The sequence below is a fragment of the Sceloporus occidentalis genome, unplaced genomic scaffold (assembly GCF_023333645.1).
Source record: "Sceloporus occidentalis isolate IW3139 unplaced genomic scaffold, rSceOcc1.0.p SCAF_21, whole genome shotgun sequence".
NCBI classification, from domain to species: Eukaryota; Metazoa; Chordata; class Lepidosauria; order Squamata; family Phrynosomatidae; genus Sceloporus; species Sceloporus occidentalis.
The window spans coordinates 4,044,149-4,184,012 of record NW_028317001.1 but is presented as its reverse complement, the minus strand read 5'-3'; the positions used below and the strand labels follow the sequence as shown (position 1 = coordinate 4,184,012).

At 45.3% G+C, this 139,864-nt stretch overlaps 8 protein-coding genes across 21 annotated transcripts in view; 6 read left to right on the top strand and 2 right to left on the bottom strand.

Annotated features, from left to right (window-relative positions):
- USP32 (ubiquitin specific peptidase 32) overlaps positions 1-33,195 on the top strand; it is a 66,381-nt gene extending 33,186 nt beyond the window's left edge. The window contains exons 1-30 of one of the 3 annotated variants that reach the window (XM_089484420.1): positions 1,836-2,032; positions 5,026-5,157; positions 5,669-5,776; positions 7,441-7,556; positions 8,046-8,108; positions 9,050-9,133; positions 11,235-11,296; positions 11,718-11,820; positions 12,747-12,939; positions 14,651-14,826; positions 15,603-15,743; positions 17,337-17,454; positions 19,175-19,329; positions 19,519-19,600; positions 19,905-19,979; positions 20,449-20,587; positions 20,983-21,088; positions 21,867-22,040; positions 22,203-22,377; positions 22,861-23,012; positions 23,608-23,722; positions 24,362-24,573; positions 24,709-24,893; positions 25,690-25,776; positions 26,105-26,225; positions 26,924-27,115; positions 27,736-28,030; positions 29,636-30,057; positions 30,319-30,411; positions 30,919-33,195. In XM_089484420.1, the coding sequence (XP_089340546.1) occupies positions 1,987-2,032; positions 5,026-5,157; positions 5,669-5,776; positions 7,441-7,556; positions 8,046-8,108; positions 9,050-9,133; positions 11,235-11,296; positions 11,718-11,820; positions 12,747-12,939; positions 14,651-14,826; positions 15,603-15,743; positions 17,337-17,454; positions 19,175-19,329; positions 19,519-19,600; positions 19,905-19,979; positions 20,449-20,587; positions 20,983-21,088; positions 21,867-22,040; positions 22,203-22,377; positions 22,861-23,012; positions 23,608-23,722; positions 24,362-24,573; positions 24,709-24,893; positions 25,690-25,776; positions 26,105-26,225; positions 26,924-27,115; positions 27,736-28,030; positions 29,636-30,057; positions 30,319-30,411; positions 30,919-31,092 (4,296 nt within the window). In that variant the 5' untranslated portion in view covers positions 1,836-1,986 and the 3' untranslated portion in view covers positions 31,093-33,195. Of the gene's footprint in view, positions 1-1,835; positions 2,033-5,025; positions 5,158-5,668; positions 5,777-7,440; positions 7,557-8,045; positions 8,109-9,049; positions 9,134-11,234; positions 11,297-11,717; positions 11,821-12,746; positions 12,940-14,650; positions 14,827-15,602; positions 15,744-17,336; positions 17,497-19,174; positions 19,330-19,518; positions 19,601-19,904; positions 19,980-20,448; positions 20,588-20,982; positions 21,089-21,866; positions 22,041-22,202; positions 22,378-22,860; positions 23,013-23,607; positions 23,723-24,361; positions 24,574-24,708; positions 24,894-25,689; positions 25,777-26,104; positions 26,226-26,923; positions 27,116-27,735; positions 28,031-29,635; positions 30,058-30,318; positions 30,412-30,918 lie in introns of those variants that run through there. The other 2 variants (XM_089484418.1, XM_089484417.1) reach the window with 2 other exon arrangements.
- An 8,889-nt stretch (positions 33,196-42,084) lies between these two features.
- On the bottom strand, positions 42,085-56,679 carry LOC149301459 (carbonic anhydrase 4-like). The gene is made up of 8 exons (XM_089483939.1): positions 56,464-56,679; positions 46,558-46,611; positions 46,013-46,183; positions 45,585-45,754; positions 44,744-44,833; positions 44,266-44,329; positions 43,736-43,899; positions 42,085-42,780 (listed from the first exon to the last, which is right to left on the bottom strand). The coding sequence occupies exons 1-8, from the start codon at positions 56,531-56,533 to the stop codon at positions 42,586-42,588; spliced, it is 978 nt and encodes a 325-aa protein (XP_089340065.1). The 5' UTR covers positions 56,534-56,679; the 3' UTR covers positions 42,085-42,585.
- An 8,868-nt stretch (positions 56,680-65,547) lies between these two features.
- LOC149301458 (lysophosphatidic acid receptor 1-A-like) lies at positions 65,548-66,513 on the top strand. Its single transcript, XM_089483941.1, has one exon. The coding sequence runs from the start codon at positions 65,548-65,550 to the stop codon at positions 66,511-66,513; it is 966 nt and encodes a 321-aa protein (XP_089340067.1).
- Positions 66,514-69,720: 3,207 nt separating this feature from the next.
- On the top strand, positions 69,721-75,427 carry ZNHIT3 (zinc finger HIT-type containing 3). Of its 4 annotated transcripts, XR_016272203.1 has the most exons (7): positions 69,721-69,812; positions 70,188-70,219; positions 71,320-71,412; positions 71,548-71,628; positions 72,203-72,450; positions 74,624-74,711; positions 74,799-75,427. XR_016272203.1 is itself a non-coding variant. In XM_089483942.1 (5 exons), exons 1-5 carry the CDS (start codon positions 69,727-69,729, stop codon positions 72,391-72,393), a joined length of 483 nt encoding a protein of 160 aa, XP_089340068.1. In that variant the 5' UTR covers positions 69,721-69,726; the 3' UTR covers positions 72,394-72,847. The 4 variants fall into 4 exon arrangements, 1 of the variants encoding a protein (XP_089340068.1); XR_016272205.1 differs by lacking the exon at positions 74,624-74,711; XR_016272204.1 differs by lacking the exons at positions 74,624-74,711; positions 74,799-75,427 and adding an exon at positions 72,777-72,847.
- Positions 72,945-98,744, bottom strand: MYO19 (myosin XIX). 5 transcript variants are annotated; one of them, XM_089483928.1, is made up of 27 exons: positions 98,598-98,744; positions 90,034-90,223; positions 87,994-88,158; positions 86,268-86,443; positions 85,652-85,799; positions 85,265-85,413; positions 84,240-84,353; positions 83,926-84,058; positions 83,314-83,383; positions 83,003-83,105; positions 82,614-82,710; positions 81,992-82,068; positions 81,466-81,556; positions 80,800-80,971; positions 80,601-80,674; positions 80,186-80,307; positions 79,946-80,059; positions 79,223-79,399; positions 78,914-79,063; positions 78,239-78,346; positions 77,418-77,488; positions 76,811-76,923; positions 75,967-76,139; positions 75,121-75,250; positions 74,586-74,671; positions 74,164-74,472; positions 72,945-73,358 (listed from the first exon to the last, which is right to left on the bottom strand). In XM_089483928.1, exons 4-27 carry the CDS (start codon positions 86,325-86,327, stop codon positions 73,236-73,238), a joined length of 2,964 nt encoding a protein of 987 aa, XP_089340054.1. In that variant the 5' UTR covers positions 86,328-86,443; positions 87,994-88,158; positions 90,034-90,223; positions 98,598-98,744; the 3' UTR covers positions 72,945-73,235. The 5 variants fall into 5 exon arrangements, with proteins under 5 accessions (XP_089340054.1, XP_089340053.1, XP_089340055.1 ...); XM_089483927.1 differs by lacking the exon at positions 98,598-98,744 and adding an exon at positions 93,358-93,442; XM_089483929.1 differs by lacking the exons at positions 87,994-88,158; positions 98,598-98,744 and adding an exon at positions 93,358-93,442.
- On the top strand, positions 88,495-93,384 carry PIGW (phosphatidylinositol glycan anchor biosynthesis class W). Its single transcript, XM_089483937.1, has 3 exons — positions 88,495-88,581; positions 90,045-90,255; positions 91,672-93,384. The coding sequence occupies exons 2-3, from the start codon at positions 90,120-90,122 to the stop codon at positions 93,198-93,200; spliced, it is 1,665 nt and encodes a 554-aa protein (XP_089340063.1). The 5' UTR covers positions 88,495-88,581; positions 90,045-90,119; the 3' UTR covers positions 93,201-93,384.
- On the top strand, positions 94,976-118,051 carry GGNBP2 (gametogenetin binding protein 2). 5 transcript variants are annotated; one of them, XM_089483934.1, is made up of 15 exons: positions 94,976-95,002; positions 100,942-101,091; positions 107,599-107,679; positions 108,552-108,805; positions 109,049-109,147; positions 109,526-109,645; positions 110,373-110,486; positions 110,783-110,992; positions 112,535-112,709; positions 113,014-113,208; positions 113,762-113,906; positions 114,692-114,817; positions 115,243-115,388; positions 115,716-115,964; positions 117,254-118,051. In XM_089483934.1, exons 1-15 carry the CDS (start codon positions 94,991-94,993, stop codon positions 117,455-117,457), a joined length of 2,280 nt encoding a protein of 759 aa, XP_089340060.1. In that variant the 5' UTR covers positions 94,976-94,990; the 3' UTR covers positions 117,458-118,051. The 5 variants fall into 5 exon arrangements, with proteins under 5 accessions (XP_089340060.1, XP_089340059.1, XP_089340058.1 ...); XM_089483933.1 differs by lacking the exon at positions 94,976-95,002 and adding an exon at positions 99,101-99,228 and having other exon boundaries at positions 110,783-110,986; XM_089483932.1 differs by lacking the exon at positions 94,976-95,002 and adding an exon at positions 99,101-99,228.
- A 2,808-nt stretch (positions 118,052-120,859) lies between these two features.
- On the top strand, positions 120,860-128,065 carry MRM1 (mitochondrial rRNA methyltransferase 1). The gene is made up of 5 exons (XM_089483938.1): positions 120,860-121,779; positions 122,614-122,707; positions 125,539-125,659; positions 126,115-126,234; positions 126,356-128,065. Exons 1-5 carry the CDS (start codon positions 120,965-120,967, stop codon positions 126,400-126,402), a joined length of 1,197 nt encoding a protein of 398 aa, XP_089340064.1. The 5' UTR covers positions 120,860-120,964; the 3' UTR covers positions 126,403-128,065.
- The last annotated feature ends 11,799 nt before the right edge of the window (positions 128,066-139,864 follow it).

Genomic DNA, 139,864 nt, shown 5'->3' with positions numbered 1-139,864 from the left:
TCGCTACTCTAGCTGGAGGTGGCAGTTGATGGCCCAGGAGGCCCCTTCCAACTCCATGTCACACTCCATCTCAAAATGGCGACTGAAAGTAACGCAGCATCACTTCTGACCACCATTTTGCAGAGTGAAATAGAGGCCTTTGAGTTTGCTTGGAGCGGGATTGTGACCCACAGTACGATCTGGGTGGAAATTGGCCCACCACTGTCCTAAAATTTTGGCCAAAGGACCCAGAGCAATTCACCGAGAAGAGGGAGAGTTTTGCTTCCCATCGTCCTTGATGCTCCTTCTCTTCATTTCCACCCACCTTCCATTGCCCAGTTGGTTTCTTAATCTGAATTAGGCTGCGAGGCTTTGACAGTGAGCCATCTTTCTTTGTATTATACGGCGCTATTACCTTCCCCGAGCCCTTGGGTTGGAGTGGGCCATAAATTTCCCCTAAAACAAAAACAGCCGAGCAAAGGACTTGCCGCTGAGCTCTTAGAAGGAACTCTTTATTTCTTCTGTACCAAAAGCGCTCTCCAGGAGGTCAGCAGTAGCATCCTTCAAGCCCCCAGCCCTATGAGCCATGAATCTCTGCAAAATATGGGCGCAACACCACAGGACTATTTGTCAGAGACCCCCATCATGGCACGGACCATGTCCAGAGGCCTGTGCTGGAACGGAAGACTAACCACACTGTGACTAAATGTGTTATACGGAACAAGGCTACTGATAATAAGGTGCCACTTATAAACGATATTAGAGCAATGTCCTTCTTTGGTGACGGTGTTGAAAGACCTTGTGAAAGGGCCCTACAACATACTATATCTGAACAAACTCTGGGTACCTTTCTCTGCATTGCAAAAGCGTGGGGCTAGTTTTTGCCTCCTCCATAGTGGATCAAGACAGATGACAAAACTCCCAAATCCTGTAAAGTCTGGGTATAGTATAATCTAGGTGATTCCTGCCCCATATGCCCCCAAATGGCTTCCCCAACCCTCCCCTTACATTAGAAACATGCCAAGATCCCCCAAACACATCCATTATTGAATCAGGTAGGGAGCAACGTCACTTCTGGTTTTGATTTCAACCCATTTTCAGCTATTTTGTGGGGGTTTGATGCATCCCTAAGGTCTGTGCAGGAGTTGGAGGAGCAAAGCCGCTGCATTTTCCAATGCGTCTGAGCCTTTTGGGGTTTTAGGAGGGCAAAAATTCAGCCAGAATCCTTAAAAGGGGGTCTCCAGTGGGTCCACTTTGGAGACTAGTGGGCCATGTGTTGATTGATAATTGATAATGATCGATAAAGAAGAACAGAAATGGAAGTACAGTGGGTCCTAGTCGGAGTAGGCGGAATATAAAAAGTTATTCTATTTATTAGTATTAGTATCCGCCGGGGTTTGGTTCCAGGACCCCTTGTGGATAGCAAAATCTGTGGATGCTGAAGTCCCATTAAATCCAGTGGCGTCGTAAAATGGTGTCCCTTATATAAAATGCCAAAATCAAGGTTTGCTTTTTGGTATTTTATAGCTCATTTTTAATATATCTTCAAACCGTGGATGTTTGAATCCGTGGATAAAGAATCCATGGAGAATTTATATTTGTATATATATATAGATATATATATAGTATTTTCAAGCCGTGGTTGGATGAACCCGTGGATCAAAATATCCGTGGATACAGAGGGCTGACTGTATTGTGACCAAGTCCGGCCTGCTAAGCAATGCCCTCCTAGCGTGGATTAATCTCCACCTTCTGATCCTCTTAGCTTCTGGGTCGTCGCTTGTCACCTTAACCAGATCTCCCAGCCTCGGATCCTTTAAAGGGCTGTTCCGCCTGAAAGGGAGCAAATGGTGGAGGGTTTTTTTTGGAGAGGAGACCTCCAGACCCCGTCGTGGCCCACGGGCAGCTTCTTTGGCGATGCGGCGTGTCTCACGTCAGGACGTGGTTGGGATGAGCCCTAGCGAGAGTCGTGCTTTTAGGCCGGGGGACGGTTAAAATGTCAGGAATATGGTATGCTGCTACTGTTGTGAGCCAAGGAGAATTGTCCCGTTAGGTGGGTAAAATGTCTGAGCGGCGAAGATTGTCTGGTGTATGAGAGTCAGCATGATGGGAAATGGTGGACTTGGGTCATTTGGGGTTAGAAAACTGTAGTAAGTCTACTTTGGTGTATGTGGATTGGGATCGAACAATAAGAGATTCGGGATTGGAGGAATGGATGGGCGATTGTGGAAAAGGCAGCGGGTACGAGTGGCTCAACGCTTGTCTAATTTTTATTTGGGTTTCTGTTGCATACACATACAATTTGTTGTAATCTTCTTTGAGCCTCCAGGATTAATCGGGATAAAAACTGAGAGAGAAAGAGGGATGGAGCACCCATTCTGCCGGCATCCAGTTTAGACGTTACCGTCGATCATGTCGGTGGTTGACTTAATAAAAATGTTTGCCGGATCTGGGCATCTTCCCCGGCTGTAAACTGGTTTTCAAGGAAGGAAACTATCCAATATTAAACTGGTTTGGCCTTGTAGCGTGTTCTGATAATATCAAAATCCAACATGGGAAAGCAACATGGAATGTATAATGACATGTTAAAATATACTTATGAGCAGCTAACAGCTGAGTCAGTAGTCATTCCCTGCTTTGGATGTTAGGTTAATGTAACTGTCTTTTGTAATGAAAAGAATGTCTATATCTGTTATTTTGTCGTCGTCGTTGTTGTTGCGTGCCTTCAAGTCGTTTCGAATGTATGGCGACCATTTCAGGGGTTTTCTTGGCAAGGTTTGTTCAGAGGGGTTTTGCCATTGCCGTCCTCTGAGGCCGAGAGAGCATGGCTTGCCCAAGCTCACCCAGTGGGTTTCCATGGCCAAGCTGGGATTCGAACCCTACCACAAAACAGGTATATAATGCAATTGAACCACGTATGGCTGTTTACATACCCATGGAATAAAGAAATGTACGTAGCACATTTGGTTCAACGTGTATCAAGAAGGAACTGAAGTTTAGACAAAACTAACTGTATTACATAGAATCACAGAATCATAGAGTTGGATACCAAAATTAAACAGAGTAGTGTACAGAAGGGAATACTTTCCAGTGGTTGGAAATGAATTATTATCAAACAACAGTTCACAATTGTAGAAATTGTTGGCAGGCAGCATCTCTTGACTGAGTAGTTTTCTTTTCTCCAGAAGATTAGCATGTATCTAAACTTCAGTTCCTTGCTGTGACACATTGAACCTACTGTGTTATAATTCAAAGGCATAGCTTTGTTAGTCGGTAAAACCAGCTAGTAGTATGCGCTTCCCGCTCCACCAAATGCATCGGAGGAAGCAGACTTATGTGTATGAAAAGTCGCGCTGCCAAGTTCCTTCTTTCAGTTAGTCTCAAAGGTGCGACAAATGTGTTCGTGTAAGTATCTTTATTGCATGTGCATGTAAACAGCCATACACAGTTTAATTGCATTACACACCTGCTTTTGTGGTTTGGCACTCATTCAGCCTTCTGTGGTTTGTGTTTGGTTGTGTATATCTATTCTTAGCCATCCCAAGACAGTAGTCCGTCTTGGGGTCAGAACAGGTAGGATGGCAAAGCATCTCCCTCCAGAGTACTTTTCGGTGAGAACAAGTCCCATCCGTCCCGCTGTTGGGGAGCAAATATACAAAGGCCGGGGGCCAAACTATATATCTGTGCAAGCGGGTTGCCCATTCTGGGCCTCCGCTGGTCCACGAAATGAAGAATGTCAATGGTCAGTGTCTTCGTCCGCTGCTCAGTGTTTTTGGCTCTGCTTTCTTTCCTCCTCCTTTCAGGTTACCGGTCCAAAGAGCTGAAAATCTAATCCTATTATAAACCTGGCATGGGTTTAAGGGCTCAGGACCATCTGGGAATGAGATCACGCATGGCGTTGTTAAATATAGACAGCTTTGTTAGGGGATATTTGGGCAAGACTTAATATGTGCCAACCGTATGCCTGCCGTAACTTTCACAGGTAGCGAACTGCAGGTTGCTTTGGAGAGCCAGGGCTTGAAAATAGTCCAGCAAATAGAAATTATGAGAAGCAAACATTGATTTTGTCGTTTTATATAAGGGATGCCATTTCCCTATGCCATTGTATTTAATGGGACTTGAGCATCCACAGCTGTTGGTATCCATAGGGCAGTGATGGTGAACCTTTTAGAGGCCGAGTGCCCAAACTGTAACCCAAAACCCACTTATTTATTGCAAAGTGCCATGTCCCTCTGCCTTTCTAATAACAAACTCTGGCAAACTCTGTGCTGGGGCGATGGCATGTGTGCCCACAGAGAGGGCTCTGAGTGCCACCTCTGGCACTCGTGCCATAGGTTCGCCATCACTGCCATAGGGTGTCCTGAAACCAAACCCCAGCAGATCCCAAGGCCCCGCTGTATATGCTGGTATTTTGGGTCCCACTCTTTTGCCTTTTCAGCAAACACTTGCCTTGCCTTGCCTGAGAATTTCTTTGAAATTGAATTTGGCCTTTGGGCTGAAACACGTCCTTCACTCTTGAAAGAGTAGCATCAAGTCGGACACATGAAAGGGTTTTAATGGAACAGCACACAGAACTGTTTACCTATAACAAATAGGTTGTTCTGAAACCCACAAGGTGCTAACTGTATGAATACCAAGTAACCCAGAATTCAAAGACATAGCCATGTTAGTATGTAGGATGAGTACGTAGAGAGATCTTGTAGCACCTTTGAGACTAACTAAAGAAAGAAGTTGGTAGCATGAGCTCTCCCTACATACTGAGTAACCCAGAGTTTCTTTTCGATGCCTCCATTTGAAGCTGCCAGAGCTTGTGATGCAAAAAACGTTGGCTATGGCAGTCCCATCCCATCGGTCTTGCATTATCCCTCGGGGCAACTCTTTCCTCCTCTGATAGAATCCAGATTGCTGGAGCAACATCTTTTAGCTTGTTGTTCATGCAAAGCATCTGCTTCTCCCACACCGACATCAAACGCTTGACTTTCAGAATACGTTTTGTGTTGGCTGACTTTGATCATCTTCATTTATTCCCCCCCCCCCTCTACACAGTGGAAGAATCGGATATCATTGATCTCGAGAAACGGTATTGGCTCCTGAAAGCGCAGTCGAGAACGGGGCGGTTTGATCTGGAAACGTTTGGCCCCTTGGTTTCCCCACCCATTCACCCCTCTCTGAGCGAAGGTACGGAAAATCGTTGCTTTACCTCCGTTGTGGTGGTTGCGTTACGCTGGGTATGTCGGCCAACCTGCACAACACATATAGGCTTCAGTCCTGTTAGTTAGATTGGATCTACCAACAAAATGCAGGCCGTGAGCTTTCTCATTTGAAAATCTCTGGCTAGGAAATGAATGGATATGTGCTTCTAGCTTCTTATTGTGGCATGCCTATGTAAGCCAGAAAGTCTCTAATTTTGCATGGCTTCCCGTTTCATCCAAACCAAGAAATTATCATTACAAGGTTTGGAATAAGCCAAGTTCCTGGCTTGTTCCAAAACTTGCTAATCGTAGTTTCCTGGTTTGGAAAAAATAAGAAATTGTGACCAATTTGGGTCTTCCTTCTTTATCAAAGCATGCCACAAAAGGGAGTAAGCGCAGAAGCAAATGGCGCATGCATCTCAAGCGGAGAGGACTGATTATCCAAATGCGCCCAATACCTTTGTGACTGGCTGGTCTCAGAAACCTTTTGCTTGCAGGTCTGTTTAACGCCTTTGATGAAAATCGTGACAATCACATAGACTTCAAGGAGATCTCCTGCGGACTTTCGGCCTGCTGCAGAGGGCCAGTGGCAGAAAGGCAGAAATGTGAGTATGGCCACAGTGGCTGCTAGGTATATATCTTGTTGGAGTATTAAAGGAGGGAACAAGACCCGCTATTTAAGGTAGCTTTCTCCAACCTGGTGGCCCTGGACTATAACCCTCCTCATCCCCAGCTTGGCTAGCTGAGGATGCTAGGCCTTCTAAAACTGGGGTAGGAAACTGGGGAAGGGGAACCTCATTCCCCCCATACTACCCTAGACTGCATCTGCATCTGATCAGTTTTCCTTTGCAATCTCTCAGAATGATAACTAGAAGTAACATGATTTTGTGCCAATTTTTTAAAATGAGGAAAGGTTGGGGGGCTGGTAGAGGGCTCCAAAAGCGGGGTCCAAGAGGCCATACAAACCCTGTTCTAGATGGTGCCAAGTTGGAGGAGACTGTTTTGAAACTATCCCCTGCCTAATAAGTGGAATTTATGGACGGGGTTTAAAACTGTTGGCTACCCTTTCTGCGACTTTATTGCTTTTATGACCTGCAGATGTGATCAATCTTCTCAGCCCCCGCAAGGCAGCGCTCAAGCGAGGGCCATGCGTCTGAAAGCTTGAATGCGACACATGCGTGTTGCCATGCAAGTGTGCCGATATCAGCTGCAGCTCCCTCTTCAATGCATAGCCGCTGGCCACACTTGGGCTTGCCTCTCAAATGTGTAGCATGTTTTTGGCTTCCTGAAAAAGATATCCCCCCCCCCCCAATCCTTCCAAAATAAACCCCACACCCAAGTGTGTTTGTCGGCCTTGATAAACGTTGTTGAGGCTTCGGTGCTCCTTTCCCAAAGGGGTGACTGCAAACAGAAGAGAATGCAACGTTGTGCGACGGTTTAAGTACGCCGGCTTTAAAATGCTAATTCCTAATAGTCTCCAGGCTCTATTAATTCAATATATTACGGTGAGTTACTCCCTCATTTTACGCCAATTACAGTCACTTCTCCTGGAGAGGCTGTCTTTTGTTGGTTCTTGGCCAATAACCCTATTTATTTATCTATTTATTGAGCAGATTCTAATTCCTCTCCGATAAAAGATTCATAAACACCAACGTTTAGCAGTGTTTGTGGCACGGATGGTTGCATCCATATTGTGCATGCTACACAAAGGACCTGCGTGCTGGAAATAAAAGTGTTGGCTTTTCAGAAACTAGAGAATAAACATATTTCTCCCTTATTTTATTACATTCTCTAGTTCTCTGTGTATCTCTGGAGTAGCCATGGACCCAGATTTTGGCACCTGTCTTTCAGGGTGGTAGTTCTTGTCTTTTAAACCCCACAAATTTTAGGGACCGTCATCTCCCCTCTGAGCCTATCTGTAGAAATAGGCTCTGCTGCAAATGCCACAACTCACAGAGGTGAGGCAGGTAGAAGGGTGGTTTTGTTGTGTTGTCCATACATTGTTAATTTTTATTTTACTGAGTTCTGCTGCGGTGCAAATCATAGCATCCTAGACTTGGAAAGGACCACAAGGACCATCTATTCCAACCTCCTGCGAGGCCACCAAATAGGGTTAAGTTGCCAAAAACCTTTTGGCTAGTTCTAGCCAGAGCATGGAAATGATGCCATTTTGGACCGCATCTCCCAGATTTCCCCCCAGCCAGAAAAAGTTCTAGTCCAGCAAGTATTGTTTCAGTTCTCAAAATAACCCCTTTTCTCCCTCTTTTAGTTTGCTTCAAGGTTTTCGATATCGACCGGGACGGGGTTTTGTCTCGCGTGGAACTCGAAGAAATGATGGTCGCCCTTCTAGAAGTTTGGAAAGATAACCGGACCGATGACATTCCTGTAAGCGTCCTTGTCTTTCGTGCTTTTGAAATTTAAAAAGTGGGTTTGTGAACGTTGACGCACAGCTCGCAGATCCAAAATCCCTTTTTAAAAATTGATCTGCGGCAGGGAAAATAAGGATGCCGATCCTCAAGTGGTTTAACTTAGGCGGAATAGTTTAATTACTTGTGCCGCAATTAGCCTTTGCAAATTACCAATTGAACTTTGGTTATAAAACTGATTGCTGCAGCTTTGTAATTGGGTAGATGACTCAGAGATGTCACAAAATCAATGAGCAGAATGTGTAGGATCCAGATGTTGTGCTGTTTGGAGCAGGCGCACTAGAATTGGTGGGATGGGTCACTTATTTGAGTTGTAATTTGGCTTTCTCCCCAAATTTTCCTTATATGTGTGTGGGCTTGAATCATTCTTAACCCAATAGCCATTTAGCTAAATTAGCATCTGTGTTACTTTTTCCCCCTTTCCTTTTCCTACCTCCTCCATCCCAAGGAGTTGCACATGAACATCCCCGACATCGTAAAAGAGGTTCTCGTGACGCATGACACCACCAAGGTAGGAAAGGTCCAGCTTAGCCATGTTTGCTGTGCTTTGCCCTTGAGAGGTCTTCTCACTATCTGTGCGCTTTTGTACGGGAGCATCTCTTTCTCAGCGGTGCGTCCAGAGCTTGGACATGTCACTCTTTTGGGCCAGCTCCCAGAATCCTCCTGCTAGCAGAACATTCGCTCCTGTGGTTATGATACCTGGGGCATTCCTGTACTGCTCTTCATCGTGTGATTTTCTTGGGCGGTGTAGTGAGTTGGGCTTCTGCCACCAGACGCAGTAGTTTTGGAGTCCTCATTGGCATCACAGCCCAATGTTCATAGCTGTCCAGTGGCTTGAAAGGGTTCATTTCCACAAGTGACCTTGTTGGATCCTTTTTTCATTCGCTTTCCAGTTTGAGGCAGTGGGGCAAGAGATGAAGGCTGAGAATGAATTGTGGAAATTGGCTTTTTTCTGTTGCTAACCTTTGGAGTTGGAGGAGCAAAGCCACTGCACTTTGCAGTGAATTTGAGTCCTTTAGGATTTTAGGGGGCAAAAATTCAGCCAGAATTCTTAAAAGGGGATTTCCAGAGGTTGGCAGCAGCTCCACTTTGGAGACCCTTGGGCTGCACAGTTCTCATAGCTACTGGGAAGGAGATGGGTCACGCTTGTACACTTTGATTTTCTTTGCTTGCGTCTGCAGTGTATAATCTTTGAGAATCCATCACATCCTTGGCCTGGTTCTCCATACTTCTTATCATTCTCATTGCCCTTCCCTGAACCCACTCCAACTTGTCCACATCCTCCTGAATGCAGTACTACTACCCCTGATTTTCCAGATTAGGAAGGATTGTCCTTGTGGCCTTTGCTGACGGACTCCCAATATTTGTGCGTGGCTTTTGCATGAGAACGCTGGAATGGAAACACTTGGAGAAGCCTCACGTATCCTCTTTGGTTTCTTTTCTTTGTTTCAGCTTGGCCACCTCACGCTGGAGGATTACCAGATCTGGAGCGTGAAGAGCTCTCTTGCCAACGAGTTTCTGAACCTACTTTTCCAGGTGAGCTTTCTGCTGACCGAATCCTCCTCCGCTACCTGGCATTTCAAGCCTCGCATTTGCAGTCATGGCAATGCCAAGTGCTGCGTCAGCTCTTGCGCAGAGATTTTTGCAATGAAGTGGGAGCTTCGCAGAGACGCTTCTCCTTACCTGACGGATGCCAGGTCGAGCTGAGTAGGGATGCTGGTGTCTTGGGATGCCTCGAAGCGAAATCTGTTGGCTTGTCGGCTTTTTGTTTTTGAGAGTGGAAAAGAACCCATGCGGCAAGGCGTGTTTAAGAATCTGGAGGTGTGCAGTGGTGCAACAGCACCTGCATTTTCGATTAGGCCAGTTCTTCAGCATGCATGTGTTGCTTGCAAGACAGTTTTTAGGCTTCTTAATAAACTAACCATGAAACCCACTGTTTCCAAGGACAGTGTTTTGCTATTAAAATGGGGTGTCATAGAGCGTCCAATTGCCCCTTGCCCCCAAATAGGAAACTAAAGTAGCAAGTAGAATCTTGGAAACCATAAAAAATGTATTTGTCTTCATGTGGCATTTTCAATCCTGGTACTACATGACAAATCATGTTGTTGTTTACCTTGAAGCCCGCTTGGAAATTGTGAAGACTATGGCCTGTTACAGACTGCCAAAATAAAGCTGCTTCGGGTCTCTTTGGCGGTATACTGTTTAAATGATGCATGCATCCTAAGAATCCAGAAGCTGCACCAAAGCTGCACTCCAGTGCTTAGGAATGGAGTGTGGCTTTGGCGCGACCTCCGGACTCTTAGGACCCATGCGTCATTTAAATAGCATACCTCCAAAGAGACCCGAAGCAGCTTTATTTTGGCAGTCTGTAACAGGCCTTTATCACAATTGTGGTCCTTAAAGTTAAGTTTTGTTTTATTTTTGCCTTAGTGCAAGAGGTAAGATGGTGGGAAAGAGTGATACAACTCTCCTTCCCCCAGTACAATTTTTGGTGCAATCCATCATTATCATCATCATCATCATCATCATCATCATCATCATCATCATCATCATATAACAGCCATGGCTCAGTGCTGTGGGATCCTAGGAATTGTAGTTTTGAGAGACATTTAGCCTTCTCCGTCAGAAAGCTCTGGGGCCACAACAAACTACAAATCCCAGGTTTCCGTAGTATTGAGCCATGGCGGATAAAGTGATGTCAAACTGGATGGTTTCTGCAGTGTAGATGCAGCCTGAGCGGTAAAATGCAGGCTTGGTTAAGTCAAAAGCAGTTCCATTTGTATGATACTGAAAGAAAGGCTGGCATCAGAAAGACTCAGGTCTTTTTGTGCTTAGTGAAATCGCTTCCTTCGTGCCAGAAATGATTCTCCCTCTCTCTCGCTCTGTCTCTCTCTCAGTTGTTTTTATTCACAATGCTGAAAGCAGGGTGTACCCCCCCCCTCCTGTAATATGAACTTAAAATCCATCTCCCCTTCCAACCATTAAAATCGTTTCCAACTGGGATTCAAATTGGCAGCCTTGAGAATTGCTTGAGGAGGGAGAGAGTATATAAATCTCCTGATGATCGCCCCTCGAGGGGAGCGAAAAACAATCTCAAATTTAGCCCTTAGCAAGCAGGCACTGCTTCTCCCATAAATATGCACTTGCCATTCCAGGAGGTTTCACCATTCATTCCCTTGTCTGCCTTGCTTCTAACTGAGTGGGTGGATTAAGTCTGCAAAACATCATCTAGTTTCAGTAGCTCACAGAACTACAAATCTCAGAATTCCATATCGTTGAGCCACGACCGTTAAAGTGGTGTCGAACTGCATTAATTCTGCCGTGTAGATGCAGCCTGAGAACGAAGGTCACTGACTTCAGTGGAACGTATGTCCTAGATACTATGGTTTTAGGGCTTTTTTATGTCCTGGTGGAGGCAGGAGAGGAGTCAATGAAGAACAGGACCAGCTAGGCACTTCATCTCATCCCCAAAAGAGAAACTTGGTTGTTTTGAAGCAAGCGTTCTCTGTTTGCTGGATGCTTGCTATGTACCAGATGTGTCTCCAAAAAGGCTCCATGGACCACTTATTCAGTGGGGTTATTCTGTATGAATCAGTGTGCTTCTCTTTAATTTTGTCTCCCTTTCTTTGTTCTCTAGGTGTGCCATATTGTCTTAGGTTTAAGACCTGCTACTCCAGAAGAGGAAGGCCAGATCATTAGGTATGCCTCTTGTTCCTTCCACTCCCAAATGAGACTCGGGGCAACTCCTCAAGTGAGATGCCTCGCCCTGGAACAATCTTTATGCTCTTTCTTACCTAAATCCCAGCTTCAGAGAAAGGATATATAGGGACAGCAGTTGCTCTTGGCTTCTCCTGTTCCTCAAAAGTAACTATTGTTGTAGGCAGACACACAACCACAGTAAGATTGGATAGAGCAGAGTCCCGCTACAGCTTTATCGCAGTGTTTGTTACAGATACTGTGCTGCAACCCGACACTGAAAGCCTGTGTTTCTCCAGTCCTCATTCACCGTCCTCCCAATGCTGATCCTCCTAAAAGAAACTTCCAGCTAGAAGGAGGAAGAGGAGAGAATGGCTGGGCATGAAAAGACTTTGTAATTGGTTTTTCCTTTCTCTTGGCTTAGGGGCTGGTTAGAACGGGAAAGCAGGTACGGTCTCCAGCCAGGACACAGCTGGTTTCTGATTGCAGTACCATGGTGGCAGCAATGGAAAGAATACGTCAAATATGTAAGTCCTGTATTTGCAGGAGGTTGTTGCCAAGTGGATGAGCAGATGAGCAAACAGACCAGTGGTTCTCAACCTTTGGTCCTCTAGATTTTTTGAGACTTCAACTCCCAGAATTCCTGAGCAATGACCATACTGACTGGGACTTCTGGGAATCGAAGTCCAAAACATCTGGAGGCCCAAAGGTTGAGAACCACTGAAATAGACGAAGCCTACAACTTGCGTCCATTCAGAGAGAATGCTGGTCACTCTCCTAAACCACCCATGCATTCAAACTCTCTGTCTCCTTGTACCGTCTGGGCTAAATCTATTGTTAGTCCCAACTAAAGCGGTCCCTTTGACTTAGTAGGATTTACCCCTCCTTCAGTGGGTCTGTTTTGGGTGGAAGTAACCATCCAGACCCCTGTTTTGAAAGGTCCCAGGTTTATTAGTGTGGATGTTAGCGTTTTACTATCGACTCTGAGATCTTCCCTAGAAAGGAAATCCAATGGGTGGGAGCAGCCACCAAGAAGACCCGGTCTCCTGTGATGGTGGCAGGACCAAGAGAAAGCCTTCTTCCTCTGTAGCTTTTAAGGCTTTTGCAGGTTCGTATGGGGAGATACGGTCTTTCAGATAGCCTGGATCTAGAACTGTACAGGAATTACAACTGACCTTATGTCCAGATGTAGAGTATATCCAATTTGTTTTAGAGTGTGTTTTTAAATGACGGCTAACAACCTGACATCTGCAGAGGTGCCTTTGGGAATTCAGTAGACATGCTGGATAGCAAAATAGTCCATTCGAAAAGCCGCTTTCAGAAAATGGTGAGCCAAATGAAGGTGGCATAGAACTTCAATAAAAAGAAGGCAGATGTGCTTCTGACTGTGTGAAGGGTTGGCATCTTGTCTTGCCCTCTCTCATTCCTGTCTCTCTTTCTTTTTTGGTTTCAGGATGCTAGCCCCGTTGTGATCGAGCCTTCGTCCGTCTTAAGCGGAGGCAAGAGCCTGCGCCCAGGTCCAGCTGCCCGCGCATCGGAGCGGGGAGAAGACAAAACGGGAGGTTTTATTTATTCCAGTGCCACAGAAGAAAGGTTTTCAGATAACGTTTCCTCCGCATCAGAAGCCTCAGAGACCACTAGCAGCAGTAAGCATGACAAATGTAAAAAATGATGACAACAAACCCATATTGTATTTAAAGGGGATTTTATCCTGGGTGAGGCATTTTGATGGGTTTGCCATGGCAGGAGGGCTACCAGACTTGACAAAAGCGGCTAGATGGAGCTGTGAACAAAGACACAAGAGAGCATGCGGAAGATTAAAAGAGTGTGCCCCATCATAGTACAAGATGAGACTATTTCCCTGTTGAGTTTGCATGCCATATAATTTGACACCAGGGAAGAAATAAGAGAAGGAAAGAGGATGGAGAGAGGGGGGGGAGGATGGCAGAGAGGCAATCTGGAATAGCAGTTAAGGCTGTTGGACTGAGACCTGGGAGACCCAGGTTCGAGTCCCCACTGTGCCATGAAACTCACCGATTGACCTGTATCCAGTCACTTTCTCAGCCTGGCCCACCTGACAAGGTTGTTGTAAAGTTACAACAGGGAGGAGGGGAGCCATAAATGCCACTCTGAAAGAGCAGGCTGTGGATAAAGTCATAAATGGATCAGTTGTCCCAGCAATGGATGGCTTAACCCTATCTGGGGTAGGTCACAGAGATGATAACATTGCACCCAATGTAGTAAATGTTAGTCCCTAGGGCAAGAAGGGAACGGCATGAGCGGCTAAGGTTCTCTGGAGCACTCTTAAAGTTCTCTCTTGCTCCTGCATCACAAGAGAGAGAGAGAAGGAAGAGGAAGGAACCAGGTGAGGCTGCGCAGGTAAGGGGGCGGGGCTATGCAAATAGCTCCCTTCTTGACAGCTGCCATTGACTTCCATGGGGCAGAATCAGCTGTCATCTCAAAGTCAGCAGTGGAAGAGCATCACATGGCCACCTTGAATCCCGGTTTGGGGAGAAAAAGGTGGGGAAGATATTAAACGGCAAAGTAAATCAATCCTCTGCCCGTCGTCTCCAAGCCCCAGAGGCAGCTGCCAGAGTGAGCCTGCTTTAAACCTTAATTTTCTCTCTGAGTGAAGGGCTGTCATTCATTCCTACTGAAAATGATTAAGATGCTGCATTTGGGAATGAGATTGCAACGAGGAGGGCCTGCCCTCCCTTCTCCTGCCTTGCCAGGGTGGCACCGTCCGTGGGTAGTCTTACATGGAAAGAGCCAGGGTTTCTGCTGGACACAGATCTTAGTCTGCATGGTTATGATAAGCATTTCTCTTTCTTGTTATATGCCTTCAAGCACACATTTCCCTTTCTTGTTATGTGGCTTCAAACTCTGACTTCAGTCATAGGGTTTTCTGGGCAGGAATTAATCCGAGAAGGGTTACCATTTTCTTTTTCGGAGGGCTGAGAGAGAGAGTGACTTGCCCATGTGGGTTTGCTTGGCTGAGCGGGAATTCAAACCCTGGTCCTAGTCCAAAACTGTGAAACCGCAACACCAGGCTGGCATTTGCCAACTTCTAAATAAAGCTCCTCTTCACATATTAGGGGAAAGATCTCACAGAAGTGCTTTTGCAGAGACTGGTGAGAACTGTGAGAAATCCATTTGTTATGTGGGGAAACCATCACCTTGTAGATGTTGCTTGGATAGCAGAGGGACCCAAAGGGGAAAAAATAGGGGCTGATTTTAAAATTCCTTGCTCCTTTGGTGTCTGCCGTTCCCCATTTTGAACCTCGCCCGCCTCTCGCAAACTCAGAAGTTAACTGCAGTCTTTTGCTCTCTTCCGTCTTCTTCATCCCTCGCTTCCAGATTTCCTTTATGCCAACACTCCCAGCCCTGAGATATGTTTTGCTCGGCAGCTGAACTCTTCGGACAACAACAACCAGTGTTTGCTGGGCTCTAATGGGAACGTATTGCTGCAACTCAGTCCGCAGCGGCCGGGAGCGATTGATAACCAGCCGCTGGTAACGCAGGAACCCATGAAGGTAAGTGAGCTGTCAGGAGTCAGCAAAGCCCGGGAGAAGGATGCTCATGCCTCCGCACTAAGTGGTCGTGAAATCTAATGTGGTTATTTAAAGCATTTCTTTTCTGCTCTTCGTCACATAAAATTCCTTGAGCGTTGTTTGTTGTTAGTCATTGCTGCCAAGTTAACTGAGACGTATGGAAGCCCAGTGAAGGAGAGGCCTTCGAGTCACTTTGTTATCAACGGGTCTTGCAAACTCAGGGCAGCCATGATTGAATTTCCACAATCATATATAGAAATCAGAAATACGATGGCAAGGTCGATCCTGATTTCTGTATTCGGTGATAAAGGTTGAGTCTCCCTTATCTAGAATTCTGAAGTCGGAAATATTCCTGTATCCAAAATTGGGTGAGATAGTGGCACCTTTGCTGTCTGATGGTTTGGTGTACACAAACTTTGATCCATGCCATGTGTATAAGGTGTATACGAAACATAAACGAATGTCTCGTTTCAGCTTGGGTCTTGTCTCCAAGGTATCTTATGTATATGCAAACATTCCAACATCTGAAAATATTTGAAATACAAAACACTTCTGGACCTAAGCATTTCGGATAAGGGAGACTCAGCCTGAACTGTAGAAAATGGGATTGTCTTCCAAATTCCCCTTAACCTGTTAGGAAGGTGTCTTAGTTCTTTTTTTCCATAGACCCGGGTTCGCATCCTTTAAAGCCTGACAGCTTTGAGGAATTCAAAATCTGACAGACCTTCTCCCCCGTCTTTTTGCTTTTCTTTGTGAAGGCTCCAACGTTGACTCTGGAAGGCGGCCGACTAAAACAGTCTCCGCAGTTGATGCAAGGGAAGAATTATGAAATTGTCCCAGAGCCGGTGTGGAAGGCGCTTTACCACTGGTATGGCGCAAACTTGGCTTTACCCAGACCGGTAAGTACTAAAAGATGGGTGCTTTCTTGGAGTCCCTCTTACACGCTACATCAGGGCAGGTGGTGCAAAATGTGACACTGGAAGAAAGCTGTCTATTTAATGTAAGGGAAAGCAACAAACCAGGGAGCCACGTTGTGTTTTCAGGTGCTTCAAACAGGGCACGCACATCTCAGATTTTGTGTTGTTGCTTTTCCTGGTAGCTTAATGCACCTTAGTGTTGAGCTGCTTCTGAAACTGATGGATGCTCGCAGCCAAAGCGTTGCTGCTGGCTGTTGTTCCAAAGCACCACAAAGCCAAGGGCTGCCACTAAGCTTCTCCCACACATTCTCCATGGAAACGAGCATCTTTCTGAAAAAGGCCAGCTATATATTTTTTTCCCCTTTCCACACCTCGCCCGGTGCATTTTGACCAGCACACCTTAAGGGAGAGGAAGCTCTGTGCTCCCTGGTTCAACGGTGTGCCAAGCGCATAGAAAGCCCCAGCGTTTCAGAAGGTAGTTGCTGTGTTAGACAGTAGACCCTGAAGCAGGTGTGACAGCCACCTATGTCCAACTGGACATGCCTACTTTGTAGGGCTGACCAAGGATGTTTTGCTGCCTGGGTCAAAAAGCCAAGAGGATGTCCCTTCCTGGCTCTGGTTACAGAAGACACATACAATGGCACTGGAACCATTTTTCATTGCTGGTGATGGGACGGCATTCTCCACCATCCCTGAAAGCAGCCGCCTAGTTTAGGATTGTGGGTTTAGCATCTCTTCCGACAGAGACTCCTGAGAGGGGAGTCCGTCTCCCAGTCTCTGCCACTTGAGGCAGTTGCCTCTCTGTGCCCAATGGCAGGGGTGGCCTTGCAGTTTCGTATACCATGAATGCACCTTCAATGAACATGTGAAGTTGGTGAGATCTCTTCCTATGTTTTCTAAAAAATGTTATGCTTCTGGGTCCTTGGGACCAATAACGTATCCAAAACCGGACAGTGAACGTTTCCAGGCAGTCTCTATCCCAGCACAGTCTGCTAACACACATAAGGGTTTAAAGGTCCTTTTTGGACATGCGACAAGGTATCCTTCAAACTGGAAATTGAACCTGAAACCTACATTTATATTTGAGAGCAAGCACATCTCTCCCTCCTTGTAGTGTTGAAGCCTCCAGCAGACTAGGGCAGGTCATGGGTATGGCACTCACAAGGCACATCTGTGTCCATAGTGTCCAACATTTATAATGAGCCGCACACCTCTGGAGACAGTCCTCTAAAATGCAGGCAGCCACGCCTACATTTTTTTGTCTCCTACAGGACCTGGTCTTTTGTCAATCTAATGGGTCTTCACTTCCATTGAAAACCAAACCATGCCCAAATGCTTGTCATTAGAACAGGGATAGCTAAGCACCATAGGCTGGTGCTGGGAAGATCCATTTTCATCCATGCTTCCCCTGATAGTTGCAGCTGAGCTCTGAAGAAATGCGGAGCTGCGATGGGACAAAAAGGCAGGATATAAATATAGATGATGATGATGATGATGATGCAGACTCCCACACACACATTTACCTTTCTTTCATTCTTTCTTCCTTTAACTATTTTGTTCTTTCTGCCTGCATAGGTGATACTTAACAACACAACCCACCATCCCGAACTGGAGCTCTTTCCCCGCTACCTGCTCTTCCTCCGCCAGCAGCCCGCCACCCGGACGCAGCAGTCCAACATCTGGGTGAACATGGGTATGATGAGCCTGAGGATGTTTCCTCACCAATTGCCGAGAGGTAACGTAAGAATACAGCAAGAATCCCGCTGCCTTGTGTCCGAAAGGAGGACAGAGCCCCACTGCCCCGACTCGGACGCCTTTGCTGCCGCCATGTTTGGAAATGATTCCCATGAAATCTTAAAAGCAGGGCCAGTGATGGGTGATTTTCTCCTCTCCCACTCCTCCTGCTTTTACCCATTCCAAAGTGATTTAAAAACAAACAAGCTCTTATCAAAAGGCCTTTGAACATTAAAGTGGTTTTTCTCAAAAGAATCAAAAAGCCATGCGCAGTACAGGTGAAACTGAAGAGCTGGTAAGTTGCCACGTCTCAGAGGGCATCTTAGATAATCCATAGTATGGATTCTCATTGGTTGAATAATTATTAGGGATGGGAAGGATATTTAAAAATGTTCAGAAGATGGACAGAACCCAAGACAAAAAGAATCCTGGGTTGAAAGAATCTGCGTAGCTTGGGACATATTCTATGCAACATTGGCTCATGGTTGTGTTGCGCAGAAGGCAGCATTTTCTGCACAAAAGCGCTTAGGTGCAAATTGAGTGCAGAATAAGACTGCTTTGAGAAAGGCCTGGTTTTTGAAGACTCTCACAGCGAGAAAACAGTTGGTAGAATTACTTGTTGCTGTCTTTGAGAAGAAAATTGCAGAACAATTGCATCCCTCATGATAAAATTAATGCACGTAGTCCATGTGCACCTGAGTGCCAAAGCAGATGCCCATTCCTGCAGCAGATCCATGCCAAATTCCTACCCTGGTATAGTTGGTGTTAGTTCACTTGTCGGAAGGGACTATGTCCAGACTTTTAATAAGAGCTTGGTTCAATGTTGGTCCTCAGTCGTCAGATTCATTGCTTGTCCTGCCACCCTATAAGAGGAAATTAAATCTCTTTTAATCATCAGCTAGTTGCTTGATCCAATTGTGCCACTTCCCTGCCCACTCTTTGCCAGATTGGCTACCAAAATTTCACCGGGCATCCAGCAGCAGGCACCGTCTTGCCTTGAATGTGTCACGTTCACTAATTCTGATTTGGGGACTTTCTCGAAACGCTGATCATGACGTGGAATTGGTTTTGCTCCGCACTAACTATCCAAAATCAACTATTAATCCCAAGCGGCCTCCTCCGCCCCAACACGCTTTCTTGCTGTAATCTTATATCTAATCCTCTCGCCTTGTAATTGCCGTAAAATTACTTTGTTGTGTATGCAAAAGAGAAGGATAAGCCTTTGCTTGGTGTGTGTTAAGGTGTAAAAAGAGCAAGCGGGGGAACAATGTGGCAGGAGGAGAGAAGATGCTTTGCTGACTTGCTTTAAAAACAATGATTTAAATTGTGCTCTTTGATTACAACTGCATGCAAAAAAAGTGCCTTGCCCTATGGCAAACCAGATATTGGAACAAATTGTGTAAGGGATAAATAGATTTACAGAGGTGAAACAGATCCTTTAGAAATGGCCTTTTGAGTTGTGTTGGGTCCATGGGCCACATTTTGCTTACTCCAAGCCTAGAGAAACATAAAACATGAATTCAGGTTGTCTGAACCTGGGCCCAAAACAACCCATGTCAGCTCAAGCGAGCAGCCTTGTCTTTGCTCCGAGCGAAGCAGAATACTATTCCATTGGGTATCTTTTTCATGTTTCCGTTGCCCCATATACGAATCCGCTTTGCATTCCCTTGCGGACACAGGGACCGTCCCCTCGCCCAGCGCGCCCTTGAAGAGGGTCTTGGCCTACACCGGTTGCTTTAGTCGCATGCACACGATCAAGACGATCCACGAATATCTGTCTCAGCGGCTACGGATAAAAGAAGAGGACATGCGCTTGTGGCTGTACAATAGCGAGGTAAGAGCACTGTTTCCAGGGTTCAGACTACATCTGTTCTGAGACCAGAGCGGTCTGTACAAAGGAGGGTCGGCATGTGTGGTCTTCCATCATCATCATGGCCTAAAACTCCCATCAACCCAAGTCAGCATAGCCCTTAGTGAGGGATTTATGAGGGTTGCAGTCCAAAAACGTTCTTCCTCTTTACAGAACTACCTTACTCTTCTGGATGATGAGGATCACACTCTGGAGTACCTGAACATCCAAGATGAGCAACACTTAATTATAGAAGGTATGAGAAATGAAGGACCTTTGACGCTGACTGTAAAATTCTTGAGGCCTGTGCAGCATTTGAATCCTTTGTTCTGAATCTTTGTTGGCCTTCCAGATCATTTGGATTTAATTTCCCAAAACCCGCAGCCAATAGTCAGGGGCTTGGGGAGTTGAAGTCCAAAATATCTATAGAATGGAAAAGCTGAGAAACAGTGGATGTTCAAGATCTGGAGTCCGCTGATAAACTCTCTCCTTCCATAAACGTTTGTGCATCCTAGTTCCAATGGCATGGTCATCAGCTAAGTTGTTTTCTGTTTTTGCAGTTCGGAACAAAGACATGAGTTGGCCTGAGGAAATGTCCTTTATAGCAAACAGCAGTAAAATAGACCGGCACAAAGGTAAGTGATTGTTTACCACAGTTCAGCACCCGTCAAACACAAATCCAGTACAACAGTGGTAAATTTTGACATGCAGGCGGTCATCATGAGGGTCCCCATAGGAGAATCCAGAACCAGAACTCCTTTGTCCTACAGTTCTGAAAGTCAGTGAACTGTCTGTTTTCATTTCCAGCTTGTTGGGTTAGCTTACACACATTGTAAACTGCTTAGGGAGTGCTTAAGTGCACTGATAAGTGGTATAGAAATGTACTTGCTATTGCAATAGGTCAGCATTTCTTTCCCACTCAGTGTGGCATTACTGTGGGAAGTCAGATGCTTTTACGTTTGCATCTCTTCTTTGCCCTTTGTTGTTGATTTTGGTAAAGTCAGCATATGTTGGAGATGACTTGAAGGCTCCTAATGGCAACAACATGAGTATTGTGCACCAAAAGATATATCACTGTCCTAATATTCCTTTCCTCCTTTCTAGTCCCTACGGAAAAGGGTGCCACTGGCCTGAGCAACCTGGGGAACACCTGCTTCATGAATTCCAGCATCCAGTGTGTCAGTAACACACAGCCCCTCACCCAGTATTTCATCTCAGGCAGACATCTGTATGAGCTCAACAGGTAACTTTCCTTCGGGACGCTTTGAAACCCTGAGGATGAGAGCAAGGTTACTCCAGGGATAGGTACCTGTCCATAAGGGGTTGGCAGCCAGCCGCTGGAGAGTTTCCAGGAAGCAAATAAATAGTAGGTATACCCCAGTTAGCAAAGTAGATGTGTTCCTGGTCCTTCTTTCTTGGACAGAAAATTTGGTATCAGAGGCAGAAATATCATGAAACTGGATCAGTAAATCTAAGGAACTGCAATGGATATTCCAGACTAACACAGCTATGCCTCTGAATTCTAGTCCCAAGTTGTATCACTTCAATCTATGGAATGTATGGAGCGGTCGTTGTTACTTTTGGTTCCTTTGTTTCGAGAATGCAATGGAGAATAACCAATGCTCTTGTACATTCCAGGACAAATCCGATAGGAATGAAAGGGCACATGGCCAAATGCTACGGGGACTTGATCCAAGAGCTGTGGAGCGGGACGCAAAAGAATGTGGCTCCTTTAAAATTGCGGGTAAGAATAAACTGAGTCTCACATTGGCCTGTTACAGACTGCCAAAATAAAGCTGCTTCGGGTCTCTTTGGAGGTATGCTATTTAAATGATGCATGGGTCCTAAGAGTCCGGAGGTCACGCCAAAGCCACCCTCCATTCCTAAGCACCGGAGTGCAGCTTTGGTGTAGCTTCCGGATTCTTAGGATGCACGCATCATTTAAACAGCATACCTCCACAGAGACCTGAAGCTGCTTTATTTTGGCAGTCTGTAACAGGCCATTCATTTGCAGAGCCTTTGATCAGAAAAACTTTGGACTCTAGCGTCCTGAATGTCAGTAGCACTGTAATGCAAATGTCAAAACATGTTTAAGCGAAGCACATTTCACACTAGAAGCAAAAGGAACATGCGCCAGTCCTTCCTGGTCTGTACCACTTTCTGAAATGTACTACCATGTGTTTGGTCCCCTTCGGAGGGAACAGAGGAAGAATAGCTGGATGGATGCAGACGTTTAGCCTTCAGGGAAGAAAAATAGGCTGTTGATGTTTTCCTGATGATGCTAGTTTTTCCATTTGCTGCAGGAAGATATTTATTGGAAAGGATAGGAGACACAAGAGAGACATCCATAAACTTGAAGTGATACAGTCTCAAGGAAGGCCTTTGTCTTGCCTCTCCCTGCTGCTTTTCGCACTGGATATGGCCCTGTGTGTGTGTTACTGTTTGTATCATGAAGACTTTGCTCCTGAAACATTGGAAGGGCCCTTCTCAAACCAATCATGCGTGTGTTTGCTTTGTTGCAGTGGACAATAGCAAAATATGCTCCCCGGTTTAATGGCTTCCAACAGCAAGACTCGCAGGAGCTCCTGGCTTTTCTTCTGGATGGCCTCCATGAGGATCTGAACAGAGTTCATGAAAAGCCCTACGTAGAACTGAAGGACAGCGACGGGCGGCCGGACTGGGAGGTGGCCGCGGAGGTGAGTGTTTGCAAAGCTATACCATGCAGCGTCTCTGAACCTTGGTCTTTTCCGGAAATCGCTACGGCCAGTTCTTCCCACAACTGGAACATAGAATTTAAAAAGAAGTTAAAACAATGACAGTTAAAAATGAAGGAAGCTAAAAGTTTCTTCTCCTTTCAGGCCTGGGAAAATCATCTGAGGAGGAACCGCTCGATTGTGGTGGACTTGTTCCATGGGCAGCTGAGGTCACAGGTCAAATGCAAGACCTGTGGCCACATCAGCGTGCGCTTCGACCCTTTCAATTTTTTATCTTTACCCCTGCCGATGGACAGCTACATGCATATAGAAATTATAGGTGAGTAATGAGAATACTCGAATCACCCTTTCACTTATTAGGAAACTTTGGCCTGTTACAGACTGCCAAAATAAAGCTGCTTCAGGTCTCTTTGGTTGCATGCTATTTAAATGATGCATGGGTCCTAAGAGTCCGGAGGTTGCGCCAAAGCCACACTCCGTTCCTAAGCACTGGAGTGCAGCTTTGGTGCAGCTTCCGGATACTTAGGATGCATGCATCATTTAAATAGCATACCTCCAAAGAGACCCGAAGCAGCTTTATTTTGGCAGTCTGTAACAGACCTTTACTTTCTTTAATGGTTCAGAGACATCATGGAGCATTCATACATTAGTATTCTTTGCTCACCCCATTGCTGAGAGTTTTTCTGCTGTAGAAGACGATATAAATGCTTTGAGTCCAAAATTTGGAAGAAAGGATGCGATATAAAACAGACAAGTAATACGTATGCGTTGCCTTGTCTTCTTTTCACTTGTGTTTTCCTAGTCACTAAGCTAGATGGCACGACGCCTGTCCGATATGGTTTGAGGCTCAACATGGATGAAAAGTACACAGGTTTGAAAAAGCACCTCAGTGACTTGTGCGCGTTGAAGCCGGAGCAGATCCTCCTCGCGGAGGTCCACAGCTCGAACATCAAGGTGACAGTGCTTTGGCTATGGCTGCTTATATAGGTTAGGCTATAGTCAAAACCCCTACATCTACAGTAGTGACTTGGCAGCCTTGGCAAACTATATTAGTATGTACAGGTTCGTGGTTCAGGGCTCTTTAGATTCTGGTCTGTCAGGGTAGGAGGCAGAAATGCATAAATAAAGTTGGATCCTTGGTTCACCAGGGATGGTGTCATTTCTGCTAGAGGAAAGTCCCCTTCAGTCACCTTCCTCTGATCCTGGTGGTGTTATCTCATCCCTGTGATGAGTAGCCACTGAGGGCCATAACCTCCATGAGTTTTGCATAGTTGGGGCACAAGGGATCTTGTGAAGGTAGTGGGACTGAGAGGAGGGCCTTTGACTTTAGCACATCTCCCAAGGATATCATGTGGGGCATTGACAAAGTGTGGGGGAAAGAACCCCACTTAATATGCTTCTCTCTGAATTATAGCCTTGACTAGGAATCACTAATGATTAGGCATTGCTGGTTTTTAGGGTGACTGTGATCGACCAGAAGTATAGCTTGAGAAAGTGCTCCATAATATTCATTCTCTTTCTCTCTTTTTCTCTCATTCGCTTTCCAAAGAACTTTCCTCAAGACAACCAGAAGGTCCGGCATTGTACCAGCTCCTCTCTGTGTGCGTTCGAGATCCCCATCCCTGGATCCCCCACTTCAGCTTCTTCAAGTCCCATCCAAACAGGTATAATAATTTGAAGCTATCCTTGTAGGGGGGGGGGGACTCTTGATATACCAGCAAAGCTCAAGGATTCCAAGTAGGGGAAGCTGCTGTGGCCCACCAAAGCTGTAGAAGTTAAGGAATGCCAGAGATAGGGTTTTTTGGGCTATGCGGCCGTGTTCTAGAAGAGTTTATTCCTGGTGTTTTGCCGGCTTCCGTGTCTGGCATCTTCGGAGCTTGCAGTCTCTGAAGACGCCAGCCACAGATGCCGGCGAAACATCAGGAATGAACTCTTCTAAAACACAACCACATAGTCCAAAACCCCCACAAAAAAAACGATGGATGCCGGCCGTGAAAGCCTCCGAATTCACAATGCCAGGGATGTCCCTCCATGAAAGTAGGATGAGAGAGAGGAGAAGACAGAGAGAGAATGAACTGAATATGGTGGTGAGACAGAACGGAGTATCGGATGGAGTATCACTATTAAGACCATAGCTTCAAAAATCTTTTGGGATGAGTCGGGGGGAGGCGACAACTTCCAGAATTCCATCATCCTACCACTACTCACTTGTGGATATCTTCATCCTACTGTTACATTAACTCAGAAGTCATTTATGTAGTAATTACTGTATGTCTTACCCATGTATTTACCTTGGGGTTTAGAGGTTTGCAGCGGACCGTCGGCCAACGGGATGATCAGCGGGCTGATGAACGGGGACCTTCCCCGGTCCACCCTGATCCCAAATGGGATGCCAAACACAGTGGTGCCGTGCAGGATGGAAAATGGCCTCTCCAACGCGATGCCAAACGGCCACGTGAACTCGCCTTTGGACAGCCCTTTCACTGGCTACATCATTGCGGTCCACCGGAAAATGGTTAGTGAGGAACCAGCATTGGCCTTGGCAGAACGACAACACAGATACAGTTTTAATAACACTTTGTGTTGCTCTTGATCTCTTTAAAATAAATTAAAGCTTGTGTTCCTTTTCTCTCTTTAAAACCGGATATAGATGCGGACGGAAATGTACTTCCTTTCGTCTCAGAAGAATCGTCCCAGCCTCTTTGGGATGCCGCTGATCGTTCCATGCACCATTCACACGCGGAAGAAAGACTTGTACGATGCTGTCTGGATCCAGGTGTCCCGCCTTGCCAGCCCCCTTCCTCCCCAAGAGGCCAGTAACCACGCTCAGGACTGGTGAGTTTAATAACCATGGTGCCCCTTATGGCAACCCTAAGGCGAACTTTATCACAGGCCTTTTGTCTTCCTCTGAGGCTGAGTGAATAGCTTGCGTAAGGTCATCAAGCTGGCAACATGAGCTTTCATCAAATTTGGACTCTATCATATGCATCTGAGGTAGCAGACTTTAGCCTACGAAAGCTCATGCTGCCAACTTCGTTCTTTCAGTTAGTCTCAAAGGTGCTACACAATCTCTTTACATACTGATTTTGCAGATTATATCTTTGAATTCTAAGGTCATCCAGTGAGTTTCCATGTGTGTTTGCCTTCAAGTTGCTTGTCAGTTTATGGCAACCCCATGAATTTCACAGGGTTTTCTTAGTAGGGGAATACTCAGAGGTGACTTTTCCAGTTCCTTCTGCTGAAATATAGCCTCTAGCATCTGGGATTCCTTGGCAGTCTCCCCACCAAGTATTAACCAAAGTTGAACTAACTTAGCTTCCAAGATCAGATGGGATCTGGTACCTAATAGTACAACGTCATTTAAAAAAACACCTTTGTTGTTGTTGCTGAAATCACTTTCCAAAGGCTTGGTGGACAAGAAGGATCTGAACCTGAAGGGAAAGCAAAGAAGAATAGGTTCCAATGTGTGCAAAGGCCTTTTTCTGCATTCTCATTCCGGCGAAGGCAGCGGGAAGATCCCCTGAAGATCTTACGGAACAATAAGATCTTTCAGATAGCCTGGCTGTATACCATTCAGTTTAGACTTCACGTGTTTAAAAAAACAAATGCCTGTTGTTTGTGTGTTTTCCAGTGACGACAGCTTGGGGTACCAGTACCCCTTCACTTTACGTGTGGTTCAGAAGGATGGCAATTCCTGCGCCTGGTGCCCGTGGTACCGGTAAGCTGCTCTTCCCAGTACTTCCCAGTCTCTTTCTCTCGACGTCTTCAAAAACGATCCGGACAGCTCCTTACAGGGGATGCTTTAGCTGGAAATCCTGCATTGAGCATCAGGTTGAGCACCTGATGGCCCCTTCCAACTCTCTTGAATCTATGATTATATACCAAGGGTGGCCCTGGACCAAAAGGGACCCATTTTTGTGCCCACGTCCAAAGGCAAAAAATTGGTGACAGCTCACTCCTGTTTTTGATAAAAAGCATCAACAATGTTCTGTTGCAGCGTCCCGATAAATGGTTGCCCATCTTTACATCTTCCTCTCCCTGCATAGGTTTTGCCACGGCTGTAAAATCGACTGCACAGAAGAAAGAGCTTACATGGGCAACGCCAACCTTGCCGTCGACTGGGATCCCACGGCACTTCATCTCCGCTACCAGACATCGCAGGAACGGGTAAGGATCGTTCTGAAAAAAAGAAAGACAATCCGCAACTTCTTCCCTCTGCATTTATTTCAGCCTGTATTTATCCCAGTTGCCTTTTGAGAAGCATTTAATTTCTGAGTCTTCGGTTTCGTTGGTCCTCTGTTACAACTGTTAACTTGCTTAGTATTGTTGACACGGGTTGGCAGCAACACTCCCAAGTTTCAGACAGGATTCCTCACCAGGAATTCACGCTTCCATGAGAGTATTCTTAAGCAATATACATAGACTTTGCCAGACATTCTCCCATGCTGGATAAAAAATGGAATTTCAGGCTGCCTGTATACATAATATGCAGTTCCTTTAGAAAGGTTTGGCTGGGTTATCTGTAGGTTTTCTCTAAGAACGATGGCCATTTGGTGAGATCTGCCTGGCGCTGCAACTTTCACATTCATCTGACAGCGCAGGGCTTCTTGGCCAGAAGCCATTGCTCCTTGTCTGGGCTTCGTAGCCGGAAGGCTTTACTGGCTGTCGTGTCCCATTAGGCCGCTTGCGCCTGAAGATTTGAAATTCCTTCTGAAGCTGCTTTCAAAAGGCCTTAGTACTTCTTCAAAGATTTCTCCAGGATGGCTTCACAAACTCAAAAGTGCCAGAGGTTGCAGGAGATTGGAGCAAGAGCTTAGAAGTTTTGCTCATTTCCTGACCTTGCTTTCTCTCTTTTACCCATTTAGATAGCGGAGGAGCACCGAAGCGTCGAGCAAAGTCGCCGTGCTCAGGCCGAGCCCATCAACCTGGACAGCTGCTTGCGGGCTTTCACTGGCGAGGAAGAGCTGGGTGAAGATGAGATGTACTACTGCTCCAAGTGCAAAACTCACTGCTTGGCCACCAAGAAACTGGACTTGTGGAGGCTTCCCCCTATCCTGGTAGGCAGCCACAGCCATCCTTCGTCTGACTTTTGAGCCAGGCAAAACGCAGCTCCTAATAGGGCTTATATCAAAACTTACGTCCCCCTTGAAATTGGCATTTGGAACTGGCAGCCTTTTGCTTGGTCTGTCTACTCACTGCCTACCCTGTTATGCTGGCACTGCTTTGCTAAACTACTGTCCTAGCTGTGGATGTTGGGAGATGTAGCTCAATGCATCTGGGGCACACCTTTCACACTACACAATTACCTACCCATTTCACAGGGACTCATAGACCAAGCAACATTAGAGTATGGGTCAAGATAGCAAATGTTATTAATGAGGAAGGACATACAAGCTAGGAGAGGCTGCAGAAGTTTGCTTTTACCTGAGCCTCCTGGGAATGGCAAGACTTTGTCCCCTCTTCTCCTCTCCTCTCTCCTGATTTAATTGAGTGCAAACTACTTTTGCACTCTGAACCCATCTGCAGCAATGGAAGTAAGCTGAGGACAAAGGATGGAAGGGAGGAGCAAGAAACTGGGACATTTTACTTTGAACGTAGTTTGTAGCAATGGAAATAAATTGAGAATGAAGGGGAAGAGGAGCTAGGCAACTAACTTGAGGCTCATCTCTCACCCCAGATCATCCACTTGAAGCGCTTCCAGTTCGTCAACGGCCGCTGGATAAAATCCCAGAAAATCGTCAAGTTCCCCCGCGAGAGTTTTGACCCGAGTGCCTTCCTGATGCCAAGGGACCCCAGCTGCTGGCCCCAGAAGCTGCTGACCCCCCAGCTGGAGGACCTTTCCGAACCTCAGGCTTTACCAGAGGAGTGCAGGAGGATGGAGGCACCAAACACTTCTGCGTCCGGGGAAGGGGATGCCCTGACCAGGAGTCCCTCCTCCCTCAGCGCTTCTGGCATCTTAAATAATGTGAAAGGTAAGAGAGAGAGACCGTGGGGCCTGAGCATTGCGCCAGGTGGAAGGAAGCAAACAGGTAACTGGTTCTCCGTGACAATCTCTGCACAGGGATACCCCAGTTAACATATGCACCCTGTTCCTGGGCATGGCTTCTTTAACAGAAACTTTGGAACCAGAGGCAGAAGTAAGTGGGAAAGAATAGGGACGGGTCCATACACCACAGAAAAGAAGAGCAGTTCAACTTCCTTCCACAGCAGACTTTTTATTCCAAACTATAACCATATGCAACTTTGCATAGGTAAACAACAACATTCTGAACCTTTTAGAGAGCTCTGGAAAACTTCTTCCAAAACACAACCAGAGGCAACTGTTTCTTTTGGCAGCCTCCACTTTTCTTACAATTTCCATTTCAGTGGTCAGACTTCCAGATCTGTGCTTCTTTCACATGAATTCAAGTTGGTGAGGCCGGCTTACTTGCCGTATCATTTTTCTTTCTGTTTTGCTGTTCTCTCTTGCTCAGGACAGGGTCCCGGAGGCAGCTGCTGTTTACCTTGCCTTCGGTAAGGAAGCACATATGACTACCATACGATTGGTGGAAGTATAATCCCATTCTTTCCCAGTTCAATCTTTATTGCATTGTCTACAGCAGCCAGACTACCTAGTACCAAAAGTCTGTGTTTCTCCAGCCTGTCTTCAACATCCTCTGAATGCCAGTGCTACCAAAAAATAACCTTCAATCTAGACACAGAGGAAAAGGAGGGCTGGCTGGGTAGAGAAAGACTTTGTAAAAAGGAGCTTCTTTGTCAGAGGCTTTGTTAACTGAGCAGATAGCCTTTACAATGGGGCCATGTTAGGGCCCAGTCTGGACTAAAGAGAGCCAAAAATGGGGTGCAGTTGCCTCTCAGACCTCTTGGGGCTTGGTAGCACCCTTCACAGCCCACTGGGTGCCCGTTGTTGTTAATGTTTATATAGTGCCATAAGTTCTGCATGCCACCCCTAACTCAGACAGGTGCCCATCCCAGAACCAAAACCAATAAATTGGTACTTATAGCTCCTCCTCAGAGGAAACTCTGTTGCCCTTTGTATGTTTGTGTGTATCTCATCATTTCTCTCTGTACAACACTTGTTACTTGTGTTATATGTTCACAGCCACTTTTCAGCCTTCCCCAGTCTGGTGCTCTCTGGAGATATTGGGTAGCAACTCCCATCTTCCTCCAGGTAGGTTGATGGGAGCATCCAAAACATCTGGAAGGGAAGACTGCTGCCTTAGTTCATTTTGTCCCCCCCTTTTTGACCTTCCTCACTAGTCCCCTTGAATATGAATTCACTTTCCCTGGAACAAGGACCAGCAAATACAACTAAGGTGGTAACTGGAAACTCTGGGCTTGCGTGGCTTAAAACCCAAGTGGCTTATGTGCCATGTGCAGAATGTTTTACCGTCTTTATTTTCAAATGGTCTTGTTTTTAATTGCTTTTAATTTTACTGTGAGTCTAGTTGTCATTTTTTTAATTTCCAAATGATACAAATTTAGAAGCTTTGTAAGTCATCCTTAGTCCCAAATTGAGGAAAAGGTAAGATATAAATATAAAGATTATGATTATGATATTCATGCTCTCTTTCCAGCGTCCCCATCTTCCGGGAGGAAGTGCGCATCAGGCTGCCCATCCAGTAAAAACATTAGTCCGACTGGAAGCCCGAGGACTATGGGCCGGAGCAAAGGGCGTCTCCGGCTGCCCCAGCTGTGTAAAAACAAACTTTCCAGCAGCAAAGAGAACTTGGACCTCAGCCGGGAGACCCTCATGGACACGGACCCAAAGGTTGCTCCGGAGCCAGGAGAGGGCTTCTGCCGAGGGCAGGCCTTGGGGGGCAGCCAGGGCGAGCTCTGTGCCGCTCAGGACGCCGAGATGACTTTGGCCAACGGCTATCTTTGCAAGCAGAACTCTCACAGCAACGGGAGCATCGACGGCCCACTGGATGAGGAGATGGAGGAAGACCAAAGAGGAGAGATCTGCGTGAACCCCATCTACAACCTATATGCAATTTCGGTAGGTGGACTGAAACAACCCTATCTCTTAAGACTGAAGAACTGGGGGCCCTTTTCCATCTGTCAGCAAAGTCCCAAGGAGTCCTAAACAAATCCTTAAACTTTAAATCATGCTGGTTCTCCATAGGAGTTACCAACTGAAAGTTAGAGGTTCATATTGCCTTAACGCAGCCAAAATGAGTTTGACGCCATGCGCCAAGTGAAAAAAGAGCACTTGGTGCCGATCCTGTTTCAGCCATGACAAACGTCCTTTCTCTTTCAGTGCCATTCAGGAATTATGGGAGGAGGCCATTACGTCACATATGCCAAAAACCCCAATGACAAATGGTACTGTTACAACGACAGCAGCTGTAAGGTAAGACGGCTGTTGACTAGCCGTGATTCTGCGTGGCACAGGCTCCTTTATCAATTCCTGCCCTTTTGGATACCCACCTGAGATAGAGCAGTTGTGCAGACCTCAAAGAACCCTTCAGAGTGTTGTTGGTCATATTTTAGGATTATTGTTGGTTGTAAATTGGACGTGACTCAGTAGTGCAATGCTGCGGCAAAGGAGACAAATAATATTTTAGCCTGAATCAATGCAACTTTAATTTCCAAGACAATGGGAGTAATAGTCCCACTATATTCTGTACTGGTCAGGCCTCCTCTGGAGTATTGCATTCATTTCTGGGCACCTCATGATCTCTATGGCTGAGTGTGGATTTGATCCTGGGTCTCCCAGAGTCGAGTCCAGCACTGACACCATACTGGCGCTCAGTATTTTAGTGATCTGGGGATGGAGGCAACAAGTTACCTTTAAAGAAAAGGCTTTGGAGATTTTAGTAAGCAAGGACATTTTCTTTCTCCTCCTCTCCGCTTGTAGGAATTGCATCCCGACGAAATTGACACGGACTCTGCCTACATTCTTTTCTATGAGCAGCAAGAGGTCGACTATGCACAATTTTTGCCAAAGATAGAGGGCAAGAACATGGCTGACACGAGCAGCATGGATGAAGATTTCGAGTCGGATTACAAGAAGTACTGCGTCCTTCAGTGACGGAGTTGGCTTCCCGCGGACAGTTTGCGCCTCTAGTTTGGCAACTGGGGAAAAGGGGGTGAAAAAACACCAAGGTGGTTTTTATCTGAGCGGAAGAGCTAAGTGTAGTTTTTATTTTGTTTTTATTTTCCTCTTGCGATCTGAAAGCACAACTAGGAGGAGAAAGAAGAGGAAAATAACCCCAATTAAATAGCAGTTCCTATAATGAGGGAAGATGGCTTTTTGTTTGGATCTCGTGGTACATAACCTTCTCACCACCGCCACCCCCCAAATAATCCCACATTGATCAGTTATCTGTCTTTGGTCTTCAAACCGGTTTGATGTAAGGACCGAGTCTTTTTTAAAGTTTCAGATAACCTGCATAATAGTTGGCTCAGAGTACTCTAACGTTGTTGGGTGGCTTTTTTAAAACACAAAATGTACTCGTAGGGAAAGTAAGGGAGCAGGGATAACCCTTTGGGACGCTCTCTTAAGATTTAAGAACATTAACTTGTAGTGTTGTCCTGTCGACGGCATGAAACGGCTACCTCCTTTTTTTCTGGTGTTTTATTCCCTTTTAGATGAGGAAGGCAAAAAATAAGCAGCCGATGTGAAAGCCTACATGATGCTTCGGGAGCGTGGTCCTTCTGTATTTTAATCCCCCTTGGTCCCTGCCTTCCATCTGTGTGCGCATTCGCTGTGTGCGCATTCGCATGCAATGGAAGCCAGTGTGTTAGTGAAGCAGTGAATCCACTCTGCGGTTTGAAGGCGCTCTGCGGAGTGCCAAGCCGTGTCCCCAAAACACATTCATCACTTTGGATGTGCTTTTTAAAGACTGATAAAACCTGGCCAGTCCACTAACATGGAAACGTGGCATCTACAGTCCGTTGCAATCATATCTCGAGGGACCGATTTGCCTTCTCGACTTGAATTTGTCACGAATGTTGTCTCAGGTTGCAGATCATGCTTTTTCCAGAGTGGCTTGGAAGAACTGTCCTGTCTTTGCCGCGGCTGAGATCTCGAAGGTGAGATGCCTCCGGCCGACGGAGAAAGGATTGAGGTCAGGAAGCCGCAATTTGAACCTCCAGGAGCTCTGTGAGCATGGTCTTCCCTCTTCCATTTGCTAAAGTTGACCTGTAAATAAGAGATGTATCCCCTCTCCTCAAACTTCATATGCCACCATGTCCCATCTTGCAATCCTTAATAATGCCGGAGCTGGTGGGGAACATACCAGACGTAACCCTGGGGATTTTGCAGCTGCGGTTGCCAAAGCTGGGGGAGAAGGAGACTAGGTTTAACGTTGGTGCCAATTGTAATGTTTGAACAAGGTTCAGGAGGAACTTGTATTGGAAAGGATGGAGAAGCAGAGTATGACATCCCTCCTCTTCCTCACTCTTGAAAAAGATCAAGGAAGCTGCATCTCCACCAGCCCTGAAAATGAGAAGGCTACCCCACCAGTTTAAAATGTCCCCTTCATGAACAGCGTGTGCGGTTGTCGTGTGCGGGCTTCTTTGTGTGATTGTGAAAAATGGCACTTCCTTTTAAAAAAGAATAAAATAAGGAAAAGGGAGAGCAGCTTATTTTATAACCTCTAGTACTTTTAGAACAAAAGGAGCCTGCTTTCCATCAACTTGGATTTAAACAGCCAAGCATCCCGTCTCCAGACGCTTGAGGTTTAAAACAGAGCTTCCAGCAGAGTAACATTCAGATTTCCAAGGCATCGCCATTTCCAGAAAAAAAGGTGCGCTATTCTATGCGCGTTTCTTACTGCGACGCTGTATGCGTCGATTTGAATCCCAGTTCCCTTGTTCTTCCCCTTCACTGCCGCCATGTGAAAAATATATTCATGATAGGGTTATAGTTCCTTGAATGCTGAACCATCTGCGTAAGGCGGAGATGGCCAGGTGGAGTGTTACTGTTTAAAACTGGAACATCAACCTAGGCCTGTTACAGACAGCCAAAATAAAGCTGCTTCGGGTCTCTTTGGAGGTATACTATTTAAATGATGCATGGGTCCTAAGAGTCTGGAGGTCGCGCCAAAGCCACACTCCATTCCTAAGCACTGGAGTCCAGCTTTGGTGCAGCTTCCGGATTCTTAGGATGCATGCAACATTTAAATAGCATACCTCCAAAGAGACCCAAAGCAGCTTTATTTTGGCAGTCTGTAACAGGTCCTAGTTCTTGCCGAACCCATAAAACCTGGGTTTGGACTATACCGCTTGAGCCTGTGAAGGTGCAATCTCAAGAGGATTGGATGGCTTCTCCCCAGAATGAAACACTAGCATTGTAAAGAAAAGATGAAGCAAAGATCTTTCATCCTGACGGGCCAGATTTCCATGCAGAGAGCTTTTAGAAATATGTATTTTTGCATTAAGCAATGATGGATAGCATGGACCCTTTCCGGTGTTTTTGGACTGCAGCTCCCCTCAGCCCCAACCAACGTGGCCAGTGCTGAGAAATCATGGGATCCTCAGTGAGAGCTAAGCCAAACTTGCATTATTTACTTTGTATTAATTGTAAGTACCCTGTTTTTCCTTCTTTCCCAAAGCAAGAGCAAAGGTTTTCATCACGACTCCACTTTGGGGTTCACACCAACATATTTTTGCTTGCAATGGCTTTCTTAATGAAACCGTGCAGCTTTCCAGCTGTTCCAACGCAACGGCGTCAGCCGCTCGGCCACATTTTGGGACCGCAGCTCTCAAAATCCCCACCGCCACCACATCCGGAAAAGTCACGTTCCTAGGCTCAGTGGCCGCATATCTCCACACAAACAGATGGAGATCCTAGCTGTTGTTAAATAGAACCCTTACGGACAAGGCAAGGGACGGAGGCTTGGTGTGTCGCGTTCTTCCTTCCGTTTTTAAACCGTGGTTTTATAGAAATACTAACCAGCCAGTCTCCCTTATATTTGACCCACTTCCAAACACTAGCAATTCACACGCTGGAAGGTTAGCCGCTCCAAACCCGCATCAGACAAGTAAGGCATATCAAATAAACTTGGACATTTTGCTTCTTCGGTCTGCAGCTCCTTGAGCTGTCATGGTTGCATGGGAATTCAGGGACTTGCAATGGAAAGAAGCAAAATGTCCACCTCTTTCCGTGGGTTAGAAGTGGATGGAGGTGGTAAGGTGCGACTTTAAACCCCATCCTTACCAAACACTGTAGGGAGAGGTATCTACCTTGGTGATATCAATGGAGAGGAACTTCTGATTTTGCAAGGGTTGTCGACTTAGGTCCCCAGAAGACCCGAAACCCATTGTAAGGGCATGTGGGAGCTGTAGGATGAAAGGGTGGGGCGAAGGTTTTCCACTCCTGCCGTTGCGGAAGGTCATATCTGCCCGCTGCGTCATAAGCTGCAGCGACGGATCGGCGTCTGGCGCAACTCTTGGGAAAGCCCTTCCAACCCAGAAGCTAAATATGGCCCCCGTTCGGGCGTCGAGGGTCATCTTTTCACGCTCTTGCAACCGATCACGCCAATTTTTTGCACTTTGCCGGGGCGCAAAATGGGGAACGCCATTCACTCGGTTGGGCTGCTGTTGGCCCTTAGTGGGAGAGTAGCGTTCCCGCAGTGGAAGCCCAAGCCTTTCTTAAAACATAGATGGGGTTTCTCAATTCAAGATTATTATTATTATCCCTTTGCAGGTTTCTTTTGCACGCCTCCTTTAGATTTTCCCTTTTCTTTCCCAACTTTCTTTTTTGGTGGTCTACTAACGTCTTTCCGTCCGTCACGCTTTCTTATTCCGTCGGTTGCGATTATTATTTTTTTTAGAAAACAAAACGAATGAATAAAAAGCAAATTTAAATTAATTTCCTAAATTTAACGGGAAGATTTTTATTATTATTATTATAATTAAGTTAACTCTTTAACCGCATTCAGCTCTGTAAATTATTGTATAAAACCTATTGACAATGCACTGAATTTAGAAGAAGAAAAAAACCCTGTACATACCTACTATGTAAATAATAATTATATATATATATATATAAATATAAAAGTATTAATGTATTGGGATATGACTTGTAAAAAAAAAACCAAACGCAGAAAGTCTGAGTAACTGTATATGGAGTGAATCTGTTTCTCTGTAACTATATTATCCAGACCAATTAAATACTGTGGATGCAGTTGTGGTTTGCGGCCTCACTTTCTTGTCTCAAAGCTGGTTGCGTTGGCTTCCGCTCAACATGGTTCTTGAGACGTTGTTCACGGCTATGAAGATCATTTCAACTTATGATAACCCTATGGAAGAGAGAGAGACCTCCAAGTCAATCTGCTTGCAAAGGTCTTGCAAACTCAGGACTAAGACTTGTTTGATGGAGTCTATCCATCTGCAATGAGGTCTTCCTCTTTTCCTACTGCCTTCTATCTTAACAAGTATGACTTCTTTACTAGGGAGGTCTTCTCATGATATGGCCAAAGTGCAACAGCCTCAGTTTAGTCATCATAGGCCTGTTACAGACTGCCAAAATAAAGCTGCTTCAGGTCTCTTTGGAGGTATGCTGTTTAAATGATGCATGGGTCCTAAGAGCCCGGAGGTCGCGCCAAAGCCATACTCCATTCCTAAGCACTGGAGGGCAGCTTTGGTGCAGCTTCTGGATTCTTAGGGTGCATGCATCATTTGAACAGCATACCTCCAAAGAGACCCTATGCAGCTTTATTTGGGCAGTCTGTAACAGGCCTTGGCTTCTAAGGAAAGTTCAGATTTTATTTGCTCTGATAACCGTTTGTCTGTTTTTTGCAGTCCATCTTTCCTCCTGCGCCATATTTCAGACGAGTTGGCTCTCTTCCTATCCGCTTTCTTTGCCGTCCGACTTTCACGAAATTGAAATTGAAATACTTTTGCACAGACCATCCTAACCTTAGTATTCAATGATTTCTCTTTATGCTTCAGGACCTTGCCTAGTTCCTTCCTAGCTGCCCTTCCAGGTCCTAGTCGTCTTCTGATTTCTTGGCTGCGGTTTCGCATCTGATCCAAGGTATGGGAAATCTTGAGCTATTTCAATGTCTTTATCCTCTGCTTTAAAGTTATCTAACTATTATTTTTGTTTTCTTAATCGTCAGCTGTAGACCTGCCTTTGCACTTTCTCCCTACAAGTCCCATCGTCCTCGGTCAGCATGAAGGATGATGCTGGAAGAATGCACACCTGATTTATTGGTATGTTTTGGTTGGGAAGGTGATGTTCCTGTTGTGGTTCCTCAATTTCAGCATCATGTCCTCTTGGTTGTGATGAAACCGGTTGTTGTATGCTTTCAAGTCATTTCTAATTTTGTAAGGCAAACCTATCACAGGGTTTCTGGCAAGTTTCTTGAATTGAGGTTTGCCACTGCTATCCGCTGAGGCTGAGAGAGTGTGACTCGCCCAATGGGTTTCATGGCCAAGCCAGGATTTGAATCTTGTTCCCCAGAGTCAGTCCAATGCTCAGTTTACTAAACAGGCTGGCTGCGTCTGATGAAATCAATAGGTACCTTTTATTATTTGGATCGATCGGTAACTTTCCCCCAAAAAATGCCATTCTCAAGGAAGCTCACAATGGATACAGATCAGGATACGAAAAGCTGCTGTGTTAAAACGCAACAAAACACGTAAAAACAGCGAAAGGCAAAGACAGATGAAACTCCAAAGTGAATAAGAAAGTGGGAATTGACTTGAAGGCATGCGCCGCAAAGATGCCAGAGCCATGCCAGCAGATGGCAGCGCATGCTTTTGAAATTTCACCATAGAGACTTTTGGAGACCAGAGAAACCCTTCCATCTTTCCATCCCACAAAAAATAGGGACCTTCCCTGCTGCAAATTTTCCCTTTCCAAAGCTTTTCTCAACTATGAGGTCACCCTAAAGGCTACATAGGTGGTTTTCCTAGGACCGTGGTTGATGGTTTGAGCGCTATAGACCAGGGTTCGAATCCCCACTTAGCTATGGAAATCCATTGGTCGAGTCACACCCTCTCAGCTTCAAAGGATGGACATAGCAAATCCTCTCTGAGCAAAATCATGCCAAGAAAACCCCATAATAGGGTCGCTTTAGGGTTGCCATAAGTCGGAAGAGACTCGAAGGCACACAACAACAACATTATACAAGATGTGGAAGGAACTGGATGGCTCAGAGCTGTTTGATGGCAAAACGGATTAGTTTAGAGGTGGACTCTCCTTGACGGAGGTTTTGAGGTTCGATGGTCACCCGTCGAGGCTGTTTTGGCCATGGATTTCTGGACTAAGTGACCCTTGGGGTCCCCTCCAACCCAACCATTCAATGGGTCAAACCATTGGGCTCCATCTCTTTCCTGGACATATGACCAACAAGGGGATCAGGCTGGAAAACTGACCGCAAGGTTCTCCACCTTTGCTCCAAATCCTACAGACATGCGTTATCTTTGATATCGAAGATATCCTCTTTCATCCTCATCCCACCACCGCCTTTGGTTTAAATTCCACACCAGAATTGCTGTGACTTCTGCTTTTTCGGGGCACAAAGAGTTATGACCAGATTTATGATGGGACTAATTTCGATATTTCCCACGCAGGAGATACGGGTTTTTTCCCCAGCTATTCCTCTTCGCACCGGTGGAATTGATTTATTGCCTGACGTTTGCACGGCGGACCTTGGATAAAGCTGCCGAAGGGATTCGAGTTCTGCAAATTCCTTTCCGAAACAATGCCATCATCGCCATTTGGGCCGATAAAACGGGTGAGACGGCTATGAAGTCTTGCCTTTTCTCCCCCAAAACGTTTCTATGCGCGTTTTGCAGCTTCGCCTTGAAAGATGTGCTTCGAGAGAATGTGCCACCGCCTTCTCTGAACTGGTGTGTTAGACTGTGACAACCATCATCCCCAACCGTTATCGTGGACGGCATCCATAGTGTTTTGTGGGTTTTTCGTTTCGCGTGGCCATGTTCTAGAAGACGTTTCGCCAGCATCTGTGGCTGGCATCCTCGGAGAAATGCTCTAAAGATGCCAGCCACAGATGCAAGTGCAACATCAAGAATAAGCTCTTCTAGGACATGGCCACCTATCCCGAAACCCCCACAAAAACGCTATCAATCTTTATTATCACCGAGGCTATTCTTGTGTTTTATGGAGGCATTTAAAGCCATGCTTCCTGAACCATGTCCTTGGACTAGTATCCCCAGAGAGATCTGGCCGCATGCCACCAGGAACCGGTGATAAAATATGCCAGAGCTGGGTATCTTTGTGCCTTCGGGACACAACAAAGTTAACAGAGTCATCGTATTCCCGGGCATTACTCCTTGAACAGAAAATTGGGCATCAGAGGTTAGAAATAGCATGGAAAAGGCTATGGAGAGATTCCCCATATTACAAAAACGAAAACTGGTTTTAAAAAATGAGGGTTTTTGTCTATTAATTGAGCAGAAATGAGAGGAAAGGGCTGAATCCTTTCTTTCCCAGGAAGCTCAGGCAAAAGCAAACTGCTGCCGCCTCTCTTAAATTTAAGTGCTTCTTTTTCCATTGGTAACTTTGGCCATTTTGGCCAGACTCTGAACCGCGTCCCGGTTTTTATCCACTAAATGTCCGTATATTTTATCATTTATCTTATATTTTATCTTTCTCATAGACTCGCCATTTGGGCGTTGGGCTGGAAAACAGGGTGTTGGGCCGGACACGCCTTTGGTCGCATCCGGTGAGCTTCTTCTTCTGTTCCAAAAATGGAGACTTTTTAAGGTTTTAAGGAGCAGTGGTCGGGAAGCAAAGGAAGAAAGAGAGCAGAGGTTGAGACGGTTGAATGGGTTTACAAAAGTATTTGTTTTAGATAACGCCTGACCGCTTGCTCCCTTCTTTAGAAGAAACGCTTCTGACTTACGACAACAAGGAACCTGTTATTTCCGTCGCAACGCAAACAAGTGCGGCTTTCCCCTTCGAGTCGTTTCCAGCTTAAGGTAACCTGAGGCTATCTGGGCAAGGTTTGCCTTTGCTTTCCTCTGAGGCCGAGAGAGTGCGACTTGCCCAAAGTTTTCTGTTGCCGAGCGGGGATTTGAAACGTTGAACTGCCACCATTTTGAGAAGCGGGAAAAGAGAGGTTTTAGGCTTGCACTGAGACAGAATGAAATATAGAAGTATAGGAAAGAGGCCGGAAAAGTCTTAATTTTGGGGATGCTCTCATTTTGTAGCCCTCTCCGTAACTTCACCACTAAAATGCAAGGGAAAATTTTGGAGAAGAACCAAACAAAGAGGAAAAGGAGGGGAACGCAGGAACAAATACAAGGTTTTGGAACGCCGCGGGTATCCTCCTTCCTCGGCCTCCGAATCATAATATTTACAATCCGTCAGGAAAAGGGTCCTCTCTGGGTTCCTTCATCTTGGAAACGCTGGCGGAGACCCAGCAACCCTACGGAGAAAACAGCGAGGAAGTTTGCAAGGACTCTTCTCTGGAGGAAACGAGAAGAAATAAATTGGATCAAAACTGAAGTTGCTGGGAAGGTTTAGGTTCCATGCGCACTGCAGAAATAACCCGGTTTGACGCCACTTTAACCACCATGGCTCCAAGCTATCGAAATCTGGGAAGGGTAGTTTGTTGCGGCACCAGAAACAGTTTGGGTTTGGGAGGTTTGGGGACCAGGAGTGTTTTGGATTTTCTTGGTTTTGGTGACCAGAAGTATTTTGGGTTTCAGAGTTTGGGAAGCCAGAAATGTTTTGGATTTTGAAGATTTTGGGGTGAGAAATATTTTGGGTTTTGGGGAGCAGAAGTGTTTTGGATTTCGAAGGTTTGGAGACCAGAAGTATTTTGGGTTTGGGAAGTTTTGGGGCCAGAAGTATTTTGAAGTTTTGGGGAATTTGGAATATTTGTGCCCACATAATGAGTTAGCTTGGAGATGGCGCCCAAGTCTAAACACACAATTCATTTACGTTCCATCATTCACAAACAGCTTGAAGGCAATTCTATAAGTAATATTTTTAACCATTTTGTGCATGGAACAAAGGTTTGGATGCACTGAACCATCGGAAAGCCAAGGGGTCACTATAGCAAGCAGAGAAAAGGCTTTGCAAAAAGGAGCTTGTAACTACTTTGTGTGCCTGTGTTAAGATAGGGTAGCATAACATTTTGCAACGCGGTGCTCATAAAACGTTAAAATAGCAACACTAAACCTGTAAAATGTGAACCTGGGAGGAGTGTTTTACAGGCTCCTATTAAAGGTTGTGCTGTTTCATTCTCTGGCTTGAATTGCGGCCTGCGCTTGCGGGGGAATTTTCCACAATCCACGCAAAGAACAAATGCCCAAACCTTGTTAAACCGGCATTTTTAGTGAATTAAAGACCACGGTTTGAATCTCTGCTCAGCCATGAAAACCCAGTGGGCGACTTTGGGCAAGTCACACTCTCTCAGCCCCAGAAGGTGGCAATGGCAAACCCGCTCTGAAGAAACGTACCAAGGAAACAATGTGAAAGATAGAAATAATATATGGCATCAAAGAGCAATCTGTGCTATACCTTCCAAATTGGGGATGATGATGATGATGATTATATTCATCCTTAGCCAAATGATAGTTTAAGGATATTAAATTTAAGGATACTAAAGATAGTTTAAGGTATGTGGCATCAAAGGCACTGGGCAATCTGTGCTATTATACGCCCCAAATTGGTGATGATGATGATGATAATAATAATAATGTGATTTCCATCCTTAGCCAATTGACAGTTTAAGAACAGAGGTATGTGGCATCCCAGGCACTAGGCAATATGTGCTATACCCTCCAAATTGGTAATAATAATAATATAATAATAATAATAATAATAATAATAATAATGTGATTTTCATGCTTAGCCAATTGATAGTTTAAGGTATGTGGCATCAGAGGCACTGGACAATCTGTACTCCAGATTGATGTTGATGATGGTGGTGGTGATGATGATGATGATGATGATGATGTGATCCTTAGCCAAATGATAATTTAAGGATAGAGATATGTGCCAACCCTGGCACTGGGCAATCTGTGCTATACCCTCCAAATTGGTAATTAATAAATAAATAATGGTGTGATATCCATCCTTAGCCAAATGATAGTTTAAGGATAGAGGTAGTAGTAGAAGTAGTAGTAGTAGTAATAATAATAATAATAATAATAATAATAATGTGATTTCCATCTTTAGCCCAATGATAGCTTAATGATAGAGGTAGTAGTAGTAGTAGTAGCAATAATAATAATGTGATTTCCATCTTTAGCCCAATGATAGCTTAAGGATAGAGGTAGTAGTAGTAGTAGTAGCAATAATAATAATGTGATTTCCATCTTTAGCCCAATGATAGCTTAAGGACAGAGGTACATGGCGTCACAAGCACTGGGCAATCTGTGCTGTACCTTCCAAATTGGGAATTGTTGGCATTTCCTGTATCCTTTAGAGGATCCATTTTTCATCCCTGCCCTTGGCAGACTTCATTCATCCTGTGGGGCCCTTTTTAATGAAAATACATCCTTGTCCCCCCCCCCATAATCATGTGGCCATCCTTCTTGTTTTCTCTTGGGTGGCATCTCTCCAGGGGGAAACACTCACAGGACAAAAGGGGAGGCGCGTGCCAACCTGAGTTCCCAAGACCCACCTTGGCGCCGTTTGCAAGGCCGAAAGGGAGGAAGTTTACTTCTGATAAAATAAACAGGCCGCCTTGCGTCCTGAGGTTGGGCCGCGGGTCGGAGTCTAAACATGCTTTTGGCCTGGGAAGGTTGGCGTGTGTGCTTGTCGCCTTTGGATAAGAGGGTGGCACCGGTCCAGCATCAACAATTGTGAGTTTACTCTTAGTTGTGGGGCGTTCACCCGTCCGATCTTTTGGGTTGCACCTTGTTGGCTTCTCTGAAAGACCCCTGAAAATGGGTGGTTTGGATTTAGACTGTGACTAGCAAAGCCCAAACCGTGATGCCATGTGCTGGCTTTCTTTTAAATGCTATTTTAATGCACGTTTCTCATTGGGATGTTTGCAAAGGTAATGCGCCAGGCTGAATCGGAAAGCAAAGGAAGGAACCCACGCTGCATTTTTCAGTTGCGGTTTTTATATATATATATATATATATATATATATATAGTATTTTATTTCTTTCATTCTTGTTCCCAAACCAGGAGATCATAAATAATACAAAAATACAGAGCATGGTTTTTAGTGTGTCTGTGAGTGTATTCACTTTGAATATATAAATATATCGGTGTCGACTATCCCTTCCCCATTAATCCAGAATCCCCAGGAGCTTTACAAATCGATCAGTTTCCAGGTTAATCAATTAATTAAGAATATTCCATCTGATTAACAAGGCCTCCCCAATTAATTGGGCGAGAAAGGAATCGATTGGGATGCATAGAGACAGGCTTGGATTAGGAGACCAAAGGTGCTTCTCTGGATGATGTCGGACTACAAATCCCAGAATCCCATAGCATTGAACCACGGCAGTTAAAGCAGTGCCAAACTGCATTATTTCTGCAGTGTGGATGCAGCCCAAAGTGACCGCCCACAAAAGCCAAGCATTTCCAAGACTAGAAGTAAGTGTCAATATGTTATTTTTAAATCATCGATCCAATCCATCACTGGACAAGAGAAAGGGCAAGGTACGCGGCTGTCGGTATTAAAAGCAACGCGTTGGTTGGCGGCAAAAGGGAATTGGAGTCCGACTTATATATAACGCGGCCGTCGACAGGTTGAATCGGCCGGAAGTTATCCACGATCCAGGAGTCGTTCTTGGTTGCACCAAAATAGAGCTGCATCCAAAATTCTTGGATCTGGAACCGAGAAGGAAAAAAAGAGGATTATATTCTTGTCTTCCCTAGTCTGGATCTTGCGAAATAGGTTTAAAATACAAGAGGTGTTTGTATAACCACTCTCTCTATATATTTATACTCCTAATCCACCTCTTTTTTGGTGGAATTGTGCCATATCAGGTTGCACAATTCCCTTTCTACAAATGCTAAATTATTCTCTTTTCTCCTTTCCTGCTTGGAAAAGAAGAGTGAGCCCCATGGGTTGATGCCATGCAATGCTGCGCACAAAAACGTTCCCCATATTGTGCGCCATGTTGCACACAAACATTTTCCCCCATATGAAGTCGAAGGCTTTCGTGGGCAGCATCCATAGATTTTTGTGGGGTTTTCGGGCTGCGTGGCCATGTTCTGGAAGAGTTTATTCCTGACGTTTCGCCAGCATCTGTGGCTGGCATCTCCGGAGAATGCTGAAGATGCCAGCCACAGATGCTTCTCTGAAGATGCCAGCCACCGATGCTTCTCTGAAGATGCCAGCCACAGATGCTTCTCTGAAGATGCCAGCCACCGATGCTTCTCTGAAGATGCCAGCCACCGATGCTTCTCTGAAGATGCCAGCCACCGATGCTTCTCTGAAGATGCCAGCCACAGATGCCAGCGAAACGTCAGGAATAAACTCTTCTAGAACATGGCCACGCAGCCCGAAAAACCCACACAAATCTATTTCCCCCATATTTTGTGCCACGTTGCACAAAAACATCCTTTCGCTAGTCGGTGCAGATATCCGAAGGCAGTGTATTGGAGTTAGTTGGACAGTACCGAACTACATTGAATGTTAATGGTGGAATAGGTGATGTTCTTTGGGTTGCACAAAGGTGCACCAAGGTTTGGCCCAGCCAGAAGGAAGGCAACCTTAGTCATGAGGGATCATAGCCTCCAAACAGCAATTTCTACCTGTCTCATCCTGTTTTTGTCTCACCTGTTCCAACTGCAGGTCGATGGGTTTCTCGAACAGGGTCCAGATCACATTCTGGTTGCATCCCGGTGTGGTCAAGGATCCCGTGTACCGATAAAAGCTGGCGAGGTCGTCTGTTTTCGGTAGGAGGGAGTCCAGGCGCAAAGGTTGCATAGGCTTTTCACTTCCTAAACACATAATTGGAGGATGGTTTTCTCTTTCTCATTCAGAATACTTTGCATTGCTTGCAACCAAACAAAACCTAGAGTCCATTTGCACAGAGATGCCCCCCAAAGACATTTTACGTCTCCTTAAAATCTGTGGTTTGAGAGCGTCGGATTATGGACTCCGGAGACCGGAGTTTGAATCTCCGCTCGGCCGTGGAAACCGACTGGGTGATCTCAGGTGAGTCCCACTCTCTCAGCCTCAAAGAACGGCAATGGCGAACCCCCTCTGAATATATTTTGCCAAGCATGAGAGTTGCCACAAGTTGCGGCATGCGTGTAACAACTGACTGAGCATAATTGGAGCATAATGCGTCTTCGGTTCCTTACCTTTGAACGGGATTTCTCTGAGCTCTGAAATGAGAGGCGCATAATGTTCGTTGTGTTTGCCCACCTGCGATAAATGAAAATGATGTCCAAAGTTATCATTTCATCTTCTCTAATTTCCAAGTCAGACCAAGGCGGCTTGGGTTCAAATCCCCACTCGGCCATTAAGTGTGGAGGAGTCGCTTTCCCTCACATCCTGACCCTTCAAGTAATGTTCAACTTGGGGTGACCCTATTGTGGGGTTGTCTTGGCAAGGTTTGTTGAAGGGAGTTTTGCCTTGGGCAAGAAGTCACACTCTCTCAGCCTCAAGGGAAGGCCATGGCGAACCTCCTCTGAACAAATGTTTTCAAGCCACAGATAGTTGACCCCCATGGATAAAAAACATTGGGGGTTCAACTGTACATTACTCCGCAGCAGAGCTTGCAAAATCTTCCCAGTGTTAAAACCAAAGGCTTAAACTGGACACAAACTGCTTCCGTACCTGTATAAAAAATCCAAGGACGGCAACGCCGTTTTCCGCGAGGGCGTCTGACAGCGTGGCATATTTTTCCTTGATGTGGACAATGTGAAGCTGAGGAAGAGAGTGAATGGAACGGTTGTAGAAAAGAGAGATAAACAGGCATTTCTATTCAAGTTTGCAATAATAATAATAATAATAATTATTATTTATTATTATTATTATTATTTTGGGGTGCGAGAACCTAAGTTTATCAAGCACATATTCTATCACTCGCATATTCTATCACTCACATATTCTATCAGTCAATCAATCAATCACATATTCTATCACTCACATATTCTATCACTCACATATTCTATCACTCGCATATTCAATCAATCAATCAATCAATCACATATTCTGTCGTTTTAATGTTTTAAAACAAACACAAGTACAGAGGCAGCACTTTATTTCCCCTGGATTCAATCAAATCAGGATCAATTTCCAGTGGGAACTAGGGGCATGTGCCCCAAATCAGGATCCAGAGCTTTTCTTAGTGGGAACGACCCCTCAGAAACATTGACAATGGTGGCACAAAACCAAACCAAACATTTGCATTGGAGGACCTGGAGGTTCAATGATGTCCAAACTCTGGCCCTCCAGGTGTTTTGGACTTCAGCTCCCAGAATCCCAAACCATTGGCCAAGGTGGCTGAGGCTTCTGGGAGCTGAAGTCCAAAACAACTGGAGGGCCAGAGTTTGGAGATGGCTGTGACTTAAGTAAAAAGAATAGTGGTCTTTTTATTTGTGTTTTTGCCAAATTCACAGGGATCCTTCACCGCGCACCCCAACAAACGCGGAGGGAACGCCATATACATATTTACCTCCATTGCGTATCTCTCCCCGTCAATGCTGTGCTCCGATCCGGGGCTGACCCGCCGGCTTGACTTTTGACTGTCGTCGTTCCCCCAATGGAAGTGAAACTGGACTGCCTTGTATTTGCCCGAAAGCCCCCCGGATTCGATCTTGGCCGACCCGTCAAGGTTCACCTGAACTGAAAGGGGCAAAACCATTTCAAAAGCCAGGTCCCATCCTAAATAGGTATAAATAGGGGGTGCAAGGGGTTCAAACGGCACCAGGTGGCACCCTATTTGGGGGTGAAACCACTGCTCCCAAATGACTAAGTGGCTCCCAGGGTAGTGGAGTAGGGATGGTGACTAAAACCCGTAGCGGATTCACAGCTCTTCCGCCCCAAACCCAAATGTGGACGATGGGAAATACGACGGACTTAGAAACTCAGGCCAAGACTCACCCGTATGGCCGTTGTTGATGATGCTCCAGTTTGTGCTTTGCTTGACGTTGTATTTCTCAAAGTGGAAAGGCAGCAGGTCCCAGTCGTATTCCACTTTATTGGTGACGATGTTGATGGGCGACTGTCCGTCTTTCCCGCATTCGCCGTACAACTCATCCCACTGCCGGGGCTCTGTTGACCAAGAGAGACCAGTTTTAACGCTGAACCAGGTTTACATATTGCTAACAACACAGCGACGTTCCAGACTTTACTTGCACATTCATGGTTTTCCATCCGGTCCGATTAAATGTCGACGCAAAGGCGCAAATATCTGCAACTGTTTGCATTAAACACTTACATGTAGACAAGCCCTCGGTGTTCCTCTAGGCATTGGTTCCCAAATATTGATCCCTACATCCGGGCATTATTGTTACACTGTTTGTTGCGTACACCTCTTTGTATGTGTGTTTTAGCTTCTCTGTGGATATGTTGTTCTCATTCTGGCCCTGGACTTTGGATCCAAAGCGTGTAGGTTTGCAAAGAGGGTTGTCGTTTGTGACACTTACCTTTACAATGCGGTTCTTGACATTTCTGGGAAAGGTAACACCAATGTGCTCCATCTGCAAAAGAGATAGCAAAATGAGTGTCAATTGAGATAAGAAATTTAAATCACCCTGGTATTATTATTATTATTATTATTATTATTTTATTGTCCCACTGGTTCCTGAAAGAAGCAAACGGTTTTGCAGAGCAAACACTGGGAATGTGATAAGAAAGGGTTGCAAACCTTTCACCGCTCACTTTATTACAGGAAGGCAGTCAACGGTCTTCCTCCAATAAATGCCTTCCTCGAGTGGCAATAAATGCCTCCTAAAATAAAATTATGGCTTCCCGTGATGCTCTATATCCCCTTCTAAACCTCATCAGGGGCTGCGTCTGCACTGCAGAAATAATCCAGGTTGACACCGCTTTAACTGCCAGGCTCAGTACTATATAATTCTGGGAATTGTAGGGGTTTTAAAAGACATTTAGCCTTCTTTGTCAGAGAGCTCAAGTGCCACAACAAACTGCAATTCCCAGGGATTCCATAGTAGTTAAAGTGGTGTCAACCTGGATTATTTCTGCAGTGCGGATGCTGCCTAAATCCCTCGCCAAGGGATTGACATTATTAAAAACCTAGTCCTTATCAGTTTGCAAAGACCTGCCATCACAGTGGGTCCTTGGCATCTTCTAATAGGGTTTGGGAATCCCAAAATCCATGGATGGTCAAGTCCCATTAAATACAATGGCAGAGTAAAATGGTGCCTCATATATAAAACGGCAAAAACTAGATTTGTTCGTTGGCATTTATATATATATTATTGAAAATATTGAAACCGTGGATGGTTGAAGCCCGTGGATAACAAAATCTGTGGATAAGGAGTGTTGGCTGTCATTTCCATGGATGCATCTGCATTGCTGAGATATATAGTAGGCCCTTGTTACTGTTTTGGTTCCAGGATCTGCTGTAGAAACCCAAATCCGAGGATGCTCAAGTCCCATTAAATACAATGGCATAGTAAAATGGTGTCCCTTAAGCAAAATGGCCAAATCAAGGTTTGCTTTTGGGAACGTATATATTTAAATATATATATATATATTTCCAAGCCATGGATGCCTGAATCCATGGATGACAATGTCCGTGGATATGGAGGGCTGACCGTACCCATTTGTAAGGCGTTGCTCTCGCCCTGAGATTCCTCCACCGGAGAACCAATGGTTCCGGCAGCCTTGGCGGTGGCCTTGCCACCAAAGTCACAGCGTGACAAAGTGGAAAAAACAAAACAAGGGCGAGATGGAAAATGGAAAAGCTCGGTCTCGGAAAGGTCACTGGAGATTGCTGAGGCAGCAAAAACGCGCCTCCCCCCGTCAGCAGAAAGTTTGCTCCTTCTCAATAATTCAGTGAAATCTCCTCTCCTGGGGTCTCTCCTTTCCGCGCTGTCAGCATTTGCACTCGAGGCAAGCTCCAAAATGGGCTGGCAAGGTGGGAAGGACCGATTTCTGCTGGAAAACCGAGCGTAAATTCGATGCGCCGAGCTGAGTTTGTGCCAAAGGGGTTGCAAGTTTGGGTTTGTTTTTCCTCCCCTCTGCAGAATCCAAGGCGGTCTTTCCGTCTTGTCTATCTCTTTCCGTCTTGTCTGTCTCTTTCTCCATCAGATCTAAGCCTTCGCTTGTCAAGATGCCTGGCATTTCTCACTGTCTCAGCTGCCAAGCTGTCTTCTTGAAGGAGCCTTGCCAGTTTGAATCGGTCGGGCAGAGTTAAAGGCCCGAGATATTTTGCCGCCCGAGGCCAAAGAGTCAGAAGCACTGGCGGCCGAATTTGATTCCAGACATTGCTGAAAAGCCGGCCATTGCCCATGCGGCGTGCCATCCTCCGTTGGCACCTTTTGACCTTGCCTGAGGCCCAAAACGCACTGCAGAAATAGCCCAGTTTGAGACCGCTTACACATACATACACATACCAATGACCTGGCACATTGTACTTTGCCAGCCCTCCAGGGCTAATAAATGGGCACAGTTTGCCCAGGCAGAAATGGATAAACAAGCATAAGCCAGCAACCGCGATGACAGAAGTCACAGGTCTCTCTCTCTCTCCTCCGAAGACCACGGTCCCATGTTCTTTCACAACATGGATCACAAATGTTTGTGTTGAAGGTGTGACACCTCCGACGATGAGTTGGGGTTCTCTGCTGTTGAAAGCCAAGATCTTTGGCACTAAGCATGGGGCAAATCTTATTTTCCTATGCCCTTACCATGGCCAAAGCAAACAAGGCAATCTGAATGGATACGGAAGTGGCTATAGGTACTTAAGCCATCTCCTTTGGATCAAGACAGACAGCAGTTTGCTCTCCATCTGTTGCATTGAGCCAACGGCACTTAAAGTGGTGTCAAACTGGATTACCACTGCAATGTAGATGCACCCACGGAGCCAGCGGAGGCAAGGGCTGTGGAAAATGCACACACACAAACACACACGGCACAGAACCTGCCCTTTGTCCAGCCGCATACACAGGGAGGGTTCTTCTGCTTTTCCAGCTTTGCGCTTGTGTTCCTTTTCGGGGACAATGGGAGGAAATGGTGCGCCACAGGTGTATGCGCCTGGAAACGTTCACAATGGGTCGTCACAATGGATCAGGGAAGCCGTGGGACCCATGGCTTGCTAGGAAGGACAGTTTTCCATTTATCTCGGCCAGAGGCTCCAGAGGTGTCGGGCTGACCGCCAACGGCCAAAGATCAGGATCCCAAAGTGAGTTGTTCCTGTTGTTGTGTTGTCTTCGCATCGTTTCCGACTTATGACAACCCTATCGTGGGGTTTTTTTTTGGGGGGGGCAAGTTTCTTCAGGGGGGGTTGCCATTGCCTTCCTCTGAGGCTGAGAGAGTGTGTCTTGCCCAGGGTCACCTTAGTCACATTCATAGAAGAGGGCAGAGGCCATTGCCACCTTTCATTGCAAAGTTTGGGCAATGGGGGACCAGGGTTCGAGTCCTTGCTTGGACATGGAAAGACACTCTCTCAGCCTCAGAGGATGGCAATGGGAAACCCCTTCTGAAGAAACGTGCCATGATGATGCATTCACCTTAGGGTCCCCATAACTAAACATGGCTTGCAGGAACATAACAACAACAACAAACAGACAACACCGAGAATCCCCCCAAAACAAGGATTCAGTCATTGATCTTTAGCAGCTTTATGCTTCCCTCTCCCTCTCTTTTCCCCCAAAGTAACTTATTCTGGATAAGTGCGTAACTTATAACTTGCTCCTTCCTTTTGGATCCCAAATGTCGATCATTCGGATCCCAAGTACCGACTATGGCCCACTTTAGCTAAGTTCCGAGTGCGAGACTTCTATGCATGTTGCAGATGGCTCTCTGCGGCCTTATGAAAGCCAAGGCCTCCCACTGAAGATGTCAGTCCAAGTTGTTGTGTAACTGTGTTGACTCCTTGGTTGTTTCATCTCAAGGGAGTCCTGGACCTTGGGGGCTCTTCTTCTCCTCCCCATCCTTCCTTCCTTCCTTCCCACGGATAACCTTGGTGCCGGGGAAGAATTCGCTCCCTATCGTTTCAATTAATCTGAATCGCAGCTTGTCCCCGGTCCAAGTTTACAGTCAGGAGCCGCTCGCCGTTTCCTTTCCCTTAGTTCAGCCTCCCTTCTTTTGGTTCCTTCGGATAACAATGCCGTGCGACGGAGGCGGCGTGCGCTATTTAAAATTGGGACACAAACAGATCTGTTTCATTTATCAAGCCAAGCGGTCGGAGAGGAAAAGACTGTTTTTGCACGGCGCTGTCCAAAAATAAAAATGAGAACGACTCTTCATGATAAAGAAATCGTGCTTTTGAGGCCAAAGCGTGTCCAAAATCATGTAGCGCTTGCGATGATACCCACAACTCACTTTCGATGCAAATATGGTCAGTCCTTCATAAGCACAGAGTCTGCATCCATGGCTTGAAGATAGATGGATGGATGGATGGACGGACGGACGGACGGACGGACGGACGGACGGACGGACGGACGGACGGACGGACGGACGGACAGACAGACATAAAATCCAACAAGCAAGCCTTGATTCTGCCGTTTTATATAAAGGATGCCATTTTACTCCAGCGTGACAGTTGGCTGGCCATATCCACAGGCTTTTAAATCGCCGATTCAAGTATCCACGGCTTGAAAATATATAATGTGTAATATAAAATATTAATGTAATGTTGCAGCAGTTGAAGTTGGACGGAGTTGCTAGCCTAGTATGTGGAATGGGGAACGGTACGCTTTGCTTCTGGAGCCGAACATGAGAAGGAATTCCTTGGAACGGTTATGCTTTGCATGCCTTTTCTGACAATCCTCATTCACACCTCATTTCTGGGATAGATGCGGCTGACATCTCCATTGCAACGCTGACTACTTATCGGGGGAATTTTTGGGTCACGTTTGGGCCAAAGCCATTCCTAAGATGTTTGGTTTGGATTTGATGGAGTGGCGGACTTAAGGTTTACCCTTTCATGGGGTTTGCTTGGCGAGATTTCTTCAGAGCTTTGCCGTGGCTTCCATGGCATAGTATGCCATATATGACTTAGGCCTGTTACAGACTGCCAAAATAAAGCTGCTTTGGGTCTCTTTGGAGGTATGCTCTTTAAATGACGCATGGGTCCTAAGAGTCCGGAGGTCGCGCCAAAGCCACACTCCATTCCTAAGCACCGGAGTGCAGCTTTGGTGCAGCTTCCAGATTCTTAGGGTGCATGCATCATTTAAACAGCATACCTCCAAAGAGACCCCAAGCAGCTTTATTTTGGCAGTCTGTAACAGGCCATAGTATGCAATATATGGAATAGTATGGAATATGTGGCATAGTATGGAATAGTATATAGCCTCAAAAAGGGACAGTTCTCTCGAAGGACAGCATTATCCCTCCATGTTTCTCGGCCTCATCGAACGCAAAACCCCAAAAGACATCTTTTCTTTTAAACAAAATATTAAATTACGTCTTTTATTTGGCACCTCCCTTGTGCTTTTTGAACCTAGTGATTTTTTAATATCTGCAAACATCTCCTTGCAAAGGGCCACTCCTATGCATTCAACTGGATTAACATTTAACATTTCAACAAATGGTTCAGCATTAAGTACAGGAATCATTATGCTTTCTCCACCTTCTCTAGGACTCCTTACACTTCAGCATTAAAATTTAAATCATTACAATATTTCCTCCTCCTTTTTTAGGATTTAGGCTGGGACCTTTTTCAACAAATGTTTCAGCGTTCAGCAATTATTACGTTTTCTCCACTTTCGCTAGGATTTGTGTTATTAAAGATATCCTGGCTCTAGCTTGTCTTTTCCCAAGTAAGACCGTCTGCATTCCCTTTGGCTTAGAGCCTGTAAGAACATGTCCGCACTGTCGATTTAAAGTGGTCTGGATCCGGTTTTCCAGTCCACATTCGATCCCGGTCACTTATGGCAACCTCAGTGGGGTTTACTTGGCATGTTTCCTCTGGGGCTGAGAGAGTGTGACTTGGCGCGCATGGCTGAGACGGCATTTAAACCCTCATCTCCAGAGTCACAGCTGAACGTTCAAACCACTCTCGGTCGCACCTGAAATTCAGGACCACTTTCTCCAGCGTCTCCCAGCTTTGGCCGCCGAAAGCAACGGTCTCGCTTTGCCCAACGATAGGGCCGGCCCCATAGATATTCCATTATGGACATGTGCACCCTATGAACTGGGAACTCAAGGACTGCTCTGAGCCCTTCCCTTGCACAGACAGATCGTCTTGTATCGATAGTAGAAAATGCTTTTGGCACAGTGTGGCATCTGTGTGCGTTTGTCTCGCGCAAGACGGAAGCTGCGCCGACTTCAAATAAAACAATGCAGCAGGGAAGCCAAAGGTGAGTCCCACCTTGGCAAGCCAGTTTGCCCTCGTCGATCCAAAAATGTGCCAAAGGCGATGGGTTTTTCTTGGCCGAGAGGCAAAGGCGTCTGCTCTGTCATACCAAGGCTCTTGCAGGGAACATGTTTGCGTGTTTATTTTATTTTATTCTCTTTTACTTGGCCATCCAGGTGGAAAGGTAGAGGAGGAACCCTGTATTCTTATGAGCCAGATCAGAAGTGCACCAGGTCAAGAGCTCACAAACTCTGGTTTTAAATGTAAGGTCCTTGGGGCAAGGACCAGTTATTTTGCACTAGTAAAGTATGGTGTGAATTTTGGGTAGCTCTGTCTGTCTATCTATCTATCTATCTATCTATCTATCTATCTATCTATCTATCTATCTATCTATTTGTGGCATTAGATTATTTGTCTATTCTACCTACCTACCTATCTACGGAGTGTAGTGGAGTCTCCTTCCTTGGAGGTCTTCAAGCAGAGGCTGGATGGCCATCTGTCGGGGATGCTTTGATTGGGATTTCCTGCATGGCAGGGGGTTGGACTGGATGGCCCTTGTGGTCTCTTCCAACTCTATGATTCTATGATTCTACATACATATCTATCTATCTATCTATCTATCTATCTATCTATCTATGGCATTAGATTGTCTATTCTACCTACCTACCTACCTATCTATCTGGCATTCAATTACCTGTCTATCTATTCTATTCTATTCTATTCTATTCTATTCTATTCTATTCTATTCTATTCTATTCTATTCTAATCTAGTCTGTCTGTCTGTCTGTCTGTCTATCTATCTATCTATCTATCTATCTATGGCATTAGATTGTCTATTCTACCTACTTACCTATCTGAATCGGACCCACTATCAATGCAAGAGAAATAGCACGGTGTAGTGGTTTGCGTGTTGAACTCGGACTCCAAAGTCCAGGGTTCGAATCCCGGCTCGGCCATGGAAACTCACCATGGGCACATCACACACTCTCAGCCTCAAAGGAAGGCAAGGAGAGCGCCAGGTGAACCATGCCTGAGTCGGAGCGGGCAAAATGAAGTGCTGTCTCTTGGCAAAAGCCCAGCACAGCGGTTCTGCAGAAAAGCCGGGCTTCGGGTACGAATCAAGGTCAAAACGGCATGCGGTATGGGATATAAGGAGGAGAAAGAGGCTCTCGGTTCACTTATTAACCACAGTTACCAGAAGCACGGCGCAAAACTGGCAGCGGCTCTGGAGGGAAGGCATAGCGGGTGAACTTTAAACTGAGAGCACATGGCGGGGGGTCACACCATCACAAGCCGTCTTTACCATCACACCCTGAATACCATCCTAACTCACAACAGAAGTAACACCTGAGACATGTAATGTAGGATCTTAAACATCTTTGCCTGACGAAGAAGCCGGCGAAGCTCCGAAAGCTTGCGCCGTACATTTCAGGCTTTGGAGTTGCTGCTAGTGGATTTTGGATTTTGTTGCACTTTGCAACAGAGCCAGGATGACTACTCCTGAATCCATACCCTATTAAATATAAATATAGAACACATATATAACATAATATACATCCAAAAGAGTTGAGGTTCCTAGTTTTGGAGGAAAACGAGGGCACGCTTTGTGTGCCTTCAAGTCTCTCCTGACTTATGGCAACCCTAAAGTAACCCTCTCATAGTCCAATGCTCAAACCAAAATTTGCTGTTGTCATTGTGTGCCTTCAAGTCATTTCCGACTTATGGCAACCCTAAAGTGACTCAATCATAGGGTTTTCTTGGCAAGGTTTGTTCAGAGAGGGTTTGCCATTGCTTTCCTCTGAGGCTGAGAAAGTGTGACTTCTTGCCCAAAGGCACCCATGGATTTCCGTCGCCCAGTCGGGATTCAAACCATGCTCTCAATGCTCCAAGCACTTCTCCATGCATTTAATGCTCCAAGCACTACTCCATGCATTTAATGCTCCAAGCACTACTCCATGCATTGATCGCCCCAAATAATTGTTCTGCCACCAAGGAAATTTCTCCCTCCTTTCCCAGGTTTCTAGCCCTGCCTTGGGCAAGTCACACTCTCTCAGCCTCAGAGGAGGGCAATGGCAAACCCCCTCTGAACAAAGTTGCCAAGAAAACCCTGCTATAGGTTCACCTTCGGGTCGCCATGAGTCGGAAACGACTTGAAGGCACACAACAAATTGTGGTTTGAGCATTGGACTGCGACTCTGGGGACCGGGTTCGAATTTGAGTGGAGGGGATTGCCCTCATAATTTGGCTGGTTTGTGGCACTTTACACTCCAGATTAGGTCGTCGCAAATAGTTGCACCTCGACTTGGGTGCCATTTTGCGGTCCCTTCCGATGCAGGAAATTCTGCACATGTTTTGGAATAACCTCTTAACTTCTCCTTCCTAAAAGATTGTGGTGTTTGTTTTATAAGTGCATGTGTGCTGTTTTGAGCACATCTCATCCAGGATGATACTGACAAGTTCGGATATTTGCTCAGCCACCATTTCCCCGTGATCCAAGAAAAACCTCCCCAAATCCCTTTCCGTTTTCCAAGCCGATACTGACATATCAAGATAAGACATTTAACACATGAAAAAGAAAAATCACCAACACATGGCTTAAAGCATTGGCTGCAATGCGTACAAGAAGCCAATGAATGGCTGAGATAGTGGCACCTTTGCTTTCGGAGGGTTCAAGGTGCACAAACTGTTTCGTGCCCAAAATGACTTAACAATATTGTGCATCGGATGACCTTTAGGCTATGTATATAAGGTGTCTATACATCAATGAATACTGTAAATCAATCAATTAATTTCATGTTTAGGTTTGGGTCCCATCTCCAAGATGCCTCATTTATATGCAAATATACACTGAAACACTCCCAAATCCCTTCTGGTCCCAAGCATTTCCGATAAGGGAGACTCAAATTGTATATGGATATATATGTGTGTCTCTATATATCTATACCTCTCTAAAAAATAAAATGCATAGACTATGTGGTAAAAGGTATGCATACCTTCCAAAGTAAAACCTGACCCCCGAAAATATAGAAGCAAGGGGTCCTTGGTTTAATTCTGCCAAATGGGTCCATGTCTTTTGTGCATTTTGGTTGGTTGCATAAAGGTATCTCTAGAGCTTCAAACGACACCTTTCTTCATGCAAAGCCGGTGCTCTGCCACTGAGTTAAAGTGATGAGAACATCACCGATCCTTAATCTTTTATAAACCGAAGGCAATGATTTCTGATTTATGGCAATCCTAAAGGTCTTCGGAGGAGGTTTGCCATTGCCATCCTCCGAGGCTGAGAGAGTGCAACTTGCTTGGTATCGCCCACTGAGTTTCCAAAACCAAGCCGAGAATCGAACCCAGTCTGCAGAGATATAACCCAACATTCAAGCCGCTAACATTATTTCTTTCTATCTTTACCTTTGGAAAGGGTCTGATACAATGTGTGCCACTACATCACAGCCCAAACCAGAAGCCATATAAAGGGTTTTTCCATCCAAGCTTAGTTTGCAATAACCCATCGTCCTTCATTTTAAACTCTCTGATCCAGCTTTCCTCTGATGTAAAAGAAATGGATGTAAAAGATGAAGGGAAAGTGGTTTTTAAAATGAAGTTTCCAAAGAATAACACACTGCAGCGAATGCAAACCGACTTAAAACAAGCGCCGCAAAGACGGCGACGAAAGCGAAGAAAATTACAATATTTTCCAAAAACCCCAAATCATAATATGGATTTGCATCTTTCTCTCTCTCTCTCTCTCTCTCATCTCAAAGTGTCAGAAACCTTTTACGTCTGAATCCAGCGCATACTGTCTCAAGGGATATATGTGAAGCAAACCGAGACATCTCCAAAGCTATTCGGAGAGAAATGCACAATTTTGCAACTTGAGATGAGCCTATTTTAAAATGTTTAAAATGCAAGCAGCAGCAGCAGCAAGGTTTGCTATATTGCTCTTCTGCGTGGTTTTAGTCTTCCAAAGTCGCACTTGGACATTGCGTTTCTGGAAGGGCAAAGAGTTTGGCTCGGCATCCCTTTGGGGTCAGAGGAAGAAGCCGAAATCGAGATTTCATAATAAAAAAGGGCTTACCTTCTTTGGCTTCTCCTGATGCTGGGAAGGAATAAAGGGAGAGGAAGACCAAGCTACGAAGCAAAACCATGATCTCTCTTCCAGCTGGATCTGGGAGGATGCGGTGGCATCGATCTCCAGTGAGCTGCGTATATAGAGATCCCTGACCTGTTCCGGGGTTTTTATACCGGATCACCTTCCCAGGTCCTAAGGGAAAGGGATGGGAACGCCTCCCTTGTCCCGCTTTTCGTCCTTCCAGCTATAAACTGCAGTCATGCTTCTGTCCCCGGACTAAACTCCTCGGTTTCCTCCACACCCTTCAGCAGCCGCTTGTCAAAGTGTCCAAAGGCGCCCAGGAGATGACTAGTTAACTTATTAGTTCAGGGCAACTTTCTCGCCTCTTTTCTGACAGCCATCTCAGGTTATTGGCAAGCGGAGGATAACAGAACTGTCCGATATGAATTCCTTATCTCTTCTGGGTTGTGATACTAAATTGCGTGACTTGCTTCTTCTGCTGCTGCTTTTTAACCCTTGGCTTCGTCACCTGTAAAAGGAAGCACAGGAATTGCGAAGCGGGCCGAGAAATCGGACATCGATATTCGGAAATCGGATACCGATGCCAAACGGCAAACGTTTCTCCGCCGGTCCGGCGAAAGGATTGCAGCACCCATCGTTCCCAGCTGGCGACCGACCGCCTCTGCGTCTCATCTCATAGGCTCCGACATTCAGAGTTGGCCAAAGACTGGTTTAAAAATGTTGTTTTAAACCATAGTTTAAATGGTGGTTTAAAGCTTGGTTTAAATGTTGGTTGAAACCCCTGCTTGCCAAACTTTGGTCCTCCAGGTGTTTTGGACTTCAGCTCCCAGAAGCCCCAGCCAGTTTGGCCAATAGCCAGGAATAATGGGAGAAGTCCCAAACATCTGGAGGACCAAAGTTTGGGAACCAGTGGTTTAAACCATGGTTTAAATGGTGGCTTAAACCATAGTTTAAATGGTGGTTTAAGCCATAGTTTAAATGGTGGTTGAAACCCCTGTTTCCCAAACTTTGGTCCTCCAGGTGTTTTGGACTTCAGCTCCCAGAAGCCCCAGCCAGTTTGGCCAATAGCCAGGAATAATGGGAGAAGTCCCAAACATCTGGAGGACCAAAGTTTGGGAACCAGTGGTTTAAACCATGGTTTAAATGGTGGCTTAAACCATAGTTTAAATGGTGGTTTAAGCCATGGTTTAAATGGTGGTTGAAACCCCTGCTTCCGAAACTTTGGTCCTCCAGGTGTTTTGGACTTCAGCTCCCAGAAGCCCCAGACAGCTTGGCCAATAGTCAGGCATTATGGAAGAGATCCAAAACATCTGGAGGACCAAAGTCCTGGTTTCTCCTCCAGTGCTGACCTATGCCTTGCCCCATCCTGGATTGTTGGTTCCATCCTGGTTTGTCTTTCAGTATTGACTTTTTCCATATTGGCTTGTACTTCAATCCTGACTTATGGCTTGCTCCATCGTACATTATCCTGTGGTCCTGAATCGTGGTTTGTTCCATTCTGGTTTGCCTTCCAGTATTGATTTGTAACTTCTTCCATCCTGGCTTGCCCTTCAAGCTTTCCTTGTGAATTGCTCCATCCTGGACTGTCCTGTAGTCCTAATTTGTGCTTTGCTCCATCCTGGTTTCTCTTTCAGTGATGACTCGTAACAACTTCCATCCTGGTTTGTCCTTCAGTCCTGGCTTGTGGCTTGCTCCATCATGGTTTGTCCCTCAGTTCTGAGCAATGTTTTGGCCCTGAGGACCGGCTGATGCCATAGCTGCTCCTGAGCATTGCACAGCCCATAGCCTGCCGATCATTGCATAGCCCATGAGGCTGTATGCTCAGGAAAGCATTGCACCGGAAACTCACAGGTCCGATGCTATTCTCTGAGCTCAGGCCAAATCCTTCCTTCTCAGACCTCTTAAAGCACATATTTTGGGGGGAGACAATTCTGTTCCATGGCACAGCTTTGCACAAAATTGCCTAGCTCTTCTGCAGAGTTGTGTTTCCGCAGAAGGCCCTTGTGCTTTCAGGCTTTTGGGAAACACAGCGTCCTCTCTTCCCTTGCGATAGCCAGCACAGGGCCTTTGGGAACAAAGGTGTAGCTTTCCCTTGTTATTGTTCCTCTCCAGTATCCGGTTCTTGGGAAAGGCAAGTGTCCGCTTAGCGAGAACGCAGAAAGAGATAAGCTGGGAGCGATCTGGGACTAAGCTTTTGGCATTGCAAAGTTGTGCCTGGATACGTTGGGGCAAATTAGGGATGGGAAACTTCACACGGAGCCTGGTGCTTTTGGGGTCCCACCGACAACCACAATCCCTTTCCCAAGCCTTAGGGCCACCCCAAGTCGGAGACAACTTGAAGGCAAGCAATGATGGCAACAAATTCAGGGGCGGTTTGCTCTTGCCTCCCTTTGAGGTTGAAAGATTTGGGTGTGCCTTTTGGGATGACGATGCCATCATCCCCGACGGAAACAAAAATGATGTTTTCCAGTTTCCTTTTAAATAGGTAGGGATGTGAAACATAGAGTCATGGAACATCTTGGAGAAATCTTGTCTGGCCCGGCCACTAGCAACTTTCTGCCTTGTTCACACTGCAAAAAGCATAGCAGTCTGATCCCACTTCCAAATGGCCACGGCTCCATCCTATGCCATGCTGGGATCTGTAGTTTGTGAGATAGAATTGTCTTCCAGAGAGCTTCCAAAGTACCCATCCCAAGATCTTTTAGGATGCAGCCATGGTAGTTAAAGTGGGATCAAACTGCTATATAGTCGACCCTAGGGTTTGGTTCCAAGACACGCCGGATACCAAGGGCCCCATGCTAAATTTACTTTTGCTCCCCGTCCCTTTCGCCATAGACTTCGCACTCGCATCCTTTCTCATCCTCTGCTTTCTTTCCTTTTTTTTTTTTATCTAGAGATGCATCAAATGAAACTCTCGCTTCCTTTTTCCTTTGGGGATTTATGTGAAAACCGGGTCTGACACATCGCAGAGGCGGCAGCTGTTCCAAAGGACGGTGCCAAGGGTGCTTGGCAATGGGTCAGAATTTTGATCTTTGATGCGAATCGGGCCCTTTCCTCGCAGCTCCCATCATGCCACGTCCCTTGAAGACATATGCAGACTTGGCAAAGGTTGGAACGATGGACGCTCCAGTCCAAGCGTTGGCAGCGAAAGATGTCCAGAACCCAAAGCTATGTCTCCCACAAAAAGCCGTGTTGCCAAACGGTTAGATACTTTATCTCTTTCGCGCAATTGCAGATCCACAGATCCTCCATCAAGCATCCGGGGCTTTAAGATATTCCAAAATGTATCTCGACCATTTCCGAAAAAGCAAACCTTGGCTTTGCCATTTTATAGACGGCACTTGGCCATTGCATTTAATGGGACTTGAGCACTTGCGGAACCAATTCACAGGGCCCACTGTAATACTATTGCTATTACTACTACTACTACTACTAGTAGTAATAATAATAATAATAATAATGCCACATTATATATAATGGGATTTAAGCATTATTTTGGTATCCACAGTGTGTCTTGGAACCAAAACCCAATGGATACCCAGGGCCTACTGTAATAAAACAACCACAACAACAACCCATTGAATATAATGGGACTTGAGCAACCATGGATTTTGGTATTCATATAGTGTGTCTTGGAACTAAAACCCAGCCGATACCCAGGGCCTACTGTAAAATAATAATAATAATAATAATAATAATAATAATAATAATGCTCGATTATATATAATGGGACGTGAGCATCCACAGATTTTGGTATGCTGCCGTGTTGCCATTGGTTTGCCTTTGCTGCCCACTGCACAAGGCAAGGATGGAAAGAGGATTTCTGAGTTAATTCATGCTGCATTTTCTGATGTGTTTCAAGAGAAGGGAAAGAAACGGAGAGATTCTGGTTCCTAGGGCTTTCTGCAAGATCTCTGCAACGAGAAGCAGGTGGTGCTTGGAAAGGAGGAGAAAGGCTGGTGGCGGAAGCGGCCAAAGAAGGAAAAGGGTCAGGTCTTGGAGTCAGAGAGTCTCAGAAATGCCGCCGGAAAGTCCCAAAATGGACCAGACGTCTTAACCTGGCTGCAAGGAGGCCAAGACCTGCCACTTTTAGTTCTTCTTCTCATCTGAATATGGCTCGCGTTCACATCACAGCCAACATCTGGAGCTGGTTGTGATCGTTTTTACTCTACATCTCACATGTTTTGCAATGGTCATTGTGACTTTGTTGTTGTTGATGGTGGAAATCCATGTACTTTTGGGAACGCACGCCTTTCCTAAAGAATGCAGTTCCCCCCCCCCCCCCCTTATTCCAATTTCTTAATTCCGTGCCATTTCTCCATTGGATGAACTGAATGTATGGATGTAGTCTTGAAACAGACACAATGCGCAGTTACCGATGAAAGCCAAGGTAGTGTGGTTTGAGCATTGGACTACGACTCTGGGTTCGAATCCCCGTTCGGCCATGGAAACCCATTGTGTTGCCTTGAGCAAGTCACACTCTCTCAGCTTTGGAGGAAGGCAATGGGAGACCATCTTTGAACCCATCTTGAGTCCTTATTGTGACTCAAATGGTTTTCCTTGTCGGTTTGCTTGGGTCGTTTCCTCCTTCTTTGCCTTTCTGCAGATTTATATTTTTAATAATAATAATAATAATAATAATAATAATAATGCAAGGTTTATCTGGCATTGCTTTATATTGGGACTGATCGCTGAACTTCTTGGCAGGAAAACTGGGTTTGTCATTTTTGCATGGCTTCGGGTCTTCACTGGTTTTGATCTGATCTGCATTTTATAATTGGGTTTTTTAGTTCTAAATGGGAGAATAAGGGTCTTGGAGTCCTTGTTGTTGTTGATGTTGTTGTTGTGTGTCTTTGAGTCATTTCTGACTTATGGCGAACCTATCACGCAGGTTTTCTTGGCAAGGTTCTTCAGAGGGGGGTTGCCATTGCCATCCCCTGAGGCTGAGAGAGTGTGACTTGCCTAAGGTCACCCAGTGAGTTTCCGTATCTGAGCGGGGATTCGAACCCAGACCACTACACCAGGCATGTCTGCACTGAAACTGACTCAGTGCAATTCTTATTTGGAGTCAACAGCCAGTGTTGTCGCAGTGGTTTCAGCATTGGACTACAACTCTAGAGACCAGGGTTCGATTCCTGGCTCGGCCATGAAACCCACTCTCTCAGCCTCAGAGGACGGCAATGGCAAACCGTCCCCCATTGAAGAAAATTACCAACAAAACCCCATTATAGGGTCGCCATAATTTGGAAATGGCTTGAAGGCACACAACGACAGCAATGACAACAGTTGTCGATGTCACAACTATTACCATTGCATTAACTGACATGATGGGAGTTATGAGTACTACGGGGGGGGGGGGGGGGAGACCTTACTAAGGGTTTTTTATGGTGCGGCACGGAAGGAGTTCAATGGAGGATAGTGGCACCATGAAATACCGCAACAAACGATGCCAACTTTTGCAATGCCACTGAGTCCGATGGTCCTCTTCCCAATTTTATTATGCTTTTTGGCCAATGTGGGATGGTCTCAAAAAGCCTGGGAATGGACAGACGTCAGAGGTTCAGATCCCTTCGAAGGAAGGTGCCCATGGGCATTTCAAAGGCGAAATCCACAAGAGACAGGAATGCCACGGAGGGATGTTTTTAGTGGGAGAGTGCCAGCGGAAAGTCTCGTACCAGATACGCTGGAAAAGGATCACAAAGCATGCTCTTTCCCTTGTAGCCGAAGAGGAAGGCTTTCATCCGCTTGAACGTCAAAACACGGCTTTGTAAACTGGATAATGGTGGGACGGGGTTGTTTGTACTTGGCCTCTGCGTCAGGAAAATGGAGCCTTATGGGTCAGTAACTCCTTGCAGAGAGGTCCCAGTGTGGCGCATCTGCTTGAGCATCGGACTACAACTCCGGAGACCATTGGGTGGCCAGTGAGAAATATTGAATATATAACAACCAAGAAATGGGGAAATCCATCAAACGTGATGATTTTCATTTTACGGTGGGAAACGGGAAAAAAGTACGGAGGGTTTCGGCCGATTCGGCAAAGGAAAAGAAGCTGGGAAAGAACTATCGGAAGAACTCCTGGGCTGGAAAAAATCCTTTGAGAAAGGTTGGATGGGAGGCGATTACTTTTGGGTTGGATGGCTGCATCCGATGCCCATTCAGCCATGATGAAGTGTGAATCCCCAGGAGGAAAGGAGGGAAAACAAGCAAAAAGGAAAGGTTGTTTAGGCCATGAATTGTTAAAATGTTTGCAGAGGGAGTTATTTTTGTCAGGCTGTGACATTGGCCCAGTTGCCTACCCTTCAACTGCCATGAATCCTCCGCCTTCCCACTTTCCCAGCCGCTTTTCAAATGTCCCGGTTTCCTCCTCTTCCTCCTCCTCTGGTCTTCAGCTTGCTTCGAATTGCTGCAAATGGAGTTCGAAAGCGGTTTGGGTTCAAGTAACACAGCAGAGGAGAAAAGAGAGGAACGTGCAGAATCTTTTCCTTCCAAACGGCGGCATCCTCTCCGACTTGCGCATTCTTCCTTTTTTGTGACTTTCCCCACCTTGGCCACACTCTGGCGGTGCTTGGCTGCGCATGTCTTGGTTTTCATCTGTAAAACATCAGGCGAGACAGGAGATTGGTAATGAATTTTTCAAAAGACACATTTCAACCGTTCCCGGAGTTATTAGCTCTTTTCTTCAGCTGCCAATTCCCCATGGCACGTTATGCCATGTTACTCCCATGGCACGCTATGGGACAGAGTAAGGTGCTGCTTTGCCATTGTGGTCTGCCTTTCAAAGTGTGTTTGTTGACACTTGGACCGATTTCATCTCAAGGCTTCAATTGGCAGTCCTGGTCCTGGCCTGGGAGGCAAAGGGAAAACTAGATGGATTTGTATCACATATACAACTCTTGTTGTCCGAAGGGCAGCAACTGAACCTGGATGGAGAGTGAGACTTTCTCAACCCAAGAGCAAATTGGCATTTTCAAGGGTGACAACAAGGCCCATCATCCTTTTGGCAACATAAAGGAGTTCATAGAAAGGAGCAATGTGCTAGCAGTTGTTGTTGTGTGCCTTCATGTCCGTCTGGACTTATGGCGATCCTAAGGCGAATCTGTCACGGGGTTTCCTTGGCAAGGTTTGTTCAGGAGAGGTTTGCCATTGCTTTCCTCTGAGACTGAGAGAGTGTGACTCATCCAAGGCCAAAGTGGGTTTTGTGGTCGAGCCGGGAATTGAACCCAGGTCACCAGTCCTAGCGCAACACTCAAACCACGATGCCATGCTTGCTCTCAAGTCATGCACAAAACATGGGACTGGACAGATGGTGATTTCTTGGGCGAGACATTAAATGCATACAGCCCTGAGCTTGGAAAAGGGATTACAACTCCCCTGGTCACCCTCCATCTTCTCAACATCCTTTTTGAATTGTGGTCCCCAGAAGTGGGCACCAAACAGGCCTTCTTCGGAGCCAACACCTCGCCATCTGTGCGTCTGCCATTCACAAACGCAGAACTTTTCTGTTAAGCGCACAACACACAATGCACAAGTGTGATCCTTGCTTTTGAAACACTACCCTCTCCTGGCCATGTGCGGCACCAAACCATTTCTGCAAGGATGAATACCGAACCCTTTCCTCTTGCAAACTACTGGACTATTATGGTGCTATGATTCCACTTTAACTGCTATGGCTGGTTCCTGTGGAGTCCTAGGAATAATAATAATAATAATAATAATAATAATAATAATATCCTGCCTCTCCAAGCAGATCGACATGGCTAGCAATAATAAAACAGCATTAAAATACAGTAAAACATCATAACTCATAACCCAGAACTCTGGTCTCGCCGAGTCCTAATCCAACACTCGAATCCACTGGTAGTACTTGCAGCAAGTGTTGGGTCTAACCTGGGCAAATGCCACCTACTTTGGCCCTAAAGGGCACCTGTTTGCCTTGGAAGACATCCTTGGCAGCGTTTCATTGTGTGGGTTTGTGCAAAGAAGCAACTTTAATGTTTGGCTGTTAATTAATGTAATTGCTCAGGTAGGCAGCCCAAACAAGAATCTTGACCTAGAAGGCAATAGAAAGATTAGTGGGAGCTTATTGGATGGCTTTTCCTCCTGGGCTCATCCTAGCAACCTCCAAGGACGGGGCTGATAACTATAACGCTGTGATGCACAAGGGTTGATGTTTAACCCGCAGTTTGGGTAGCGTTGTAGGAAAGAGGAGTGGGTACTGCGGGACTTTCCCACTGGGACATCAAACGCAAATGGTCATCCGACTTCTGATCCAGCTCAGCTCCGTAAGACACGTCTTTGTGTGTAGTGTGTCTTTGGAAGCTGTTATCAGGCATTACAAGGGAGAGAGCGAAGGGCCTTGAGTAGCTGTCCCATACGGTGACCCAACAGATCTGTGATTTAGAGTATCCTCTACAGAAGCAAAATGTAATAGGGTAAGTTCTGGACTACCTCTGTCCATCCAACAGACTGACCATTGAGCCTTTGTGGGCAGGATATTCTGGTTGGGATGGGCAAGACATCATCCTGGCATTGACTCCTGACCTTCAGCTCTGGACTTCAGCTTTGATTCCCAATTCTGAGATTCCTGGTTTGGACCTTCAGTGTGACTCCTGGCTCCAACTTTCAGCTGTGACTCCTGGTCCCAACCTTCATCTCTGGCTTCAGCTTTGACTCCCAACTCCTGACTTGGACTTTCAGCTGTGACTCCTGGTTCCAACCTTCAGTTCTGACTCCTGGCCCCAATCTTCAGCTATGACTCCAAGCGCTGACCATCAACTTTGGGTCTCAGCTCTGACCCTTTGCTCAGATCTTCATCTGTGACTCCTGACCCTGACCATCATCTTTGACTCCCGGTTCTGAATCCTGGCTTAGACCTTCAGCTGTGGCCCCTGGTTCTAAACTTCGGTTGTGACTCTTGGTCCCAGTCTTCAGCTGCGACTCCAAGCTCTGACCCTCAACTTTGGCTCCAAATTCTGAATCCTGACCTTCAGCTGTGACTCCTGGACCCCTTCTTCTGACCCCCAGACACAACTCCTGTCTCCCTTCTATTGGCTGCAGTTGATTTCCATCATGTTGGGAAACCAGAACTGTCAAAACCTAACTGCTCATATTTGGAACAAGCATCTGGTGCTTTCATTAGGCATTCCCCACATGACCATGGCCTTAATTTCGGTGGTCTTTAACTCTGCGGTCATCCTGACGGTCGCGTACGCCAAAGACCTGCACAAACCCATCTTCATCCTTTTCTGCAACCTGGCCATCTCCGACCTCCTCTCCAGCTCCTCGGGTTTCTGGGTCGCTATGGTGTTCATCACGAATCCTCAAAGCACCGTGGTCGGGTCCCGAGAAATCCTCAGAGTCTACGCCGTCTTCACCACGTCCATCCTAGCCACCATCTACAACTTAGTGGCCATTGGGATCGAGCGTTACTTGGCCGTGGCCGAAAGCCTTTGGACCAGGAGACGGGTCACCCGGAACCAGGTCTTGGGCATCGCGTTGGCGATTTGGGCATTTGCCGTCTTCCTGGGTTTCATGCCTCTGATGGGATGGAACTGCTTGGAGAAAGGCAACATCTCTACCTTTTATAGCCCTCTGTGCATTGACTATCTTGCCTTCATCACCATCCCTCACAGTGTGATGGCCTTCGTTCTTCCGTTCTCCACCTACCTGGGCATCATTGTATTTTTGAGAAAGCACAAGATTTCAATGGGGGCGTTGGGCCAAGCCCATTCCACTTACCGGATAGCCGAGATCCAGGTAGCCAGGACCAGCATCTTCATATGGGTCATGGCTTTGCTCTCTTACGCACCTTTCTTCACAGGCGTCGTCTTCGATTCGGCCACTCGACAGTGCCTTAGCAATCTCTCTCCAGGCATCTACGTCTTCCGAAACCTTACGGCTGTGATGATCACCATTAATTCGCTGGGGAACCCCATCATATACACTCTGAAAATGAAAAAGCTGGGGAGTCGGATCAAGACCTTGAGGTCCCCTTCCAACAACCGCGTCGAGGTCCAAGTCATCGGGAAGATGTGAGCTTGCTCCTGGCTGTAGGAACTGGATCAAGTCCCTATAGGTTTCAAACCGAAAGTCTTGAAATAGGCACTTCAATACATTTCTGCTCAGGACCATTCAGTTCAATGGGACCTACTCCCAGGTATCTTTCTGCATAGCTGATATCTTGGGCAGGTTTCGAGGAGGTCAAAGCCACCAACTTTAGCACCGGATTCAATGGACATCTCCTAAGGATATACAGGTGACCCTCCATATCCACGCATCCGTTATCCACGGATCCAACCCTAAATATAAAAATTACTAACAACAAACCTTGATTTTGCCTTTATATATAGGGGACACCGTTTTATTATCCAATGGGACTTGAAGATCCGTGGATTTTGGTATCCGTAGCAGGGTCCTGGAACCGAACCCCAGCGGATGCGAAAGGCTCACTATGCAACCAAACTTTGGGTGCATCTACACTGGAGAAATAATGCCGTTGGATCCCACTTTAACTGTTGTAGTTTTGTGGTTTTGCAAGGCATGGAGTCTTCTCTGCCATTTCGGCGGCCAAACGTTGTGATCTAGGTGTTTCTTTTTAACATGCTCAGGAGGCAGGGTTATTTGCGGACCCCTTTTCTCTCCATTTTGCTGTCTATGCATTAAAGGATTCAAGAGGTAGCTGCTGTCTGCTTTTCCTATTGTAGGTAGACCCACAGAGATACAACAGGTTCGGCTTGAGAAAAATCCTATACCTGTACATCAGCTCAAGCTTCATTGCCCTGTTCGCTGCAAACCCATTGCTGCGACCCGATGCGGAAAAAGATTTTAGAATCCCCTCCCCAAAAAATGGGACTCAAAGCCTAAAAACATAGCGCCATTAAAAACCTTATAAAGGTGACCATTAAAATGGAATCAAAACATGCAGAAAAACTGGATGGGAAATGCCCAATACAATCCCATTTATGTGCACTCAGGCGCAGGCCTACAATGCACTCAATGTGGGACTTATGATCACACTGTATTAATTTAATGTCGATCGGATCGAAGCCTGAGATGTTTTTCATTCAAACTGGTTTGTTTTCTCTCTCTTCTGACGTTTGCGCCGGTGTGATAAACGTGTTTGCTTTCGTTCCCTGCGGTGCAATAAAATCCCCGCATTGCAATAAAACGCGACGCCTCCTTCCAGTATCATTAAAGGACAACCTGGGGATATTAAATTTAATCTTGCGGATGCGTCAATGCACAAAAGATAGGGCTGCGCTGAGGATATTTGCACATTTTTAACGGTTTTGGCATCTCACCTCAAAAGCAACCTGCCCAAGGAATAAGATAATGTTGAAAGGAGCCTAGAGAGAAAGCGCGGAGTATTGGTTCGAGTGCTGGACTGCGACTCTGGGTTCGAAACTGGATGGCCATTTCTCGGGGGGTGCTTTGCTTGTGAGTTCCTGCATGGCAAGGTGTCGCTCCGAGAGCCTTTGTGGCTGAAAAGCGGGATTTAAATACAATAAGTAAATAACTAAATGAATAAGACTGGATGGTTCTTGTGGTTGCTTCCAGCTCTATGATTCAATAACCCCATCCCTCCATTTGATCCAATCTATCTCATCCATTCATCCATCTATCCATCCATCCATCCATCCTTCCCTCCATCCTATTAATTTCCAGGCACAGTACATACAAGGTGTTGATTGTAATCTTTAAAACCCTTCGGGGGTTTAGGTCCAGCCTGTTTATGGGATCACTTTCTCCCATATCGTCCGCCTGCAACCGCGGCGTATCAGGCCTTCCCGGGTCAATACTCCAGCAACCTCATGTTTAATCAATCAACAACCGCCCCAACTGCCTTTGCCTTTCCTTTTAATAATTGTTCGATAATTTAATTGTATTTTATTGTGGATGGGGTTTAGGGAGGGTTTGGGATATCATGGTAATAAGTGATTTTTGTATTTTATGGATGTTTTAGTGTTAGCCCCTTCGATCTTTTGGAAAAGCAGAATAATAATAATAATTTGATAATAATAATAATAATCTCATCCAATCTATCTCATCCATCTTATCTATCTATCTATCTATCTATCTATCTATCTATCTATCTATCCCTCCCATCCAATCTATCTCTCCATCCCTCCACCCCATCCATCTCCCTCCCTCCCTCCCCCCCTCCCTCCCCATCAAATCTATCAAATCTATCAATCTATCCCTTCATCTCATCCAATCTATGTCATCCCTCCCTCATTCCCTCCCTCCCTCCCTCCTTCCCAATCGATCTCATCCATCCATCTATCTCACCCATCTATCCCTCCCTCCCATCCAATCTCATCCATCCATCCAATCTATCTATCCCTCCATCCCATCTCAGCTCTCATCCATCCAATCCATCCATGATCTATGTACTGTATCTCTCCCACCCTCATTCCCTCCCTCCTCCCATTCAATCTATCCTATCTATCATCTATCTATCTATCTATCTATCTATCTATCTATCTATCTAGTTAGCTATTAATCTATCTATCCATCTATCTATCCATCCATCTATTTAACTATCTATCTATCCATCCATCCTCTATCTATCTATCTATCCATCCAGTTAGCTATTAATCTATCCATCTAGTTAGCTATTAATCTATCCATCTAGTTAGCTATTAATCTATCCATCTATCTATCCATCCATCTATTTAACTATCTATCTATCTATCTATCCATCCATCCTCTATCTATCTATCTATCCATCCAGTTAGCTATTAATCTATCTATCTAGTTAGCTATTAATCTATCCATCTATCTATCCATCCATCTATTTAACTATCTATCTATCCATCCATCCTCTATCTATCTATCTATCTATCTATCCATCCAGTTAGCTATTAATCTATCCATCTAGTTAGCTATTAATCTATCCATCTATCTATCCATCCATCTATTTAACTATCTATCTATCCATCCATCCTCTATCTATCTATCTATCTATCTATCTATCTATCTATCCATCCAGTTAGCTATTAATCTATCCATCTAGTTAGCTATTAATCTATCCATCCAAGGCAACCTATCCCTTCCTTCCCTCCCTCCCTCCCTCCCTCCCTCCCTCCTCCTTAGCAATGGACCAGAGCAGCGCTCGACTTTCAGTGCCTGGGAGGAGGAAAGCCCCGCCCCCCGGTGGGCGTGGCGGCGAAGGCGGAAGGAACCTTGAGGGGGCCGCCCACGTGGCGCTGTGCTGCTGCTGCTGCTGCTGCTGCTGCCAGGGCTGCCATGGAGGGCTGCTGGCGCTGCGTGGTTTGCGGGAAGGCGGGCAGGAACGCCGCCAAGTACCGCTGCCCGGGCTGCAGGGAGAGATAGTGAGTGGCCCCTCTGCAGCAGCAGCTGCAGCTCCCATCACGGAAGGGCCCTCTGCCCAGTCTGCACAGGAGCCCTCTGCACATGCTCAGGAGCCTCTCTGTGCAATTGGGAGGCTCCCTGGGAGGGGCCCTCTGTGCATGCTCAGAGGATTCAGGGCAGGCTTGGGTCTTGTCCTAAATACATAGACAACATGCCTATACAAGGGGATATGTATAGAGCCAGATACAAGGGCAGGAAGGAGGGGCCCTCTGTGCATGCTCAGGGGGTTGTCTGCAGGGATAGGCCTTGTCTATATTGGCTGAGAGGCCCTCTGTGCATGTTCAGAGGACTCCAGGCAGGAATACATTCTCAATGTGGCTTTTCTCTGCTTTCAGCTGCTCCTTGCCTTGCTACAAGAAGCACAAAGGTAGGTCCCGGTTTCCATCCCTCCAGGTCTCTCAAATATTAGATGTGGCGAACTGGGCCTCTGCCACCAGGAAGATGGGTTTTGGAGTCCTTCTTCTCGGAGCTATCTAGCTGCAAGAAAGAGCTCCTTTGTATTAGTGACATACACACACACACACATATAGTGGGACCTTTTTCTCTGTTGCTAACCTGTTTTGTCAACTAACGAATGTGGGGAAAATGGGTTATGCTTGTTCGGTTTGCCTCTACACTTATATAATCCCTTGGGACTCTTATTTCCCATCAGCCTCGCCAACCCAGGTGGGAAAAGGCAAGGAGAAATCCATCCGGGAAGCCCCATCTTTGAATCTCTGGGGTGATTTTTGAGTCTAGCTAGTGCAGAGCTAGGCCACCTCTGACTCCCATCATCCCCGATGGGCTTTGGAGGAGGTGAGGCTGATGGGATCGGGAGCCTTTGGCTATTTGGAATCCACTTGTTGTTATTCAGTGCCTTCACATTTATGCATGGGGTTTCCTTGGCAAGGTTGTTTCGGAGGAGGTTTGACGCCATTGCCTTCCTCTGAGTCCTAGAGATGGAGGGGACCCCCAAGGGCCATCCAGTCCAGCCCCTTCTTCTGCCCTGAAGGAATACATAGGGTCCTAGAGAGGGAAGGGAACCCCAAGGGCCATCCTGTCCAGCCCCTTCTTCTGCCGTGAAGGAATACATAGGGTCCTAGAGAGGGAAGGGAACCCCAAGGGCCATCCTGTCCAGCCCCTTCTTCTGCCCTGAAGGAATACATAGGGTCCTAGAGAGGGAAGGGAACCCCAAGGGCCATCCAGTCCAGCCCCTTCTTCTGCCCTGAAGGAATACATAGGGTCCTGTAGATGGAAGGGAACCCGAAGGGCCATCCAGCCCAGCCCCTTCTTCTGCCCTGAAGGAATACATAGGGTCCTAGAGAGGGAAGGTACCCCCACGGGCCATCCTGTCCAGCCCCTTCTTCTGCCCTGAAGGAATACATAGGGTCCTGTAGATGGATTTTATCCGCCATCGCGGATTTTATGACCTACGTTTAAACATCTTCCTTTGGCGTTCACGCAGTGTGTTGTGTCTTCTTGGAACAGAGCTGTGTATTTCCAGACGAGAGCCACCTTCGCCGTCTGCAAATAGAGACGCTTCCAAAGATGCTCAGAGGGGAGGATCGTTCAATGCCGAAGGTATTTATGGGTTTTCCCTGCTTATTGTTAAACAAACACAGCGGTGGAGTTTTATCGATGGGTTGATATTAATCCAGCTGGATTTCTGTTGGTGAAAGAGGGCGGTGCGGCCAAATATCTTCTCCCTTTCCCCAGGAAGCCCTTGGACCGTGGACGACATCTTGACCGAAGACGACGAAGGCGACAAGGTGCCTCTCCACAAACTTCAGCTCTTAGGTAGGCTTTCTGCTCCTAGTCCGACACTCAAACTACTCCTGCAAGTTGGCTATTCAAAGTCGTAATTCCACCTACATTTAATCCCAACAACAGCCCTGTGATGTTGTCCATGTGCAGCCTTAAAATGGCAGGCTGGGAAGGAGCAGATCAGTTGGGATACCCGCACATATATGTGTCCCTTATACATGCGGTTATGGTTTTTCAGGCCCTGCTGTATGGTGTTCCCATTCTCTCACCCAAAGCTGCCCCACAATGTGCTTCCAATGAACAGGTAGCATTGGAGAAACGCCTGGCAATACCCGCCCCAAGCTTTGGGGACCCCTGTGGACTTTGGTGCCAATGTTATCATTGTGCGTCTGGCTGTTGGAGGGGTAGCCAGAGCTTCTTTGATCCTGAAGCACAGAAAGTGTTGTGGGAGTCAGCTTTGGGGCTTTAAAGTAAGTCTTGGGGATGGTATCTGGATCAGGATTGAGTCCTGCACGTGGATCTTTATGTTGCACTGAGGGGCATGTTGGACCCATATCTCTATACCTTAGAGTAACACTGCCTCCTTTTTCTCCTCCTTGCAAACCAGGGGAATCGGAAGAGCTCAAAGACATCCTTCTCAACCCTCACCTTCGCCAGTTGCTTGCGAACGTCGACCAAGCCGAAGACAAGAGCTCCCTCCTCCGAAAGTACATGCAGGAGCCGCTCTTTGTGGAGTTTGCAGACTGTTGCTTGCGGGTTGTCGAGCCGCCGGAGGAGGAGAATGAAGCTGTAGAGTGAAATTTGCCATGGGGCAAGGTCGGGTTTGCGTGGCGGCTTTGGCACGGCGATCCAGAAGTACGTCCCTCATGTAAATGCTGGCATCCCTGTCCTTTCAGAGAGCCAAAGGCCGCTCCCAGTAGACACTGGATGTGGATTTGAGGAACTGGGTTTTGTTGCACTTTTCATCAATGCTGCCTTCCTTTATTTTTTAGGGTGCAGGTTAGACTGCTGTATCACCTGCTTAGTTGAATACCGTTACCTAGATTTACTCATCTGTAACTGTTTTGTACTCGCACTACTGAGTACTGAGTTTCATACTCACACTACTGGAGCCAGAGATCCAAATGGAATCAAAACAGAACAGCCACATGTGTAACAAAATACTTATTCTTTATCTTTAGGAGAACTGTTCATGGCCTGCAGACGATCGGTGGGAATAAAGCCATTTTGCTTTGCACCCTTTATCTAAAAACCTCTGTAAAAAATCTTTGGCATAACCTCCCCTGTTTGGTTTTTGGAACTTCAATAGATGAACAAACATGCTTGCATCTTTCCCTTACATTTGAAACAATTCCTAAAGCTTTAAACCCAAAAGAAACACAACCCCGCAACCACGAAGGGATGTGCTATCTGAGTTGCAGCAGATCCCTTTGGATGGGATTTGCCATGAATTATATAACTTAAGAACACATTTTAAAAGCTTGACCCTCATGAAGGACTGTTTTGGTGGCCCACCAAGGCAGCCATTGTAAAAGGAAGGGGCATTAAAAGTGTGGCTGAAGGGGAAGGGACAGCTTGGTTTAAAAAAAGCAAGTTAAAGTGCAATAAGTAATCGATATCCAGTGTTCTTGGGTCTGCTTTCAAGCCGAGAGCCGCTTGTCCAGCAGAATCTGGTTGAACCCGGTCATAGCACAGGCATGAGAAAGGGGCCTGGTGTCCGCATAGAGCAAGGGGGACTTCTTGCAATGGAACTTGATGGAACCCTGGAAAGAAAAGCACATCTGTCTTAGATTTGGTCCACTAGACTCTTGAGATCTTTCAATGACTGCTAATTTTGAGGTCCAGTTCAAATTTTATCTGCGCCAAAGCAGCTGCCACTGCGATTTATACCAATGCAGGCCGGTAATACAGTATTGGAGTTGTGGATTCGTAATCCAGAGTGATGGTTCCATAACTGGTCTGTTTTCAGGAAGACTTAACTGGAATCCCATCCCAATCCATTTTAAGAGCCAAGCAAAAGGATCGAGCAAAGGAGGAGGAGGTTTCCACCATCCTCATCATGTCAGCAAGCAAAGCTGTTGCAGGCTTACTCACTGCTAGAAAGAAGCTGGAAATGTCCTCCTCCTTGCACCTTAAGCGCCCGCAAAACAGACCTTCACCTACTCTGCTGGCTGTTAAGGTGGACTGGGAGATATTAGAGTGGGTCCTCAGTATCTGCTATGTTTGGTTCCAGGACCCTCAAGGATAACAAAAGCCATGGATGCTGAAGTCCCATTATGTACAGTGGCATCATGAAATGGTGTCCCTTGTATAAAATGGCAAAATCAAAGTTTGCTTTTAGAATTTATATTTTCAATCAGTAGGTGTTTGAATCAGTGGATACAGAGGGCCAACTGTACTTAGTTACTCAGATGTTAAATAGGTAATAGATCTAAGATTCCAGGGATGGATTTTGACCAGGGTACCTTAGGACTTCTGGGGTCATTCTGTTAGACCGCTACCAACTGGCGTCTGATAAGAAATGGCAGCGTGGAAAGAAGCATGTATATATGTGTGTATAGCCCTTACCTGTGGAACTGCTCGGATGGAAGTGACGCCATGCGACGGTGTCTTGGGGTCAGCCTTGTACAAGTCAGTCTTCTGTAGGACCTGGAGGCATGTCAGGAGGGCGAGGTCTCGCTGGAACCCACCCGATGTCACGGGAGCCCTTGTTAGGACAAGTCCAAGGGGCCAGAACTGAATGGCTGCGCTCAGCGGCCATGATTTTCCCAAATCCCTACCAGCCTTGCTCACGGGAAGAACGGTTCTGGGGAAAGAGGGCAAGGCCTCTCTGCCAGTATCATCCAGTTCTTCTGCAGCCTTCGCATCCATCTTGTCCTGCAGGGAGCAGTTAGGAAGAAACGTACGTCATGCAACCTCTTCCAACATAATTCTATGCCTGTTCGGTTAAAGTTCAGCATTTCTTAGCTGGACCGACGTTCATCTCTTACCTTCCATTTTTTCCATGCACGTTTGATGACTGCCGCAGCCTTGCGTAACCTCTGGAAGCGTTTCCTAGCTAGCCATGAGCGAACCCCTGGTGAAATCGGGCCCAGGCAGGAGAGTGGAAAATAAAGGTATTAAAGAAATTTGCTGGACCAAGGACAGAAACATCAACAACTTGTATAAATCAAGACCAATAATTTTTCTTTCTGTTCCATTAGGTGCTAACTGGATATTTTTGGCTGAAACCCCATACACACCATACAATGAGGCCAAAATGAATTGGGGAATGAATTGTGAGTTGTAGTCCGAACACTCAGAGAGCACTGGACTGCCTACCACTCCTTTCTATCTGGAAGCCTTTCTATCACATCCTCTCGGTACAAGTTCTTATGAATGGAAGACACTGAAGATGGAGCCTTCTGTTCCAAACCCTATGAGTAGCATAGACTAACATAACCCTGTAAATACATTTTGCCCCTCCGGCACCACCAACATCTATTTTGTGATGCCATAAATCCACCCCGTCTCATTCCCTCTTACCTGACTGGATGATGGTGGCAGACCAGGATTGCTTTGCCAGCCGCCTCCTCTTAAACCTCCGCCAACAACACTGGATGCAGAATGCCTTCTCAGACAAGACATGCACTCGCTCTGCTTCAAGGACCTCCAGCTGCAAAGGGAAAAAACCCCAAGAATTCCTAAAGTGGGATTCATATTTGGAGCGGCTCAGTCAAGGATCATTATTAGCCAGGGATTTTAAAGAGTATGAGTGCAGCATAGTGGCCATGCCTCACTTAGAACAAGGCCTGACATCTTGTCCAGTACTTACAAAGTTGTCAGCCCAACCTAGAATTACACTAATACACTTTTTGCACCATTGCAATGACCAAAACCTCACCTTTTAAGACAGGGATTGACTGACAGAGAGGTCCGCTTTGGCAGCACTGTCCTCAGGACCTGGCTATCAGTCCAACCAGAATTTGAATTTGCAATACAACAAACCTAATATCCAGAGATGGCTGAGGGGCACCAGGGTTGTCACCAAAAAGGAAAAGGGACAGTAGCCCCCAAAAATTGGGGACCACTGTTTTAAGCCATGCAATCCCTGTTGCAACAGAAGAATTGCCAAGTTGTTGGAAAACAGGGTGGTGAGCATGATGCATCCAGCCTTCTCTCGGTGGCAGAGCATGCTGCAACTGTGGAAAGTAAGCTTGATGCATTATCATTCATCACTGTGTTCTCCAGCACCTCAGAATTTCATCTACTGGGGACATTACATGAATTAAAATGTAGGGTTTTTTACACATTTTGGTACTGCAGAATCACATCCTATGCACATGACAATTCCCAGTGTCCAAATAATTCCTTCTCCCAGGCGTCACTTACCATGGCGTTGGTCATAAATACTTTGGTTTTGCCGCAGTATGCTGGAGGGTCACAGGGCTTGTGCGCTAAGGGCTTAAGGGAAGCTGCATTGGCACACACTTGCCAAAGGATGCCCTGGACCGCAGAGCGTAAGGCATCACCTCCTCCTTCTGCAAAAGGTGTTGTTGCCCAACCTGTGGGAGAACAAAGGTGCGGAAAGTGCCAGTTTTAAACAGCTGAAAGAAACAAACACCCTGAAGCTTCGTGGACTCATCTCCCAGAATACTCTACTTTCTTGGACTACAAATTCCTTAGTAACTTCCAGAGTGCCCCAGCCAACATAGCTGCTTAGTTGTTTGTTTTGTTTTAAGAAGGTGACATTTCTGATTTCTGAGCCAGAGAAAGCCAAATTACATAGGATGGAGGCCAAAATGCAGCTATAGGATGTCATCTGGCCTCCATGGGCTGAGAGACTCTCTAATCTAAGCTTACCTCTGCCAGTTGGGCCGCTTCAACTAAAGCAAAGAGAAAGAAGTGAAGCTCCCGGCTTGGAAGAGAAACTCCAGTAGAGAGAAGTAGGTTTTGTAAGAGGAGAAGAAGAATCCAGGGAAAGCTAGAAAAACCAAAAGCGCAGTTGGGAAGATAGTGGAGGCAAGCATAGACAGAATAAATATACTGCCCTAGCAATGGACTTCAAGGGAGAGAAGAGTAACCAGGCACAGCACTGTTGCACCTTGAGTCTAGTAGCTCTCTCTCCATCTAGAGCACTGGTTTCCAAACATTGGCCCTCCAGTCATTCTTGACTGTTGGCCAGTTTGGTTGGGGCTTCTGGGATCTGAAGTCCAAAACAAATCGGAGAACATACCGTTTTCCATCATGTTGGGGAAGCCATTCTCCTGGTGCATCGTGGCTTTTGAGTTCAGCTTTCGTGATTTCTTTAGCACCCCATAACGCTCTAGAAAGCTTCTGAAGGTGATCCTGTCCAAAGTGGGGAGAGAAAAAACAAAATCAGTGGAAGAGAGTAAAAGAAAGCTACAGCAATGAAGAATGAATGCGGGAAAAATCACAGTGATCATGTTCAGGCATCACAAGCTGGGGGCTTGTGCCTCAAAAACAAACCAAGTTTGTTGTAATGTGTAAATCTGCATCTCTTGGCAAGCTACAGCTTGTTAGTTAAACACAAACCACAATGAGAAGCCATTGTCTGTTGCTGGCTTATGAATTCTGGCTTGTTCAATCTATGGTTTGTCATGATATCTGGATCCAGAACAGTGGCTTGTTTCTCCAGCTACCCACTGAAGCTGGAAAAGGGGAATTAGAAAGAATCAAATCAGAAACAAGAAGTGCAGTTTGGTCACCTGTTGTGCAATTTGGGGTTTGAGCAACACAAACCATGGTTTATTGTGATACAAAAACACATCCTGTGCTTAAAAATTTAAAAGGGAAGATCAATAATATTTGGACAGTCTTACCTCACTGGAAAACCAGCTGCGCTGATGTTGACCGTTTCCACAATGCCACATGCTTCTAGCTGACTTAGAACCTGCCAGGCAAAGATAGTTTTAAAGACCAACTGAAGTGCGGGTGCATCCTAGAGTCTGAGCTACAAATAACAAGAAATCCCTCCTTTAAACCTAGTCTCTCGGTGCCAGATGTACATCTCCTGCTGTGATGGGACTACAATGGTCATATTCTTTCCAGTGGTATAGTGAATGCAGGGTCAAACGTTCTTATTAACAGAGATGGTTACATCATCTGCCATCATTCCTCTATGGTTTTCTTATTAACAGTGATGGTTGCATCATCTGCCATCATACCCCTATGCCTTTCTGTTCTCCTCATAGCTAAGGCACAATCCTCGCAGTGGTGGGTGGTGAGGAGAGATGGTTTCCCACCAGGAATAATGTACTGTATGTGAGCTATATCTTATGCACTATCTTTCGGTGGCTTAGTCTTGAACGCACAATTCAGATCTATTCGCTTTACAAAATACCTGCTTCTGGAGGTGAAATGTTAGAACTGGCTTAGGGGTAAGAATCAAGGCAGCAGCCTGTACTTGGGGGCTCTCCTTGGAGGCATGGCTATCAAAATGGTCCTGCATTTCCAAACTGACCATTGTGCTTGACTATTGGAAAGATTCCCCTCTTGAAGACACTGTCCGATCGGTGACTGCAGTAGCCACTGGGTTTGATCAACTGGTGCTGAAACCAGTTGTGTTCCCAGCTTACACACGAACCACAACGCACCACGGTCAGCCCAGAATGGCTTTGGACATTCTTCAAGCGAGGGTTACCTCTTCTTGTCGGAACAGAGAGGCTTCACACTCTGCATTGGGTTTGATACACCGGACGTAATGTGGGGTGGTGCTGCATAGGATCTCCATCAGCTGTTCAAGGGAACCCTATGAAAATAAACAGAGGAAGCTCCACTTAGTCTTAATGTTGGGTGCTAAGCCAGGCTTCTGTCTAGTTTCCAGTTCTTAAGGTTTTAAACTGTATGTCCTTTTAATCCTAAAAAGAATATCCACGATTCCCTCAGCAAAGCAGACGAACAATGGCAAATTGGCCTGTTGTAAATGCCATTTATTTAATGTTCCGCCAACCATTTCAAAGCTGGCTCAAGGTGTCTGTGTTGCTTTCAAACAAAACAGCTAGAAAAATTCACATACTTAAGTTACCCTAAAAGTTATAGTTGCACTGCAGAAGTGAAATTACCCCCTTTTAAAAGTTAAAGGTAACGGAGTCGAGCCTTTGTAACTGGCAAAAGGGAATCACTGTAACTGCAATGGCAGGGTCATGGTCAGCCATTACCCCTCTAACATTACTTAAGATCGCTTTATGTATAAGTTTCCTACAACCTCCTGTTTTGCGAACTTCAACTTTTGTTTTGCATAAACAGTACAAGCATTGTAGAGAGATGCAAGGAAGAACAGAGACCTAGGTTTTAAAAACCTATACATCAGACAAACCTTGAATTTGGAGACTACTGTCACCACGACTGGTTTGGTCTGACTTTTGACGTCATCTCCGTTTCTTGAGGCCTCCATAGGAAACAACTTCTGAAGCAAGGGATCTTGGGATCGCTGAAGCAGTAGGACTAATTCTGGGGGGACAGGGTCCTTTAAGAAAACAAACAAGCACATGTAAATATTAAGTCAAGTTAATGGTAAATGTGTTGAACAAATGGGAATAAAACCATACATATTGAACAAATGGGAATAAAATGTTGCAGCATGGGGTTAGTGAGGAAAGTTAGTCCATTGCCTTACTGAGCATACCTTGTTCTTTTCTACCATCCCTTCCACCCGGTAACAGACACTGCCAGCATAATGGGAAACTATGAAATTCGGCTCCTTATGAAACCTATCCCGGCTAACGCATGGGTTATCCGACAGAGCGATCTCGATTCGGCTTTGAAGCTGCCCGGCGTTGGAGGGTCTGTTGAGACGACATTCCTGCAGAAGAAAAGAGAAGAGCAGAAAGCGGTTGTGGCAGATTCAAAATTTGCAGGAGAAGGAGAAATACATAGAAGGCGATAGGTTTTGGACAGAGGTTCTAGAGCAGTGATGGCGAACCTATGGCACGCGTGCCAAAGGTGGCACTCAGAGCCCTCTCTATGGGCACCAGTGCTGTCGCCCCAGCACAGAGTTTGCCAGTTTGTTAATGGAAAGCCAGAGGGACGTGGCACTTCGCAATAAATAAGTGGGTCTTGGGTTGCAGTTTGGGCACTTGGCCTCTAAAAGATTCACCATCACTGTTCTAGAGACAGGGCTGAAGCTAAGGCAGTTGGTGAGCCTCCACAACCCAGCATGAAGCTATCTATCCATCCATGGATTTCTGGGACTCTCATTAAGCCCAACGGCAAGAAGGACATATGGTTTCAACTGTCAGGAGGAAGGTGGGAAGCGACAGGGCCATAACAGGAGTTGTGCTCCAAAAAAGTAATTTTTTCCAAGCTTTGGAAAAGCTGCGGCCAAGAAACAGTGGTACGTTGAACTCACCTCGTTCAGCAAAGAGAAGATGCTAATGGGACTGCCTTCGATCACGTCCAAACAACTTTGGTTATCTTGGTAGTTTATGAAGGACCATTCAAACCCTTCCATGGCATATTCCTCCTGGAGAAACAAACACAGTGACCAAGACTGGGACAAAAGGAGAGATAGCCTTGTCCATGAATATGCTATCCTTAAAATTGGATGGGGCCGAACAACCGTATGGGAGAAATCCTAGAAAGAGGGTACCTGCTGCGCCTTTAGGAAATGGCTGACAAAATGCTGCTGCAGCTTCTCGTTGGCATAGTTGATGCACAGCTGTTCCAGGTGGTTCTCCAGAAAGGATTCGAAGCCGTAAACGTCCAACAGACCTGGAGGAAGAAGCAGACGAACTTCACCAGACACCATACCTTACATCATTTCACAGATGAGAACCAGTAAGCCACATCCAAGTGCAGTCAAGAAGACAAAAGTTATTAATGAGGAAGAACAGACATGTTAAGAGAGCATAAGTCTCCTGGCAAGGGCACCATTACACCCCCTTTCCTCCCCTACACACATCTACACAGACAACAATGAGCGTTTATACATATATACACATGCGTTTGGGTCCAAGTGGCTCTGCCCACAAGACCAGATCCCTGAGGGATTAGAAAAAGATTACCTATGAAATTGCTCCACACAGAAGGATCTGCATAAATGCTTCCATTGATCACGGTCACCAGCCAGTCAAAGATCCTGGAACGAAAACACAAAACGCGATGTCTCAGATGATCCAGATAAATGGGTATCTTACACAATGAGGAAGGAAAGGCAGGAGACAAAAGGCGGCCCCCTCCCAAAAGGAGCATCAAAGCGCCTACTTGGCGTAGATCACTTTGGCCAGGCAGTCCCTCCGCGTCTCACACTCCGCCTTGGCGCAGGCCTTCTTGAAAACCTGCCGCTGTTTCCCGGCCGTTATTGTCCTGATGCTCAGTGTGTCCAGGAGCTCCTCTATGGGCACTTTCAACAGTCTGGAAGTGGTCTTTGCAAAATCTTTGTTTAGAAGAAACCATGAAATAATAATAATAATAATAATAATAATAATAATAATAATAGTAGTAGCTTATTTAATTTACTTTTTTAAAATTAAAAAATGTTCTAAAGGGATCATTAAATGAGTACATTCTTGTTATCTTTTGTTACTTTTGCCACAGTCTGCTTTTCATACTGGGAAGGTGAAGATTTTGCCTCCTCTCCTGTCTGCACTGCTGAGTTAATTCAATGCAAGCTAGTTTTGCCCCTTGAGCTCAGTCTGCAGCAACAGAACTAAGGTCAAAGAGGTAAAGTGGAAGGAGGAGAGAGCAATTGGGCTATTTTAAAACTAGTTTTAGTCCCATAGGTTTTAGTCCCATACCCTCCAACTGTCCCAGTCTGGTAGAGACAGTTTCAATTAATCCTCTGTCATTCCTCTGTTTCAATTGAGGGTATGGGACTAAAACCTAACTGACTGGTAGGAACGACGGAGGAGGGAGCTCTTCATTTCTCACCTTTGGCACCATCTTCCAGTTTGCAAGGCTGTGACTCGTCTTCGGATTCAGAGAACCAAATGTTGCCCAAGTGGAGTAGGCCTGCTAATATCTGCCAAGAGAGAGAAGAGATGACTCAGAAAAAGAGGATGCATTTGTGGATGTTTCAGATTAGCTCAGAGCTGAGATTCCAAAGATCCCTGGAGATGCAAGACACTCATGATCTCCCATGGTTCAAGCCAGCAAATGAACAAAAGGTAAGGAATATAGTCTCCTATAAGGAGTAAACCAAAAAAATTGCACCTAAATACACTCTAAGAAGTTCACATTTTAGGCTCGGGATATCTTTTTAAAAACAAAACTTGGAAGTGAACAGGAACACTTCTCTGGTGGTTTCCCATCCAAGTATTAATAACCAGGTCCAGTTTTGTTTATCTTCCAAGATCAGATGAGAATGGTACATCCAGGGTGGTATGGTACCAACCAGAGAGAGGCTGGGGTTAGTGTACCTTCAGTGTTTCAAGCTGAAGAATGCAAATCCACTGACCTTAAAAAGGTTATTCTGTGTGGGGCTGTCAATGCCCAAATGGGACATTGCCTCCCGTGTCACATCGAAGCAGTCCTCTGGAGAAGAAAGAAACACCTGATTTGCCTTTCTCAACATCCCACCGAGAAAACAAACTCTGGAAATCTAATCATGGTTTGTTGGGATGCCCGAACATAGCCTCTGATAAACCAGGGTATGAGAACGGGCACCAAACTAGAATCTCAAAACGTGATTGGAATCCCGTTGCCAAACCATGGATGGCAAAGCACTGGTAGAATAACTCATGGTTTGGCTTTGCATTTGTTTAACAAATCACAGTTTGCTCTGGGAATGCTTGAAGGGAAGGCCTCTGGGGATTTGTGAAGCAGAGATATAATCCATAAAGACACAAAACTAAATCTTGATTCAGAAGCTTGATAAAGCTGTGGTTTGGCAATAGGTTCAAACCAACTTTCTGTTCATGCCTTCCCAAATGCAAGATGGTTTGTAGATTGTTGTGTGAGAAGGTAAGACCCAATATCTTGTGGATAATGTTTAAGCCATGTCTCTTCCACTGTCAATGTCTCTAACTCTTTCCTTAAAGAAAGGTGAGGCTCTTAACTTCTGTGGTTTCAAACAATACCTTCTAAAGCTTTTTCAGAATTTGGCAGCCAGAAGAAGTTCGCACCGCGAGGGAGACTCCATTCTCGTCGCTCCTCTTCAGTGGCACCTTTTGCAATCTGAAAAGCAAGAGAAAATGGTTTGAGCTTCAAAACACACAACAGTAAAAAGCATGGATTTAGTGTACCAAGACTTACTTTCCTCGCTCCCCATCCTCCCTACTTTGGTGTTATAAATTCGCTCCCACCTCCACGCTGCAACAACCTCTTAGGCACAGACTACGAAGTAACTATGACTGATCTACATACACCGACCAAATAGAAATGTCACACTTCAATGTGGGCTATGGCTCATTTCTGAGAAAATGAGACACAAAATAATAATAATTACATTTTGAATTATGGCACTAACCTGGTAGAAAATGTGGAAATTCCTCTCCTGCGGGGCTTGATAAGCAACTCTTGTTTTCTCCAGCAGGAAGGTCTGAATGGAAGCACTTGTGAGAACCTGAGATCTGGAGAACATTAAACATCACTGTCATGGCATCTGATAAAGTGGACTGATAATCCACAAAAGCTCATGCTAAAATAGACCTGTTAGGAGTTATCTAAAGTGCCAAACCCTACCCGAAAACAGATCCAGCATGGTTCCGTTAAACTTCACATTAAAGTTCACAGGGCCCACTGGTGCGCATGGGTAGCTATGAGTTTTAAGATGGATACCTGTTTAACTGCAACTGGATGTATTTCCCAAACCGGCTGCTGTTGCTGTTCCTCAAAGTGCAGGCGTTCCCTGGAAAGTTCAGACAGAAGGAGAGACAAAGAGGATGCAAATGGATTAAAACAAATTATAAGAGGGTAAAGACAGGTTGCTGCCATATTGCAGAATTAAGGCAATTTGACCCCACTTTAACTGCCATGACTCTGTCCTAGAAAATCCTAGGATTTTTAGTTTGGTGAGAGACCAGACATATCAGGTTGAATACATCACTAAACTACAAATCCCAGGATCCTGTGCCATGGTTTATGGCTTGTTAGAGAAACCGAACTCAGGAAACACGGTGCTGAAGTATATGTGCAAACCCTGGTTTGTGCTCTCCATGGTTTAGCATGAGGCCTGAACTGACTGGCCATTTTTAAAGGTAACAGTCCACTAGGGAAGAAGTGCTGACCAAATAGAGAGTGAAAGCAGAGAAACAATAACAAAACCATGGTTTGCCACTTGTAGAAATGATAGTTTAACAATGTTTAACGTGTGGCACGGTTTGGCTGGATGTGAAAACGAAGCTAAAATGTTGGTCGGCTTTTCAAAAGGATCCAAAAAGACATCCTTACCAAAAGCTTCCATGACTGGGTTGGAGTCCAACACTCTCTTCTCTATCCTTTCCACTGTAATGCTGCCTTTAGGGACGGTGGACGAAGCAGCAACAGTAGCGTAAAATTTCATCAGGCAACGGGACGTCCATGTCTAGAAACAGAGCCATAAGCCATTGCATGAGATGAGTGAAAAAGATGTTCATGGGAAGGAAGAGCAAGGCTGCCTCCACTTCCCAAAAGCGTCATGTTCAGAGACGATGTGAAAATATCATCCCATTGTTCATATATGTGAGGCACCCAATAAACCCACTCAAAGAAGTCCTTCTACTGACCTTTCCGGCACCACTTTCTCCACTGACAATAATGGACTGGTTTACTGGTGGAATCTGGTTTTCGACGTTTCGGTACGTTTCTTCTGCCACCACAAAAACGTGTGGCTTTAACTCCTAAAAAAAGTACGCATGTGTTTAAGAAAGGAAGAGGTTTCTGCCAAGAACAATTCAATTCTAATTGAGAGACGGTCTTTTTGGTGGATGCCCCTAGACTCTGGAACTCTTATTTCTTGCTGCTTTTGTACCAAGAGGCAAAAAGCATTTTTATTCCAACAGGCTTTTGAAGTGGAACGTTTTTAAAGAACAGGCCAAAGGTGCTGCATTGTTTTGGAGAAGACTGCTTTCGTTGGTTTTGATCTTTTGATGGCATTTTACCTTCTAAAGTGTAGTTTTAAATCATTTTAATTTTGGCCCCATACAGACAGGCCAAAATAAAGCTGCTTCGGGTCACTTTGGAGGTACGCTATTTAAATGATGCATGCGTCCTAAGAGTCCGGAAGCTGTGCCAAAGCTGCACTCCACTCCTTAAGACTGAATCGTGGCTTTGGAGCAGCTTCCGGACACTTAGGACACATGCATCATTTAAACAGCATTTCTCCAAAGTGACTCAAAGCAGCTTTATTTTGGCCTGTCTGTATGGGACCATAGTCCACAGTTTGATTCTAGCGTTCACATTTTTGTATGCTTTTAACTGTATTGTGCTTTTAAATTCTAAGCCCCATAGTAAAAATATTAAGAACAACTATATTCTCTAAGGAAGGGAATTGGAACCTCATAGACCAAATCTGAGACCCGGTTTAGCATCAGAGGTCTTGTTAGTTGCCAATTTTCCAAAGCACAAGGGGGTATATCGGTCCTGCTGGACATTGGTCACTTCGCCAGCTCCCTTCCACAATAGCATAACTGCAAGCTGGACATTGGACTGTAACACCCAGCAACCTAGCCAGCCTAACCAAAGATGGGGGTATTGGGAGTTGCAGTCCACCAGCCTTCCCGCCCTGTCCATCCCTGTATTCTCCTCTTACCTGGAGGCAGGTGGCGGCATGGTATTCGTTCATGAGCTCTTGCGAGTAGAGAGGTGGAATTGGACGGAAAGGGTTGACCGCTACAAGACTGCAGCCGGCATTGGTATAGAAGACTTCGGCTGCGTATCGTGCTTGAAGGCACCTGAGGACTAAGGAGGGCAAAACCTTTGGTCAAGAGTGTCTAGGAAAAAAGCATTGCATAAGACTACTTCTTGAAGACTGCAATTCCCAGCTACTGGCTGGGGAGTTATGGAAGCTGTCATATGGTAAAACCACATTTTAGTTCTGGCTCAAGCAATGGCAGGAGTATGTGAGGACCAATGCACCTCCCTTCCCACAACTTTGTCCACACCTGGCTCCAGGTCCGAAACCCCTTTTAGACTGTACCGGTTTTGGTGGTTACAGGATTCACTTTGGTAAGGTCATCAATGAGATGCAGATGCCGCTCATCGCTTAGGAACGCGTCCAGGTCTTCTCCAAGATGGCGCTCATCGTCTTCGGGGCTAATGGCCAGGCCATTCTTTGTGCCATTTACCTATCATCAGAAATGTAAGGAAATCCCATTGTGCTTTGTCCATTTTAGTTTGAGTGCAGATTCTTTGAAGGTAAGGAACAACAAAACCCATGGGCTGCACTTTGTGCATCCTTGATCCAGCTCAGTGATTCCCAAACTTTGGTCCTCCAGGTGCTTTGGACTTCAACTCCCAGAAGTCCCAACCAGCTTGGTCAACGGCCAGGGATTCTGGGATCGGAAGTCAAAAACATCCAGGAGACCAAAGTCGGGAACCACTGCAGCAAACGATGGTTTATCGTGATGGGAACCAACTCAGCCTCTTTGCCAAAGTCTGTCCCAGAGAAAGTAAAACAGGTCCAGAGCTGTAGGATTAGAACCCAGGTCTCCCAAGTCCAGTGGTGTAACCACTATGCCACTATGTTGGCACAGATGGAAGATTCTCCTTACTGCCATCTTCTCACCACACCACACACCCCAAAAAACACATACCTGCTTGGGCATATTCCTCCGCTGTTTAAAGTGCTTCAAGGTGTGTGCCGAAGACTGCATTCACCTTTTCAGGCTGGACAGTATCTCAAACGTTATACTTCATGGATCTGAATTACCTTGAGCGAGATGAACCGAAAGGCCTGAACGTAACAATAGGTCATCCGTCGCCTTGGATCCTATAATGGGAGAAAGGCAATATATAAATTAAACAAACATACTAACAAAGGCGGTTATTGCAAGCAGTTTTAGACGTCCGTCTCGTGATCAGAACTGGAAAGTCACTGGCTACAAACAAAAAACGCATTGAACGTTCAAGAAACCACTTAAAGGCTTCTTGAGATGACATTTTCTTTCACCAGCCTCCACTCTTCTTAGTATTTTCTTTCTGATGGCCAAACACAAAGATGTCACAACTTACGACAGTTGTGATTAATCCTTTGTCTATAGTGTTTTGTGGGGTTTTTGGGGCTGTGTGGCCATGTCCTAGAAGAGTTTATTCCTGACGTTTCGCCAGCATCTGTGGCTGGCATCTCCGGAGAATGCTCTGAAGTCATTCCCTGAAGATGCCAGCCACAGATGTTGGCGAAACATCAGGAATAAACTCTTCTAGGACATGGCCACACAGCCCAAGTATTATCCTTCCCTATAGGTTCAGGCAAAAGCAAACCGCTGCAAACCTCTCCTAGCGTGTCTGTTTTTCCACATTAACAACCTTTGCTATTTTGGCTGCATTCTGCGTTGCTGGGACACATGTGGCTCCGTTTCCATCTGTGAAACGTCGGAGGGCATGGGAGTGTTTCTGAGTACGAACAACGGAGGACATCACAACATCCATTCCAGCGTGTTATGGGTCGACTGGGGACATTAGTGTCCATGCCAAACTGCAACACAAATACAAGCGCACACATGCGGAGTCGTCACTGAAAACCCACTACATCTGCTTCCAAGGTGCGCAACTCTCCGATGCCACTTTGGGATCTTCCAGACAATTTCTGCAGAGTGCAACGGGTTTTCTCCAGCCATAAATACATCAATTTCTTGGCTATTTAAACACCAGGGAGGAAAGCCCGAGGCACAAAGTGACACAAGTACGTTTTTGCACACTGGCAAGGCCTGTGGAAAGTTACTACAAACAAAGGGCGAAACCAGAGGCAAGCTTGCCAAGTGATTACTAGTTCCTCCCAGCCACAGACGGCTGGCAAATTTGGGATTTCGCTGTTTTCGGGAACTCGCTTGTAACCCTTCTGCTTCCAGTTGAAAGGCACGGCTGTCCTAGTCCGGAAAACCAGTCTGCAAAGGGATCTTGCGGCACCTTTGAGACTCGATGAAAGAAAGACGTTGGTAGCATAAGGCTTTGCAGACTTAAATCTACTTCATCGGATGCTACTAGAGGTAGAGATTTGGTGGTTCATTTGATACCAGATGTTGTTTGACTACAAATCCCAGCAGTCTATGGCATGGCTGGGAGTTGCACCCCAACAATATTTGGAACACCATATATACACACACAAACACACACACACACATATATATACACATATACATACATACACATATGTACACACACACGTATATATATACACATACACATATATACATACATACACGTGTGTGTGTATGTATGTACACACACACACAGAGGGTCCTTTTGCACCCAAACCTTTCTTCCTCCAACCCAAGCTCTTTGCATAAGGTCACCTTCCAACACACAGTTACCTGGCCCTACCTCTTCAATGAGAAGGAACTTTGCACATGCTCAGGAGTGCTCTGGCTTCTTCCCATGCTTGGAAGAAAACCAAGGATGGGGCTGAGCAGCAAGGAGGAAAGGTCCCTAGGATCAGCCTTGGGCAGGAGATGGATCTAGATGGCTATCAGATGGAGGAAAAGAAACCTGAGAAAAGGAAGGAGCCTTGCTTTAAAGAGTGTAAGGGTGATGGAGCTTACCTGTTGGGTATGATCTACTTGGTGCTCCAGGATCCCCCCTAAAGAGCCAGGTTCACTGTCTCATATTCAGCCAGGAAGGAGAGACCAAGGGCAGCCAAGCATGGGAAGGTGGAGCCATAGGAAGAGGAGGAGGGTTCTGAGTTTGAATCAGGAGGAGGAGGAAAAGGAGGGATTTGATTTTGTGTGCATGTGAGGCAGGCTATCCTTGGATTGATTGCCTGCATCCACACTGCAGGAACCAATCCAGTTTGACAGCACTTTACCTTTCATGACTCAATGCTAGGAGATCCTGAGAATGAATAGCTCCAAAAACCACACACTGCAGAAAGCATTCAGTTTTTTGAAACCTGGGTGGCAGACAACCTTTTATGTATGTATGTATGTATGTATGTATATGTTATAATGTTTGCCCCAAATGTCCCCCCCCCATGCCTGCCTATTCTAAATTCTAAATTTAAATGTTTATTTTAAATTTATATAAGCTTTTAATTAATTAATTAATTTAATTTATGAATTTAAATTAACAATAAACCAATTTATTTATTTATTTGCTATTAATGTAAAATAACAATAAACTAATGTATTTATTTATTTGTTATTAATTTAAATAAATAAATTTAATTTATTAATTTAAAATAACAATAAGCTAATTTATTTATTTATTTGTTATTAATTTAAATAAATAAAGTTAATTTATTAATTTAAAATAACAATAAGCTAATTTATTTTTTATTTGTTATTAATTTCAATTAATAAATTTAATTTATTAATTTAAAATAACAATAAACTAATTTATTTATTTATTTATGGTTAATTTAAATTAATACATTTAATTTATTTATTTAATTTAACAATAAACTTATTTATTTATTTAAAATAATAAATTAAATTTATTAATTGAATTTAACAATAAACTTATTTATTTATTTTTAATTTACATTAATAAATCAAATGTATTAATTTAATTAATAAGTTAATTAAATTTATTAATTAAATTTGTTAATTTATTAATTTACATTGTAATATGATGTTTATTTTCTGTTAAGGGATAAGGGATGGGATTTTTAGGTTGTACTCGTTATTTATTGTTCGTGTACTTGATGTATTTTGCCTATGTAAATTGTTTATTGTATGTATTTGTTTATCTGATTTGTAAACCGCCTTGATCCTTGGAAAGGCGGTATATAAATAATAATAGTAATAATTATTATTATTACTATTATCTAATTTGTAAACCGTCTTGATCCTTGGAAAGGCGGCATATAAATCATAATAGTAATTATTATTATTATTATTATTTAATTTGTAAACCGCCCTGATCCTTGGAAAGGTGGTATATAAATAATAATAGTAATTATTATTATTATTATCTAATTTGTAAACCACCTTGCTCCTTGGAAAGGCGGTATATAAATAACAACAACAACAACAACAACAACAATAATAATAATTAATGTGGCACCATATCTTTCTTTCTCTCTCTCTCTGACAGAGGAGGCCAAAATGTCTCACAAAACTACAGTACCCAGAATTCCCATAGCATTGAGCCATGGCCTTTTTAAAGAGGTATCAAACTGCATCATTCCTGCAGTGCAGATGCAACTTGGGAAGCTCACGGTTTAAAAGAGCAAATGCAATGATTAAAAGCAGACCCCCCCCCCCAAAAAAAATTAATGCACATTAAAACAGAATGAAACCAAACTATTTGCAGCATGGAAGAAATGTACAACAAGGAACATGTTCTGAGGAATCGGTCAATGCAGTTGGACAGGCTGCTTGGTGCTGAAAATGCTGATGGGAAATAAATGCAATGTTTACCTACTTTTTTGACAGTGACATCACGAAAGGAAGGAGCTGTTTTTGGAGCAGAGATGAAAAGGAAGGACTCCCATCCTGGGTTTTAAATGCATGATCAAAGCCAAGGCCAAAAAGTGGGTCTTCTTCTTCTTCCTGGACAGAGGCAATATTTGCATCCACCCAAAAAGTCTTCTTTGTATCCTTTGCTTCTTTTCCTGCAAAAGTTACATTTCACACATCAATGCAGGTAACTATTTTTGTCTCCAGACTTGTTTCCCATCAGTTATCTAATGCACTTATCTAATCGATTATCTATGCATAATAATATTAATAATAAATGTTTCATTTTTATCCCGCCTCTCCCAATTATTTTAAGGAGCATTGGCTTAAATGTTTGCAGAGCAATATCATTATTATTATTATTTATATAAAATTGGGATTCAGGGCGGCTTACAATATTAAAAAGCAATACAGTTAAAACGTGCGGAACTTAAGCAATGCATTAAAATAAATGGTTGCAATACTAAAATAGGTTGCATGTTAAAAGAATAAAATGTACACTTTTGTACAAGTATTTTTGAGTCTCAGTGTGTTTATTGCTGTAAAGCTATTAGCTGTCGCAATTCAATATAATTAAGGTAAAATGCAAACAAATTAATTAATGCAATTTGGTTGTTTCCAACTTATGGCGACCCAAAAGCGAAGCTGTTACAGGGTTTTCTTGGTTTGAATGCGGTCTCCCGTTGCCTTCCTCCGAAGCTGAGAGAGTGTGACTTGCCCAAGGCAACGCAATGGGTTTCTGTGGCCGAGCCGGGATTCGAACCCTGGACTCCAGAGTCAACCCTAGCCAATATGGAGGGACAAGTGTGCTTAATTCAAATTGCTGCAGAAGTGCAAAAGTAGTTTGTGTTGAATTTACTCAGCAAAGAAAGAGGAGAGGAAGGGGAACTTTATGGCGAATAACGAATGCACTTTGACGCCACTTTATGCGCGGTTTCCCAACCTATGGAACGCTGGGGTTTGTAGTTTTACACCATCTTTTTCTGGGATCTTGCCCTTCCCAGTCAGGACAGGCAAAAGCAAACTGCTGCAGCCTCTCCTAACTTGTGTCTTATCCCTCATTCATCCCTTTTGACATCTTGACCACATTTTGGATGTGGCCGCAAGCATCCTGGTTTTCATCTGTGAAACGTTGGAGGCCATGCTGTCCCAAAAGCACCATTTCCAGGCTCTGATTTAAACAAGGGCAGCCATTTTAAGGCGGGCAGCAAAGCAGAGAGAGAGAGACTAAAGAGCAGGTTTGGAGAGGTTTTGCAAGGCAGGGAGGGCCAGGGCGCGGTTGGGGCCTCGTCCTTTGTTCCTCCTTCGGAGAAACCTCACCCTATATGAGCTAAAACTTGCCCCGACCAAAGATATATATCACAGGAAGGTTTCCAGGGAGAAGATTCAGCTTACGAGGGCGGATTTTTAATTCTAGGTGGCATTTAGGAAAAAGATACCGGCTAGCATTTTCTCATTATGTGGTAGAAAGAACCGTCTTTCTTCATTTGTGGATGTTCCACATTCGCGGGGGTCTTTCGTCCCTAACCCCAGTGAATGTGGAGGGACCACTGTAAGTTGAATGAATAAATAAAATGATTATCTTCTTTAATAAATGTTGCAGACGCTGAAGAAATGTCGCAGCCGCCGGCGAAGGAAGACTTTATAAGCAACCTCAATGGGACGACGTTGCTTGAAATCTCCATTGGCTTACCCCTCGCGCCGTTATGCGTGCTTTCCAGAGGACTTCTATTGATACTCTACTTCCTTCACAATGGAAAACCCTTATCTTCAACAAGGGGTCACTTTCTTCTGGACTTTGCTGTTTTGGTTGTTCCTCCGGTGCTTTCCTGCACCGTTTTGGCGCCTGTCCTGCTGTGGGTGATCCTCTCCATCGTGGTGTTTTGCGCAGTCTTGGTTTTTACCATTTACTGTAGGAGAACCAGTTACGCCAAAGTACCTCCTAAGCAAATCCTAAGCGATTTTTGGAACGCACGCTTGGAACCAACTTACATCCCTTCCATAACCGTGTTCCGGGTATTCGTCAACATCTTGACGTCCATCAGCATCTTGGCCGTGGATTTCCCGCAGTATCCCCGGAGATACGCCAAAACGGAGACCTACGGGACGGGAGTGATGGACTTTGGAGTCGGATCCTTCGTCTTCGGAAATGCTGTGGTTTGTCCAGAGGTTCGGCTGCAACCCGGCGCGGTCCGAAGCAAATTCTTTTACCTCGTGAGGCAGTTCTTAGCCGTATGGCCCCTGCTCTTGCTCGGCTTTGGCCGCCTGCTTAGCGTCAAGGCTGTTGAGTACCACGAACACATGTCCGAATACGGCGTGCACTGGAACTTCTTCTTCACGCTAGCCGCCGTACGCATGGGAGCAACCTTGCTTTTGACTCTGTTTCCCGTCCGCAAAGCGTGGGTCGTCGGAACAGCGCTCGCCGTCGTTTACGAATGTTTCCTCGACCTCCTGCCTCTGAAGGCGTTCATCTTGCACGGGAGCGATGGGAAAGATTCGCGGGCCGGGTTCTTCAACGCCAACAGAGAGGGCATCTTTTCGGTCGTCGGCTACCTCGCCATCTACATGGCTAGTGTGCAGATCGGGTTGTATTTGTTGAAGAAGCGAAGCGCCGTGCGAGAGTGGTTTGGCGTGATTCCGGTTTTTCTGTCGGCTGTTGGTCTCCTTTTTCTGTGTCTGGACATAACCCAGACGTACGTAGACGCCGTTTCCCGCCGGATGGCGAATCTCGCGTTTTGCATCTGGGTGGTGGCACACTGCCTGGTGCTCTTTAGTTGCTTTTTGGTGGCCGACCTCATTCTGGTGTTCGCAAAACTTCTGGTGGATGGGGCCGACGTTCCTTGTAGTTGGAGGTTTGCGCAGCCATCGCCGGCACAAAAGAAACGCGATTTGGTAGGACCACTGGATACAAAAACCCTTCCTCGAAATGTGTGTGTGATCAGCGCTGTTAACAAAAACCAGCTCCTCTACTTCTTGCTAGCAAATGTTTTAACCGGCATTGTGAATTTGCTGGTGGATACCATCCACAGTTCCACGTTCTCTGCCATGTCCATTCTGCACTTGTACATGTTGACCAACTGTTGTGTTATGTATCTGTTGCAAGCCAAAAATATCATCTTCAAGTGGTGGTAGTCTTATTATGGCGGTATCTTGACAAAAAAAGGATGACCTGTAAGAACCCCAAACCCTACTTTTTAAAATGTGATTTGGACCATGTTTTGGCACCACTTGAACTGCCATGGCTAAATGGCTCTGGGATTTTGGGAACTATAGTTTGTTTAAGGCTGACCTGCTGCTGTAACTTGATGCCAACATTTTCCGCTTCTCTAGCTGTCCTTCGACATCCTTCTGGTGTCAATGCTGCTACAAAAATAAAACCCCTTTTAAGACTATGTAAAAATTAATAACTTGTCAATATATGCCTGTATTCAGAAATATAATGCGGAGCCAGTGTGCTCAGAGATGGGCGTCATGTACGAATGGATCACTTCCAAACCTCCGAGGAAATAAATTATTACTTTCCTTTAAAAAGATGGGTGTTGTAATATGTTGCAACTGTTCGCTGGGAGCTCTTGAATTATAAGTGCCTGCAACGCCAACAAGAACTGGGTCCGCATTAAAAGATGGCCTGTGAATGGTTGCTAGAGAGCAAGGGTGCGTCTGCACTGGAGGAATAATGCATTTTGATGCTGCTTTAATTTGCTGGAGCTCCAACTATTGGAATCCTGAGATTTGTGGTTTTGCAAGGTCTTTGGCTTTCTCTGCAAAGCGTGTTGGTGCCACACCAAACTACGAATCTCAGGAAACTTTAGGATGGCACCTTGGCAGTTAAAGTTGTGTCAAACTACATTACACTTGACCCTCCATATTCACTAGGGTTAGGGGCACAAGACCCCCGTGAATATGAAAAACCGCAAATAACGAAAACACCATGTTTTTTCCCTGGTAGGACACCTCTCTAGGAATCTCTAGATCCTCCGGCGCAACTCTGTGGTCAATGTCCAACAGACACTGACCATAGAACTGCAGTGGAGGAGCTACAAAGGGCTAGTAGAGTATCCTCTTTAGGAATCTCTAGGTCCTCCAGCGCAACTCTGTGGTCAACGTCTGACAGACACTGAGCATAGAACTTGTTGGAGGAGTTACAAAGGCCTAGTAGAGTATCCTCTTTAGGAATCTCTAGGTCCTCCAGCGCAACTCTGTGGTCAACATCCAACAGACACTTAACATAGAACTCTGCTGGAGGAGCTACAAAGGCCTAGTAGAGTATCCTCTCTAGGGATCTCTAGATCCTCCGTTGCATTTCTGTGGTCAACATCCAACAGACACTGAACATAGAACTCTGCTGGAGGAGCTACAAAGGGCTAGTAGAGTATTCTCTCTAGGTCTTTCCGTGCAACCTTTGGTTAAAGTTGACCATAGAGATGCACTGGAGGAGCTATTCCTAGAGAGAACATATTAATCAAATCCATGAATTATCAAAGCCGCAAACATGGAGGGATGAGTGTATTTCTCCAGTGTAGCTGCACTCTGGGATTCTGGAAACAGGTCATTCCTCATCAATATATTTTTTAAGATTAGAGTTTGCCATTGGCTAGACAGAAGGAGAAGATACAGCCATTTCGGCCAATGGAGCGATGGCATGTAAATAAAGGATGAAGCAGCGCCTGATTGGTTCCCGTTTCTGATGTCACAGCCTCAACAATGACCGGTCCAGCGTAGAACCATGGCCAACAAAAGTCATTATGGGATAATCTGCCATTTTCGAAGCTATGTAATAAAGTAAGTCATTCGATTCTGAGTGAGCTCAGGCTAACCATTAAGGTCCGTTATCCCATTATCCTTAATTAAGCGCATAACTGTTCCTGGCCGGAGGAGGAGGAGGAGGTTACTGCCCTAGAGTTGGTTGTGTGTGGTCATATATGGTTAGCGAGGTATGTAACCTATATAATTTTGGAAGATAGTCTTACTATTCTATATAAAGATGGTTCTTTGGCATTCTCTGGCTGTTTGGATCTTGGATATATGATCTATATGTCAATATAGTTCTGTCTTTAGTCACCAAGGAGCAAGTTTCATTAAGTGGGACCTACTCTCAGATCCAGTTTTGAACTTCATGGAGGTCCCTTCTAAGTAAGTACCGTCCGAGTCTCCCTGATCCAAAACACTTGGGACCAGACGTGTTTTGGATTTGGATCTTGGAATACTTCCATGCGCATAATGTGACATCTTGGAGATGGACCCAAGTCTAAAACATGCAATACATCTCCAAAAACGCATCGAAGGAAGTAGAGTTTAAGTCTACTAAAGCTCTTTCTTTAGTTAGTTTCCAAGGTGCGACCAGGTCTCTCTACATAATATGAAATTCATGTATGTTTCATATATATAACACATACACATGGGTAACTCTATGCGTAATATTTGTAGTAATTTTGTGCACGAAACAAAGATGTTTCAAGAAAGCAAAGGCCATTCGTGTGAACAATTTTGGATTTTGGAGTATTTCAGATTTTGGAGTTCCAGATAAGGGATCCTAAACCTTTATATATAGGATCGCTCTTTTTGTCACTGGCTCACCCATCATTTCTAAAGCGCATAACCATTCTTGGAAGGAGATTACTGCCCTAGAGTTGTTAGCATATATTGTTAGCAAGGTCTTACTATTTTATCTAAGGAGAACATATGATGCTCCTTAGCATTCCCTAGCTGTTTGAATCTGGTGTATATGATCTATTTGGGAGTACAATTCTGTGGTTGATTACTCAAAAGTAAACTCAGTGGGATCTACTCTCAAGTAAGCATATGGGATCCAGCTCCGAACTCCATTTAGGTTCCTTCTAAGTTGAGTCTCCTTTATCCAAAATGCTTGAGACCAGAAGTGCTTTAGATTTTGGATTCCCCCCCCCCCCCCCCAGATTTTGGAATATTTCCATATACATAATGAGATGGGACCCAAGTCTAAACATGAAGTTCACAGATATTTCATATACACCTTATTATACACATACCCTGAAGGTAATTTGATGCACAGTATTTGGGGGCATGAAACAAATTTTGCGCACCCCAGAACCAAAATGAGATATCTTGGAGATGGGACCCAAGCCTAAACCTGAAAATGCTTTGTCTACACCTTATACACATAGCCTGGAGGTGATTTTACACATAGCATTTTAATTTTGTGCATGGGAAGAGTTTGTGTACACGGAAACAGAAAGCAAAAGTGGTCACTATCTGAGCCATCCAGGTGGAATATTTGGGATTTTGGGAGACTCAACCTGGATATGTAGGTAGAGAGATCTTGCAGCACCTTTGAGACTAACTGAAATAAAGAAGTTGGCAGTATGTGCTTTCGTAGACTTAAGTCTACTTCCTCAGATGCATTTAGTGGAATGGAAACCAGTGACAGTCATATATGGGCCGTTGCTACAAATGCCTAGGGGAGTGTTCTCTCTAGGAATCTCTAGGTCCTCCAGCGCAACTCTGTGGTCAATATCTTCCAGACACTGACCATAGAGTTGCACTGGAGGAGCTACAAATGCCTAGTGGAGTGTTCTCTCTAAGAAGCCCTAGCTCCTTCAGTGCAACTTTTGGTTAAAGTTGACCATAGAGTTGCGCTGGAGGACCTAGATATTCCTACAGAGAACATTTTAAAATAAAATCCGTGAATAATCAAATCTGCAAAAGCCAAAGCCGCAAATGCGGAGGGACGAATGTATATGTAGGATCGCTCTTTTTGTCGCAAAATGGGCCCCGGCTCACCCATAAGTCCTAAAGCACTTTCGCACATAGACATCTTCCACTAAATGCATCTGAGGAAGTAGACTAAAGTCTAGGAAAGCTCATGCTGCCAACTAATACACACACACACACACACACACACATATATTTATACCCCGCTCTTCAGCCAAGAGCGGCTTACAATTTGTTAATTAGACATTTATTCTTTATTTTAACTTCTTTATTTCAGTGAGTTCTACATATATATCTTCCTCTTAGCTGCTGTGGATGGCCATAAAATTAACAAATAGATCAGCTTATATGTAGGGTATATACAGTATATAACAAATCAACTTATGTATATGGTGTACACACACACACACACACACACACCCCATATACATAAGTTGATTTGTTATGTTATGTTATTATATATATATATATATATATATATATATATATAATTAAATAACATAACAAATCAACTAATGTGTAGGATAGATGGATAGATAGATTAGATAGATAGATAGATAGATAGATAGATAGATAGATAGATTAGCCCTTAGGCCATCTCAAAGTATGACAAAACTAAATAAAACTCTGTATCAATATATATATATATATATATATATATATATAGGATGCCCATGAGCTAAACTTCATAATCATTTGGTTTCCATGTTGTGTATATGACCTTTTATTAATTTTGGGGGGTATTCGTGCATGTAATAATAATAATAATAATAATAATAATAATAATAATAATATTTATATGCCTCCTTTCCAAGAAGATAAAAGTGGTTTACAAAATCACAATTACAAAATTACAAGACACATGTGGTCTTTTTGAGATTGTTGTGGCATTTGTGTATGTAGTCTTTTAAATAATGTTTTGAGGTATTTGTGTATGAAGTCTTCTTTGATTTTTGGTGGTTTTTGTGTATGTAGTCTTTTTAAAATGCTTTGAGGTATTTGTGTAGACTTTTTAAACTTTTTATGGCGTTTGTGTATGTGACCTTTTAAAAAATGTTTGGGGTATTTGTGTGTGTGTAGTCTTCTTTAACATTTTGTGGCCTTTGTGTATGTGATCTTTTTAAAAATCTGGAGGCATTTGTGTGTGTAGTCTATTTTTTGAAGTATTTGTGTATGTTGTCTTTTAACTTTTTGTGGCATTTGTGTGTGTAGTCTTTTTTAAACCTTTGTGGTATTTGTGTAGTCTTCTTTTGACTTTTTGTACTATTCTTTTTTGTGTGTGATGAGTATGTAGTCTTTTTAATTTTTGTGGCATTTGTGTATGTAGTCTTTTTAAAACTTTTGTGGTATTTGTGTGTAGTCTTCTAACTTTTTGTACCATTTGTATCTTTTTTGTGTGTGTGATGAGTATGTAGTCTTTTTAAAACTTTTGTGGTATTTGTGTATGTAGTCTAATTTTTAAAGAAGTATTTGTGTATGTTGTCTTTTAACTTTTTGTGGCATTTGTGTGTGTAGTCTTTTAAAAAATGTTCGAGGCATTTGCGTATGCTGTCTTTTTATTATTTTTTGTGGTATTTGTGTATGTAGTCCTTTTAATTTTTGTGGTATTTGTGTGTATGGAGTCTTCTTTTAACTTTGTGTACTATTTGTATCTTTTTTTGTGTGTGAGAGAGAGTGTGACCTGACTGGCAAACACTCCCTTATGGTCACAAAAACAGCCAAATCCCTCAAAAGTAAACCCCACTGACTTGGGGGCTTTACTCTCAAGTAAAACAAACACACAATTGTGTGACTATTGTGTAAAAATATCATTTTTTAAAAAAGAGAAGTAGGAACTACTTCTCGAGGCGGAAGGCTTCGTTTTATTTGAACACAGCTGATATTTGTTTCCCTGCGCATGCGCCAAAAACCACAAGCCGGGCCTTCTTTTTCCCCCCTCGTTTTATAAGCGAGGGAGGGATCTAAGTGAAAGCCAAACTCTGTGAAGGGGGCGGAGTCAGAATAACGGCTTCGAATAACAGTGAAAAAGGGGGCGGGGCGAGAATCAGCTTTTTGCATAAATGACGCAGAGGGAGAGAAACCAATCCTAAAGTGAAAGCGACGACAGGGCGTGGCTTGGGAGTTGGAGTGGGCGTGGCTTGGAGGTGCAGAGGGGGCAGAGACACTGTAGCGGTTGGTTGTTGGTGGTGGGTGGGGCTTTTCTCGCGAGAGGAAGGGAGGAGGGGAGGGCTTTGGGGGCGGAGTCAAAGGCCTAGCGGTGGCTTCTGGGAAGAAGGGAAAGGAAGGGAAGGGCAAGGAAGGGAAGAGAGAAGGGCCAAAAAGGTGCGGGTTTGGGGCTTTCGCGGTGTGTCAAGGGTCTCCTTGCAGCTAGGAAGGGAAGGGAAGCACACAACTGACAAAAATAGAGACAAAAAGGGGGAAAGAAGTAAAAATTAAGTCTAATTAGATGCTGCTGAACAGATTGGAAAAGGTTCAGTTATTAATTTGATTCCACACTCATTGATTATTGGGAAAACTGCCTTTAATCCCATTTATTTTGAAATAAAAAGAGCTATTTATTGCATTTTTTTAAAATAAAAGAATAAAACCGCCTTTATTTTAAAATAAAAGGGGTATTTTTTGCCATTTTTTAAAAATTATATATATATATATATATATATATACTATATATATATATATAGAGAGAGAGAGAGAGAGAGAGAGAACATTATATATATATATATACAGTATATATATATATTCCTGTCCTGTTTTTAAAACAAATACAAGGAGTATTTTATTGCCTTAAAAAAAGGCTGTTTTTTAAATTTTTTACTTTTTTAAATGATTTTTAAAATAATAATAATAATTATTATTATTATTAATATTAATATTATCATTAGAGTACTTATAGCCCACCCTTCATCCCAAAATGGATGCTTTTTGAGCTTTAACTTGAGGTTGAAAGCAAAGGAGGGCTTGCGGTTGTTCCTGTTGTGTGCCTTCAAGTCGTTCCCGAATTATGGCCACCCTATCATGGGGTTTTCATGGCAAGATTTGGTCAGAAAGGGTTTTGCCATGGCTTTCCCTTGAGGCTGAGAGAGTGTGACTTTGCCCAAAGTCACCCATTGGGTTTCATGGTAGAGCCGGCATTCGAACCCGTGTCTCCGGAGGTCTGAAATGAGTTCATTTCTCTCTTAAAATGGGAGAAAGAATGGCCTTCCAGCCTTCTCCAGATGTTGAAGCAGTGATGGTTTGTAGAGTCGAAAGAAGGGCAGGTCTCTGTCCCAAGGAGCTTGTAATTTGTGCCTCATGGTTTGTAGAGTCGAAAGAGATGGCTCTCTGCTTCGAGGAATGTGTAATTTGTGCCTCATGGTTTGTAGAGTCGAAAGAGAGATGGCTCTCTGCCTTGAGGAACGTGTAATTTGTGCCTCATGGTTTGTAGAGTAGAAAGCATCTCTTTCCCAAGGAACATGTAATTTTTGCTTCATGGTTTATAGAGTAGAAAGACAGCCCTCTGCTTCCAGGAACTTGTACCTTGTGCCTCATGGTTTGTAGAGTAGAAAGAGACAGCTATCTGCTTCGAGGAACTTATAATTTTTGCCTTATGGTTTGTAGAGTACCAAGAAGGGCCTGCCTTGTGCTTTGAGAAACCTGCAATTCCCCCCTTTCTTTGCTCTGGGTTGAATGGTTGAATAGATACAGAGATATATCTGTATATATATTTCATGTGTATTTGGTATACGCATGATAAATTTGATGAAGAAGGTTATATATTTAGTATATACAAGTTATATATATTAAGTTTAGAATAACAATTTAGTTACTCTGTGTGTGTGTGTAAATATATATATATATATATATAGTGCATGCTCAGGTTGTGCACAGATGTCACCATGAACAGACCTGTCATCTTGTTGAGAGGAGGAAATAATAACGTAGTTACTCTGTGTTTATGTGTGTGTAACTAAATCATTATGTCCCCCTCTCAACCAGATGACAACCCTGTCCACAGTGTTGACATCTCTGCGCAACCTGCGCATGCACATTGGTGGTTCCCTTTCCTCTTATGTGGCCTCCCTCCCTCCTGTTGTGGCGAATCGTAGGCTGCGTGAACAGGGGCTGGCTTTCCCCTCTGAAGTGTCGAAAGTGTGGAAGGGATTGTGTCCTCTGACTTACTTGCCTGGGCTTTGGCTGTTTTCAGGCTGGAAGCTGGGAGGAAGGAGCCAGAGGAGCAGCAGCAGCAGCAGCAGCAAGCGAGATGGCGCGCCTGGTGGCAGTGTGCAGAGACGGGGAGGAAGAATTCCCCTTCGAGAGACGCCAGATCCCCCTCTACATAGATGACACCCTTACGGTGAGTGAGCACTGGAGCATTGGGACGTGTGGAGAAGCTTACACCGTAAGGAGGGGGTGTTTTGCAATGCCTAAATGCACCCCCTTCGCTTCTCCACCGCCCTTTAAGCAAGGCCTTGGGCTCCGCCTTGGAGTGAGCACTGAGCACATCATGTTGCATTCAGTGCACACTTAACCACCATTATTTTTCCTTAATCATCTGGCACATGCACACTCGCACACTCACATATGTGTCAATGTGCAAGGGGTGGGAACGCACACTCACACACAGGGGAGGCCTAACCCAGAGACGGTCGTAGCCATTTTGGAACCTGGCGTCTCTGGAGCAAGCGGCATGATTGCCCCGAGCACAAAAAGATCTGCACATTTCATGACCCACTTACATTGCCGTTATGGACGGGGGCCTCTGGCTTAGTCCCAAAATCAGTTTGGGAACTTTTCAGGGCTTGCCTGCCGCCCTTGTTTGTGTGTCTTAAGGACGAGACTGTGCAGTTATGTGCTGCGTGTGTGGAGATATATATATATATATATATATATATATATTTAACCTTTCGAGAACCGAATTCCAGTTGCAACGGTGCAAGGGGAGGAACTGCCTGCGTCATTTATTTGTGCGGGAGCAGCTCAGCTCAGTCTGGTTCATTCCCATTCCTTTCTCTCTTTGACATTCGTAGGCAGAGAAGTGTCTGGAAAGAGGTGGATTTCCACATCAAGGGAATAAAAAATATGGGAACCCTATTTTCTTTGGCCTTTGACACGACACCCCCAAATTTATCTTTCCCTTCTACTTAGTATGCTTTAGTGTTTCTCTTTAACATGCTCAACCTCTGGCCTTTGACACGACACCCCAAATTTATCTTTCCCTTCTACTTAGTATGCTTTAGCATTTCTCTTTAACATGCTCAACCTCTGGCCTTTGACACGACACCCCAAATTTATCTTTCCCTTATACTTAGTATGCTTTAGCATTTCTCTTTAACATGCTCAACCTCTGACCTTTGACGTGACACCCCCAAATTTATCTTTCCCTTCTACTTAGTATGCTTTAGCATTTCTCTTTAACATGCTCAACCTCTGGCCTTTGATGTGACACCCCCAAATTTATCTTTCCCTTCTACTTAGTATGCTTTAGCATTTCTCTTTAACATGCTCAACCTCTGGCCTTTGACACGACACCCCAAATTTATCTTTCCCTTATACTTAGTATGCTTTAGCATTTCTCTTTAACATGCTCAACCTCTGACCTTTGACGTGACACCCCCAAATTTATCTTTCCCTTCTACTTAGTATGCTTTAGCATTTCTCTTTAACATGCTCAACCTCTGGCCTTTGACGTGACACCCCCAAATTTATCTTTCCCTTCTACTTAGTATGCTTTAGCATTTCTCTTTAACATGCTCAACCTCTGGCCTTTGACACGACACCCCAAATTTATCTTTCCCTTATACTTAGTATGCTTTAGCATTTCTCTTTAACATGCTCAACCTCTGGCCTTTGACGTGACACCCCCAAATTTATCTTTCCCTTCTACTTAGTATGCTTTAGTGTTTCTCTTTAACATGCTCAGCCTCTGGCCTTTGACACGACACCCCCAAATTTATATTTCCCTTCTACTTAGTATGCTTTAGCATTTCTCTTTAACATGCTCAACCTCTGGCCTTTGACGTGACACCCCCAAATTCATATTTCCCTTCTACATAGTATGCTTTAGCATCTCTCTTTAACATGCTCAGCCTCTGGCCTTTGACGTGACACCCCCAAATTTATCTTTCCCTTCTACTTAGTATGCTTTAGCATCTCTCTTTAACATGCTCAGCCTCTGGCCTTTGACGCAACACCCCCAAATTTATCTTTCCCTTCTACTTAGTATGCTTTAGTGTTTCTCTTTAACATACTCAACCTCTGGCCTTTGACGCGACACCCCCAAATTCATATTTCCCTTCTACTTAGTATGCTTTAGCGTTTCTCTTTAACATGCTCCACCTCTGGCCTTTGACATGACACCCCCAAATTTATATTTCCCTTCTATTTATGATTTAATATTCCTCTTTAAAATGCTCCACTTCTGCTTCTCCCCTTCAACTGTTAGCGGCCAGAAATAATACAAGGAAGACTGAGGTGGGTTTTGTGGGGCGGTCTGCCCCTCTCTGTCTTCCCTTTAAATTTTGGATCAGGGGGGATTGCTGGGGAGGAGGAATCCCTTTCCCCTTATTTCCACTTGAAGGGGAAGCCACTTGGTTAGGCTCATGGACATGCAAACAACCAAAGTAGGTTGTTGTACCATTTTGGTTCACCAAGAGGGCCAGCTCAAAACATTTGCTGCCTGAAGCAGGGCTGCAAATGGTGTGCCTCCCTCCGGCGACTAGGACTCAAAGCTTAAATTTGCACTGCAGGCAATATATATATATATATTCCACACATATCTTTTTCTCTCCCAGAGTTAAAACAGAAGAATTCAAGCAAAAATTTATTGCCTTTTTAAATGACCCCCACAATGCAGGTAGCAAAGGCTGCCCTATCTCTCTGCCTAATGGCAGGGCAGCTCTCCCTGCCAACTATCATACTCAGCTCTCTTTTTAAAATCCCTTCAAACAGCCTTTCTCTTCTGTCATCCTAGTTAGGCAGATCCTTTACATATACTATACCTTCCCCACGCAACCGTAATGTATAATACAGGTGACAACATTCCCCCCCCCCCCCCCCCATAATGGTGCGTAACATCAGACAGCATCTGGAGGACTTTGTGATTCGTACACTGTGTCAGATGAACCAAGAGGTAGCTGTGAAGGCAGTTATTCAGATCATGACAATTAGTCTAACTAAACACACACACACACACACACACCCCACTAAATAAATCTGCAATGCGATGCACACCTTAAATAAGCCTTAGTCGAAAATAGTGGGACTTACTGCTTTGTCAATGTCCATCGAGTTGCACTGTACATGCATACCTTTGGAAAAACATGGCCTGTTACAGACTGCCAAAATAAAGCTGCTTTGGGTCTCTTTGGAGGTATGCTGTTTAAATGATGCATGCGTCCGAAGAATCCAGAAGCTGCACCAAAGCTGCCCTCCAGTGCTTAGGAATGGAGTGTGGCTTTGGTGCAACCTCCGGACTCTTAGGACCCATGCATCATTTAAAGAGCATACCTCCAAAGAGACCCAAAGCAGCTTTATTTTGGCAGTCTGTAACAGGCCCATGGTAATATATTAAGGTGCGCTGGGAAAAATTTAAAGGCTTTCCTGCAGTTAGTAATTGTAATAGTAATTGTAGGAGTAATTGTAGGAGCTGAACAGGGGGAATAGGTTGCAACCTCCAACCCAGCTCCGTCTAGCTGTGTTGGATTACAACCCCCATCGTCCAAGCCATTGTGATGGGTGGTGTGATGGGAGCTGTAGTCTTTAAATTGAAAAATCAGGTCACAAAAAGTATAGGGAGATAGTTGTACAGCGCACCATGGTTACACTATGGAAAGTGGCCCTTAGGCCAGAGTATTGCAAGCCTCTTTAGTAGTCCGTCGGTGGCCGAAACGGCCTCCAAACATCAGAAGATAGAATCAAAGGGCCAAAATACGGATTGTCTCCATTGGACTTTCTGAGTGGAAGCTGTGAAACGGCTGTTTGAGAAAACTCAGATGGGTTTGTGGTCTGACTTTCTCTTGCAGTGGATGAACGCAGTCAGGTTCGGTTTGGTTTGGTTATGCATTCTTCAGGGTTGGTTGGTTAAAACCAGGTTGGTTTAAAAAAACCAAATGAGTTTAAGAAGAAAGAAAAAAACACTCCTGTTTTTAAAAATTGAGTATTCATACATATATTTTAAGAGACTGGCTGTCATTCCTTTTTCTATCCCTCTACTGCAACAACAATAGCTGGTTCCATTTAAACATTTTACTTAGTGTTTTGGTAGTTGTTCATGGTTAGACCAGTATCCAGTCTCGGTTGCTTCTTTTTAATCGCGTTATTTTAGAGTGCAAGAAATGCCGTTCGGAAACAAATCCTTCCCCTAACATAAATCCAACCCAAACAACCTGTTTTAAAAGAGCACTTTTTAAAAGAGCAATGACTATTTAAGCTAATGGTCATAGCATCTGAAAGTATATCTATGTCTGTCGGACGGTCTATCTAGTCTGGTGATTATTACTGCTTTTGGATGTATATATACTATTTCTGGATGTACTGTATATATACTATTTCTGGATGTATATATACTATTTCTGGATGTATATATACTATTTCTGGATGTATATATACAACGAAGGCAATGTCAAATCTCCTCTGAGTAAATAAATCTTGCCAAGAAAGCCCTATGATAGGTTCGCCTTAGGGTTGCCACAAGTTGGAAGTGACTTGAAGGTGTACAACAACAATACATGAGAGAGTCCGCATGGTTTGAGCGCTGGACTGCGACTCTTGAGACCGGGATTCAAATCCTGGCTCGGCCATGTAAACCCACCTTGGCCGCGTCACACTCTCTCGGCCTCAGAGGATGTCAGTGGCAAGCCCCCTCTGAAGAAACGTGCCAAGAAAACCCCATGACAGTTTTGCCGTAGGGTTGCCATAAGTCGGAAACGACTTGAAGGCACACAACAACACACGCGCGCGCATATATATATATTTAAAAAGAGAGTGTGTTCCTAAAGTGATTTGATTTAAACTAACCTGGTTTAAACTAGTCTACTCCATGTGGGGACCTAACACATGGATCGGCGAGACTTCTTACTTCCTAATGGGACAAAAAAACGGGGAGAGAAAGATTGAGCGAGGGAGATTGTGTTAATTCTTTCAGGCGGAGGAATGCTTGGCCGGACCAAAGTTCGCTCCCTTGGCTTTCTGGGACTTTGAGTCATTATCCTTCCCTCCCTGACCTTTGGCTTTTCGAAGGAGCAACACCAGCTCTCCACTACGGAAAGGTGTTGTTGTCTGTAGGTGGGGGTCAAGGTTTGGGAAAGGAGGGTTTTGCTCGGCCTCTGAGCTTCTCCAAGGGGTAGATACTCTTGCCCACCTTTCCAATAGGTACTGGAGGGGCTTCTCCAAAACAAAAGAAATGAAGCTAAATAAAGTCAAGAGCTAATGCAATGTGTGGAGGTTGAACTGTTAAAAGAAAAGAAAAACAGCAGTAGGATACGATGGATTACGTTAAGAGGCCTGTACATATTTTGCAATTCCTCAGTACTCACGCTGCAGAGTTTTCTACCTTGGGCTTAATGTAGACCTCCCCGCCATAACCGGATCCTGCGTCTTGTCTCAGTTTTGTGGATCATGGTTATGTGAGTGTCATAAGCACCTGTTGAATATCATCTGTGATGTGGTCAGTGATGAACTACCGAACTCAGTCCACCGGAGAGTGGAAATGTTGCTTTCCATTCCCCCGTTGTGCGTCACCGTTGTGCCTTTAAGTCGTCCATGGCTTCTGGCAACCCTGTCTCAGGGTTTTCATGGCAAGGTTTGTTCAGAGAGGGTCTGCCTCTGCTTCCCTCTGAGGCTGAGAGTGTGTGACTTGCCCAAGGTAGCCCAGTGGGTTTCCGTGGCCAAGCAGAGATTTGAACCCTGGCCTCCAGAGTCCTAGTCCAACACCCAAACCACTATACCATGCTGTCTCTCACTCCCTGTTGTACACACCAAGCAAAGGACCAAACTGGAAACACTGCACGCCCCATCAACTACTACGGTTCTGTGCAGCTGGCCTTCATTTGAACCATTTGCAAGGCTTTGGTCACCCAGACGGAGAACGTTATACCTTGGAGTGGCTTCTTTTAATTAATGCGCTCCTCCCAAATTGTCGCTGCAAGAGAATTGACTTTCCCACCTCCGAGTCATTAGGACTGTCACGCCTGCGTAGCTGCTGCTACGCTATAATTTTGGTCCCTGTAATTAAGCCTCGCTTTTTTGCTTACTCGGCTTTAAAAACCGGCACTAGCCCTGAGAGTTTTGGAGACGCGAGTAGTTTTAAGCGCTGTCACAACGGCCGCAGCTGTTTGGCACTCGGCGAGGAAGTGTTCCGGCAGACAGCATGGTGCAGTGGTTTGAGAATTGGACTTTCAAGTGGAGAACAAGTATATATGTTCACCATAGTGAGGAAGGTAAGGCTATAGACCAGTGATGGCGAACCTATGGCACGGGTGCCAGAGGTGGCACTCAGAGCCCTCTCTGTGGGCACATGTGCCATCGCCCCAGCACAGAGTTTGCCAGAGTTTGTTACTAGAAAGCCAGAGGGACATGGCACTTTGTAATAAATAAGTGGGTTTTGGGTTGCAGTTTGTGCACTCGGCCTCCAAAAGGTTCACCATCACTGCTATAGACCATGGTTGCTGGTCCGAAGTGCGCCCAGGGCTCGGCTTTGTGTGAGCCACATGGCAAGCTGGTTACTTACAGGCCTCCTGAAAATACCTACATAATAATTGTGAGCTACGGTGCCAGTCCAATGAACTGGAGGGCGCTTGCTATGTGTAGGAAATGGGTGTGAAACTATGCAGCCTTGACCCCTGTGCCTTTTGTCTTTGCACAGATGGTGATGGAGTTTCCCGATAATGTGTTAAACCTCGATGGACATCAGAACAACGGAGCACAATTAAAGCAGTTCATCCAGGTACGGAGTTGTTGCACATCTGTCAGGATGCTCCAGCGATAGTCCCTCTTTTTGAAAACCTTCAGAAAGCTTTACAAAGTACCTCTAGTAACAAAGAGTGGGCTCCAGGTTGTTGGGATACTGGTCCAGCCAATGGTGGGGGATGATGGGATCTGAACTCAACAACTGGACATCTACAAGCTGTCCACCCCTGTTTTAATAAGGCCTTGCATGGTCCTCACAATTTCCTTTATTCTCTAGTTGGCAGTGGTCATTCAGTAGTGTGTTGGCACTACAAACAGACAAGCCTTTGATTTGTGAGGTGGAATATGAAATAAACAGATTTTGGCACATGGCTGTCTTTGATATTGTGTGCTGATGAACCATAATGGTTTCGTCTTCAGCGACTGCAACTCACCCACAAAAACCCAAGATACCTATGTTTAAGAAAAGAAAAGATCCCCAAATCTATAGATGAGCAACAACAGCAAAGATCTTTGCTTTCCACGCTTGGTCATACATTAAGATAAACAGAGAAGTCTCAAAAATTGGCCAAACGTTGTGGCCATGAGAACGCAAATCTACCTCTAGCTTTACTTCTGGGGGAGAGCATCTGTGTCCCTGTTTCATATTTCACCCCCTAATTTTGGAGCCATCCATCTTGATGGAAAGGTATTGGGTAACATGAAAGCTTGCCCACTTGTGTGGGTTTTTCATGATGTTTTGTTCCACCTGTGGCTTGGGTTATGTGTATGTGTTTTCTGTCTCTCAGCCTGACTGTTGTAGATTGGGATACTAGGAGAACTGCTTCTGAACTGTTGCAGTTGTGGTTTTTCAGAAACCATTTTCTCAAAACAAAGCTCCTTTCTCAATGTCTCCTTCCTCCCCTCCAGCGGCATAGCATGCTCAAGCAGCAGGATTTGAACATTGCCATGATGGTGACATCGCGCGAAGTCCTGAGTGCGCTCTCCCAGCTGGTCCCATGCGTCGGCTGCCGTCGTAGCGTGGAGCGCCTCTTCTCTCAGCTTGTCGAGTCAGGGAACCCTGCCCTCGAGCCCCTCACGGTCGGGTCGAAAGGCGTCCTCTCCGTCACTCCGAGCTGCATGCGAGACGCAAAGAAGCTCTACACGCTTTTCTATGTGCATGGGTATGTTTTGAAGCAGGGTTTGGAGATGGTTTTGAGATTCAGCAGGGATGCCAGGCAAGGTGCCTAATGCAGCTGCTGACAGGCATCCAGGGTGTTTCTATGAACCAGTGAAGATCTGAACCCTGATCTTCCAAAGTCCTAGTCCAGTGCTCAAACCACTGTGCCATCTCTCTCATTGGCAAGATTTCTTTGGAAGAGGTTTGTCGCTGCCTTTCTCTTTCACTTGTTTTTCTTTCCTTAAAGGTCCAAATTAAATGAAATGATAGATGCGATTCCAAAAAGTAAGAAGAACAAGCGATGCCAATTGCACTCCTTGGACACGCACAAGCCGAAACCCTTGGGGTAAGCTGGACAAAAAAGCGGTGCATTGACATATGGAAGGCATTTGGAGGAATTGTGCCATGGGCAGTTGGAGGATATGCTTTCTGGGTGGCTGCTGGAACAGGGGCAGAGAATTTGGGTAGGCAAAATGCTGCTTTTTTGGTACTCAAGGTGTTAAAATACAGTTGGGAAAGCATGCCTGAAAATAGACTACTACCAAGGAGGCATAATTTTTTTACTCCTAAATGTTGTTCAATTACAATATTAGTATTTCAACATTGGCATAGGCTTTCAAAGTAGCGTTGTTGAATGGTGTGGGAGGCACTCTGGGGTCAGGGGAAGCGATGGATGCCTTTATGTAGCCATTAAATGCTTGTTCTAATATTATGTATGCTCTAGTGAAGGTAGCATCCCGAGTTCAGAGAAATTAGGTGCAGATAAGAGAACTAGTGAAGACAACAGGAAGGAGAGCAAGTGTAGGATTACTTTCTGCTATGGACCCTTCCAGGGAGCTGCCAGGTAAATGGGATTGGGAACGTTGGCTTTGTTAGTTTTGTAATAGATGCCATTTCTTTAGGAGTACAAGGTCTAGTTTTTAAAAACAAAACCCCAAGAATATAGTTACAATCCAGTAACCTTAATCCAGGAACAAATTGTTGGAAGTCCAGCTCATCCTAATAATATGGCAAATCAATAGCAGGAGCTAAGAACAACCAGCAAAGTGACCGACGCCTGAAACCGCCCAAATGCCACAGTGCCTAAACCCCGGTCTTACAAGCAGTCTAGCTTTTTAAGGCTGTCGCTGGAAGGAAAAAGATTCCCAAATGAAAAAGGATTCCATCACCACCATTGAAAAGACCCAAATGTAGCATATCCATTCTGCAGCATTTCAGCTGAGAAGGGAGGGCTTTTATGATGACCTTAAGGGAGAGGAAGGGGACAGAGGTGTTCGCTTAGGGTCCCTAGCCATCTGTGGGTATGGGCTGGCTGTGACCCTTCAGATGTTGCTGACTAAATTTCCCCTTGTCCCCAATTCTGTTTTGCTGGGGGCTGATGGAAGCTGGAGTCCAGACGCCTCTTCCCTACACCTTAGTCAAAACCAGCGCTTTGAAATAGGCCTGGAGACAGCTGAGTTTAGCACAACATATCCTTACATACGAAGCCCCTTTGAAGAGACTCAGTGTTGTATGAAATGGGGTTTTAGTTCTTTCGCTTCATGCGTCCTTTCTCCCCATGCTCTCTGCAGGGGTTGCTGGATGGATGTGTGGGAACTCATGTCCCAGGAGTGCCGGGACGAAGTAGTCTTAATCGATTCCAGTTGCTTGTTGGAAACATTAGAAACATATCTGCGAAAGCACAGGTGAGTGGCTGGAAATGTATACACCGCTTCCTTTTGCTGTGCGTCTTGAACGTCTCTTTTGCTGGTTAAGAAACCCAAAAGGGTTTTGCTGAGACCCTGATGTGGATTGGAGAACGTGACAGCCAGTTTCTGTAATGTTTGACATAATCATAGAGTTGGAAGCGGACCTAGGAACCATATCTGTATTTAACTAAGTAGCCGATACAGAATGCTTCTGGCCAATAATAATAATAATTGTAGGGTTTTTTTAAGTAACATTTACTCAACTTTATTTTCTTCTCCCCTTGTTGAAACAGGTTTTGCACTGACTGCAAGAACAAAGTTCTGCGGGCCTACACCATTTTGATCGGGGAACTGGATTGCAACAAGGAGAAGGGCTACTGCGCTGCCCTCTACGAGGGGCTGCGCTGTTGCCCCCACGAGCGCCACATCCACGTCTGCTGCGAGACAGACTTCATCGCCCACCTCCTTGGCCGAGCCGAGCCCGAGTTCGCAGGAGGGTATGAGTATGTAATTTGCTAGAGCAGGGGATCTAGCGCTTTTGCTTTCTTTTAATAAATAACAACACAAATGCAGTTACTGAATGTATATCTCGGCGGCGGGATATATACATTGTAGGTGCGCGGCTTTCATGTCTCTGTGTTGCGTGTTAAAGCCCAAGGGATGCTTCTGCCTAGCAAACACAGGCACGTTTTGGGTATCACACGGGTTTAATGGTGGCGTTGGAGCTGTGTGTGAGAGAAGGACGGCGCATGTGTGAACAAAACGAAAAGTCCCTTACTGGAAGAGTGGATGGAGGTGAACCAGTTGAGGGGCCTGAATACAGATTGAGTATCCCTTATCCAAAATGCTTAGGAGCAGATGTGTTTGGATTTCAGATTTGGAATAGATCTTTGCTTGAATTCTGTAGTGTGGATACATCCTAAAACAGTCAAGTTATTGGCTGTGGAGGCGCTTTGGGACTGTGTTGGTCCCAAAGAATAAGCATCCCTAAACAGGTGTAAGGAACCATATTTCTCTCTGTGTATTTGCCCATAATTTTTTAAAGTGGTTCAGTAAGAAAGAATGATTTCATTTGGCTCTTCCTTTGAGGATTTTTGGTTCCTTGCTTGCTTGCGACTGCGTAGAACGTAAGAAGAACTTTGCCAAGTTGCTTGGATGGTGAAATCATTCTGGTGGAACAACTGTCTTGCAAATCAATATGTTTGCATGTGCTTCTTTGGTGGTTATGGTTTTATTTTACTTTTTGGGTTGAGTTTGCTTGGAGCTTTGCACTGGTTGCTTCTGTTCTCCGCTCCACAAAATGGCGCACCACCCTGGTATTCAAAAGAGAGATAGGTGTGTTTGCTTTGGATACGAATTGCAGGATTTACAATTTTTCTCACATTCAGGGTGGAAGGAACTTGAGGTTTGGGAGAAGAACGTTGGAGAAACTGAAACTGGCAAATTTGTCTGTCCATGCCAGGGCTTTGGATACTCAACTCTTAAAACTTGTGTCCGAATCCCTGCATGTTCAGTCATGTTAATATTGAAATAGGGCCATAGGCTCCATAGCTACACTCCTCTCTCTGGCCCTCTGTGTAGCATTCCCAGAGTGTTAGTGGATTTGTCCTAGGAGTAAGTCTGCTTTTCAAGCCCAGTGGCAAACCGCATAGAATCATAGAGATGGAAGAGACCGCAAGGGCCATCGAATCCAACCCTATTCTGCCATGCAGGAAATCTAAATCAAAGCAATCCCCATTGACAGATGGCCATCCAGCCTCTGTTTAAAGACCTCTAAGGAAGGAGACTCCACTACACTCCAAGGGAGTTTGTTCCACTGTTGAACATCCCTTACTCTCAGGATGTTCCTCCTAATGTTGATGTGGAATCTCTTTTCCTGAAGCTTGCATCCATTGCTCTGGGTCCTATAAGCCCACCAGGTTGTGTAAAACTCCAATCCAGCCATTTCCCCAATGTGATGTCAATCCCAATGAGGTAGTATGTGCTTATTTGCTGGAGCAATGTGCTGAATGCAGCAAACCACTACGACTTTTGTCTTCTTCCAGGCGACGGGAGAGGCACGCCAAGACAATTGACATCGCCCAAGAGGAGGTCCTCACCTGCCTGGGCATCCATCTCTACGAACGGCTGCACCGCATCTGGCAGAAGCTCCGGGCCGAGGAACAAACGTGGCAGATGCTCTTCTACTTGGGGGTTGATGCGCTCCGTAAAAGCTTTGAGGTGCGACACCTGTGTTTTCTTGTCAGGTGGTTTAAGTGTGATCCGGAAACTCAGAGCTGGGATCTTAGCCTTGCTGAGAAGAGGTTTCAGATGTGAGGGTGAAATGTCAGATTCCCTTGATTGCAAAAAGCCGCAACCTGAGAGTGTTGTGGTGCCCACAAAAATGCCCCTATCAAATAAAACCATTGCTAGTTTGCTTTGGCTGCAGCAGTGGTAACACAGTCCTCCGCCCTGGAAACCTTGTCACAGAATGAATAAGGGTCCTTCATTTTGTGGAGCTGAGTGTTTTGGCTTTTCTCATCAGATGGCTGTGGAACGCGTGCAAGGCATCAGCCGGCTGGAGCAACTCTGCGAGGAGTTCTCCGAAGAGGAGCGGGTGCGGGAGCTCAAGCAGGAGAAGAAGCGGCAGAAGCGCAAGAACAGGCGGAAAAATAAGTGCGCGTGCGAGATCCCTGCTCCCTTGCAAGCGGCAGAAGAGAATGACATGAGCCAGGAGAAGGTGAGCCCTGCTTCTCCAGCCCGCATACCTCTTAACTCTCATTCAGGTCCAGTTCGGAGGCTGGGCAGCAAAGGTGAGCAAATGCCTAATAATTACAGTGTTGGCATTGAAAAAGACTTCCTAAAAAGGAGTTCCCTTGTTGGTACGAAACGCTCCGTTTGGCTGATTCACTGTAGTCCTTTTACTTTATTATATCTTATATCCCCATGCTACGTTTCCATTATTAACATTGATAAAACCTAGTTTAAACAGAGCAGTATTGAAATGACTTTGGTGGCATCGGTTTATAGAAGCGCGCATTTTTGGCTGGAGAAATGGAAAGCATTAGTGATAGGTTTTCATAGGCAGCCAACCCTTTGGCTTGCTCTTTGAACCAAGGTGGCATAAATTCTCCTTCCTGTCGCCATTCCTTTTGCTTCCTGATGGTGGTGATAAATTCCACAAGTGATATTTTTATCCGTCCAGGCGGGCATATCTTCCAATGAGTCCAGGCCCCTGGACTGTCTGTCTCCAGATTGCCCTTCATGTGTCTCCTCTTTCTGTTTCTTTGAAGGAAAATTTCTTGGAAGGCGGCTGCAAAGCCTGTGGCGGGGCGGAAGAGAGAGGCACCTGCGTTGAAGTTATCGTTACCAATGAGAACACATCCTGCACTTGTCCAGCCGGTGGCACTTTACTGGGATCACCTAAAATAAAGAAAGGTACACCAAAAGTGTCTTAGGCCTGTTACAGACTGCTTTGGGTCTCTTTGGAGGTATGCTGTTTAAATGATGCATGCTTCCTAAGAATCCGGAAGCTGCACCAAAGCTGCACTCCAGTGCTTAGGAATGGAGTGTGGCTTTGGCGACCTCCGGACTCTTAGGACCCATGCATCATTTAAATAGCATACCTCCAAAGAGACCCGAAGCAGCTTTATTTTGACAGTCTGTAACAGGCCTTAGGGATGTAATTTGTCACTCATTTTCTTCTTGAAGCAAGCAATTTTAGCTGTTTTCTTCCTGCTGCCAGAAAGTGGTTTTTGAAGCCTGTTTGCAACTTGGGACTTATTCTCTGCAAAATTCACACTTGGTTGTTTTGCGCAGCCTTTCCTGCACAGGAAAAGATGTTCCCTGTGCATGTTTGCAGTGCAAATCAATCCCATGCAAATCTTGCACGGAACATCTCCAATTGCTGCATTTTCTTTGCAGAAAATAATGTTCCTGCATGGACCTAGAGTAACCCTATCCTAGGGTTTTCTTGGCGATATTTGTTTGCCATTACCTTCCGGTGAGGCTGAGAGAGTATGACTTGCCCAAGGTAACCCATGGGTTTCCATGGCTGAGTGGGGATTAACCCTGGTCCCTCGCAGTGCTCATCCAACACACAAGCTAAACAGAACCATATAGTTACCTTGGGACATTTCTCTCTTTGTGTTGTATGCCCTCCAGCAAGAAAACAGCCCCTTTGTCTTCTTTCTGCTAAGCAACCTTTTCTCTCTCCTGGCCAGGTTTATCTGCACATTGTAATGGCAGCGACTGCGGCTATTCTTCCAGCATGGAGGGCAGCGAAACAGGATCACGAGAGGGCTCCGATGTAGCTTGCACTGAAGGCATTTGCAACCATGATGAAAACGGTAGGCTGGGTTCAAATTTCTGGCGCTGGTGTACCTCCTCTCTGATTTCCTCCTTGGGAGTCTTTCTATGTTCCCACTTCCCTGGGTCTTAGAAGTAGGGAAAGACATTTGGTCCTGTCCCCTGACCATCACCTCTGAGAACCATTTCTCCCCTTGTGATCGGCTGCATTCAATGCGTCCTCTTTGTGGCTCTGTGTTCCTGACTCACATGAGCATATTTGTTCCATGTCTCCATGCGGTGGGCCATCCGGATCCACTGAGCTTTGAGAAACTTTGAACATCACCTTCTCTCACACTTAGACCCTCCTGAATCTCTACCTTCTACTTTTCCTCTACAAAGAAATTGGTCCATCTAATTTGCTACTTTCTCCATCTCAGCCAGCTCAGTGCTTTGCATCAAGGCACCCATCCCTCTTCTCTTGCAGGCGATGACCCCTGCCCCCATCGCTGCGATGACAAGGAAGAGGACGGGGACAGTTGCGTGGAGTGCTGGGCCAACTCCGAAGACAATAACCTGAAAGGCAAAAACAAGAAGAAGAAAAAGAAAAACAAGAAGTGCGAGGCCGAGCATGTAAGTGCCTCCGTGGGATTTTGGTGGAGGGGACGCTGCGGAAATGTACTCGCTCAGGGTTCGGATGGGTATAATCTGTCTTCTGTATTGCGCTGGAGTGGGGCATCCTCTTGACTTTACTGCTTGGAAGGGCTGTGCTTCTGTTGGTCACTCACCAGGCCCTTGTGGCAGCCTGTGGCTCAGCGACCAACATTGTCCCAAGCACTACCACTTTTGAGTAGCACTGATTTAGATGTTTAAAATGTCTCTTTATGGATAGAGGGAAGGGAGAGACTTCCCGTGACTATTACCTTTGCCTTTCCATCCCCTTCCCCGCTCTCCTTTCAGATCCAAAAGCTGGGGAACTGCATTGTGGAGGCGAGCGCGCACGAGAACTCAGGAACTGCCGTGCACACAGACTTCCACCGGGAGAAGACCAAAGACCCGCATGCCGAAACGTGCTCCTGCTCAGAGAAGGTTGGGCAGCCAGTCCCTTGGGCAGAGCACCGGAAAACAGTGCTCCTATGCGCAGAGCCTCCAGAGGTGGCCTCCGCTCCCGATTCTGGAAAGGGGGCTAAAAGTTTGGTGGAACTCCTTGTAAGTGATGGGGAAGACCCGGGTGTTTTGGGTTTGGTTCTTCCGTGGCAGATGTTTGTCATTGGGATGGCTTAGGCTTGGAGAGGTAAAGTCACATCCTTCTCAGTACCAGAAGGTAGTGGGAAGGAGTGATGCTTCCAGGATGGCACCTGCCACCTTTGAGTTCTCTCCATCTCAGTATCCTCACACACTTCTCTGGTGAGGTAAAACTTAGGGGCATGAAACAAAAGGATCCAAAGGATGAAGCAAAGGAAAACAATGCCAACGAACTTGCAAAACTCCAGCAGGCATAACTATTTGTGTTGACCCTAAAGGTTGGATGGATCTGAGAGTAGAGACAGGTTGCTTTTCACCAGAGGATGGTTGCTTTTGTTAAGTTGGTTTAAGTATTTTGGGTTAATTTTTTGGCTAAAAGACTTAGACATGAGCATATAGAGTAATTGGCATAGAAAGATGGGTAATGAGTGTGCTGTTTCCTATATCCAATGTGGATTTTAATGGATTTTAAATGGACGCTTTCGCTGGATTGTGGTGAACCTTTTTTCAAACCTTAGTACCAGGTAGCGTTTTAGCTATCTTGTTTTAGCTTGTATTGTAAGCCGCTTTGGATTGCAAATTGGTTTTGTTTTGTCTGCATAAAGCCTTTTTCCTCATGCAGCCTCCAAAAGCGGCTTGCAAACATATTTTTTAAGAAAGGGTACTGTTTTGAATAAAATTATTCACCCAAAAGCTATCCTTTGATAAAAGCCATTCATCCTTTGTCTCAAAGGAACTTGTAGAAGCCTTAAGGTCCTAAAACGGAGGATGACCATTTGTCACAGTGGCAGTTTTGCCTTGTCTTTTTCATCCCTGCCATCATTTGAGTGTTGGACTATGACTCCGGAGTCCAGGGTTTGATTCCCATCTCGGCCATGAAACCCACTCAGGCACACTCTCTCAGCCTCAGAGGAAGGCAACGGCAAACCTCTGGACAATCCTTGCCAAGGAAACCACAGGATAGGGCAGTTATGGTGAACCTTTTACAGACTGAGTGCCCAAACTGCAACCCAGAGCCCACTTATTTATTGCCAAGCGCCACGTCCCTCTGGCTTTCTAGTAATGAACTCTGGCAAACTGTGCTAGGGCGACAGCATGTGTGCCCACAGAGAGGGCTCTGAGTGCCACCTCTGGCACAGGTGCCATAGGTTCGCCATCACTGCATTAGGGTCTCCAGAAGTTGGAAACAACTAGAAGGCACGCAACAGCATCATCCTCATCCTTTGCTTCTTTCTCTCGCCTCCCTTCCGCAGGACGAGTCCGAGTGCACTTCCGACGAGGAGCTCTTCATCTCCCAAGACGAGATCCAGTCCTTCATGGCGAACAACAAGTCTTTCTACAGCAATAGAGAACAATACCGGCAACACCTGAAAGAGAAGTTTAACAAATACTGCCGCTTGAACGATCACAAGGGGCCGGTTTGTAGCGGATGGCTGACCACAGCTGGAGCAAACTAAAGCCAATAAAACTAGCTCTGTCTTTCAATGGGAAAATTTCGAAATGAGTACTGCGCCTTTTCTCTCTTTAAAAACACAACAGAATACTTTCTTTAGCGACTAAACAAAAAATCTAACCTTTAAGGAAAAACAAATCAATGTGGCTGGTTTCTTTTTTCGTTTTCCCTTTTTTCGTTCCCCTTTTCCTTTCCCCCAATAACAGGCAACCCCATTAATTTGTGGCTTTTCTTCTTTCTAGGCTCATACCTTCAGTTCTTTTCTTCTTTAAAAACAAAAACCTAGATCGAGACCTTTCGTAATTTAAGCCATTTTTTTCCTGTCTTCTTTTCGTTCAGTGTTTCTCTTTAACTGTGACACTTAAAGCGGGGAAAACAACACGCAACTTAGTGGCAAAAAGTAATGTTGTACTTAATAATTCTGTACAGATAAAAATGGAAATGGGTTCGGTATAAAGATTTTACAAAAGTAGACCTCCATTTTCAAAAAAAATAATAAAATTAATAATAATAATAAATAAAATAAAGAAATGTTCTGGATGTAATATGTTGGAGCGCAATGTGCGGAATTTAAAGAATAAAGAATATTTATTAATACGCATAGTACAACGGAAAGTGTGCACGTTTCTACGCCGGCGGGACGCGGTTCGGAGGGCGCGGGGTTGTCTCCGAAAACCAGGGATATTGTTATCCCTGTTTGTTAGTTGCTTTTATTTAGACCCTGGTTGCTGTCCTGAGCTCAAAATGTCTTAGAGCAGCTTCTGAAAGGTTGCAAGTCCTTTACAAGAGGCCTGAAACTAGATTGCTATGGGATGATCTTGGGACAATCGCTGTCGCTTGGCGGGGTTTTAAAAGATGCAAAAAGGGGAGAGAACTGGGTTGCACCTGTGATTTCTCTCTATCTTCCATAACCCTGAATTCCCTTCCAAAGAACGTCTCCAGATTAAGGCGAATTTTAAGAACATGGGTGGTTAATGTCAAAGTTTGGTAGGGGAACGCATTGGCCTCTGGATGGACCCCATAGACCCAAAAGGGGCCATTCCCCTTTAGTTTTTTGGACTGAGAATGGCCTCTTGATCCCATAAGGAGCCTGATGTTTTATGCAGACGGAAGGCATTTTTTAAACCAAAACAACCCACAGTGAAATCAATGGGGTGTTTGGGGTTAAATCGGACATTTTGGGCTGCCAAAAAGATGTCCAGAAGGGATATTTTATTCGTCTCTGTTTTGGAACATAGGGATGTGGGGGCAGAAAGGTGGTTTTAGATTGAAACCTTGGAAAGAGGATGGATGCAGGCCACAGGTATATACTAAATCCATTTAAAAGCAACTTGCCCAATCTGCCCCATAAAAGCCCTATAAAGTCACCATCTTTTCAGCCAACCTTGAGGACTTGGAGAGAAACGGTGGGATGTAGAAGTTATATAGTAAGATGTAGGTCGCAGTCAACCTTTTATAGGTACAAACCGGGACCATTGCGTCCAAGCAACATTAGAGCGGGGTATAAATAACTAAGATTATTATTAAGATGGCGAAAATTGTCAATGGGGAAGGCCAATGGGAAAGGCGCAATGGTCCTCCTGCGGAGACAACGGAGCGCAAAACGGCTTTTGCACTTTGATTTCTCAGTTTGCGGCGACTGAAAAGAGCGGAAGGGAAAGCGGGAGGAGGAGATCGGAACCGGGACGTTTTAAAGGCAGTGGAAAAAGTGGGAAGGCGGCTGGTTCCTTTGCACCGTTTCCTTGCAAATCGGGACATTTGGAAGTAAGATCATAGAATCATAGAGTTGGAAGAGACCCCAAAAAGGGCCCTGATCCAGTCCAACCCCATTCTGCCATGCAGGAACTCTCAATCAAAGCATCCCCATTGAGAGATGGCCATCCAGCCTCTGCTTAAAGACCTCCAAAAAGGAGACTCAGAGGGAGTGTGTTCCACTGTTGAACAGCCCTTACTCTCTGGAGGTTCCTCCTAATGTTGAGCTGGAATCTCTTTTCATGCCATTTGCATCCATTGCTCCATTGGGTCTTGTTCTCTGGAGCAGCAGAAAACAAGCTTGCTCCCTCCTAAATATGACATCCCTTCAAGTATTTAAACAGGGCTGTCATATCACTTCTTAACCTTCTCTTCTCTGGGCTAAACATCCTCACCTCCCTAAGTCATTCCTCATAGGGCATGGTTTCCAAATCATGCATCACTTTAGTCATCCTCTTTTGTGTACACTCCAGTTTCTCAACATCCTTTTTGAATTGTGGTGCCCAGAACTGGACACAATATTATCCCAGCTGGGGCCTGAACAAAGCAGAATATAGTGGCACTATTACTTCTCTTGACCTAGACACTATACTTCTATTGATGCAGCCTAAAATCGCATTGGCCTTGTTAGCTGCTGCATCACATTGTTGACTCATGTTCAACTTATGGTCTACTTGGACTCCCAGATCACTTTCACACGTAGTTCCCTGGAAGAAAATGCCAAAAAGTGGATTGACGGAGCCACTTTACGATGACAGCCGAAGGGCAGACCTGTATGTCATGCAAATAGCAAAGGCAAAGGATGAATGCAGAAGGGAGAAGATAGAAGAGGCAGGGAATGGCACATTTGGGCATCTTCCAAATCCATGACTCTATGAAAGTTCAATGCACCTTTGCAAAAAGAAAGAAAAAAGGTCAATGGAGCCATTGGAGTTATCCTTGCCTTCCTCCTCCTCCCTCTTCTTCCTGTCTAACAAAATGGCCCAACAAAACACAACACAACTCAACACAACACTAGCACTTCTCCTCCAATTCAGAAATAGTTTTGCAGGAATGAAGCATGCAGTTCAACACCCCGCCCAGCAGGTGGCGCTGCAGAACAAAGGCACAGCCTCTCTGTCTCTTTCTCCTCTATGGTAGAGGGCACTTCCGGTTTGACTCTAAGAATGCAGCCCACGTGGATGGGAAGGTAGGTTTGCTCTATAATGGAAGGCAATGGGGAGATAGGTGCCATTCTTGAACCCAGGGAACAAGGAGAGGGATTGTGAATGAATATAATGCATCCAGAGGGAAATGCTACTGCTATTGCTATTGTTATTGCCATCACTAATAATAATAATAATAATAATAATAATAACTATTAATAATGGTAATAATAATAATGGTAATACAGGTTGAGTCTCCCTAATCCTTGGCTTGGACAAAGCTCTTTTTAAGGTGAAAGCAAGTTATATATATATATATATATATACACATATATATACACACACACATATTAAATTTAAAATGTTTTAACTTGTTTATTTTAAATGTACTTATTTTAAACAATTAATAGAAAGCAAGGCAACTTTGTTATTATTTTGTTTATTTTCTTTGTTATTATTTAGTTCGAAAATTTATGTCTTGCTTTTCTCTTTCCCCCCAAAATAGGGACTTCACTGGAAGTCAGAAATGACCCGACGTCGCGCAACATCAAACCGCAACGAAGCTATACGTCGCAACTCACAGCCGTTCCTAAGGTGGAAATAAAGGGAGGCGGATGTTGAAAATGGAACCGCTCCTCCAGGCCTTGAAACGCAGCGCCGGGGAAGCGGCGAAGTTGTCGTTCCTTGTGGATTGCGACAACGCTTTCAAGACGGCCAGGTGTTTTGCGACTCTGGGGAAGCCCCTGTCGACGAAGAATGTGGAGACGGCGAGAAGAACGAGGCGACCGCGGGCTGATAGTCGCGTAAAGGCAACGGTTGATGAAGAAGGGGACCCTTTAAAGTCATTCCATAAATGCCCAGAAGAGGAGACCCTTCCCAGTCAATTCTGGCGCAAATTCCGCGCCCAAACTGCGCCACCCAATCTGGAGGAATTCCGGCGTTTGCGAGACGATGATTTCCCCCGTAAGAAAAGGAGCGTCCCTAAAACTCCTTTTCCCATCCAAAGGACCAAAGGGTCGGAGATCTTGTTTGGGATCGCACCATGTTCCTTAGCCCTGGCGCGGTCCAAGAGGACCTTTTTCCAGCTCTTCCTCAAGTCCACCCCAAGTGGCACGTCGCCCGCATCCGACGCTTTCTATCGGCAAGCCGAGGAACGCGGGATCCCCGTGAAAGTGGTTCAGAGGAAGGTGCTGGACTACCTTTGCCACGGTGGGGTCCATCAAGGGGTTTGTTTGGAAGCGACGCGCCTTCGACCCGTGGGCTGGCAAGAAGGGATGTCTCAGGAAGGCGAGAGAGTCCCCGTCGAGGAGACTGCACAGGTCCTTTGGCTCGCGTTGGAGGGGATCCAAGACCCCATGAACCTGGGGGCGGTCCTGCGCTCGGCTCACTTCCTGGGCGTCGATGGCATTGTCATGAGTCGAAAGAACAGGTCAGAACACAATATGTTCTCTGTAGGTCTTCCAGCAAGTTGGCCAGAGAGTTGTGCTGGAGAACCTAGAGGTCCCTATGGAAAACACTGCTCTAGGCATTGGTAGCTCCTCCAGCATGATTCCATGATCAGCGTCTGGCAGATGTTCACCATAGAGTTGTGCTGGAGGACCTAGAACCTCCTAGAGAAAACACTTCTCTAGGCATGTGTAGGTCCTCCAACATGATCCTGTGATCAATCTCTGCCAGATGTTGACCATAGGGTTGTGTTGGAGGACCTAGAACCTCCTAGAGAAAACACTGCTCTAGGCATTTGTAGCTCCTCCAGTATGATTCCATGATCAGCGTCTGGCAGATGTTGGCCATAGAGTTGTGTTGGAGGACCTAGAACTTCCTAGAGAAAACACTTCTCTAGGCCTGTGTAGGTCCTCCAACATGATCCTATGATCGATCTCTGCCAGATGTTGGCCATAGAGTTGCGTTGGAGGACCTAGAACTTCCTAGAGAAAACCTTCAGGCATTTGTAGGTCCTTCAACATGATCCTGTGATCAATCTCTGCCAGATGTTGGCCATAGAATTGTATTGGAGGACCTAGAACTTCCTAGAGAAAACCTTTATGCATTTGTAGGTCCTCCAGCCTGATTCTGTGATCAACCTCTGGCAGATGTTGACCGTAGAGTTGCACTGGAGGACCTGGAGATTCCTATTGACATCTAAGTGTCCCATTTTGGGACTCATTTTGAAGGGACCCTGCTTCAAAATGGACCACTACACCAGCCTTCTTGGAAATTTTGTTTTGTCTTTAAACCTTTGTAATTCCGTTTTTGTTCGCAGCTGCCCCCTGACTCCGGTGGTCAGCAAAGCCAGCTCTGGAGCCATGGAAGTCTTAGATGTGTTCAGCACCGACGATCTGCAAGGGTTTCTTAAGGTACAGTAATGCCTTTGCTGGTGATAATACCCATCATCCTGAGATGCCGATTGTGTACGATGTGCACCTTTGTTGTGATCCACCATGACTCCCTTAGGTTGAGGTCAAGTCGACTTCAACCTAAGGGTACTCCATCCATGGAGTTATCTTGGCAAGATTTATCCAGAGGGGGTTTGCCATGGCCTTCCCCTGAGGCTGAGAGAGTGTGACTTGTCCAAAGTCACCCAGTGGGTTTAATGGGTGAACTGGGAACCAAACTTTGGCCTTAGGGTTATCATAAGCTGGAAACGACTTGAAGGCACACAACAGAACTGCCTCCAGAGCGTAGACAGTTCTGATCTGGAGGGATCAGGGATCTCTTGAGTGGATTGCCTTTTATCTTCTCCTTGGCTGCTGAAGGCTGCTCTGCATTTTTTGGTCACAGGATGGCAGCATTGCAGAGTACATTGAAAATAGCTGGCATTTCTTTTCTCCTTGGAGGTTTAAGCAAGAAGTAAAGGCCCCAATGCTTTAAAGGCACCAGATCCCATCTGATCTTGGAAGCTAAGCAGATTTAGCCCTGGTTAGTACTTGGAAGGGAGACCCCCCTCCAAGGAATCCCAAGTGCTGTTCGCTCTATTTCGGAGGAAAGAGCTGGCAAAACCGACCTCTGAGTATTCCTTGCCTAGGAGAAATCCCTACTTCACGATACAGATGCAAACACAAAGTACATGAAAGCACAATTTGAAATGGACCAAATGTATCGGATGAGCGTTTGCTCATCGAATTTTAAGGCTTTATCAGTTGCATCTGCACTGTAAAAATAATGCAGTTTGACACCATGGCTCCATCCTATTGAATCCTGGGATTTGCAGAAGAAGGCTAAAGACCTTTGTTACTGTTGCTGCTTGCCTTCAAGTCATTTCTGACTTACGGCGATGCGAAGGTAGCCCTATAATGGGGTTTTCATGGCAAGGTTTGTTCAGAGGGGATTTGCCCTTGCCTTCCCTTGAGGCTGAGAGAGTGTGACTTGCCTAAAGTCACCTACTAGGTTTGCATGGTTGAGCCAGGATTGAAACTGTGGTTTCTAGAGTCGTCATCCAATGCTCAAATCACTACATCAACCTCAACCTGGTTCCTGTAATACTACAAACCCTAGGATACCATAAGATGGAGCAACAGCACTGAAAGTGGAGTCAAACTGCATTATTTCTACAGTGTAAATGCACCCCAGTATGGACTTTTAACAACGTCCCACTAAAGAACGAACAAGTCCCCAGGATATCTTTGGCGAGTGTGTTTTGCTGTCCAAATGCAATGACCCATCTGCCCTGCAATCTGTGGATTATGGGGGACTCTGTGCCAGCTTTCCATTTGAGGACAGACATCATAAAGAGCCCATAAAAAAAGAGCTCCTCGACTTAATTGAAACATCCGTGCCCGTCGCTTCCGCTCCGATATAAAGTGCAATTTATGAACGTTTGGGCCGCCGAGGCGTTCCCTTTAATTGGGTCCACATTGGCCGGCTTAACCTCTGCGGCTTGGCGGGCAATAAATTCCAGTGGCGTTCCAGCCTGAAAAAGTGCCGATTTTTCAGAAAAATGAGAGAGGGCGAGTGCCAAGGTTTCCATCCTCTCCTTTTTCGCTTTCCATTTTGCAGAAATGGATTACGGTCATTAACTGGGTGGTCGAGGGATGAACTGGGAGCATAAATACAGAGCATCGGGCGTAAGAGTTGCTTTCGTGGGTCCATTCAAGGAGGTGGATGGAGTCCGATGTCTGGGCGGCTATGGTGGCATCCACGCTAAATTGGCTTTCTTTTGGATGAGAGGTCTGACCAGAGCCAGGAGCGGGCAGCATGCCCTTTTTTATGATTCCATAGAGCTTTCCTCTTTCCTAAGTGTAGAGAATTGTGTCCCAGGAAGTGTCGTTCTTTAAAACAAGGTGCCCAGCCTATTGGAAAAAAAACCTTCCTGCAAGAATTCTCTGGATGATCAGGAACTCCAGAACAATTTACCAGAGAGATAAAAGCCAAATGTGGTGCCAACCGGCTGCAACGTTTTACCTCTCCCAGAACCAATGATATTTACAAAAAATATTTCCAAATATATTTCCCCATTTCCTTCCTTCCTCCCTTCCCTTCCCTTCCTCCTTCTTTCCTGCCTTCGACTCCCTCCCTCCTTCCTTCCTTCCTTCCTTCCTTCCTTCCTTCCTTCCTCTCTTTCCCTCCCTCCCTCGCTCTGTTCCTCCCTCCCTCCCTCCCTCCCTTCCTTCCTTCTTTCCTTCCTTCCTCCCTCTCTTTCCCTCCCTCCCTCCCTCCCTCCTACCCTCTTTCCCTTCCTCGCTCTCTTCCTCCCTCCCTCCGTCTCTTCTTCCTTCCTTCCTTCCTTCCTTTCCCTCCCTCCCTCCCTCGCTCTCTTCCTCCCTCCCTCCCTTCTTTCCTCCCTCCCTCCCTCTCTTCTTCCTTCCTTCCCTCCTTCCCCTCCCTCCCTCCCTCCCTCCCTCTCTTTCCCTCTCTTCCTCCCCCCTCCCTTCCTTCTTTCCTTCCTTCCTCCCTCTCTTTCCCTCCCTCCCTCCCTCCTACCCTCTTTCCCTTCCTCGCTCTCTTCCTCCCTCCCTCCCTTCCTTCTTTCCTTCCTTCCTCTTTCCCTCCCTTGCTCTCTTCCTCCCTCCCTCCCTTCTTTCCTCCCTCCCTCCCTCCTTCTCTTCTTCCTTCCTTCCCTCCCTCCCTGCCTTCTGCCCTTTCTTTCTTTCTTTCTTCCTCTTTTCCCCCTCCCTCTCTCCCTTTCTCTCTCCCCCTCTCTCTCTTCCTTCCTCCCTTCCTAACCTCTCTCTTTTTCTCCCAATAAAAGACGAAATCCGAAGAAGGCTGGGAAGTGTTGGGCACGGTTGCCCACGCCAAGGACCCAGAGGGCATCCCTGTTGAGAGCTGCTTAGATTTCCGCTGGACGAAGCCGACCATCTTGGTGTTGGGTACGTAAACTGTCTGGCAAGGCACAATGCGTAGTTAGGTGTTCATAGCCAAATCTGTGATGCAAGACCTCTGCTTTGATTTTGCAATTTTAGGGCTAGATCTGGTTAGTATAAACTGGAGGAGGCCCACTGAATGAGGAAGACTCAGTCAATCAATACTTGGGTGAATCTGCTGGATTTAGTGCATTAGAGTAAATTGGACTAAAATTGGGTTTAGACTTGTAGTTCTCTAATGGTGAGTCAAGACCCCCGAGGAGACAGGAGAGTTGCTCATGCGACTTAGGTCCAAAACGCACTGCAGAAATAATCCAGTTTGAGACCACTTTAACTGCCCTGGCTCAGTGCTAGGGAATCTGGGAATTGTAGTTGATTGTGGCACTAGAGCTGTCTCCGACAGAATAGTTTAGGATTTAGGATTAAATTCAGGATTAAAAAGAGGATTTTTGCCTCTGCAGGAAATGAGGGCCGTGGGCTTTCTCCGGAAACAAGCAGCTTGTGTCAAAGGATGCTCACTATCTCTCCAGGGAGAGAGCTGGAACCTGGGATCGAATCCTTAAATGTCTCTGTTGCAGCGGGTAAGAAGTGCCACCTTTGCCACCAGCCATGCCTTTAGCGCATTTTGCATTTGAGAAAGAAAGAAAAAATGCTTGAGAACATTAAACTGATCATCTTTCTTTTCTTTTCTTCTCTTTGCAGGGATTATTTTGCATTCGATATGCGCCCAGAAATCGAAAGCACCATGAAGCTCTCCCATTTCTAAGGGATGCAGACGAAATATCTGTATGAATTGAAGGCAGTTTTCCTAGACATGAGAAAAAATGTATTGGGCAGAATCCTCTTATCACAGTATACATTACATAACTTTACATATCCTTCTGTAAATATCAGAGGTATCAAGATACTCTGCTAGTGAAGTGCAAAGACATTCCCTCTGCAAGTTGCTCTCTAGCCTCTTGTTAATATAGGCTGCATCTGCACTGTAGAAATAATCCGATTTGACACGACTTTCATTGCCATGGATCCATCCTGCGAATTCCTGGGATTTGTAGTTTGTTGTGGCACTGGACACTCTCCGGTCAAGAAGGCTATATATCTCACAAACTACACATTCGAGAACTCCTTTGCACTGAGCCAGGGCAAGGAAAGCGGTGCCAAACCGGATTATTTCTGCAGTGTGGATGCAGCCTTATGAGTTAGGAAAGAATATTAACACCGTGGTGTGAGATTTATCCCTGTTTTATTTCTGGAAGGGAAAGAAGAAGCATTGGACTCTAGATGGCAGTGGCAATCCATGCTTTGGTTTTGCTCCGTTTGGGGAGGAAAAAAGCCAAATAAAATAGGTTATCGCAAGACGTTACAACATCGCTCCTCGGTGGAGATGAGAATAAGACACATTTCTATATCGTCGGTGTCTAGATCTGGCTCTCGGTGTATTCCCCTTGTGCCCCGTAACACGACAGCCCTAAAAATGGAATACCTTTCCGAAGGCGAAGGTTTCCATCTTGTCTTGATCACTCGCCGTGATTGCTTTTCCATTTTTACGGGGTCCAGTTGTTCCCTCGACCGAAACGGAAGGCATGGGTCGAGATGATATTCTCTTTCATTCGGTTGAGCGGAGGAATGGGTTTTCCGGTGACCCCAGTGCCATGGTCCCATTTGGAGGACGGAATGATTTGATTCCTAGACTGGCTTTTCTCCAGCCTGCATAGCGATGTTTCTGAAATCCTATTAGTCGTTTCCTTTTTGGCACTCTTTGCATAGATTCAGATTCAAGAAGCTTGTCATACGGTACAAAACCTTGAAAGGGCTCTGGAAGTGCCAACCAGATTAGGATGTGACTGCGGTGGGTTTATGGCAATCCTAAAGCGGGGTTTTCTTGGCAACATTTCTGCAGAGGAGGCTTGCCCTGGCCATCCTCTGAGGCTGAGAGAGTGTGACTTGACGTCTTAACAAAGTATAAGGTGTCCTTGGAAGCCACCTTGGCCTGATGAAGAAACCAGTGGAGCTTCAAAAGCTTGCATCGTGTATTTTGTTCACTTTGGTTGATCGAATAAAGGTACGATAGTTCCCTTGGTATCTGCATTGGTTTGGTTCCAGGACCCCCGAAATCTTCAGATGTTCAAGTCCCACTAAATCCAATGGGTAGTAAAACAGTGTCTTATATATAAGATAGCAAAAAACAATGTATGTGTGTGTGTATATATATATATATATATGTGGAATGTTTTCAAGCTGCGGATGCTTGAATCTATGGGTAAAGAATCCATGGATATGGAGGGCTGACAATCATTGTTTTGTGGATTTGGGATGTTATTGTACATCATCATCACAGTGGGCCCTCTGTATCCATAGATTCAAGCCTTCGCTTTTGATTGTATATGTTCAAAGGTATCACCCTTTGGTGAAATGGGCATTATAAATAAACATTATTATTATTATTATTATTATTATTATTATTATTATTATTAATCACCCTCTTCTTTCCTCTCCTCTCTTGCTCCTCCTCGGACTCTTCCGGCTAAATACCTTTTGGGCGACGTTTGGGATCCTCTCGCCGCACCGGAACGATAATCGGCGTCTGTAAATGTAATCAACCTTGAGGTCTTGTTACTTTCACAGGTGCAATTAACATTACCATCTGCTAATCCGTGATTAATGATGTTTACAAATACGCGACAACTTGTTGTTTTATTATTATTATTTAAAAAAAAACCACGTCAATGCTTATTTTCCTGTCTCCTCTCGGTTCGCTTTGGTAAATAACCGCGTGTCCCATTAAAGAGCGGAAAGGCGTCAGAACAGTTTCCCCCGACGGAGGGTGCCCCGTGCCCTGCTGTTAATGCGCCGAACACATTTTCTGTTTTCGTCATTCACGAGCGCTGTTTAAACTTTGGACCAGCTGCAGCGATGACAGATTCGGAGCCGGGGGCGGGGGGGATTCAGCATTGCAAAATGGGAACCTAATTGCCAAGGCAGGTGCCAACAGTGCCAACTGTGAATTAGTCAGGGAGACCCAAGAATGGAAACTTCCTTGGGAATGGCATATGGCATGCCTTGAAAGCGAATTCCCTCTGCAACCCATCTCAACCCTTGAGTGACGTGATAATGAAGTGGCACGTTTTGTTTTTGTTTTCAGTATTGTCTTAGATCCAGATGTTCCGTTTCCTAATTGTAGGAAAGGAATCCCTGGTCTTCTTAAGTCATTGTTGTTGTTGTTGTCATCGTCATTGTTGCGTGCCTTCAAGTTGTTTCTGACTTACGGCAAACCAAAGGGAAACTTTACAGGTGGATAGGCTCAGTCAAGGAAGCCACAACTGTCCTGGGTTTGCAAGACATGTGGATAATGGGTTGACTTGGAGGTCTTTAATTTGTTGTTGTTGTTGTTGTGTGTCTTCAAGTTGTTTCTGACTTATCATAGGGTTATCTTGGCAAGATTTATTCAGAAGTGGTTCACCGTTGCTTTCCCCTGAGGCTGAGAGAGTGTGACATGACCAAGATTATGGCCAACGAATCGGACCCTATCATGCCGGCTTTGACTTATGGCAACCCTAGCATGGCATAGTGGTTTGAGTGTTGGACTGCGACGCTGGGGACCAGGGTTTGATTCCCGACTCGGCCATGAAACCCATTGGGTGACCTTGCGCAAGTCACACTCTCTCAGCCTCAAAGGAAGGCCTGTGCAAACCTCCTTTGAACATATCTTTCCAAGAATGGCCCAGGATAGGTTCGCCATCAGTTGAAAACGACTTGCAGGCGCACGACAACAACACAGTATTGGAGATGGATTAATAATGGATTATTGGTTTGATAGTGGTTTGAGCATTAGATGATGATTCTGGAGATGAGTTTGAATTCCCTCTCGGCCATGAAACCCCATTGGGTGATCCTGGGTAAGTCACACACTCTCAGCCTCAGAGGGAGGCCATGGCAAATGAAATGTGCCAAGAAAACCCTGTGATAGGTTTGACTTAACGTCGCCATAGGTCCGAAATGACTTGAAGACACACAGCATGGAATCATAGAGCTGGAAGAACGACTTATGGCAACCCTATCATAGGGTTTCCTTGGCAAGATTTGTTTGGAGGTGATTTGCCATTGCTTTTCCCTGAGGCTGGGAGAGTGTGCCATGCCCATTCCAACACCTTGCCATGCACGAATACACACTCTCTCTATACACACACACGCACACACACACACACAGAGAGTATATATATATATATATCCCCTTTCAATTTGGATTGTGCTAGGAATTCTGTACTTGCTCTTTTCCCCTAATGCTTGACATCTAACCGCAGAGTTAAATGGGATGCGCAAGGCTATGCGTTACCCACCAGAATAAATTAGGCGCTTGTTTTCGCCGATACGTTCACAGTTTTCACCTAGTTTCATTAATACCTCCCTCGAATAAGACTGTTATTGCCGCTGGATCAACCCCCCCCTTCAATTTTCTCACCATTAACACCGGTGGCTAATACACATTTTAATACAAACGCTCCTCCTAAATGGCTGCTCGGCTCTCCGGTTTAATGTTTCTTTTAAACGGAGGGTTCTGAAATGAGGAACGAAGGCGGACGTGGGACTTTGACAAATATCCTCGCTGATCACGAAAGCCAAGTTGCACGTTTTGGAGCGGAATTAACTTAATAGGAGTTCGTTTTCGTTTTCCCTGGTAGTATTTCACTTTATTTCACCTTCCAAAGAGATTTTATTTGTTCCTTTTTTTCCAATGTGCATTGCAGCCTGAATGCCCAAAATGCACCGGATCACGTCCGATTGTGGAAACTAAGCAGGGTCGACCCGGGTTAGTTCTTGGAGGGGAGGCAAAACCGTATCTGAGGCTGCATCTGCATTAAAGGATTAATGCAGCTTGGCTTTGCTCTAACTGTCCTGCGATCCTGGCATTTGTAGTTCTGCTGCGGCACCAGAACTCTCTGAAAGAGGAGCCTGAAGGACTACAAATCCCAGAATTCCACAGCGCTGGCCACATAAAGTGGGGTCAAACTGGATCGTTTCTGCAGTGTAGATGCAATCCGTGTCGTTTCTGCATCTGGTACCCAAGTTTCCGTTAAAGAAGGGATGCTCAGGGTCACAACTGTTTGGTTAACTGAGTTTAACTGATAGATGTGGAAACTGTATTTCCATATCTATCTATCTATCTATCTATCTATCTATCTATCTATCTATCTCTCTATCATCTATCTAGACTTTTCTGGCCTCTTGTATTAGCAAGGTATAGCCATCCCAATCTAAAGGTTACAACCGATCCCTTATAGATGTATTAAATGTAATGCTGAAGCTTGGAGGGTTGCCCAGGTTGTGCCTATTTTCAATTTCGTTTTTCGATCCGAACTAGCGGAGAGTTTATTTATAATTAAAATACTTGAAAATATATAAGCTATATATATATGTGTGTGTCTTTTTCTCTCTGAAAAGGAGCATTTTCTTGGTAGGCATTTCAGCTCCTGGACCCTCAGAAAGATTATTATGTAAATCATTGCCCCCTCCTCTCCGTTCCTATCCAAAAACCATTATAATATTCAATTTCGGGAAGCGCTCTTGACCAGCTGCTGCTTCTTCTCTTAGCAATGAGCTTCTGTGATTGTTTACCAGGCCAAAAAAAGGAAAGGAAGGAGGAAAAAAAATAATATGACAGGCATTTAGGATAAATCACATTGGAATGTAGGAGCCATCTATGTTTCATTTCCGAATCCGCCTGATAGATATCGGTAATGCGGAAAGCCCAGGGACTTAAGCCCACGGTAATGTAGGAAAGTCGGATACACGGATGGTCATCGCTGTCCGGAGGCAGCCATTTTGAAGCAGAGAAAGGCATCGAGTCAATACAAATAAATAGTCAACAAATCAGAAGCCCCATGTCCCGATTTGGTAGGGAAAATCCCAATGAATCCCTTGCCATCCCACTTTCTCAGCTGTGGTTAAAACGTCTCGGTTCCTTCCTCCTCTTCCCTCCTTTGTTCTCAGCGCGCTTCCATTGCTGCAAACTGAGTTTAAAATGCAAAATTAGGTTGCAGTAGGCAAGAGAGAGAAAGCATGGCGTAGCGGTTTGAGCGTCGGACTCCGGAGACCGGGGTTCGATTCCCAGCTTGGCCACGAAACCTATTGGATAACGTTGGGCATGTCGCACTCTCTCAGCCTCAGAGGAAGGCAATGGCAACCCTCCTCTGAACACATCTTGCCAAGAAGATGCTTAAGGTTGCCATAAGTTGGAAATGACTTGAAGGTGCAACGACAAAGGGATACCGCACTAGTGACTCAATTGAAGAACTGAGTTTGCAAGACTCAGTGAAACGTCTCTGATCATATTGAGGACCAAACAGGGATAAATAAAACACTTAGGGATCTCCAAAATCAGATTAGTAAGAACAGGAACATAAATCTGGGACTTAATTATCTTTTTCACTAGTCTGGATGGGCCTTTATTAATATAATTTTTAGGGGTGTGTGTATGTATGTGTTAAAAGTGGGGCATGGAGAATACGGATTATAGTCGATGGGATGGATTGAGGATACGCCGCACGTGCGAAAGGCCCACGGATTGGAAAGAGAGCGATTTGCCCATGCCGGGGATCAAAATACAGATATATAGACATTTGTTCTTTCGATACGGCAGCGTCCATTCGGTCAACAAGTTGCGGCGGGCGAGTTCGGTGCGCCCGCCGGCCAGGTTCTCAGTGCGAGGAAAATCCCCCCAAATGGACAATCGCCAACAGAGTCATCAATAGCGACGCAACGGCAGCTGCCTATTGATCCTAAGGCAGGGATGCTCCGAGCGAGAGCACGCTTTCTCTCCCTAGTGATTTGGGCTGACTATTGACAGGTTGAATTGGCTATTGGGGTCCTATTATGGGGACAGACGGCGGCTGGGGAGGGAATTGAGGCGGGGGGTTAGGGAAGATTGAAGAAGGCCCACCAAGATTGGCATGAAGGGTGCAAAGGCGAGCGCAAAGGGCGCAAAGCTATTAGAGTCATCTCCTTGCCACTCTTTTGCTCTTCAATGTGATCAGAGCAAAACAGAGAAACCATTTGTTGTTGCAGTTGTCCGTCTGTAGCCACAGATTATCCATAAATGCAACCATCCACAGCTTGAAAATATTTGACCATACACACACATACACACACACACACATATACCAAATCACTAGGTATAGAAAGCGTGCTCTCGCTCAGAGCATCTCTGCCTTAGGATCAAGAGGCAGCTGCCGTTGCGTTGAGATGTATATGTATATGTATACGTGTGTGTGTGTGTGTGTGTGTGTGTGTATAGGCCATTGCATTGAATGGGACTTGAGCATCTATGGAGGGGTCCTGGAACCAAACTTCAACAGACACCAAGGGCCCACTGTATTTCCCAAGTGCAATAACCTCGGTTCGGTCATTTGGGCTTGTAGTGAGCATTGGTCTTAATCCTGGATGGGACTCATGTTGGACTTCACAACTTGTTGGACTTCGCAAGACACAGAAACCTTAGCCTTATGGCACCTCTATGAACGTGAGGCCTCCAAGCACCCTGGATCATTAACAGTCCTGTTCAGCATTATAACATCCCAAACCCACAAAACTGTGATGCCTTTAACCGGACAACCAAAATGCACAACATACACGAGGCACCGTTTGCTATATGGCCAATACGGCTACCCCTGAATTTTGCAAACTCAGGGCAGCCATGGCTTCCTTGCTTGAATTGTAGGCTCCTTTGCTAGCAGATAAAATAACTGCCTTTCCGTCTCGGGAGCCACGGCAAAGTTGCAAGAAGAAGGATACACAGTTGTTAAACATGGGGTGCCTCTTTTCCTTTCGGGGATCCAAACGGAGAGGAATATCTCTCCCCTTTCAATTTGGCTGCTGGGGGGATTTGGTGAACGAACGATGGAAAACAGACGAGTGGAGGCCTCTTCTTTATTTTCCGCCTGCGTTTTGGAGGAACCCCGTCTTCCTCTTCACAGTCGAGTATTTAATTAGGGCTGATGGTCGTTAGCATGTTCAATAACTGCTCATTAGAAAGAGGAGGTGTCCGATGATCTGGCTTAGCCTCAAGCGCAGGGTTCGAGGAGGAGGAGGAGGAGGAGGAGGGGGGGGTTCATTAGGAAGGAAGCAATTTATTTTAGCAAGCCATGTGTACAGAAGCAAACCCTTTCCCTGTTTTTTTTTTCAAGGTTAAAGGGTTTTGTGGCTGTTTTAGAATGAGGTCCAGAGAGCTTGGCACGATGGGCCTTCAAGTCGCCGGTCGATTCGTGGCAACCCCACAAACTTTGCAGGGTTCTCTTAACCAAGGCATCCTCAGAGATGGCTTTGCCAGGTCCTTCCTCTGAAACAGAGCCTACAGCACTTGGGATTTGTTGGTGGTCTTCCATCCAAGTATTAACCAGGGTTGACCCACCTTAGCTTCCAGGTTCAGATGGGATCTGCTGCTTTATTTAGACCCTCTCTGAGGTAGACCTATCCAGGGATAGACCTGTTGTCCATGTAGCAAATACAAGAACATAACCCAAATCCACAAAACAGGGATACTCTGAAGATGCCAGAGCCGCAGATGCTGGCGAAACGTCAGGAACAAACTCTTCTAGAACATGGCCGCAGAGTCCGAAAACCCCACAAAAAACTATAAACGCCGGCCGTGAAAGCCTCCGACTCCACAAAACAGGGGTACCTTTATTGGCCAACCAAAGTGCGCAAAATACACATTGCAAGCTTTTGAAGCTGGCATTTATTGCTTCTGGGGTGAAATATGTAAAGTCAAAAGCAAAGCTGGGTGCTCCAAGTACCTGCACACCTTAGCGGTTGTGCGATTTGATAAAATATCCTTCGATTGCGTCCTTTGGGAATCCTATGCGCCGTCCCACGTTATCTTGCAAAGCGACACCCAAACCTTTGCGTTTCAAATCTTTCCGAAAGAGAGTTCGGCTGGAGATGTTGAGGATTTGAGGCCACATTTTGCAAACGAAACATCGCACAAGGGATGCTTTACAGCAAACGGCAACCTTTGCTGCCTTCGTGGTTTTTGTGCCGTCCAAAACCGACTCCATCTTGCGAGATAAGCCGTCCTTTATGCAAATGTTTGTTTAGTACAATTTGCTTGAGGAGGAATAGAAAGAAGGGATAGAAAAGCAAAGGGAGGAGAGAACCAGGTTGGACTCCAAAGGCATTAAATGATAAAACGGCATTATTTTCCATGTGCAAAGGCACTTTTTTACATACGTTTGGGAGTTGGGGAGGGATAGGAGGCAAAAATTTATGCATGCCAAGATAATTACACGCCGACGCTAAGCTCATGTCGGGCGCCATTCAAAAGTCAACACATACAAGGTTTTCTTTTGTGCTCTGCTGAGGATCTGGAGCAAAAACGCATGCATATATATATGTGGCATAGATAGAGGCGCGCATGTGCCACAGACGCACAAAACAGCCCTTGCCTAGGGTCAAAAACAGAAAGATAACAAGTTCTTAATGCAAACCTTATTTGCACAACAATTCCCTTTTTTCTGTTCTCTCGCCGGAGAAGCTATCAAGCCGATCACAACAGTATCTCACCTCTTTTAATACACAAATACATGCATTTGTGCGCCTGGCGTACAATTGGCTCCCTTCCGGCTGGCGTGACCCCTAGACACCGGCTTTGCATGACAAAAAAAGAGGCCCCTACCTTGAAGTGTTGTGTGTTTCCATTTTCATTTCGACCTTGTCGGATTCCTTACCCTTGTCTATCACTTCGCCGCCACCACAAGCCACAAACCTCTCCAAAATTCATGGAGGGAAATAACCCTGGAAAGGATCAAGAATTAAGGACTGTGAGCCAGCATGGCGTAGTTGTTTGAGTGTTGGACTATGACTCTGGAGACCAGGGTTCGAGTCCCTGCTCAGCCATATATATCATGATCCAGAGTTATCTATCTACAGATAATATACAGTCGGCCCTCGCTTTACGCGGGGGATCCGTTCCGGACCCCCCGCGTAAGGCGAATTCTGCCTATGCTCAAGCCCCATTGGAAACATGGCACGTGGAGCTCCATGGGCTTGCGCACCCATTCAATTGAATGGGACGTGCCACCCCTTCCGCCCCGCACGCTCCCCGCAGCTTGAATGTGTAAGCTCAAGTCCGCATAAAGCGCACCCGCGTATGACGCGGGCACACTGTACTTTCAGTACAAAAACACACACATATATAGAACTCAACATGGTGTAATGCAATGATTCCCAAACTCTGGTCCTTCAGGTGTTTTGGACTTCAGCTCCCAGAAGCATCCACTATCTTGGCCAACGGTCTATGATTCTGGAAGCTGAAGTCCAAAACATCTGGAAGGGAAGAGTTTGGGAACCAATAGTTTGAGCGTTGGACTAGGACTGGAGACCAGGGTTCGATTCCTGGTTCAGTCATAGAAATCCATTGACCTTGCGCAAGCTGCGCTCTCTCAGCCTCAAAGGACAGCAATGGCAAACCGTGCCAAGAAAACCCCAGGATAGGTTTGCCTTAGGGTCGCCGTAAGTCGGAAACGACTCGGAGGCACACAACAACAAGAACCATTTCTTGGGAGTCGGGCCACTTCTTTGATACTCTTGCAGCTTCATGGGAATACTGAGATTTATCGTCGGAGGTGGACGCCTTTCGACGGAGGGTCGGTTCGGTTGCGTTAATTACGAAACCCTAAAGCTCATCTGTATTTAACGTCCCATTTTTGTCAAATTTGTGGAGGAACGAGGAGGGAAGATGAAGAGGGACGGGGAGGGAGAGGCCTCCGAACGGAGAACCCGGCGCAATTAAAACTCCCGAAATGTAGAGGAGACTAATTGCAAAGGGATGACAAATATAGTTATCATTGCCGACTAATTAGCGAGCCGGCTTCAGTGTTTCTGGCCTTGATTAATCCTGACTATGTGTTAATAAGTTATGGGAAATGGGTTGTAACTTGTGAATATATACTATTTGCTCCGCTCTCCGCCTTGGGGTGCATGAGGATCTCCCCCGGTGCGTCCGCAGGTGCGCACAAACGCAACTCACATTCATGCCTGAGAAATGTGGGCCGACGCTTTTGCAGCCTGTTTGGGGCCCAATATTTTGCTTTTTAAAACTTGGTTGGCAGAGGGATCTGGGAAAAGCTATCACTTAAACTGTTAAGGCCACCCAAACATAGCACCGGTTTACCTCCTCCGGGTCAAAACTCTGAAAGTGTCATTTTCTTTACCCCTGGGCTCCAAATTTCTACCATTGCGGTGACTTAAAACTTCAGAAATAGAGCATAGGCATCCAACAAAAAGGAAATGTAAATACAACAAATAGAAGACCAATGTTCAATGTCTACCTTTCTGCAATGCTAGGCATTCAGGTTTGTTGTGGTTGTGTGTCTTCAAGCCATTCCTGACTTACGGCAACCCTAAGGCGAACCTATCATGGGGTTTTCTTGGCACGGTTTGTTCAGAGGAGGCTTGCCACGAGGCCGAGAGACTGTGACTTACCACCAAAGTCACCCAGAACTTGGTTCTCCTTACGTTTCAAACAACAGCTCTCATCCATTTCTCCCTTTCTTAGGATAAGAAATTGTGGGGGTCTTCATTTGAAGCACCTTGAGGACCAAAGCTTCTTCGCTCCTACCCAACAGCACTTGAGATCGCACTACAAAATGGTTGCATCTTCCTTCCCTCCATTGCATGCGCCCAGTTCTCTGAGTGATAAAAATGAGATCCGGTGCCCCGATTTTGGATCGTTCGGAGCTACCAGCCGGGAGAAAAACGACGCTCACTTTTTCGCGCCATCGTTCAAGGTGCCAAAAAGGGACGTCAACCCAACTTGTAACACTAGATCAACTCCGCTGACACCTCCGTCGCGTCTGGAGATTTACACCTTTATCTTTTTGCGTTGAAAGGTAAGACTAATAGTAAAATGTTAATGCCGTATTCTGGGGGTAATGCCGTACATAAACGAACGACACGACGGGGGAAATGTAGATAAATCACCGCTGCGTTCGGAAAGTAATTGGTTGGGGAGTGGAAAACAAACAGGTTTGGCAAACCGTTGGTTGGGGGGTTGTTGTTGTTGTTGTTTCCTTTTTTTGGAGGGGATGGAATAGTGTTTGACCCCTATGGTTTTTGGGTTGCAAGCGGTCGGAGGCTGGAAACTTCTGCCTTGTTAAGATCTTTGTGAGCAAGGTCCAGGAATCTAGTTGCAAGCAACCCATGTAACTGGAGGCAAAATCCATCAATTTCATTTGCCTTGAGTGTTGTTGTTGGTTCTTTAAGGCTTCAGTCCTTTCCATTCCCAATATGGGGAAATGTGAGAAGTTTGGTAAATTTCTCCCAAAAATGAAAGGAAATCCGCACTTGTGTTGTTGTTGTGTGCCTTCAAGTTGTTCCCAACTTATGGCAACCCTAAGGTGACTCTATCATGGGGTTTTCTTGGCGAGATTTCTGCAGACGCGGTTTGCCATGGCCATCCTCTGAGGCTGAGAGTATGTGACTTGCCTCGGTTCCCGTGGCCGAGCTGGGATTCGAATCCTGTTCTTCAGAGTCCTAGTCTAATGCTCAGACTGCAACATCACACTGCATTGTGTCAAATCTATGGCAGAGAGGCACCCCATTTCCACATCAGATCCCACATCTTCTCACAAGTGGCAACTGCAGTCTCAATTCTGGTCAATGTTTGATCGAAGGTGCAGGAACTCTTTAACTACGGTTGGCCCTTCTTATCCATGGATATGAAAATATTATCATTTCAGGGCTTGGAAATATTGAAAACACTTGCATTCCACAAAGCAAAATTTGATTTTGCCATTTTATATAAAGGATATCATTTTGCTCTAATGGGACTTGAGTATCCACAGATTTTGATATCCACAGGGGGTCCTGGAACCAAACGCCGACAGATAGCAAAGGCTCACTGTATTTCGATTTCTTCATTGTCGAGGCTGAATTTGTGTAGTTCCAGTGCGGTCATTGTTTTTGTTTGCTTTACGTTCAGCATCAATCCTGCCTTGGATACTTTCTTCTTCCACCAGAAACATCTCGAAACATCTCAAGGGCTTTCATAGAGAGGAAGATGAAGGTTTGTCCTTGGCAGAAAGTCAGACCAGATCTCATGGTTCTAAGTTAGAGGAGGATAGATTTCAATTGAACATTGGAAGGAAATTCTCAATAGTAAGAGCAATTCAGTGATGAAACCAAGGACCTAGAAAGGTGGTGGGGTCTATTTCCATGGATGTCTCCAAAAAGGTTTGGACAATGTCTTGCTGGGGATGTACCAGCTGTAGAAAAAGGCTGGACAACTCCTTGCTGGACTTCATGCTGTGGTTGTTAGCTGTCCTCAAGTCGACTCCAACTCATGGTGACCCTGTGGATGAGACATCTCCAAGAATCCCTCATCCTTCACTGCCTTGTCCACATCTTGCAAGCCCTTGCCCATAACCCTCCTGATCGAGTCTATCCATCTGGTCAGTGGTCTTCCTCTCTTTCTTCTACCTTCTACCTTTCCTAGCATTGTTGTTTATTTCTAGGGACCCGTGCCTTCTCATGATGTGGCCAAAGTACAATAGTCTCACCTCGATCATCTTAGCTTCCAAAGGGAGCTCTGTTCAGGAACCCATTTGTTAGTACCAGCAGGATTTCCTGCAGAAGAAGGCTGGGCCGCTCCTTGCTAGAGATGCACCAGCTGGACTTTCTGCTTCAAGTTCGACTCAATGGCCCTGTCAGCACAAAAGCCCTGCTTTTTTAAAACTCTCCTTTGGAAATAATTCACCCTCTTGGAAAGCGAGGAGCGCCATTGCATCCCTGCGCATGGAGGGCGAACTTAGCGCCGTTGCTACAGCAACGCTACAGCCGGGTACGGGCGCTCCTTCCCCGTTGCCGGAGATGTCCCGTTGACCTCACTTAGAATTATTAGCTTTAGCCAAATAAAATAATTTGTATTAATAAAGAGGCCGTTTTCTCCCGGCTCCCAAGCACGCCTTTTCCCCAGAAGGCAGAGTGACTCCTTAATTACACTTTTAACGGCGCGGTGATTAATGTTCAATATGCAATACCCCGTTTAAATAAGTCACTTATTAACACCTTTAATATGTTTTAATTCCCCCCGCCCGCTCCTCCTCAACTGGGCTGTCACATTAGCAGGACGGCGCATGGATTGCGTAGAGTCCGCCATGGGAGACTGTTTTATTCCGGGCACTAGATGGTGCTCTTATATTGGACAATATCTTTACGTGT

Coding starts and splice junctions, on each gene's coding strand:
- LOC149301459 (XM_089483939.1), bottom strand. CDS start 56,533: ATGGTTTTGCTTCGTAGCTTGGTCTTCCTCTCCCTTTATTCCTTCCCA. Junction 43,900..44,265: donor CAGAGAAATCCCGTTCAAAG/GTAAGGAACCGA, acceptor TTATGTGTTTAG/GAAGTGAAAAGCCTATGCAA. Junction 42,781..43,735: donor TCGACCTGCAGTTGGAACAG/GTGAGACAAAAA, acceptor TCTCGGTTCCAG/ATCCAAGAATTTTGGATGCA.
- LOC149301458 (XM_089483941.1), top strand. CDS start 65,548: ATGTTGGGAAACCAGAACTGTCAAAACCTAACTGCTCATATTTGGAAC.
- ZNHIT3 (XM_089483942.1), top strand. CDS start 69,727: ATGGAGGGCTGCTGGCGCTGCGTGGTTTGCGGGAAGGCGGGCAGGAAC. Junction 69,813..70,187: donor CCGGGCTGCAGGGAGAGATA/GTGAGTGGCCCC, acceptor CTCTGCTTTCAG/CTGCTCCTTGCCTTGCTACA. Junction 70,220..71,319: donor TTGCTACAAGAAGCACAAAG/GTAGGTCCCGGT, acceptor TTCTTGGAACAG/AGCTGTGTATTTCCAGACGA.
- MYO19 (XM_089483928.1), bottom strand. CDS start 86,327: ATGCAGTCTTCGGCACACACCTTGAAGCACTTTAAACAGCGGAGGAAT. Junction 80,308..80,600: donor TGTGTGGAGCAATTTCATAG/GTAATCTTTTTC, acceptor TTCTTCCTCCAG/GTCTGTTGGACGTTTACGGC. Junction 77,489..78,238: donor CTCTGTTCCGACAAGAAGAG/GTAACCCTCGCT, acceptor TTTGCCTGGCAG/GTTCTAAGTCAGCTAGAAGC.
- PIGW (XM_089483937.1), top strand. CDS start 90,120: ATGATCAAAGCCAAGGCCAAAAAGTGGGTCTTCTTCTTCTTCCTGGAC. Junction 90,256..91,671: donor CATTTCACACATCAATGCAG/GTAACTATTTTT, acceptor TAAATGTTGCAG/ACGCTGAAGAAATGTCGCAG.
- GGNBP2 (XM_089483932.1), top strand. CDS start 99,205: ATGCTGCTGAACAGATTGGAAAAG. Junction 110,993..112,534: donor GAGTTCGCAGGAGGGTATGA/GTATGTAATTTG, acceptor GTCTTCTTCCAG/GCGACGGGAGAGGCACGCCA. Junction 115,389..115,715: donor AGAAGTGCGAGGCCGAGCAT/GTAAGTGCCTCC, acceptor CTCTCCTTTCAG/ATCCAAAAGCTGGGGAACTG.
- MRM1 (XM_089483938.1), top strand. CDS start 120,965: ATGTTGAAAATGGAACCGCTCCTCCAGGCCTTGAAACGCAGCGCCGGG. Junction 122,708..125,538: donor ATCTGCAAGGGTTTCTTAAG/GTACAGTAATGC, acceptor TCCCAATAAAAG/ACGAAATCCGAAGAAGGCTG. Junction 126,235..126,355: donor AAATGTCTCTGTTGCAGCGG/GTAAGAAGTGCC, acceptor TTCTCTTTGCAG/GGATTATTTTGCATTCGATA.